At 50.5% G+C, this 143,084-nt stretch overlaps 2 protein-coding genes across 2 annotated transcripts; both read right to left on the bottom strand.

The window, feature by feature from the left end:
• Positions 1-24,404: 24,404 nt before the first annotated feature.
• TBL2 (transducin beta like 2) lies at positions 24,405-50,005 on the bottom strand. Its single transcript, XM_084650674.1, has 7 exons — positions 49,844-50,005; positions 47,205-47,335; positions 38,603-38,787; positions 35,481-35,632; positions 26,429-26,555; positions 25,555-25,707; positions 24,405-24,977 (listed from the first exon to the last, which is right to left on the bottom strand). Exons 1-7 carry the CDS (start codon positions 49,953-49,955, stop codon positions 24,521-24,523), a joined length of 1,317 nt encoding a protein of 438 aa, XP_084506800.1. The 5' UTR covers positions 49,956-50,005; the 3' UTR covers positions 24,405-24,520.
• A 3,154-nt stretch (positions 50,006-53,159) lies between these two features.
• Positions 53,160-113,260, bottom strand: MLXIPL (MLX interacting protein like; the record flags this gene model as incomplete). Its single annotated transcript, XM_084650640.1, has 17 exons — positions 53,160-54,955; positions 55,897-56,026; positions 59,487-59,610; positions 60,924-61,051; positions 61,547-61,666; positions 61,931-62,043; positions 63,925-64,099; positions 71,096-71,163; positions 73,731-74,301; positions 74,534-74,733; positions 86,517-86,597; positions 88,204-88,402; positions 90,536-90,580; positions 91,674-91,763; positions 92,224-92,306; positions 92,634-92,740; positions 112,965-113,260. The coding sequence occupies 17 exons, from the start codon at positions 113,258-113,260 to the stop codon at positions 54,834-54,836; spliced, it is 2,652 nt and encodes an 883-aa protein (XP_084506766.1). The 3' UTR covers positions 53,160-54,833.
• Between the last annotated feature and the right edge of the window lie 29,824 nt (positions 113,261-143,084).

Below are 143,084 nucleotides of genomic sequence, written 5' to 3' on the forward strand. Positions count from 1 at the left end.
GCAAAATCAGTAATAATGTCATCGTATGACAAAGACAAAAAGTGATGTCTTGTTTGATTGCAAGAATAGAAAGACCAGTCAAGCATTCCTGACTCATTGTAGAATGGAGATAGTTTCTCAAAACTAAAGCTCATTAAAAACTCCATTCTCCTGATACTACTGTAACAGGAATTGTAAGTAGAATACGAGTGGCAATGTACACATTAGGATATGTGTCAACAAGTTTGCTGGTATGAATAAACTGTACAATGTCCATCACCGATTCTGCATGTGGCAACATGGATGACAGTGTACTCAATTCTTCATACAGTTCAAGTCCATTTAAATCACAACAATCACCGTGCTTCAGGAGGCTCTCTAGGTTCTTGCACTTTGTCATTAGCTGCTCTTGTTTTCCTATTCCGTTGAATTTAGTTGAAAATCCAAATTGTTCATGGTGTACTCATAAGGTATTAAACTTTTAATCAATATTAAAAAATTCAACGTCAAATTTCTTTTCTGGATCTTCTATGGGCTCATCTGCTCCTTCATATTCTGCTTGCCGTTTTTTCCTTGAAACTCGTGTCACGTTCCGACATGGCCATTTTGGTTCTACACAGAGTGCCTGTGGAAGCTCTCTTACTGTAACCTGTGCTGCTTTGAATCCATTTTCTGTGTATTTCACTAAAAAGTCTTGTGTGTTGAATCAAGCTGCATCATTGGACTCTGCATTATTTTGCTTACACTTACAAGAATGTCATACTAGATTATGACAGATTTTAGAAACTTGAAGCTGGATATTTCAGAGGCCAACTACTGTGCTTCACTTTTAGCTTTTGGATCTCTGGCTTCTTCTGAAATAGCAACCAGTGCTTTGTAAACTTCCTCAGATTGATATCTCAACGTTTTTGCACTTTCTACTCTGCTTTCCCAGTGTGTCTCAGATAGAGGCTTAGCGGTAATACCATTGACATGTGCTTTGAATATTTGCCATCATTGAGTGGAAGCTGAAAAGAGCACGTAAATGCGTTGCAGCAAACCAAAAAAAGAAATAGCTTCTACAGAAGATTCGGCCATATCACACAAAATCAAATTAAGGCTGTGGCATGCACATGGAACAAAAAAGGCTCGTGGATTTTCTGCCAGCAATCTAGCTTGCACTCCAGAAATGCATCTTCTCATATTGGCACTATTATCATAGCCTTGTCCTGTAATGTTCATTACGGACAATCCTGTTCGTTTTAGTTCAGCAAGGAGAGCTTGAAGAAGTCCAAAACCTGTAGTGTCTTCTGCTTCTAAAAATGTGATAAACGATTCCTTAACTGTAATCTGTGCTGAATCACTAATGTCGACAAATCTCACTACTAAAGACATCTGTTCTTGATGACTTATGTCTGGAGTGCAGTCTAGAAGTACGGCAAAATATTTTGCCAGAGTAACCAATGAAACAATTTTGTCTTTCACTTTATCACTCATTAGCATGATCAGTTCATTTTGAATTCTTGGTCCCAAACAGTGGTCATGTATTTCATTTTCAGTTACTCTTCGGAGATGTTCACTCATCACTGTGTCATCTTAATTAATTAGCCTCAGAGTTGGTATGGCAACTTCCACCTTTTCATGTTCTCTGTATGTATATATATCTTCTTACTATATGTTCCATTCTATGCATTTGATGAAGTGGGCTGTAGCCCACAAAAGCTTATGCTCAAATAAATGTGTTCATCTCTAAGGTGCCACAAGTACTCCTGTTCTTCTTGCATTTAGAGTACACAAGCCATCGTCTGTTGACAATTTCACCATTAGAAAGTCTTTTGTAGTAATTGTTTTATGTGAATTTCCTACCTCTAATGTCTTTAGGATATTCAAGACCTTTTATTCTCACAGGGCCTTTCTCAAGTATAATGGCACGTAATTCGTTGTTTAAAGATTGCAGCCATGTGCCAATGTCATCTCTATCCCATGCTAGTACAATTTCAACTGTTGTAATTTCTTGTTTTGTGTCTGCATCTGTTTCAAATGATTGTTCCGTGTGTTGTTGCATTTCTTGAGCTTCGTCTGCATAAAAATTTTCGTCGGCAGTTATTCCATGATCTTGATCAACTTCGTTGTTTTCATGACATAAAAACTTAAGTATCGAACTCTTCTGTGCTTGTATAGCTTGTATTTCATCTTTTTGTTTTCTTTTTTGTGACCCAGAAAGTTGTTTTCAATACACCATAACTTATAAGGATGTTTTTTAAAGAAATAACTGTTTAAATTATTGTCAGATTATCAGAAATACTATTTAAAATAATGAATATAGGATAGCTGTGAGTCTGTGACTTTGAGCTAGTGTGAAGATACCTCACAAGGTGCTCCACCCTGACTGAGACACAGTAGAGTTGGAAACCCAAGTCATTTTTACAAAGTCACTTTTTAGTTTTAAATGTATAGTGGGCATCAGTCTTAATGTTAGTTACAACTCTATGGCAACCTTATACTGTAAATAGATCAATGGCATTATCCAGTTTAATAAGTTTGGTTTCCAAGCAGCGGGAAAATAGAACCCTAGTTTTATTCCTAGGTAAAGCACGAAGTGACCAAAATGAAGTCAGCATAGAATCATCTCATCTAGATTAAGGTAGGACAGAAATGTTACAGAAGTCCTATTGTGCCTAATTTTTGTTTGGAAAGATGTTAGCAATAGCAGCACATTTTGGACACTGCCAGAAATACATGATAAATCACTGCCTCTAAAGTTCCATCAAAAACTGACATTTTCACAGCTCGAGCATGACCTGCTGCACAGATTCTTCACAAGGAAGTGTCCCTGGCCTTTTAAACTCATATTAACCATGTATTTATTTTATGAAAGTTGGACAAAACATTGTGAAAACATAAGACATTGGCTGCCCATCCTCTGGGCTGGCAAAAACTATACTGACTCACTGAAAAAAAACAAAACAAGAAAATCTTAGTACAACATATGGTCACTCTATATGCTAGTAAGGAGATGAGCATATTCCAGTTGTTGGAGGGCTCTATTTAGCAGTAGCAGGGCTATAGGAAAGCCTGTCAACATTTTTTGTTTCTCTGATGAAAACTGGCCCACTCCCTGCCCCAAACCAAACTTGTCACAAATAATTGTCAACAACTTAATTTTCTGTTTTTGGCTAAGATATTGATTTTTTTTTTAAACTGTGTGACTATGTGCCTTATCACCAAAGCAGTTTTTGAGCTGAAGCTGCAAAAGGAACAGTAAGTAACATAATAGTCAGGGCCATCCCAAGTAGGGTGCGGGGCCTGGGGTGGAAGTGATGAATGCATCACTTCCAGAACTGATGTGTCACTTCTGGGACTGACTGCACTGGCCAATTGCACTGGCCCGTGGGGCCCAGAGCGGTCACCCCTATTCGCCATACCCTAGGGACGGCTCTGGCTATTAGCAGCAGGAGAGTGGGATGGGGGGAGAAAAAAACTTTGTAGTGATAAACACCCATTTTTTCATGGATTGTGTGTATAAAAACATCATCTGTATTTTCCACAGTATGCATCCGATGAAGTGAGCTATAGCTCACGAAAGCTCATGCTCAAATAAATTGGTTAGTCTCTAAGGTGCCACAAGTACTCCTTTCTAGTAATAGTGACTATTTAGTTACTCTCTGCTTTACTAGCAGCAGGATTTACAAAGGAAGAATTCTGTTGCTAAAGATGCTGGAACGTTTTCCAAAGCAGCTGAGTGCAAAGCTGCAGAACTCAGGACTACACTGTTTACAATGCCTCAATTCTGACTATCTGCCATCTGATATCCAGTCTCTAGGATTATTGATTGCTGCCGTTTCACATATTTAGCTTGACAACAAGCATTTCTCCTGTGAGCAGGGGCCTTGTGTCCTCTAAGAGCTGCAGGAAACAGCTCTCTCGGACACTCTCTTTAGGCATAAGGCAATTCTCTAAAAAGGGTCATATTTTTGGAGTTTAATGTACCCACCCTACACACACCTACATCATATATCATTTGAAAGCTTATTTTATGTATGTTTAGATGAGGTATGATGATGTGGAGTTGTCAAGTGGTGCTGTAAAGCTGTAGGTGAGGTGAAACAATGGTACCCAAAATGAAAAAGTCATTTTTTTGCTAAGGTCCAAAAACACTGCAACATGACTACAACTACAGTTTTTACTGTTTAAGTTAATTTCAACACCTTAATGTGGTGTTTGGTCAAAACTACCAAACCACAATGTATTAAAAGCTTTTATTGGCAACCCCATGCTCTGGGTGTCCCTAAGCCTCTGAAGCTGCCAGAAGCTGGGACGGGAAAAATTACCCTGTTCTGTTTGTTCCCTCTGAAGCATCTGGCCCTGGCTACTGTCAAAAGACAAGATACTGAACTAGATGAACAATTGGTCTGACCAAATATGGCAATTCTTAATAATGTCTGAAAAGAAATAGCTTGTTTAGCAGGTGTCAAAATGGCAAATATCAACCTTTTGCAGTATTCTATTCTTAATTGTCAAAGTATCTCACAAGTGATATAACAGTTTTCTATATTTTCAATTGAAATTTGCTGACCAGATCAGTCTCACACTGTAGGTAGTGAACCAGTAGCAGTAGATTGCATGCCCATAGTTTGTACTGCATAGTGGGTAGATATAAATGTATTTTAATTCCTAATGCAGCAGTTCTCAAACTTCAGCAACCCGAGGACCCCCATTTTGATTTAAAAATATTCAGACCTCTTATTCCCCCGCTCACCCCAGTCCCCACTCCACACCTTCTTCCAAAGCCCCACCCCACCTCTTCTCGCCCCCACTCCACCCCTGCCCTGCCTCTTTCCACCCCCTCCCTCTCCTTCCCAGCACCTCCTGCATGCCACTGAACAGCTGTTCTGTGGTGTGCAGGAGGCACTGGGAGGAAGAGGGAGGAGTTGATCAGTGGGACCAGCAGCCCCAGACATGATTCCATCCCTGCTCCTCCCCCTCTCTCCCATCGCCTCCTCCACACTGGGGAACAGCTGTTCCACAGCATGCAGGAGGTGCTGGGAGGGAGGGAGAGGAGTTGATCAGCGGGGCCAGCAGACCTCCTGGGGTACCCTTGTGGACCCCAGTTTGAGAAACGCTGTCCTAATGTAATGCTTCTCTATTTGTAAGCTTTTGTACATACAAAACAGCATCAAGTGTGCCTGATGGAAGGTTTTGATCTGTAATTGCCTATGCAGCACTAGCTTTTGAAATATTCTAAAAACTCTTTTTAATTCAGATACTTATGCACAGGTCAGTATTAGTGTTAGAGATGACAATACACAGCTTCATACTGGGCTTCAATCAAAGTGCTCACGAAACCAAAATGGCAATTTTGATACATATAGTATCACATATACAGTGTTACTAACATATCTAACTTTAGCACAAGTCTGTATAGTTGTACAAAAAACAGTGATAGTGGGGATGCTAACAAATTCTTTGAGAACTTTACCTCTAGAATGGAAGTTAAAGTCTCAGATGACAAGCCTCTTAAAGCTTATATAAAAAAGAAACTCTCCACAAACTTTGAAAAATGTGTTATTTGTCAAGAAAATCAAAAGAATGCAAAACTGTAAAAAGGCCCCCACTGGTGCACAGATTTCTGGGATGCTGGCAGCAAAAGCCAGGAGAGATTAATTATATTGGGTATCTACTGGATGAGTTTTCTAGTTCAGATGATGTGCCACCAATACCCTATCCCAGGGGTTGCTCTCAGAAATACATAAGCAAGTTGAATTTGGCACGTCAGACTTGTACTGAATCCAAGAAAGAGAAGACTGTGAATCTGATCAGACAACAACACATTCACCTGCTTCTACAGCCACCAGAGCAATCATGTCCTCCAGCGATTGGTCCTGTTACATTGTTTACTTGAGAAAAACAAGACAGACAAGAAACTTCATTAAATAGAAACATTTATTAAATAGAAACATTTAGGACAGGCAGGGCAGAAAAGGTGGGGGAGTAGCACTGTATGTAAGGGAGCAGTATGACTGCTCAGAGCTCCGGTACGATACTGCAGAAAAACCTGAGTGTCTCTGGATTAAGTTTAGAAGTGTGAGCAACAAGAGTGATGTAGTGGTGGGAGTCTGCTATAGACCACCGGACCAGGGGGATGAGGTGGATGAGGCTTTCTTCCGGCAGCTCACAGAAGCTACTAGATCGCATGCCCTGGTTCTCATGGGTGACTTTAATTTTCCTGATATCTGCTGGGAGAGCAGTACAGCGGTGCATAGACAATCCAGGAAGTTTTTGGAAAGCGTAGGGGACAATTTCCTGGCGCAAGTGCTAGAGGAACCAACTAGGGGGGGGAGCTTTTCTTGACCTGCTGCTCACAAACCGGGAAGAATTAGTAGGGGAAGGAAAAGTGGATGGGAATCTGGGAGGCAGTGACCATGAGTTGGTTGAGTTCAGGATCCTGACACAGGGAAGAAAGTTAAGCAGCAGGATACGGACCCTGGACTTCAGGAAAGCAGACTTTGACTCCCTCAGGGAACGGATGGGTAGGATCCCCTGGGGGACTAACATGAAGGGGAAAGGAGTCCAGGAGAGCTGGCTGTATTTCAAGGAATCCCTGTTGAGGTTACAGGGACAAACCATCCCGATGTGTCGAAAGAATAGTAAATATGGCAGGCGACCAGGTTGGCTTAACAGTAAAATCCTAGCGGATCTTAAGCATAAAAAAGAAGCTTACAAGAAGTGGAAGGTTGGACATATGACCAGGGAAGAGTATAAAAATATTGCTCGGGCATGTAGGAATGAAATTAGGAGGGCCAAATCGCACCTGGAGCTGCAGCTAGCGAGAGATGTCAAGAGTAACAAGAAGGGTTTCTTCAGGTATGTTGGCAACAAGAAGAAAGCCAAGGAAAGTGTGGGCCCCTTAATGAATGAGGGAGGCAACCTAGTGACGGAGGATGTGGAAAAAGCTAATGTATTCAATGATTTTTTTGCCTCTGTCTTCACGAACAAGGTCAGCTCCCAGACCGCTGTGCTGGGCATCACAACATGGGAAATAGATGGCCATCCCTCTGTGGAGAAAGAGGTGGTTAGGGACTATTTAGAAAAACTGGACGTGCACAAGTCCATGGGGCCGGATGAGTTGCATCCGAAAGTGCTAAAGGAACTGGCGGCTGTGATTGCAGAGCCATTGGCCATTATCTTTGAAAACTCGTGGCGAACCGGGGAAGTCCCGGATGACTGGAAAAAGGCTAATGTAGTGCCAATCTTTAAAAAAGGGAAGAAGGAGGATCCTGGGAACTACAGGCCAGTCAGCCTCACTTCAGTCCCTGGAAAAATCATGGAGCAGGTCCTCAAAGAATCAATCCTGAAGCACTTACATGAGAGGAAAGTGATCAGGAACAGTCAGCATGGATTCACCAAGGGAAGGTCATGCCTGACTAATCTAATCGCCTTCTATGATGAGATTACTGGTTCTGTGGATGAAGGGAAAGCAGTGGATGTATTGTATCTTGACTTTAGCAAAGCTTTTGACACGGTCTCCCACAGTATTCTTGTCAGCAAGTTAAGGAAGTATGGGCTGGATGAATGCACCATAAGGTGGGTAGAAAGTTGACTAGATTGTCGGGCTCAACGGGTAGTGATCAATGGCTCCATGTCTAGTTGGCAGCCGGTGTCAAGTGGAGTGCCCCAGGGGTCGGTCCTGGGGCCGGTTTTGTTCAATATCTTCATAAATGATCTGGAGGATGGTGTGGATTGCACTCTCAGCAAATTTGCGGATGATACTAAACTGGGAGGAGTGGTAGATACGCTGGAGGGCAGGGATAGGATCCAGAGGGACCTAGACAAATTGGAGGATTGGGCCAAAAGAAATCTGATGAGGTTCAATAAGGATAAGTGCAGGGTCCTGCACTTAGGACGGAAGAACCCAATGCACAGCTACAGACTAGGGACCGAATGGCTAGGCAGCAGTTCTGCGGAAAAGGACCTAGGGGTGACAGTGGACGAGAAGCTGGATATGAGCCAGCAGTGTGCCCTTGTTGCCAAGAAGGCCAATGGCATTTTGGGATGTATAAGTAGGGGCATAGCGAGCAGATCGAGGGACGTGATCATCCCCCTCTATTCGACATTGGTGAGGCCTCATCGGGAGTACTGTGTCCAGAAGGATGTGGATAAATTGGAAAGAGTCCAGCGAAGGGCAACAAAAATGATTAGGAGACTGGAACACATGAGTTATGAGGAGAGGCTGAGGGAACTGGGATTGTTTAGTCTGCAGAAGAGAAGAATGAGGGGGGATTTGATAGCTGCTTTCACCTATCTGAGAGGTAGTTCCAGAGAGGATGGTTCTAGACTATTCTCAGTGGTGGAAGAGGACAGGACAAGGAGTAATGGTCTCAAGTTGCAGTGGGGGAGGTTCAGGTTGGATATTAGGAAAAACTTTTTCACTAGGAGGGTGGTGAAACACTGGAATGCGTTGCCTAGGGAGGTGGTGGAATCTCCTTCCTTAGATATTTTTAAGGTCAGGCTTGACAAAGCCCTGGCTGGGATGATTTAATTGGGTATGGGTCCTGCTTTTGAGCAGGGGGTTGGACTAGATGACCTCCTGAGGTCCCTTCCAACCCTGATATTCTATGATTCTATGATTGAATGATTTGAGAGAGCAACCAATCTAAGGGACATTGCACTTCAGAGAGAAGATGACATGTTGCGCAGACTAGCTGTGGAAGTCTTGATTGCTAAGGATCCAGTTTATCACTCAACATGCCTTTCTTGCTGCTTGAGTAAAATTAATCTTAAAGCAAAATCATCTAGTTACACTGGAAAAATAGTCGCTTTATGTAACTGCATTTTATCAGCTGATTGAAGATATAGACTATGATCTTGTGTGGCAAGGTTTTTCTCCTGCCCAAGCTGCTACAAAGCTATAAACACTACTCCCCTCAGATGTAGAAACTGTAAGCTTTTCCAAATTACAGGTAAGATTAGAAAAACCACTATGGTTCTACAATTTCATTCCATACATAGCATGGACAAGGCAAGTCTAACATTGCTTTGTGCAGCAAAACATTAGCTGAGGCTGTCACGGAGTCCCCAGGCAATGTTCTGGAACTGCTTCCTACGAAGCCAGTCAGGACTCTGGTGAAGTCTCCTTTCTGTGAATAGACTGTCATGGTCTCAAGAGTAATGGTCTCAAGTTGCAGTGGGGGAGGTTTAGATTGGATATTAGGAAAAACTTTTTCACTAAGAGGGTGGTGAAACACTGGAATGCGTTACCTAGGGAGGTGGTAGAATCTCCGTCCTTAGAGGTTTTTAAGGTCAGGCTTGACAAAGCCCTGGCTGGGATGATTTAACTGGGAATTGGTCCTGCTTCGAGCAGGGGGTTGGACTAGATGACCTTCAGGGGTCCCTTCCAACCCTGATATTCTATGATTCTATGTCTTCAGGGCAAAAAGCTCACACAGCTTCCACCTTCCTAGGTCTGACCCCAGAGCATTCAGCATCCTCTGCCCCTCCGTGTGCTTCCCACAGCGAGTCCGCCCAGGCAGGGTCCTGGGGAAGCCAGAGGGTCCTGCACCCCAACTTCGCAGTCAGACGTGACTCTCAGCCAGCCAGTAAAACAGAGGTTTATTAGAGGACAGGAACACGGTCTAAAACAGAGCTTGTAGGTACAGAGAACAGGACCCCTCAGCTGGGTCCATTTTGGGGGGCAGTGAGCAAGACAACCACGTCTGCACTTCACTCCACGCCCCCAGTCAGCCCCAAACTGACTCACTCTCCAGCCCCTCCTCCTCTGGGCTTTGTCCCTTTCCCGGGCCAGGAGGTCACCTGATTCCTTTGTTCTCCAACCCTTTAGCTCTCACCTTGCAGGGGGGAAGGGCCCAGACCATCAGTTGCCAGGAATCAGAGTGTTGGCTATTTATGTACACTGGCCCTTTGCAACAATTACACCCTCTTATCCCACCACTGAGAGACTTAAAGAAATGCATGGGGAAACTGAGGCACACCTACAGTATTCAGAGGAAACATTAAGAACAGTCCCACTTTGTCACATCGGCTGTCCAAGTTGCTAGTAAGTAGAAGCAGGAACTTAAGTCATCCACATGTTTTGTGGATGTTCTTCTGGTGCATGAGCCTGATGAACAGCTTTCAAATGAACAAGTGGTTTTGTACAATGCTGCTTCAATCCTTTGGTCTGAAATACCCAAAATGAAAGCCTCAGAATAATATCCAAAGCAGGTGATTGTAGCTTCCAGGGATCTGCTACTTTTGTCCCCCAGTTGGTACCGGAGTTTGTCCTTTGGTCAATAAAGAGGCATATAATTCAGCCAGCAGAGATACCATCTTCCAGAAGACATTCAAAGAAGCTGACATGGCCACGGGCTATACTACAATGCTGATATGTAAGCAAATGTCAGTGCTGTAGGACAGCACCATGCCATTCGGAGCATGGATCAGCAGCTGTGTGCTGTTGTTCAGCAAGTGAAATGAACTCACCCAAATGAACTCGGTACACACCCTGTGCTGTTTTATTGCACATACTGGAAAATTCTGGGGAGGTGCAAGCTTGTTAGAACTTTTTGTTGATTCTGATTATCCCTCCCTTGCCAAACTTAAATTTCGTGGTCTGGGCCATGTCAGCAAATGTTTTGATGCCAGATTTCCTGATTGGGCTGAAGATACTACATGTTCCATCAGAATCAGTGCACCTCTCACAAATCTCTCCATTTATTCTTCACCAACTATAGCTATTTACAGTAAAGACGCTTTGTGACAAAGCTCCGAGCCTGTATTGGTGGGTCCCGCACTTCCAGGCGGATTCAGTGGCCTCAGAAGCTCGCTAAGACCCTCAATATGACCTCTCCCGGTATAGCAGCAAAGGTCACAGCTTATTGAGCTACTTTCATCACAGGCCAGTAAGGGAGGTGGGAAGGTGGAATACCCACAGTCTCTGTTGCTCCTTAGAGCTCAGTAGGCGCAGTTTGGCCTCCCGTCTGGACCAAAATCTGCTTACCCTCTCAAGGGGAGCTCTGTAGAGCATGGGGGGGAAGGAGGGAACCCGGGCCTGCCCTCTACTCCGGGTTCCAGCCCAGGGACCCTAATGGTAGCAGCTGTTGGCAGTTTTTCCTTCACCACTGACACTGCTTTGATTCCCTGGGCCACTTCCCCATGGTCCCCTTTTTCCAAGCTTCACCCTTACCTCAGGATTCAGCAATGCTTCCTCTCCTCCAGCTCCTTTCACCTGGGCTTCTCTCAAGAAGAACTGGAAAGGAGAGGTTTTAAGCAGTATGAGTGGGACCTTAATTGGTTCTAGCTGTCTCCATTAGCCTAATGGCCTTAACTGATTAAATTGGCGTCAGGTGTCTTGATTGGGCTGGAGTAGCCTTTGTTTGGCTATCCAGGGAACAGGGACCTGCTCATTCTGAGGCTGATATACCTGCCTTCCACTACTCTCTTATATCCTTCTGGTCAGAGTCCATCACAGCTTGTACACCTTATGTTACATGCAGTCCAGTAAACATGCTGGTGAGCACCTCTGGCTGTGATTCAGGATTGAATGGCTTTGTCATATTATTGATGACATGGTTGGTAAGACCCATAACATGCTCTTCATCCCCGTCCAGTGCAGAGGCAAGGAATTTTGTTGATTTTGTGTTCACTACTTCTTGTTAGGCCACTTTCTCTTGTAGCTTTTGCATATTTAGTCAGGACATTTCTTGAGGGTCCATCTGATAAGGGCCGACTTCTTTCTCATCAGTCCTACAGTCATAGACTCATAGAATATCAGGGTTGGAAGAAACCTCAGGAGGTCATCTAGTCCAACCCCCTGCTCAAAGCAGGACCAATCCCCAACTAAATCATCCCAGCCAGGGCATTGTCAAGCCTGACCTTAAAAATATCTAAGGAAGGAGATTCCACCATCTCCCTAGGTAACCCATTCCAGTGCTTCACCACCCTCCTAGTGAAAAAGTTTTTCCTAACATCAAACCTAAACCTCCCGCACTGCAACTTGAGGTCATTACTCCTTGTTCTCTCATCTGGTACCACTGGGAACAGTCTAGATCCATCCTCTTTAGAACTCCCTTCAGGTAGTTGAAAGCAGCTATCAAATTCCCCCTCATTCTTCTCTTCTGCAGACTAAACAATCCCAGTTCCCTCTCCTCGTAAGTCATGTGCTCCAGCCCCCTAATCATTTTTGTTGCCGTCCACTGGACTCTTTCCAGTTTTTCCACATTCGTCTTGTACCATGGGGCCCAAAACTGGACACAGTACTCCAGATGAGGCCTCACCAATGTCGAATAGAGGGGAATGATCACATCCCTCAATCTGCTGGCAATGCCCCTACTAATGCAGCCCAAAATGCCATTGGCCTTCTTGGCAACAAGGATACACTGTTGCCAAGATGAAGAGCATCTTCGCAAGTACGCTGGCTAACCTAGTGAAGAGGGCTTTAAACTAGGTTCATCGGGGGAAGTAGACCAAAGCCCTGAGGTAAGTGGGAACGTGGGATACCGGGAGGAAGCACAAGCAGGAGAGTGGGAGAGGGGAGGGCTCCTGCCTCATACTGAGAAAGAGGAACTATCAGCGAGTTATCTTAAGTGGTATACACAAATGCAAGAAGCCTGGGAAACAAGCAGGGAGAACTGGAAGTCCTGGCACAGTCAAGGAATTATGATGCGACTGGAATAAGAGAGACTTGGTGGGATAATTCACATGACTGGAGTACTGTCATGGATGGATATAAACTGTTCAGGAAGAATAAGCAGGGCAGAAAAGGTAGGGGAGTTGCATTGTATGTAAGAGAGCAGTATGACTGCTCAGAGCTCCGGTATGAAACTGCAGAAAAACCTGAGTGTCTCTGGATTAAGTTTAAAAGTGTGAGCAACAAGGGTGATATCGTGGTGGGAGTCTGCTTTAGACCACCGGACCAGGGGGATGAGGTGGACAGGCTTTCTTCTGGCAACGAACGAAAGTTACTAGATCGCAGGCCCTGGTTCTCATGAGAGACTTTAATTTTCCTGATATCTGCTGGGAGAGCAGTACAGCGGTGCATAGACAATCCAGGAAGTTTCTGGAAAATGTAGGGGACAATTTCCTGGTGCAAGTGCTAGAGGAGCCAACTGGGGGGGGGGAGCTTTTCTTGACCTGCTGCTCACAAACCGGGAAGAATTAGTAGGGGAAGCTAAAGTGGAGGGGAACCTGGGAGGCAATGACCATGAGATGGTCGAGTTCAGGATCCTGACACAAGGAAGAAAGGAGAGCAGCAGAATACGGACCCTAGACTTCAGAAAAACAGACTTTGACTCCCTCAGGAAACTGATGGGCAGGATCCCCTGAGAGAATAACATGAGGGGGAAAGGAGTCCAGGAGAGCTGGCTGTATTTCAAGGAATCCCTGTTGAGGTTACAGGGACAAACCATCCCGATGTGTCGAAAGAATAGTAAATATGGCAGGCGACCAGCTTGGCTTAACAGTGAAATCCTTGCTGATCTTAAACACAAAAAAGAAGAAGCTTAGAAGAAGTGGAAGATTGGACAAATGACCAGGGAAGAGTATAAAAATATTGCTCAGGCATGTAGGACTGAAATCAGGAAGGCCAAATCACACTTGGAGTTGCAGCTAGCAAGAGATGTTAAGAGTAACATGAAGGGTTTCTTCAGGTGTGTTAGCAACAAGAAGAAAGTCAAGGAAAGTGTGGGCCCCTTACTAAATGTGGGAGGCAACCTAGTGACAGAGGATGTGGAAAAAGCTAATGTACTCAATGCTTTTTTTGCCTCGGTCTTCACGAACAAAGTCAGCTCCCAGACTACTGCACTGGGCAGCACAGCATGGGGAGGAGGTGACCAGCCCTCTGTGGAGAGTGGTTTGGGACTATTTAGAAAAGCTGGACTAGCACAAGTCTATGGGGCCGGATGCGCTGCATCCGAGAGTGCTAAAGGAGTTGGCGGCTGTGATTGCAGAGCCATTGGCCATTATCTTTGAAAACTCGTGGCGAACGGGAGAAGTCCCGGACAACTGGAAAAAGGCTAATGTAGTGCCCATCTTTAAAAAAGAGAAGGAGGAGGATCCAGGGAACAACAGGCCAGTCAGCCTCACCTCAGTCTCTGTAAAAAATCATGGAGCAGGACCTCAAGGAATCAATTCTGAAGCACTTAGGGGAGAGGAAAGTGATCAGGAACAGTCAGCGTGGATTCACCAAGGGCAAGTCATGCCTGACTAATCTAATTGCCTTCTGTGACGAGATAACTGGCTCTGTGCATGAGGGGAAAGCGGTGGACATGTTATTCCTTGACTTTAGCAAAGCTTTTGATATGGTGTCCCACAGTATTCTTGCCAGCAAGTTAAAGAAGTATGGGCTGGATGAATGCACTATAAGGTGGATAGAAAGCTGGCTAGATTGTCGAGCTCAATGGGTGGTGATCAATGGCTCCATGTCTAGTTGGCAGCCGGTATCAAGTGGAGTGCCCCAAGGGTCGGTCCTGGGGCTGGTTTTGTTCAATATCTTCATTAATGATTTGGAGGATGGCATGGATTGCACCCTCAGCAAGTTTGCAGATGACACTAAACTGGGAGGAGAGGTAGTTACGCTGGAGGGTAAGGATACGATACAGAGGGACCTAGACAAATTAGAGGACTGGGCCAAAAGAAATCTGATGAGATTGAACAAGGACGAGTGCAGAGTCCTGTACTTAGGACAGAAGAATCCCATGCACCGCTACAGACTAGGGACCGAGTGGCTAGGCAGCAGTTCTGCAGAAAAGGACCTAGGGGTTACAGTGGACGAGAAGCTAGATATGAGTCAACAGTGTGCCCTTGTTGCCAAGAAGGCCAGTGACATTTTGGGATGTATAAGTAGGGGCATTGCCAGCAGATCGAGGGACGTGATTGTTCCCCTCTATTCGACATTGGTGAGGCCTCATCTGGAGTACTGTGTCCAGTGTTGGGCCCCACACTACAAGAAGGATGTGGAAAAATTGGAAAACGTCCAACAAAAATGATTAGGGTACTGGAACACATGAGTTATGAGGAGAGGCTGAGGAAACTGGGATTGTTTAGTCTGCGGAAGAGAAGAATGAGGGGGGATTTGATAGCTGCTTTCAACTACCTGAAAGGGGGTTCCAAAGAGGATGGCTCTAGACTGTTCTCAGTGGTAGCAGATGACAGAACAAGGCATAATGGTCTCAAGTTGCAGTAGGGGAGGTTTAGTTTGGATATTAGGAGAAACGTTTTCACTAGGAGGGTGGTGAAACACTGGAATGCGTTACCTAGGGAGGTGGTAGAATCTCCTTCCTTAGAGGTTTTTAAGGTCAGGCTTGACAAAGCCCTGGCTGGGATGATTTAGTTGGGGATTGGTCCTGCTTTGAGCAGGGGGTTGGACTAGATGACCTCCTGAGGTCTCTTCCAACCCTGATATTCTATGACTCATATCCAGCTTTTTGTCCACTGTAACCCCTCTGTCCTTTTCTGTAGTCCCAGTGCTGACCTTTGATGCCAGTTTTCTCTGTTGCCATGTTACTCCAAATTCCACTGAAAGATCCAGAAGTTCAGCGCACAGTAAATTCCTAGATTCAGAGACACGGTGTACTTCAGGCAGCTTTAACGTATAAAGAATGTAGATTATTATCCACCTGGCATAGTTGGAACTATTTGGACTAAAAAGTATGGAAAGATGGCATGCTGTATGTGTAGGTGAAGTTTCCAGTCACACACTCGCTCTGTATGAACATTCTTCTTAGCATATGTGCAACATGCCTCAGATGGCACGTGACCAGGACTCATAAATGAATTTGGTCTGCTGGTTGGATCATTAGCTTGCCGGGTACTGACGGGGAGCGCAACATGAATTCTGATCCATGCCCCCCTGCATGGACATTTAAATATCTGCATAACTTGGAGAAAATAATCCCAAAACTTATGTAGGATACTGGGCATACCCCCCATTTGAAATCCCTGCAGTACTAGTAGCATATGCTGAGTTACAGCATCATCAGATTCTTTAAGGACATGTAAGAACTTAATGTCTTCAGACTCAAACACCTTTTGAGTGATAGCTAACGTTTGCCAGACAAATGCTGGAACTACATGAGTACTGCTCACACCATTTAACAAATGACTAGAGGGCTGAACTAAAACCTCTCCAACGCATCATCAAGGATCTACAACCTATCCTAAAAGACGACCCATCACTCTCACAGATCTTGGGAGACAGGCCAGTCCTTGCTTACAGACAGCCCCCCAACCTGAAGCAAATACTCACCAGCAACCACACACCGCACAACAGAACCACTAACCCAGGAACCTATCCTTGCAACAAAGCCCATTGCCAACTATGTCCACATATCTATTCAGGGGACACCATCATAGGGCCTAATCACATCAGCCACACTATCAGAGGCTCGTTCAGTTGTACATCTACCAATGTGATATATGCCATCATGTGCCAGCAGTGCCCCTCTGCTATGTACATTGGTCAAACTGGACAGTCTCTACGTAAAAGAATAAATGGACCCAAATCAGATGTCAAGAATTATAACATTCAGAAACCAGTTGGAGAACACTTCAATCTCTTTGGTCACTCGATTACAGACCTAAAAGTGGCAATTCTTCAACAAAAAAACTTCAAAAACAGACTCCAATGAGAGACTGCTGAATTGGAATTAATTTGCAAACTGGATACAATTAACTTAGGCTTGAATAAAGACTGGGAGTGGATGGCTCATTACACAAAGTAAAACTATTTCCCCATGTTTATTCCCCCCCCCCACCCCACTGTTCCTCAGACGTTCTTGTCAACCGCTGGAAATGGCCCACCTTGATTATCACTACAAAATGTCCCTCCCCCCCCCCCCCCGCCCCGCTCTCCTGCTGGTAATAGCGCACCTCACCTGATCACTCTCGTTACAGTGTGTATGGTAACACCCATTGTTTCATGTTTCATGCTCTCTGTGTATATAAATTTCCCCACTGTATTTTCCACTGAATTCATCCAATGAAGTGAGCTGTAGCTCACGAAAGCTTATGCTCAGATAAATTTGTTAGCCAGAAGTACTTCTTTTCTACTTGTGTCTGTGTCCCTCCTCCATGCTGATGGAACAGTTAGAACAGACAAAGCTGAATTAAGGCACCAGCTGGAAGCTCAAGCTAAAAAGAATCCATGAGCTAAGAGCATGTAACCAAGAACCACAGTGTACATCAGAAATGCCATTGCTATTGTGCAAATTATAGCTGGAGACAAATTCCACACATTTGATGAATTGGTTACTGAGTAGTTGGAGGCAGGTCCTAAAATGACTTGAAAATACTAATTCTTTAATTGAAGTCTTTGACAGATATGTTAATAGTAACTCTGTGAAAACTGCAGAAAGACAGTGGCAGAGAGGATCTAAGGCTGAATGCAAAAAATGCCAGATGATTGGTGGATGCCCTGTGCCTCCACAGCAAAAGGTTTCTAAACATGATAGCCATCAAGCAGTCACTTGTAAAATTTCTCTGAATATACCGTTCAAAATGCATCTGAGCATACCAAACACAAACAATGTTTGCTGGAGGCTTTTCTAGTTGTGAAGTAGCAAAGTCCATCACCAGTAGAGGTGTTGAAGAAGGCCAAGATTTGCACAGTACTCAAGAGGAAGCAGAGATGAGGATGCTTCTGCATACTGTATGTGCCAATATGATGTTTTGGGTCTCTTGGTGTCCAAGGAACAGTAGTAATTAGATCACATGATACAGATGTTTTGGTCCTTGCTCTTCACTACTTTCCAAAATGGAACACACAGATGACAGGTGGACTGAAACAGGCACCATTACCAAAACAACTGACAAGCATAGTTTCATACTGTGCATGCAATTTGTGACACACTCACTCTTGACTTTGCAACATACTTCCTCGTGTGCGCACATTAATAGGATGTGACTGTCATCCCTGTTTGGTATTGGGAAAAAGTCTGTGTTTAGTGCTGTCAAAACAAAGGGAGCTTACCGCTTCAGAGATCCTGCAAAATTGGCAGAATATGACAGCCAAGCCGCTCTTTCTGCGGCAAGGAAGTTGGTAGCAGTGATGGATGAGTAGAAGAAAAAAAAAAAAAAAGAGCCAAAAGACCTGAATTACTTGTACCTCTATCTACCATAAAAAAGGACAAGCCACTGGCCTAACTCCAACCATGTGAGGACGGTTTTGAAGAATATGTCAAAAGACCATCTTGACAAACAAAGATTTGGATGTCTTCACACATAGGTAAACCAGATATTGGATCACCAGTGCAACATTGATGGAAAAATGTAAAAGTTGAACTACTTCCTGTATTCTTCAAGGATCCAGTGGCATTTGAGCATCTAACAGACCTTATTTGTGCCTGTCCAGTAGGGGCCATTGCACAATCAACTGTGTCCGTAGTCAGAACAATCTTCCATGCACAGAACTGTGTACCTGCCAAGTCATTGAAGACTGTGGTGACCCACACACTCTCAACAGAGATCATAATGATGAACAAGATCATGTTGACTAGAAATGCCACTGTGACTTTCCCCTCTGGTGTTATCCAGACTGGTGATCTGCTAGGTCACCCCAATCCTTGACTCTGGGAGCCAGCCTTACCCTGCTCTGCTGTGAGAACCCCCACTCCTGGGCTGTTCACGCATAGCCTCTGGCATGTAAGCTGCTCCCAGCTACTTGCAAGCGAATGATACTAGCCAATATCTCCGGTCCCAGACACAACCCTAGGAACTTCCGTCTTGCAGTGCCCAGTTATGCCCGCTGGATGCTGCAAGCTAATATGAGTTTGTCAATTTAACAAAGAAATTGATATGTACCAGGCTTGTTATCCCAAGGGGAGCCTCTGCTACCCTTCAAACCAAATGCACTGCTTCAGTAGAATAAACAAACAAACTTATTAACTATAAAGATAAATCTTAAGTGATTATAAGTCAAAGTGTAACAACTCAGAGTGGTTACCAAAATAAAATAAAATACAAGCATGCAGTCTAAACTTTCAACCCTGTTAGACTGGGCAGCAACTAGATTAGGGGTGGCCAGCCTGTGGTTCCGGAGCTGCATGTGGCTCTTCAGAAGTTAATATGCGGCTCCTTGCATAGGTGCCAACTCTGGGACTGGAGCAACAGGCGCTAACTTTCCAATGTGCCAGTGGTGCTCACTGCTTAACCCCTGGTTCTACCCCAGGTCCTGACCCCACTCCAGCCCTTCCCCCAAGACTCCTACCCCTTCCCCAGAGCCTGCCATGCCCTCACTCCTCCTCCTTCCCCCCCACCCCCCGAGCCTCCTGCACGCTGTGAAACAGCTGATTGTGACGGGTGGGAGGCAGAGGGAGTCGCTGATTGGTGGGGCTGCAGGCAGACAGGTGGCACTGGGGGCAGGAGGTGGGGAGCTGATGGGGGCTGCTGACATATTACTGTGGCTCTTTGGCAATGTACATTGGAAAATTCTGGCTCCTTCTCAGTCTCCAATTAGCCACCCCTGAACTAGATTAAGCAGTTTTTCTCACCCCACTGGATATTGCAGTCTTTAACATATAGGTTTGTTCCTTAAACCTGGGCCAGTCTCCTGTGTTGTCTTCTCAGTGTCTTGGTTGCTTGCAGTAGAGGTGGGGGAAGGAGAAGGGCCTTGTATGTGTCCAGTCTGTCTGTTTTATGCTCTCAGTCCACGTCCTTGTAGAACACAAGTCCAGGCATGTCTGTGGGGCATTGCTGAGTCTCTCCCAGCAAGGCTGAGCAATTCCCCTGATGGGGCTTCTTGCAGGTGAGTCATTGCACTGTAGCTCCCTTGCTGGACAATAGCTATTGATGGGCTGTGTCATAAATATAAAGGGAAGGGTAAACCCCTTTAAAATCCCTCCTGGCCAGAGGAAAAATCCTCTCACCTGTAAAGGGTTAAGAAGCTAAAGGTAACCTCGCTGGCACCTGACCAAAATGACCAATGAGGAGACAAGATACTTTGAAAAGCTGGGAGGAGGGAGAGAAACAAGGGTCTGTGTCTGTCTGTATGCTGCTTCTGTCCGGGATAGAACAGGAATGGAGTCTTAGAACTTTAGTAAGTAATCTAGCTAGGTATGTGTTAGATTATGATTTCTTTAAATGGCTGAGAAAAGAACTGTGCTGAATAGAATGATTATTCCTGTCTGTGTGTCTTTTTTGTAACTTAAGGTTTTGCCTAGAGGGATTCTCTATGTTTTGAATCTAATTACCCTGTAAGGTATCTACCATCCTGATTTTACAGAGGTGATTCCTTTACTTCTATTAAAAGTCTTCTTGTAAGAAAACTGAATGCTTTTTCATTGTTCTCAGATCCAAGGGTTTGGGTCTGTGGTCACCTACGCAAATTGGTAAGGATTTTTACCAAACCTTCCCCAGGAAGTGGGGTGCAAGGGTTGGGAGGATTTTGGGGGGAAAGACGTGTCCAAACTACGTTTCCCAGTAAACCCAGTTAGAGTTTGGTGGTGGCAGTGGAGATCCAGGGACAAAGGATAAAATTAATTTGTACCTTGGGGAAGTTTTAACCTAAGCTGGTGAAAGTAAGCTTAGGAGGTTTTCATGCAGGTCCCCACATCTGTACCCTAGAGTTCAGAGTGGGGGAGGAACGTTGACAGGCTGTTTCACACCTCACCTGGACATTGGTCACTTTCCTTAATGTTGCCTCTGGGGAGCTAATATCTTGCTGATTCCCCCAACTTACAGCATGTTTTGTTAACCATACTACACAATTCTCAACTTCATATGCGTTAATGATACACATACATGGATAGAGAAATGACTTTCAGCAAATCATAACCTTTCCCCTGATACATATAAAGCATGCCTTGTAAGATAAGATCACAATTATATGAAAATGAGGAATATGGGGTTACAGCATGCTCCCTCAAGGTATAGGTATTGAGCTCAGTGGTTTGAGCATTGGCCTGCTAAACCCAGGGTTGTGAGTTCAATCCTTGAGGGGGCCATTTAGGGATCTGGGGCAAAAATTGGGGATTGGTCCCGCTTTGAGCAGGGGGTTGGACTAGATGACCTCCTGAGGTCCCTTCCAACTCTGATATTCTATGATTCTATGATAGTGTGTCACACCTCCCCCCTTAGTTTACTGCAAGAGGGTTAGTCACTGACTACTTTGAAGGCAGTTTGTTGTTATGGTTCTCTTAGCATCCAGCTATTAAGGCCATGAGGCAGTGTGCCTCAGTTTCTCCATTCACACTCAGCAAACCAGTTTTTTTATGGTTCCTCTGCTGTGATAAGCTTTAAATCTGTTTACATGTATTAATTGAGAACTAGCGTTACCATAACATTTAACATCAGTGTCAAAATTCTTATCCCCAAAACTTAACATTAATATCAAAATTTTATCTTAGGGCTTGGCTACACTTGCAAGTTACAGTGTATTAAAGGAGCCTGGGTGCAATAGTTCATTACCTATCCACACTGACAAGACACCTAGAGCACTCTGTCTCAGCGGCTACAGTGCTGCTGGTATTCCACCTCAGCGAGTGGAATAACGTCTGCTGCGCCACCGCTGAAGCGGCGCGACGCCAGTGTGGATGCCCTGGTCTCTTGTTGTGCTGTGATCTGCCTCCAGAACTGTCCCACAATGCCTGTTCTAGCCACTCTGGTCATCACTTTGAACTCTACTGCCTTGTCCTCAGGTGACCAACCATCAGACCCGCCCTTTAAATTCTCTGGGAATTTTGAAAATCCCCTTCCTGTTTGCTCAGCCAGGTGTGGAGTGCTCTCAGCAAATCTTTCCAGGTGACCATGCCTCCATGCGCCAGGCGATCCCCAGTATGGAGCAGTGGCAAGGTGCTAGACTTCATCAGTGTTTGTGGGGAGGAAGCTGTCCAGTCCCAGCTGCGCTCCAGCCATAGGAATTACAATACCTTTGAGCAGATATCAAGGGATGTGATGGAAAGGGGCCATGACTGGGATGCACTGCAGTGCAGGGTTAAAGTGAAGGAGCTGTGGAATGCCTACCAGAAAGCCCGCAAGGCAAACCGCCGCTCTGGTGCTGCCCCTGCGACCTGCCATTTCTACAAAGAACTGGATGCGATACTTGGGGCCGACCCCACCTCCAATCTGAGTACCACTGTCAAGGTTCCTTCCCCACCCTGAACTCTAGGGTACAGATGTGGGAACCTGCATGAAAACCTCCTAAGCTTATTTTTACCAGCTTAGGTTAAAACTTCCCCAAGGTACAAACTATTTTACCTTTTGCCCTTGGACTTTATTGCTGCCACCACCAAGCGTCTAACAAATATATAACAGGAAAAGAGCCTCCTTGGAAACGTCTTTCCCCCCAAAATCCTCCCCAAACCCAACACCCCCTTTCCTGGTGAAGGCTTGATAAAAATCCTCACCCATTTGCATAGGTGAACACAGACCCAAACCCTTGGATCTTAAGAACAATGAAAAAGCAATCAGGTTCTTAAAAGAAGAATTTTAATTGAAGAAAAAAAGTAAAAGAATCACCTGTGTAAAATCAGGATGGTAAATACCTTACAGGGTAATCAGATTCAAAACATAGAGAATCCCTCTAGGCAAAACTTTAAGTTATAAAAAGACACAAAAACAGGAATATACATTCCATTCAGCACAGCTTATTTTATCAGCCATTTAAACAAAACAGAATCTAACGCATATCTAGCTAGATTACTTACTGAGTTCTAAGACTCCATTCCTTTTCTGTTCCCAGCAAAAGCATCACACAGACAGAGAGAACCTTTGTTTCTCCCCTGCTCCAGCTTTGGAAGTATCTTGACTCCTGATTGGTCATTTTGGTCAGGTGCCAGCAAGGTTATCCTAGTTTCTTAACCCTTTACAGATGAAAGGGTTTTTCCTCTGGCCAGGAGGATTTTAAAGGTGTTTACCCTTCCCTTTATATTTATGACAACCACCATGGACACTTCAGAGCCCAATTTAACAAGGCGGGAGGAGGAGGAGGAGAAGAAAAGCAGGTGCTGAGGTGGAGGAAGATACCCCAGAATCCCTAGATGCATGCAGCCTGGAGCTGTTCTCAAGCCAGGAGGAAGGTAGCCAGTCGTGGCGGCCGGTGTTTGGGGAAGGACAAACACCAGAGGAGGTTCCTGGTAAATGGCTTGTATTTTGGGAAGGAAGTTATTCGGTGCGGGCTCTTGGGGTGAGGAGGGTTAGGGCTGCATGCATGCCAGATGCGGAATAGGGCACTGATGTGCTCTCTCACATCGTGGTAATCGGCCTCAGTGATCTCTTCAAAAGTCTCATCCAGAACTTGGGCAATGCGCTTGCACAGGTTTCTCAGGAGAGCCACTGTGTTCTTTGTCCTGGTAAGGCTAACTTGTCTGCGCCACTGTGCTGTGAGGGGAGACCATTGCTGCAAACAGGCAAGCTGCATATGGGCCAGGGCGGAATCCGCATTGCTTCCCAGGTCACCCTTAGCAGTGAGTTATCTTCCAGGACTAACTCCTGTGGAAAATGTGGGGACAATTCAAGCTCAGCAGTTTCTCGTTGGAGTCTGTTTTTGAAGCTTTTCTGAAGCAAATACTCACCAGCAACCACACACCAAAAACACTAACCTAGGAACCTGTCCTTGCAACAAAGCCCAATGCCAACTCTGTCCACATATTTATTCAAGTGACACCATCATAGGATCTAATCACATTAGCCACGGCATCAGGGGCTCATTCACCTGCACATCTAGCAATGTGATCTATGCCATCATATGCTAGCAATGCCCCTCTGCCATGTACATTGGCCAAACCGGACAGTCTCTATGCAAAAGAATAAATAGACACAAATCTGACATCAGGAATCATAACATTAAAAAACCGGTAAGAGAACACTTCACCCTCTGTGGTCACTCAGTAAAAGATTTAAGGGTGGCAATTTTGCAACAGAAAAGCTTCAAAAACGGACTCCAACGAGAAACTGCTGAGCTTGAATTAATATGCAAACTAGATACCATTAACTTGGGTTTGAATAGAGACTGGGAGTGGCTGGGTCATTACACATATTGAATCTATTTCCTTAACTTAAGTATCCTCACACCTTCTTGTCAATTGTCTAAATGGGCCATCTTGATTATCACTTCAAAAGTTTTTTTGTCCTGCTGATAATAGCTCATCTTAACTAATTAGCCTCTCACAGTTTGTATGGGAACGTCCAACTTTTTTTCTTACTATATATTCCATTCTATGCATCCGATGAAGTGAGCTGTAGCTCACAAAAGCTTATGCTCTAATAAATTTGTTAGTCTCTAAGGTGCCACAAGTACTCCTGTTCTCATTTGGCACAAAATCTCTCATGCTGTGGCTCAGGCTTGAGGTGCAGTTTATCAGTAGTCTTCCTTCTCTCAGTTCTCCTCCCCAGGCAGCTAATTCCCAGTATGGAGCCCCACTAATCTCCCCAGACAAAGTAAAAAGCAGCAGCCACTCAGCTCTGTAACTCTCCATTCAACACTGTACAGAAATGACAAAAGGCAACCGCAAGGTGGCTGAGGCTGTCAGTAAACTCATTTATTACAACTCATTCAGTTATTAAAAACCCACCACACAGAGCATGAGGCTCCCTGACCTGGAGGAGTCTGCACATACCCAGGTCCCAGAGGGATTTAGTCCTTCTTGGCATAGATACCATCCAGCGCATTCTGGGCATCTGTGATCTGCTGCTGCAGTCTCTCTCTGGTAGCCTCGTTAATAGCTTTTTTCAGCATGCCTTTCATTTCTTCCACGACAGCCCGGTAACCCGCCGTGTTGTGGAACACCCGGATGGCCCGATCCCCACACGACACAAGGTAGCGACTGTTAATGTCAAAGGCCAAGTCCGTGATGTACTCTCCATGGACGTTGACAAAGTGTTCCTCCTTCTCTCCCCTCCGGGTGTTGTACACAGTGATGCTGGTGCAGCTCGAGATGGCCAGCACACGAGCATCAGGGGACAGGGCAATGCGACAAGGCTCCATCACTTCACACTTCCCTGTCAGGAGCAGATAAGGATCCTGTTGCTTCTTGTATTCTACATCTGTGTCCCACAGCTTCCAGGTGCCATCCTTCGAAACAGTCGCCATCCTATGGCAGGAGAGAGCACACACATCACAGCTGCAAAGAGACGAGGCGGCACCATTCCTCTCTCCACCCCCACAAACCACAGCCCCTGGTATGGAATAGAAAGAAGAAACAACTCTCCTGAACAGTGCAAGTAGAGAGCAGCTGACCCCATTATCTGGGGAGAGGGGAAGGTTAGTGCTCATAAAAGCAATTCCCTTCAAACATGAGCATATGGGCCTGTCACCAATTGGGTCAAAACTGACGGAAAAGGAAATCTCAAATGTTAATATAAACACGAGTCTTCATTCTCCATCCAAGTGGGGAAGAATGGTTATGTACCAAGGTTAGCGCAATCTATCTGGAGTGGGGGAGGAAGAAGTGGGACCCTCCCTGGGTGAGCGCAGTCTCCATGCTGACTTAGAGATTTGCTTCCATGGATTCCTTTTCCCAAGCTTCCTATTGGTCAGGATGGACAGTTTTGGGGCACACTGCTGAGAAAGGGGAGTCCATACAGACTTACAGCTTCTAGACATTAGAAGGGGCCAGCTAACAAGCCACAAGGGAATGGGATACCGGTATTTTTCGGGTAGCTCCTTACCGTCTGGAGTCATTGGAGAAAGAGAAGAAGTACACACCAGCAGCATGGCCCTTCAGCTCAAATGCCCTGGTCACCTCCCGGAAGTCTCCTCCCTTGCCAAAGCACACCTCCCATACCTTCACATCAGGGGTGAAACCACATGATGCTACAAACCTTGGGAGGGGAGAAAGAGCACGTATGTTCATCAATTATGCCAGCCCAGTCACTAAGCATCTCCCAGGCCTGTGATGGCGTCAGCCCTCAGGGGTCAGATCCTCTAGTGCCTAAGCTTGGAGCCTAATGAGCCCATGGTCTCACTGGTGAGAGATCATTACAGAGTGATCTTGGTTAGTGGACAACGTCCACTACGAAAATCACATTTCCATCAGAAGATTTGGTAAAAGTAACCCCTACAATATTCTTAAACTTGAAAAAACAGAAACACAGCTGCACCTCTGACAGCACAAGTCTAGTCAGTCTCAGATCTGATGACGTAAGCTCTTTCCCAGACTTCAGAAGAGTGGTTCGCAGTAACAGCAGCAGCAATGCTGAAGGTGAACAGGCAGCAAGCAGATGTAGAAAGGGAAGGAGAGATGAGCCAGAACATGCCTGGTGGTACCACTTTTAGACCTGCCCAAAGGCCCTTCTAAACAGGCAGGGGAACATAACCTTCCATAATTTCTCAAGGGCTTTTAGGGGTAGGATGTACTGTTTAAAAGTGGATCTTTGAAATTTTAAAAAAATCAATCAACTGCAAACAATTCGCGTTGATGCCCCTTTGGGAAAGGAGTGATGCTCCTGGCCCGTTCTATTTCTTTTGCCCCTCACACTCTCCGATGGGAGCAGATAGCATCCTAATCCCCCATCCCCTTGGCAGCTATCTTGGGTTCCTCACCGCCCACAAGGAGATACAGCTGCAAAGGCATTGTTCATCTGGTTAGTGTTGATGTTGGCCAGGACTTCACCCTTCAGGTCCCAGATCAGGATGGTTGTGTCGCTGGAAGCTGTCATGATGAACTTCCCTAGGGAATGAAGGACAAAGATTAGTAGTCTCCAAAGTCTTGTGTTAGTCTGGCCACACAGAAGAACATGCTAGCAGCCAAACAGTCAGATCACTCAAGCTTCCTATGGGCTGTCCCACCCACCGCCAGGAGAGGCATGTCTAGTCTAGAAAGTGATCCATTCCTAGACATCAGGGAGGGGAAGGAAAAAGCAAAAGAACCCCACAATTCTGAGTGCTGTGGGGTGGGGGAGAGATCCACTCTGAGCTCCCCTCTTCCTGGATGCAATAGCAGAGAGAGGCACAAGGCTAGCAAATGCTCATTAAGAGAAGGCAGTTTCAGCTGCCCTAGGACCAAAACTCTCCCCTCTGAGCAGGACCGCTGCACTTGACTGGGCTTAACATTTTTTGGAGGGGGGGAGGAGTTGTAAAGAAAAGGGCAGGAACTAAAGGTCCCAAATGCTTCTGTCCCGAGGCATGCTCCTTTTTGTAGCTAAGCAGACCATGGCCTTTCTGCATTCAGCCAGATAAACTTTCCAATAGTGCACAGAATATGCCAACCAGATTCTACAAGCTTCAGTGACATAAGGCTGTAAGTATGTCCTCCTTGCTCATCACAGTCTTGTGAAAAGCACTTGCAAGAAGGCTCAGTTCCTGAGTCTGCACTGATGCTCAGTCCCTTTAGTTTCCACAGGGTGCACCAGGCTAGGAATGGTTGACTTTGAAATAAGACAGTTACCTTTTTCCGTAACTGTTGTTCTTCGAGATGCACTGCTCATAGCCATTCATTCAACTTAGGTGCGTGTGCTTGCCACACGCACCGGTGCCGGAAGCTTTTCCCTCAGCAGTATCCATAGGGGACCAGCTCTGGTGCCCCTTGAAGTGGCGCGCACATGTCACAGCATATAGGGCACTGCCGGCCCCCTCCACCTTCAGTTCCTTCTTGCTGGAAACTCCAACAGTGGGGAAGGAGGGCGGGTCATTGAATGGACATGAGCAACACATCTCGAAGAACACCAGTTATGGAAAAAGGTAACTGTCTTTTCTTCTTTGAGTGATTGCTCATGTCCATTCAACTTAGGTGACTCCAAGCAGTACCCCGGATACAAGTAAGGAGTTCACGGACATGTAGATTACAACACAGCTCTGCTGAACCCAGCATTGTCCTTGGCCTGCTGCGTGATGGCATAGTGGGTAGTGAACATGTGAACCAAGGACCACATCATGGCTTTACAGATGTCCTGGATTGGAACATGTGCCAGGAAGGCTGCCGAGGATGCCTACGCCCTAGTTGAGTGGACACTTCCTGTTCTGCCTGGTGGTGAACAGATCCACTTGGGGAGATCCCCACCTCTGGAAGATCGCGCAGGCTACCTCTGGGTGAAGCACCCACTCGAGATGAGAGGAGAAGTCCCTGCTTAGGTGATCTGCTAACGTGTTCTTGACTCCTGGGAGGTGACATGCTTCTAGATGGATTCCGTGGTCGATGCAGAAATCCCAAAGACGGAGTGCCTCTTGGCATAGGGCTGAGGACTGAGCTTCCCTAGTGTGTTGATATAGAACATAGAGGCTGTGTTGTCTGTCAAGACTCTGATTGACAGGTGACAAAGGAAGACTGCGCAAACCCCGCAGACCACCCTGAGCTCTTTGACATTTATGTGTAATGTCATCTCTTCCGGGGACCACGTACCCTGGGTCTGGAGATCGCTGAGGTGTGCCCCAAACCAAGATCCGAGGCATCCGAGACCAACTTGACCAAGAAGGGAGTGCTGTCAAAGGGGACTCCTTCCAGGACATTCCAAGGGTTGGATCACCATTGGAGTGAGGTATCGTTGTGAAAACGGTGACAATCTTTTCCAGGTGGTGCCTGGATTGGGAGTAGACAGTTGCCAGCCATTGCTGCAGGGTTCACATCTGTAGCCTGGCATGGTACACAACATATATGCACACTGCTATGTGACCTAGGAGGTGCAGGCAAACCCTGGCCGTGGTCAGGGGAAATGCGGAGATTTCTGCGATGAGGTCTGCTAATGCCCTGAACCTATCCAAAAGCATGAACGCTCTGGCAGAGGCTGAGTCGAGCACCGCTCTGATTAACTGTATCCTCTGTACCTGAACCAATGTGGATTTTGTGTTGTTCACCAACAGTCAAGGCGATGGCATGTGCCCAACAGAACTGCAACATCCCCTTGGACCTGGAGTTGCCCTTGACGAGCCAGTCGTCGAGGTACGGGTAGATCTGGATACCCGGACATCTGAAGTAAGCCGCCACCACCAACATGCACTTGGTAAATACCCACGGTGGTGTTGCTAGGCCAAATGGAAGGACCGCGAACTGACAGTGGTTGGGACCTACCTTGAACCAGAGGAAGCATCTGGGTCCCTCAGAGATGACGATGTGGAAGTATGCATCTTTCAGATAGAGGGCAGCGTACCAGTCTCCCAGGGAAGGGATGATGGAGGCCAGGGAGACCACGTGGAACTTCAGTTTCACTAAGTAGCGGTTCAAGCTCCACAGGTCTAGTATGGGCCACAGACCACCCTTGGCCTTGGGGATTAAAAAGTATCAGGAATAGAACCCCTTGTTCCTGTACTTCACAGGAACTACCTCCACCACACCCAGGTGCGGTAGACCCTCTGCCTCCTGCATGAGAAGACTCTCGTGAGAATGATCCATAAAGAGGGACGGGGAGAGAGGGTAGAAAGTAACCGTAGGGTGTAACCCTGCACCACCATATTGAGAACCTGTCGGTCCGATGTTATAGACGCCCAGGAAGGAAGAAAGGTGATTGGCAAACACAGGGGAGAAAGGTAGTCTGCATTGTAGGTATCGGAGCTTATCCTGCAGCTAGGGAACCTCGCTCTGAACCCGAGCTAGAGCCCAAGTGATCTCTCCCCTGGGACCAAGATGGGGCTGAGAGGTGGGTCTGTCCTGATTGGTATACCGGTCACGCCTCCCGGAGTTGGATCTGGCTAACTTCAACGAGCGCCTGGATCGGGGCCTCAGTGACCAACGGCGCTCGGCAGATCCGCGACGGCTTTGGGCCAGCAATCTATGCCTCACGCTTAACGAATGGTACCAGGAACCAGAGCGGGCATGGCATCATGAAGATGAAGCTGCATGCGGTGATGCCGCCCTGGAGGATTGCTAATGGTCCAGAAAACGGTATCATCGGTTTCTCGACCTATCCCTGGAGTGGTACCAGTGCCGCGGAGATTCCAGGCACTAACTCCGAAACTCCTGCCAGGGGACGCGTGCCTCCAGAAGTCTGCACCCGGCAGAGCCACACCTCAAGTCTCTCTGCCCTTGTCCGAGGTCTGAAGACCAGATGGGGATGCGAAATTTCTCCCTATCATGGTCAGAAGCGTGTTGGCTGCGAGAGGGCGAGTGTTGGCAGGATGTCCCCAGTGACAGGGAGTATTGTCATAGAGGTGGAGACTGGGATGGTTCAAATGTGGGTTTACTCCGTGACTGGGACCCCACAGAAGCTGGAGTGGGAGGAACATAATCTCTTGCGCTGCTTGCAGGGCCTCCGGTGTGGACGGCACCTGGAGCTGACAAGGACCTCCATTGCTATCCGGGGTAGCCAGCGGGGAGAGGGCTGGGCAACACCGCTCAACGTGAGCTGGGGCCTGAGATCCTGAAAGGGATGAAGAGGTGCCCAAGACAGGGCCTTGATCCACCCCAGACTTGTCCTTTCCCTTGCGGGAAGCTGGAGACCTTCTTCACTCCGTCTTCTTGGCTAGTGCCACGTAAGGGGACCGGTGCCAGCTCACAGATGGTACTGACGGGGCACTGCGCACCGAGGTCACAGTGCTCGGCATCAAATCAGAGCGCGGTTCCGGCATCAGGGTAAGGGCAGACTCAATAAAGGAGTGCTTTCAAGCGAATGTCACGCTCCTTCTTCATCCTGGCTTGATTCTGCAGAACTTGCAGATTCTGCACGTATCACTAACGTGACCTTCACCCAAGCACTGTAAACAGCTGTTATGTGGATGGCTAATGGGCATGGGCCTTTTACAGCAATCGCAGGGCTTCAAGCCTGGGGACCGGGACATGCCCAGTCCCGATGCAAAGTCCCATTCGGGACCGACTAAGTCTCTAACAAATAGGGAAACTAAAACTAGAGAGAAACTATATACAATAATATACAACAGGTAAATGGGTTTGAACAAATGAGATGCAACAGTGCTAGCTAAAGCAGCAACAGTTCTATGCACCGTCACTTGTAGCAAGAAGGAACTGAGAGTGGAGGGGGCCGGCGGTGCCCTATACGCCACGGCATACGCGCACCACTCCAGCGGGCACCAGAGCCGATCCGCTCCGGATACTGCTGAGGGAAAAACTTCCAGCACCTGTGCATGTGCCAAGCACACATACCTAAGTTGAATGGACTTGAGCAATCACTGGAAGAAGCCAATGTACAGGCTGCCATCAGTCTGAATTCTGAGCACTGCCTGGGAAGTCACATCAGCTTCTTGGGCCTGGTGCCTCTCAGAATCCATTGTCAGAGTTGGAGTCTACAGAGGCGGCAGGATAACGATGCAGTTAAAAGACTTGACTCCCCACAAGAAACTCACCCCAACAGGTGCAGGTAATTGAAGGGACACTGCCCTCTTAAAAGTCATGGATAAAGAAACTGATTTGGTTACAACCCATGCTACTAATGCACTGCAGATTGCTGCTGATGCCATTTACTTCGTGTATTTCTCTCAGCTTGGACACAATGAATGTTTCCCATTTGTTCAGAGACAAAAGGTGGATGATGTAATGGCTTTTATTGGACCAACTTCCATTGGTGAGAGAAATAATCTTTTGAGTTTACACATAGCTCTTCTTCAGGTCTGGGAAACTTACTCAGGCCATGTCTGCACTTGGAACGCTGAATCAGCGCAGCTGCGCCACTTAAGTGAAGATGCTCCTACGCCAATCGGAAAGAGCTCTCCCATCGGTGTAGTTAAACCACCTCCCCGAGAGGAGGCAGCAACTCTCCCATCAACATAGCACTGTCTACATGGAGGATTAAGGTCAGTGTACCTATGTTGCTCAGGGGTGTGGATTTTTAACCCCCCTGAACAACTTAGTTATACTGACATAGCTCTGTAGCGTGGACCTGGCCTCAGAGTGTCACAGCTAAATACATGGTGAAACAAATTGTTTAGCGTTAAGTAGGTAGTTAACCCAAGGGACCATTCAAGGTGAAGTAGCCCATTAACACCCCTCCAATCACAGAGAGGAAAGGAAGGGTGGGAAGAGCAGTTGGGGGGCGGAGGGGGTGTGTTAGTGGGCTGGTTATAGATTGTTATAATAAGCCATAAATCCAGTGTTTATTCAGTCCATGATTCCTAGTATCTAGTAGAGTTGATTTTAAGCTCCCAAGCTTGTGTTTTGAAAGTGTTGCATAGGTTTCCTTTGAAGATGAGGACTGACAGGTCAGACAGAGTGACTGTTGTGGTGAGAGGGTCTTTTTGTCTGTTACCATTTTCCCATGTGAGTTTATTCAAAAGCATAGCGATTGTCTGCCTTCACCCACATAGTTGCTATTGGGGCACTTAGTGCACTGGATGAGGTACACTGCGTGTGGCGATAGGCATGTATAGGACCATGGATCTTGAAAGGTGTGTTGTGGGGGGCTGTTGATCGCTGCAGCAGTGGAGATAGGTCTGCAGGTTTTGCATCTGTTGTTCTGGCAGGGTCTGGCGCTGCTTTGCGTTGGGAGTCCCCTGGGCTGTAGGGAGCTTGCTTCTGATGATAAGCTTGGAGACATTATCTGAAGGCTAGAGGAGGGGGTTCAGGAAAGATTTCTTTCAGGATGAGGTCCCCATCGAGTATGGGTTGTATTTGTTTGATGGTACCCCACATGGATTCCAGTGTGGAGTGGTAGATGACAAGTGGGGTATGTTGTCAGAGGCGGTTTTATTTCTGTATTGAAGCATGTTCTCTCAGGGTAGCTGGGTGGCCTGTTCCATGATGCGATCTATTTCTCTGGTGGAGCGTCTGTGTTTGGTGAAGGCAGTTTTGAGTTTATTATGGTGTATATCCTGGACTTCTGCCTGGGGAGCATTTTTTGTAGTACCTGAGTGCCTGATTGTAGATAACAGACCACTTCACCTGAATGGTCCCTTGAAATATGCGCTAACTACCTATGCTAAACAATCTGTTCCACCTAGTATTTAGCTCAGACACTCTGGGTATGGCTACGCAGCAATGTAAGCATAGGTCTACATTTAGAACTCCCCTTGCATCCACACACCAATTGTTAAGCTAAGGCTCAAACCTAGAGTCCCAGGACCCTGCAGGGCTAGAGAGTCTCCGAGCCCTACTGCTTTCCTGTGTGTACATGGCCCCAGCTTGCCATTTCTCAGGTCCCAGAGGTCCTCCGGATATACCCCAGAGTTCCATGGGGCAACTTCGTTAGTCCTCTTCATGCCATTGCACTCTATTGCAGCAGAAGCCACACCTCCCTCTGCAATTCAGATCACCGTTAACCCATTGTCTTCTGAACACTAGTCTGCAAGCACACTATCAGAGTGCCTGCACGGTTTTCAATGCAAAGAAGCTTTTTGCAAAGAGAGCTGTTCCCTGGTCACAAGAACACAGCCAGATTTTGCATGCTCCCCAGGTGCCCTGCATACATAGTCCCTGCTCCACTCTCTGCCCCCCCCCCCCGCCCTTCCTGGGGCTAAGTGGCTGCATAGCAGTGACTGGATGCAGCAGAGCTCCCAGCTCAGCGGGGGGTGGGGAAGACCCCAACACCCTGTCCACTCCCCCTCCCTGCAGGGCAGCCCAGGTAGTGCGCACTGTGAGGGCGGTGAGTAGGAGCCAGCCCCAAAACCTCCCTGCAGCCTCCTGTGGCGGTGGCTCCAGCTTCTCCTCGCTGCTGCACAGAGCTTGCTCGGATCAGGGAGCAAAGCTGACAGGTGGGAGATGGCTCCCAGCTGCCAAGGTGTTGGGGGTCATCTGTCCCCCAGCATGCTCCCCCTTCCTGCAGGGGAGCTGCTTGGTGCCTCCTTGCTCCTGGGTCCCTCTACCCTCCCTGGGGCTGTGTCCAAGGGCACCCAGGCAGCATGCACTGTGAGGGCAGTGAGTGGGAGCCAGTCCCAAAACTTCCCCACAGCCTCCCGGGAATCCCTTATCCCTACCTCCCGGGGTGTGGCAGGAATAAGGGAACCCCATGGGGTACTGGAGCACACTGCACCCCAAACCCTGGGGAAGCCCTTCACCTCTCTGCAGCTGGCAGCGGAGAGGTGAAACATACATTTTATGTCAAACTTGAAGTCAAAAATAAATAAAAAGCTAACCAAACAAAAACAATTTAACTGGATATCCCATTTTAAAAAATAAGAATTGCAACGTTTCATTTTAATAGTTTGACAGCCCTGGAGACGGATGTGCTAACTATCCTCAGACAGAAAGAAAAGGAGTACTTGTGGCACCTTAGACACTAACAAATTTCTTTGAGCATGAGCTTTCTGTAGCTCACGAAAGCTTATCCTCAAATAAATTGGTTAGTCTCTAAGGTGCCACAAGTCCTCCTTTTCTTTTTGTGAATACAGACTAACACGGCTGCTACTCTGAAACCTATCCTCAGACAGGTGCACACAGGCATTTTCCTGCCAATGTGACTCAGTCTAGAGCTGGAAAGCCCAGGTCTCAGGTCAAACGGTAGTTCAGTATAAAGCCTTCTCCAACTGTAGTCATTCTAAGGAGACAGCCACCAAAGGAGCTAATTATGCAGTTATGAGCTTCTTATGGCACTAGAGTCCCAACAATAGCACCTCACAGTTGGGAAACAGGGTGGACAGTAGAGTTTTCCCACAGTAAAACACATTCATAGGGCTAGAGTGACGCTAGCCACTCTGGGATGGGGTTACTTTGACTTGGGTCTGTTCACTGCACAGCCCTCAGTTTGAGCATGGGACAGAAAATCCTTAGCTTAGGGTTAAAATGCAGTGTAGATGCTCAAGCCCAGAGTTCTCCGATACAGGTCAGCTGACTCGAATCCCACTAACCCTAGGCTTACATTGCTGTGTAGACATACCCTCTAAGTTTCCCAGACTTGAAGTAGAGCTCTGTATAAGCTTGAAAGCTTGCGTCTCTCACTAACAGAAGTTGGCCAATGAAAGACATTACCTCACCCACCTTGTCTCTCTAACATCCTGGGACTGACACAGCTACAACATCCCATTTGTTCAGTCAGGTTTGCGCTCAGATTGTTTGCTGCAATACTTGGGATTCCAACATCACAGCCAAGTGCTGTATTAAAAACTAACATTTCTCCACAACTCTAAAAACAGAAATCCAGTGAAAATACTCATTTCACTCGGGAGTCACACACAGTTCAACAGTGTCCCTTGAAATGCTAAGGCTCCTACAAACAATGACGTGACCCCTCTTGGGGCCACAACTCTGAGCAGGGTCACAGTACGTTCAGAGGTAAGTCTTAATCCATCAGGACCTGTGTGTATTAACAGTACAACAGCTGAGTTCCCACCGTTGGGAACAATGTTTTGTTACATGGATCCCAGAAGCTCACGGTGAGCACCCTCTTCCTCATCCTATCAGCCTGCACTTGGAGATTCTTACCAGTTAAAACCACATCTGTGTGTCAGAATACAGCGTATACAGTTTGAGAGACCAGACCTCTTCGCAAGCAGAATCTCTGAAGAGTCAAGAAGAGAGAACATGTGCACTAGGAAGTGAATTTGAATGTTCCTGGTTCTTACAGGAAGAACTCTCTTTGTGGACATTAAATATAAGCACTTAACACATGAGAAGTGGAGACAGAAGCGTTAAGTGACTTCTCCAAGGTCACTCAGTCAGTTACTGAGCTGCAATTAGATCTGAGGTGTGACCAATGCTCAAACCAGCAGCTGCTGCTCTTCAGAAAGTACAAGGCAGATGGCTCACAAGCCCAGATGAAAGGGGGCAGCCCTGTCTCTGTACCTGTCTCGGCAATTCCGATGTTGATGATGGGGGCTTTGTGCTTCTTTGGGAAGTCTTCAAGGGCTGCAGTGAAAGTGAAGTTGCCATCCTCCTTCTTGGTCATTTTAAATACACGAATGGTCTCTCCGTTTGCCAGCCAGGTGATGAAGGCTCTGAATGAAGGAAGGACAGTCATTTCCTGGAGCCAACACAATGAACAAACCACTGCAGAATATCATAGACCACATGTAGGCGTGCTCATCTCACACTAAGTTTATTTTTGTGCACCTTGCTAGATTGCAAGGGATATAGCTGGGTGACTAGAGGCAACCAATCCAGGAACTTGCTTAGAGCTTTCCTAGCCTGTCTCCCATTTGCGATGGTCTGAGTGTAGCTCTTTATATAGAATTTAGTGCTGGTGAGAAGTGCTAGATGGCAACTCTGATGACTGAATCCGCAGTTTGTCCCCAGAGTATGTACAACATGGGCAGCAGCAGCAGGACAAGCTTCCCCATCACTACAGCTCTGAGATGCCTCTTCTCAGACACAGTCAAATAGGCCCCATAGCTCCTACTCCCTTTGTGAGAATGCCAAGTGTGACGCCTAGTGCCCATTTTGATGGTGGTTTTGATGATAACCCTAACCAAGACCCCCAGCTCACTCCATACAGGTCAAACAGTCATAGAATCATAGAATATCAGGGTTGGAAGGGACCTCAGGAGGTCATCTAGTCCAACCCCCTGCTCAAAGCAGGACCAATCCCCAACTAAATCATCCCAGCCAGGGCTTTGTCAAGCCTGACCTTAAAAATATCTAAGGAAGGAGATTCTACCACCTCCCTAGGTAACGCATTCCAGTGTTTCACCACCCTCCTAGTGAAAAAGTTTTTCCTAATATCCAGCCTAAACCTCCCCCACTGCAACTTGAGACCATTACTCCTTGTTCTGTCATCAGCTACCACTGAGAACAGTCTACATCCATCCAGTCTAGATCCATTCCTCTTCCATCCTGCGGAAGAGAAGAATGAGGGGGAATTTGATAGCTGCTTTCAACTACCTGAAAGGGGGTTCCAAAGAGGATGGCTCTAGACTGTTCTCAATGGTAGCAGATGACAGAACGAGGAATAATGGTCTCAAGTTGCAGTGGGGGAGGTTTAGATTGGATATTAGGAAAAACTTTTTCACTATGACGGTGGTGAAACACTGGAATGCGTTACCTAGGGAGGTGGTAGAATCTCCTTCCTTAGAGGTTTTTAAGGTCAGGCTTGACAAAGCCCTGGCTGGGATGATTTAACTGGGAATTGGTCCTGCTTCGAGCAGGGGGTTGGACTAGATGACCTTCTGGGGTCCCTTCCAACCCTGATATTCTATTCTATGATTCTTTGGAACCCTCTTTCAGGTAGTTGAAAGCAGCAAATCCCCCCTCATTCTTCTCTTCCGCAGACTAAACAATCCCAGTTCCCTCAGCCTCTCCTCATAACTCATGTGTTCCAGTCCCCTAATCATTTTTGTTGCCCTCCGCTGGACGCTTTCCAATTTTTCCACATCTTCTTGTAGTGTGGGACCCAACACTGGACACAGTACTCCAGATGAGGCCTCACCAATGTCGAATAGAGGGGAATGATCACGTCTCTCGATCTGCTGGCAATGCCCCTACGTATACATCCCAAAATGCCATTGGCCTTCTTGGCAACAAGGGCACACTGTTGACTCATATCCAGCTTCTCGTCCACTGTAACCCCAGGTCCTTTTCTGCAGGACTGCTGCCGAGCCATTCGGTCCCTAGTCTGTAGCGGTGCATGGGACTCTTCCTCCCTAAGTGCAGGACTCTGCACTTGTCCTTGTTGAACCTCATCAGATTTCTTTTGGCCCAATCCTTTAATTTGTCTAGGGCCCTCTGTATCCTATCCCTACCCTCCAGCGAACTCTCCTCCCAGTTTAGTGTCATCTGGAAACTTGCTGAGGGTGCAATCCATGCCATCCTCCAGATCATTAATGAAGATATTGAACAAAACCGGCCCCAGGACCGACCCTTGGGGCACTGCATTTGATACGGCTGCCAACTAGACATGGAGCCATTGATCACTACCCGTTGAGCCCGACAATTTAGCCAACTTTCTATCCACCTTATAGTCCATTCATCCAGCCCATACTTCTTTAACTTGCTGGCAAGAATACTGTGGGAGACCCTGTCAAAAGCTTTGCTAAAGTCAAGGAACACCACGTCCACTGCTTTCCCCTCATCCACAAAGCCAGTTATCTCGTCATAGAAGGCAATTAGATTAGTCAGGCATGACTTGCCCTGACTTGTTAGTCGACTTGTAGAGATAACTTTTGATTCCTACAATCTGTGCTGGATTCAAACCAATAAGGTACAGGGTTACAGCTACATGTGATCAGGCATAACCTAGGAAAGATGGCTGGGGTCATTACTACAGTTAAGGGGTTTGGCCATTTTTTATATTTAAAGACCACAGCTTATCATGCTGACCAATATTCTCGCATTGTTTCCTTGGGTACACAGAGATGGGAATACATCTCATGTCTCGTCTTGCACTTCAACTGTAAACCTCTTGAGGCAAAGATGGTCTTTTTGTTGTTTGTACAGCGCCCAGAACAATGGGGGCTGGGTCCATGGCTGGGGCTTCTAGGAGCTACATTAATACAGGTCATAAAACAAAGACTCCAGGATCATTTGCACTTTGTGTGATGTAAACATGCTGAGAAACAGCTGCAGCTCTGCTCACAGCACTGGCCTGAGAGTCTGGGAAGTGCTGCAGCTCGCCAGCCTGCATAGTTAACCTGTTGCCAGGCCCAGACAGTGGGGAAGAGGGAAAAAAGCTGAAGTCAGAGCCCAGCTTCTGGGACACTGGAAGCCTGCAGGAGTAGGAACGGGCCAATTCTGAACTCACTAAACCCTGTGAAAAAAGAGGAACTAATTTTCAGGTAAGGGAATTTATTTGTTCAGATCAGCAAGGACCTAATAAATCTTCAGGGGCAGAGTGTGCTGGACAAGATCCTGCTCCCCCACTTAGGCCTTTGGTAATAAGAAGAGCTATCCTGTCAAGCTAGGAAAAGAAAACCCTTCCTTTTTAAGTCTCGTGCTTTGATTTCCCAGCCCCACCCACAGCAGTCACTTCTCACCTGGAATCTGGGCTGAAGCAGACCAGTGTAGCATGGTCCAGTTCCACATTGGCTCGCATGCAGCGGTGCTCACGCTCCAGGAAGTCTTTGGTGCTCCAGATCCGGACAGTGCGGTCATCAGCGCAGGACACCAAGTACTTGCCGTTGCTACTGAAGTTGAGGCAGGTTACACTCCCACTGTGACCCTGTGGAAAACAAGCATGATCAGCACCAGCTTTTTGCGTGATGAATGGAACAGGTAATCTGCCTGTTCCATCCCAGGGCTCCAAGGCCTGCTGAAAGGAAACGTGGGAAACAAGCAGAGAGAACTGGAAGTCCTGACACAGTCAAGGAATTATGAGGTGATTGGAATAACAGACTTGGTGAGATAACTCAAATGACTGGAGTACTGTCATGGATGGATATAAACTGTTCAGGAAGGACAGGTGGGGCAGAAAAGGTGGGGGAGTTGCACCGTATGTAAGGGCATGGCTACACTTGCAGATGCGCAGTGCGTTAAACCCGCCTTCATACAGCGCAGTAGAGAAAGCGCTGCAGTCTGTCCACACTGACAGCTGCAAGTGCACTGGCGTGGCCACATTTGCAGCACTTGCAGCAGCACTGGGAGCGGTGCATTGTGGGCAGCTATCCCACAGAGCACCTCTTCCCATTCTGGCACTGTGGATTGTGGGAAGGGGGCAGGAAGTGCAGGGCATTCTGGGTCCTGTCCCAATGCCTCGTGATGCATCGGTTCGCATCCCAGCATTCCCTTTGCTTCTGTCCACATTTGGCGCCATCTTTCAATGGTTTTTGTATGGCGCGCTCTGTCTTCCCTTTCGGTCTGTGGGAATGGAGCCCGAACCGCTGAGGAATATGCTGACGAGTCTCACCAGCGTGTCACGTTTGGCAGTTGAGTTATTCCTTAAGATCCAAAGTGACAGTGAGGACTCTGACGAGGATACCGACTAGAGTAACGCAAACGACACAAATTTGCTTGCGGCATTCACGGACATGCTCACCACCGTGGAACGCTGCTTTTGGGCTCAGGAAACAAGCACTGAGTGATGGGATCACAGCATCATGCAAGTCTGGGATGACGAGCAGTGGCTGCAGAACTTTTGGATGAGAAAAGCCACTTTCATGGGACTGTGTGAGGAGCTCGCCCCCACCCTGCAGTGCAAGGACACTAGATTGAGAGCTGCCCTGACAGTGGAGAAGTGGGTGGCTATTGCAATCTGGAAGCTGGCAACTCCAGACAGCTACCGATCAGTCGCTAACTAGCTTGGAGTGGGGAAGTCGACCGTTGGAATCATGTTGATGCAAGTTTGCAGTGCCATTAATCGCATCCTGCTCAAAAGAACCATGACTAAGTAACGTGCATGACATTGTGGCTGGCTTTGCACAAATGGGTTTCCCTAACTGCGGAGGGGCGATAGATGGCACACACATTCCAATTCTGGCACCAGCCCACCTAGCCTCCAAGTATGTTAATCGGAAAGGGTATTTCTCTATGGTTCTACAAGCGCTTGTGGATTACCATTGGCCTTTCATTGACATTAACGCAGGCTGGCCCAGAAAGGTGCATGACGCACTCATCTTTCAGAACATTGGCCTGTTCAAGAAGCTGCAGGCCGGGACTTTTTTCCCAGACCAGATCACCGTAGGGGGAAGTCGAAATGCCCCTTGCGATCCTTGGAGATCCCGCTTACCCTTTAATACCGTGGCTCATGAAACCCTACACAGGGAGTCTTGACAGCAGCAAGGAGTGGTTCAACAACAGGCTGAGCCAGTGCAGAATGACTGTGGAGTGTGCTTTTGGTCGTTTAAAGGGCTGCTGGCACTCTCTGTATGGGAAGCTGGACCTGGCTGACGACAGCATCCCTGCAGTTATATCCACGTGCTGTACCCGCCATAACATTTGTGAAGGGAAGGGTGAACAATTTGCTCAGGCATGGAACTTGGAGGTTCAACACCTGGAGACTGAATTTGAACAACCAGAGAGCAGGGCTATTAGAGGGGCCCAGTGCGGAGCTGCAAGGATTAGGGATGCCTTGAGGGAGCAATTTGAGGCTGAAAGCCAACAGTAATGTCTGGCGTGGTGCCCTGCATGGGAGTGAAGTGCGGTAGGAATCTGTGTTTGCTACGTATGATACACTGACTTGCAGTGCCTGTTGCTTTCCTGGGCTAAGGTTTCTTTTACATTATGCTATAATAAAGAAGGTTTTCAAAGCCAAAAAAAAAATCAAGAAACAAATGCTTGGGAAACAGAAAGGGCAAGGGGGTGGGGTAGGGAATGGTAAAATCACAGATTTGCGTATGGCCTGTCTGGAGTGCTGTGCAATGCAGGCTGCACTTCAGGATGGCTATACTGCATGATGATGGGGGTTGAGTGCTGTGGATAAAGGCTGTAGTTTTCAGGGCTGGGTGGTGAAGCTACAAGTGTTGGAGGCAGTGGGTGGAACCCAGATGTTGGGGAAACATGCTGGCACCAGGGCTGCAGGGGGTGCAGGCGTGGTAGTGCTCTGCCTGCATGGCTATGAGCGCCTGGATCAAGTCTGCTTGGTGCTCCATGATGCTTATCAGCTGCTCTGTGCTTTGATGCCGGTGATCCGCATTCTGCTGGCATACCCTCCTTTCACTCTCCCGCCACTCCTGCACTTTATTTTGTTTTCATTAGTTGAATGCTACATGACTTCATGTAGCATGTCCTCTTTGCTTCTATGTGGCCTCTTCCTGATTCTTTGCAGCCTCTTGGCCATTGATAACACGAACGGCTGAGATCTCAAGGCTGCATCTGTAAAGGTAAATGCAACACTTAACAGAGGCAACATTGTTCACACCAGACAGAGCAAGGATCCCCCAGTACTCAAGGGCAAGCACAGTCTACACAATAGCATAATTTGCTCGTCCCAAAGCAAGCGCACATAACCCACCGAAGCCCCAAAATGGAGAGTAAGCACAGGGGCAAGCGTGACTGATTGTTTCACGGCTGTACTGTCCTCTGGGCGTCTATGCCTTGGGGAGAGCCAACAGCGGCAGGGGGCCCCTAGATTGAACACTTTCCCCACATTTTTCACAGGAGTTCATCCTGGAAGAGATCTCGCTGCTAAGCGTGACCAGGGAAGCAAGGGAGGGTCTTCTACTGCAATGCGGATTCCGCCCTGGCTCATATGCAGCTTGCTTGTGTGCAGCAATGATCCCCCCGCCCCTCATGGCACAGTGGCACGGACGAGTTAGCCTTACCGGGACGAGGACAACAGTGGCTCTCCCAAAAAACCCATGCAAGCCATTGCCCAAGTTCTGGCAGAGATCTTTGAAGAGATCACTGAGGCCGATTACCGCGATGTGAGGGAGCACATCAACGCCCTATTCCGCTTCTAGGCATGCATGCAGCCCTAACCCTCCTCGCCCCAAGAGCCAGCACCAAATAACTTCCTTCCCAAAATAAAAGCCGCTTACCAGGAACCTCCTCTGCTGTTTGTCCCTCCCCAAGCACCGGCCGCCGCGACTGGCTACCTTCCTCCTGGCTTGAGAGCAGCTCCTGGCTGCATGCATTTAGGGATTCCAGGGTGTCTTCCTCCACTGGAGCACCCTCACTCCCGCTTTGCTGCTCCTCCTCCCGCCTTGTCGAACTGGGCTCTGAAGTTTCCATGGTGGTACTCAGAGTGGAGGTGGGGTCGGCCCCAAGTATCGCGTCCAGTTCTTTGTAGAAACGGCAGGTCACAGGGGCAGCATCAGAGTGGCAGTTTGCCTTGCGGGCTTTCCAGTAGGCATTCCACAGCTCCTTCACTTTAACGCTGCACTGCAGTGCGTCCTGGTCATGGCCCCTTTCCATCACATCCTTGATATCTGCTCGAAGGTACTGTAATTCCTATGGCTGGAGAGCAGGTGGGACTGGACAGCTTCTTCCCCACAAACACTGATGAGGTCCAGCACCTTGCCACTGCTCCATACTGGGGATCGCCTGGCGCATGGAGGCATGGTCACCTGGAAAGATTTGCAGAGAGCACTCCACGCCTGGCTGAGCAAACAGGAAGGGGATTTTCAAAATTCCCAGATAATTTAAAGGGCGGGTCTGACAGTTGGTCACCTGAGGGCTGGGCAGTAGAGTTCAAAGTGATGACCAGAGTGGCTAGAACAGGCATTGCAGGACACTTCTGGAGGCGGATCACAGCACAACAAGAGACCAGGGCGTCCAAACTGGCGCCGCGGTGGTCCAGCAGTGGCTCAGCAAACGTTATTCCACTTGCCGAGGTGGAATACCAGCAGCACTGTAGCCGCGGAGACAGAGCACTCTAGGTGCCTTACCAGTGTGGACAGGTAGTGAGCTCGGGCGCCGAGGGCTCCTTTCTTGCGCTGTAACTTGCAAGTTTAGCCAAGCCCTAAGAGAGCAGTATGACTGCTCAGAGTTCCAGTATGAAGCTTCAGAAAAACCTGAGTCTCTGGATTAAGTTTAGAAGTATGAACAACAAGAGTGATATCGTTGTGGAAATCTGCTATAGACCACCAGACCAGGGGGATGAGGCTTTCTTCAGGCAATTAACAGAAGTTACTAGATTGCAGGCCCTGGTTCTCATGGGAGACTTCAATCACCCCGATATCTGCTGGGAGAACAATACAGCAGTGCACAGACAATCCAGGAAATTTTTGGAAAGTGTACGGAACAATTCCCTGGTGCAAGTGCTGGAGGAACCAACTAGGCATAGGTCTTCTCGACCTGCTGCTCACAAACAGGGAAGAATTAGTAGGGGAAGCAAAAGTGGAGGGGAACCTGGGAAGCAGTGACTATGAGATGGTCGAGTTCAGGATCCTAACACAAGGAAGAAAGGAGAGCAGCAGAATACGGACTCTGGACTTCAGAAAAAGCAGACTGAGTCCCTCAGGGAGCTGATTGGCAGGATCCCCTGGGAGAATAACATGAGGGGGAAAGGAGTCCGGGAGAGATGGCTGTATTTTAAAGAATCCTTATTGAGGTTGCAGGAACAAGAAAGAATAATAAATATGGCAAGCGACCAGCTTGGCTTCACAGTGAAATCCTTGCTGATCTTGAACACAAGAAAGAAGCTTACAAGAAGTGGAAGATTGGACAAATGACCAGCGAGGAGTATAAAAATATTGCTCGTGGATGCAGGAGTGAAATCAGGAAGGCCAAATCACACCTGGAGTTGCAGCTAGCAAGAGATGTTAAGAGAAACAAGAAGGGTTTCTACCGGTATGTTAGCAACAAGAAGGTCAAGGAAAGTGTGGGCCCCTTACTGAATGGGGGAGGCAACCTAGTGACAGAGGATGTGGAAAAAGCTAAGGTACTCAATGCTCTTTTCGCCTGTCTTCACAAACAAGGTCAGCTCCCAGACTACTGCACTGGGCAGCACAGTAGGAGGAGGAGATGACCAGCCCTCTGTGGAGAAAGAAGTGGTTCAGGACTATTTAGAAAAGCTGGATGAGCACAAGTCCATGAGGCCGGATGCACTGAATCCGAGGGTGCTAAAGGAGCTGGCGGCTGTGATTGCAGAGCCATTGGCCATTATCTTTGAAAACTCATGGCGATCAGGCGAGGTCCTGGGTGACTGGAAAAAGACTAATGAAGTGCCCATCTTTAAAAAAGGGAAGGAGGAGGATCCAGGGAACTACAGGCTGGTCAGCCTCACCTTAGTCCCTGGAAAAATCATAGGGCAGGTTTCTCAAGGAATCAATTCTGAAGCACTTAGATGAGAGGAAAGTGATCAGGAACAGTCAGCATGGATTTACCAACGGCAAGTCATGCCTGACTAATCTAATTGCCTTCTATGACAAGATAACTGGCTCTGTGGACAAGGGGAAAGCAGTGGACGTGTTATTCCTTGACTTTAGCAAAGCTTTTGACACAGTCTCCCACAGTATTCTTGCCAGCAAGTTAAAGTAGTATGGGCTGGATGAATGGACTATAAAGTGGACAGAAAGCTGGCTAGATCGGGCAGCGATCAATGGCTCCATGTCTAGTTGGCAGCCAGTATCAAGCGAAGTGCCCCAAGGGTCGGTCCTGGGGCCTGTTCAGTATCTTCATTAATGATATAGAGGATGGTGTGGATTGCACCCTCAGCAAGTTTGCAGATGACACTAAACTGAGAGGAGCAGTAGATACGCTGGAGGGTATGGATAGGGTACAGAGGGACCTAGACAAGTTAGAGGATTGGTCCAAAAGTTCAACAAGGACAAGTGCAGAGTCCTACACTTAGGAAGGAAGAATCCCATGCACTGCAACGGACTAGGGACCAAGTGGCTAGGCAGCAGTTCTGCAGAAAGGGACCTAGGGGTTACAGTGAACGAGAAGCTGGATATGAGTCAACAGTGCCCTTGCTGCCAAGAAGGCTAACGGCATTTTGGGCTGTATAAGAAGGAGCACTGGCAGCAGATCGAGGGACATGATCATTCCCCTCTATTCGGCATTGGTGAGGCCTCATCTGGAGTACTGTGTCCAGTTTTGGGCCCCACACTACAAGAAGGATGTGAAAAAATTGGAAAACATCCAGCAGAGGGCAATAAAAATGATTAGGGGGCTGGAGCACATGACTTATGAGGAGAGGCTGAGGGAACTGGGATTATTTAGTCTGCAGAAGAGAAGAATGAAGGGGGATTTGATAACTGCTTTCCACTACCTGAAAGGGGGTTCCAAAGAGGATGGATATAGACTGTTCTCAGTGGTAGCTGATGACAGAACAAGGAGTAATGGTCTCAAGTTGCAGTGGGGGAGGTTTAGGCTGGATATTAGGAAAAACTTTTTCACTGGGAGGGTGGTGAAACTCTGGAATGCGTTACCTAGGGAGGTGGTAGAATCTCCTTCCTTAGATATTTTTAAGGTCAGGCTTGACAAAGCCCTGGCTGGGATGATTTAATTGGGGATTGGTCCTGCTTTGAGAAGGGGGTTGGACTAGATGACTTCCTGAGGTCCCTTCCAACCCTGATATTCTATTTCTATGGCCACAGCTGAGAGAGAGAGAGAAAACCATGTACATGAATCCCATCTGCTTCAAGGGCAAAAACCCACAGGACAGAGACCTTCTTCCCACCCAAGCATAGCAATGACCATCCCTTGGTCCTCCCACCCATTCTCCTTCCTCCTGCTCTTCTTCTGTTCCAGGGCATACCTTTCACAGCTGATTCTCCAAGGCACTGGGCAAGTGAGACAGAGGGAATGGACACAGGATTGTGTGTGAAGAATGAGATGGGCTACAATAGGAAGAATAATAATTTCTAGCACTTACACAATGCTAGATCTCAGAGCACTTCAAAAAGGAGTTTGGGATAATTATCCCCATTTTACAGATGGGGAAACTTAGGTACAAGCAAGTCAAGGTCACTAAGCAGGCCAGTGTTAGAGCTGGAAACTGAACCCAGGTCTCCTGAGTCCCAATCCAGTGCCCTCTCCACTAGGCTACACTGCTTTCCAAAAATACCACCAAGCTGTTATGTAGCATTTTTCATATCATGTCATGCTACCCCTTGCCTGTGTGACTGCCTACAGCACCTCCTGCAGCTTGATTTCAGGAGGCAGCTGCTGACAAAACGAGACATATACCCATCATTAATGACAGGTTTCAGAGTAACAGCCATGTTAGTCTGTATTCGCAAAAAGAAAAGGAGTACTTGTGGCACCTTAGAGACTAACCAATTTATTTGAGCATGAGCTTTCGAGAGCTACAGCTCACTTCATCGGATGCATACCGTGGAAACTGCAGCAGACTTTATATACACACAGAGAATATGAAACAATACCTCCTCCCACCCCATTGTCCTGCTGGTAATAGCTTATCTAAAGGGATCATCAGGTGGGCCATTTCCAGCACAAATCCAGGTTTTCTCACCCTCCACCCCCCCACACAAATTCACTCTCCTGCTGGTGATAACCTGGATTTGTGCAGGAAATAGCCAGACTTGATTATCATGCACATTGTGTAAAGAGTTGTCACTTTGGATGGGCTATCACCAGCAGGAGAGTGAATTTGTGTGTGGGGGGGAGGAGGGTGAGAAAACCTGGATTTGTGCTGGAAATGGCCCACCTGATGATCACTTTAGATAAGCTATTACCAGCAGGACAGTGGGGTGGGAGGAGGTATTGTTTCATATTCTCTGTGTGTATATAAAGTCTGCTGCAGTTTCCACGGTATGCATCCGATGAAGTGAGCTGTAGCTCACGAAAGCTCATGCTCAAATAAATTGGTTAGTCTCTAAGGTGCCACAAGTACTCTTTCTTTTTACCCATCATTAAGGAACTCTCAGCATTTCAGTGGGGACTGAAGAGAAGAGAAGAGCCTAGCAGAGGAATGCAGAGGCAATGAGCTCTGTGAGGAGCTGCAGCAATCACAGACTGGGATGGGGACAGGGACGTGACAAGAAGTGTTCACTTTTCAAGTGCCCAGGAGGAGCTGCTGGGGGTCACAGACATTAAACGAAACAGTCCCAAAGAAGGCACATCCGGGAATGGGCAGGGAACTTGTGCCTCATGCTTGAATGGCAGATCTCTGAGCAGGTGTGCGCAGATGCATGGAAGTCTGTTGGTACCTGTCCCCGTGCATAACAGTAGGTCAATGTTTGTTGCCATGCAAAAAAACAGGTGCTGATGCTCACAAACTGATACGCCAGTTACCTTGAGAGCAGCAGCTAGGAGTGGATGTGTGAAGTTGTGTTGCTGGGGCTTATCCTTGCGGCTTCGTTGGTGCTGCTTCTGTCTCTTTGGTCCTGATGTCTTACTTACTGCTTCTCCATTTACTTTCTGGTCTAGAAAAAAACAAGAGGAGAGACAAGCATCAAGGTGATTTCCTGACATCTGTATCTCATTAGGAAACAAAGAGACACACAAATCGAGTAAACCAGAGCCACCATGCGCACCGGGACACACAAAAGAGTTATGAAGCAGCTCGGATGCTAAGACGTTCTCTAGAAAGCCTGCTCCCTCCTCTTTGCTAAGAGATTCCCACTTGATAGATGGCTTAGACAGCCCCTAAAATGATATTCTCACAGTAAAGTGAAATACATCAGTTGTTTTTGGGTAGGGTGTGAGAAATTAATTTCCCCCTTAACTTGCCCTGACTTATCTAGGTATGAAAGCTTGTACATAACATAAGGAGCAATTGCTTGCACCACTTACTGTTAGAAACATAAAACTGCAAATTATTCTCAGTAATTAACATACCATGCTATGGTATGCTAGAGTTCGGGTTGAGAGTTTTTAATCCGTAATTTGCAGATGCAAAGTTGTAGAAGAACATTGTAGTTATATGAAAAAAATCACCACTAGGAATTCAGCCTAGACTCCCCTTCCCAAGCTGACGGTATTCCACCAGTCATCCTGCACTCATATCCCTGTCCTTCTCCACATGTAGTATGAAAAAAAAAAAAGGCTCTTGGATTTCCACTTGAAGCAAAAATATGACTAAATAAGTCTACTGGTCTCTTTTTATCCTGGACACTAAGGCAGACAGGCTCCTGTCCTAAGCAAGGAGAGCAGAGTGTATTTACTGAAGAAAAGAACACAAAACAAGATTTTTCCAGAGGTAAAGAGAATAAGGTGATGTTAGCAAATTAAACACACACCACTATTCCGAAGAGTCACCTTGCTCCAGGGTGTGATGGAAACGATTTAACTCAGGTTTGCCTGGTACATTATCCTGCTCCACAAGCAGTGACTGAAGCTACATCAAGGTGGCGTACTGCACTATTAATGTCAGTCCTCCAGATTATGAGGACTGACATTAATATTCAATAGCTTCTGGGTCCCAGACCCAAAGAAACAGATAGAAGGCTTCTCTCCAGAAGGAAGAAAGCACTCACACCCTGGCAAGCAGATCTGGATCTTCCTAGAGGTGGGTCATGACACCCAGGGCCAGCCACCATCAGTTCTTGGCAAACATTTACTTTTTTAAGCAAAATAATCTGGCTAGCACCAGCAAAGCTACAAATTCCCACCAGAGCAAGAATGCATTTTTGGGGATCCCAGGAAAGGTACAGTCCTATTAAGAGTGTAATCAAGAGAGGGCAAAGGTACAGTGTAAGGTGGTGTCTCAGAGAAGGACTAAAACATCTGCACATGATGCCCTCTTGCTATGAGGCCTGTTAATTTAGTGGGTTTAGGCCTTGTCTACACTTAGAAGTTTTGCTGTTTTAACTGTAGTTAAGGCAGCAAACCCCCCGTAATGTAGATGCAGCTACACCACTGTAAAAGTACTTCTGGCAGTTAGTGGTATAGCTCATTTAGGTTTGGCAAAGTACCATATACCAGTATATCAGATCTACACTAGCGCTTTTATCAGTGTAACTACACTGGTTAAAAACAAAAAACAAAAACACAAAACGGCTTGCCTTGGTCTGAATGCTGCTGTTACCAATCAGGTGGACAACAGAAGGTGGATTTTTGAGTTCTGTCCTTCATCAAAACCTGCTATCCATTCTAGAGCAAGTGGTTTTCAAACTGTGGGTTACGATCCAGTACTCGCAAAAAGAAAAGGAGTACCTGTGGCACCTTAGAGACTAACAAATTTATCTGAGCATAAGCTTTCGTGAGCTACAGCTCACTTCATCGGATGCATTCAGTGGAAAAAACTTTCAACAATTTTCTTCAACTGGGTCGCCAGAAAAAAAGTCTGAAAACCACTGTTCTAGGCAGCTTTCCTGACCTGGAAAGCAGGCTTGTTTCACAGAGCAGGGTGATTTCGGGACTGTGGGTACACAGGCAGGCAGAACTTGGGGAGAAGGATGGCACTGGGGCTGAGGTACAGAATTAGGGGGTCGGAAACTCGGGTCTCCCAGTCCTGGGTGATTAGAAGAGCCCGAGTCTCTGGCTCCGGGCTGCAGGATACCCTGGCTCTGCCGGCCGGATGTCTGGGAAGCGCCGAGAGGAGCTAGCACCCTGGCTTTACCTCCAGGGGGCCTTCGCCTCTCTCCGTCCCCCTCGGGCTCTGCTCCCGAGCCGGAGGATCCCGCACCCCAGCCGGGCGCACCCAGCCACGTTTCCCGGGAACCGCATCCACCCCGGCAGCCCGCGTGCCCCTCAGTGGGGGCTGGCCTGGCTCCTCGGGGGTCGCCCGGTTCCGCTGGCTCCCTCGGCAGCGCCTGGTCCCCGCCGCTCTCGCAGGCAGCCCGCTGGGCTGGATGGTCCCAGCCTGGCTGGGCATGGAGCCGCCTCCACCAGCCCGCCCCAGCCCCGCGAGCTCCCAGCCTTGCCGGGCTGGCGCGTCCCGCCCCCTCCGCGCACGGGGCCCGATCGAGGGCGGCCGCGGCCCCGCTTACCGGCCGGCTCCCCGGTACCCGGCGGCGAGCCCCGGCCCAGCGCCGCCAGCAGCAGCAGGATCAGGGCGCCCAGGAACAGCGAGACCGCGATCAGCGCCTCCGCCGCCTCCATCTTCCCGCCACCGCCACCTCAGCGCGCGGGGCCGAGCACGGCGCGGCAGCAACGCGCACGCTGAGGCCACGCCGGGGGCATTGCGATCCAATGGGCAGGAAACGACCCGCGCACGCGCAGTTCCCGCATAGTCTGGAAAGAGGCTGTCATCACCAGCGGTTGTTTATACGCCTGCGCGGAGAGGCTACTGTGGGATGAGCCACTCCTCCGGACAAAGCGACCCGTGCGCAGCCAGTCCCCTTTGGGCATGCGCTCTGGAGGCAACGGGGGGACGCTTGGTGCGCGGCAAGGGTCCTGTGAGGGGCGAAGGCTGGAAACGGGGGTTCGGATACCAGCTCCGCCGCAGACTTCTGTGTGACCCTGGCAGGGTCTGTCCCGCATCTGCACCGGCGGGGAAGGGTGTCGTGTGGTTCTTGGTAGCAGTGCCCTGCGCCCTTCCCTCACCCTCCTACACAGCACCCTCCCCAGGAGGCTGGTTCCATTAGCCTTGTTTGGCAGAAGGGGAAACTGAGGCACAAAAATGATGACATGACCCGCCACGACTAGAACCCAGCACCCCTGTGTGCCAGACCAGTACCACCCTGGGCCACCAGAGCCGCTCTCCTACCTGCTGTTTTCTAGCTTCATGCCCTTCCCTCTGTGCACAGAGACAGTGGTAAAAACTTCAAACCCACTGTGACGTTGCACTCCATATGTTTTATGGAAATATGTTTATGTGTGAATATAATGTAACTGGAATATGCTTTATGCAAAAAGTCTTTTGTAAGGTATCATTACAAAGCTTATAATCTACTAAGTGTTTTCATCCTATTTGTATGAATGTATCATTCTTGTATCTAAAGCTAGAAATATGAAGTATTACTCTGAAGTCCTATTGTAACTATGCAAAGCGTGGGCCATTAATGCTGGCTTAGGATCTTGATGACTGCCATTGACTAGGACAATTGGTTGTGAATGGGTTTATTTACCTGCAAGCCTTCCTGTGTACCTGACATGTGTAATGAAGAGTGAGGTCCACATGATATTGGAATCCATCTTAAACCTAGTGCTTTTCCATTTAGAAGGAGGGGTGGGAACCCAGAGAGACCAAGGATTCCTGCCTTGTGCCAAAGCTATAAAGGGGGTGGAGCAGGACAAAGCGGTCCCAGTCATGAAAAAGCCCCTGCTTTTCACCTAAGATGCCTGCTGGAACTAACAAGGACTGTACCAGGGGAAAGGATTAGGCCCAGACTAGGAAGGAGTCTGGTCTGTGAAAGAAATTGGAAAATCTCTGAGGGTGAGATTTACCTGTATTCAGTTTCTTAATGTAGACGCAAAAAGAAAAGGAGTACTTGTGGCACCTTAAAGACTAACCAATATATTTGAGCATAAGCTTTCGTGAGCTACAGCTCACTTCATCGGATGTAGACGCTTACACTTGCGTGTTTTTGCTTTATTTTGCTTCGTGACTTACTTTGTTCTGTCTGTTATCATTTGAAACCACTTAAATCCTACTTTTTATACTTAATAAAATCACTTTTGTTTATTAACAAACCCAGAGTAAGTGATTAATACCTGGGGGAGCAAACAGCTGTGCATATCTCTCTATCAGTGTTATAGAGGGTGGACAATTCATGAGTTTACCCTGAATAAGCTTTATACAGAGTAAAACAGATTTATTTGGGGTTTGGATCCTACTGGGAACTGGGTGTCTGGGTACTGGAGATAGGTAACCTGCTGAGTGGTTTTCAATTAAAGCCTGCAGCTTTGGGGACGTGGTTCAGATCTGGGTCTGTGTTGCAACAGGGTAGCGTGTCTTGCTCAACAAGGCAGGATTCTGGAGAGTCCCCAGCCATCAGGGAAAATGGGTTCAGAGGTAATTTCATTATGTCAGGTGACAGTCCCACGCGGGGTCTCTGTGACCGAGCCCATCACACCCACCCCGGGCTGTTCTCAGGAGACGCCATGGGGAAACACCAACCCTGTAGGCAGCAATGCCAAGCAAGGGGAGCTCTGGGGGCTCCAGCACATGGGTGGTGAGTGTGGGAAGGAGGCATGGGGAGGAAAAGGCACAGTCCAGGAAGGAGGGTGCAGGGGTGCATCACTACTGGCAGAAATGGCTCTGGTCTGGTGAGTGGCTTCCCTATCCTACTGCCCCGCGTGTGGCCTGCGTCCCTGGCTCCTCCTCTCCCAGAGCTATTATTATTCCCTGTAGTTGGACTTTCTCCTAATTTGTGATTCTTTTGCACCTTATATAATATGGGAGCATTTCCCCTGCTTCTTACATAGGTTGTGGCTCTAGCTCTTGGACCAGCAGGTCATATGCAGGCACCGTGTGCCCTTGTTGCCAAGAAAGCCAGTGGCATTTTGGGATGTATAAATAGGGGCATTGCCAGTAGATCGAGGGATGTGATCGTTCCCCTCTATTCGACACTGGTGAGGCCTCATCTGGAGTACTGTGTCCAGTTTTGGGCCCCACATTACAAGAAGGATGTGGAAAAATTGGAAAGAGTCCAGCGGAGGGCAACAAAAATGATTAGGGGACTGGAACACATGACTTATGAGGAGAGGCTGAGGGAACTGGGATTGTTTAGTCTGCGGAAGAGAAGAATGAGGGGGGATTTGATAGCTGCTTTCAACTACCTGAAAGGGGGTTCCAAAGAGGATATGATCTAGACTGTTCTCAGTGGTAGCTGATGACAGAACAAGGAGTAATGGTCTCAAATTGCAGTGGGGGAGATTTAGGTTGGATATTAGGAAAAACTTTTTCACTAGGAGGGTGGCGAAACACTGGAATGTGTTACCTAGGGAGGTGGTGGAATCTCCTTCCTTAGAAGTTTTTAAAGGTCAGGCTTGACAAAGCCCTGGCTGGGATGATTTAGTTGGTGTTGGTCCTGCTTTGAGCAGGGGGTTGGACTAGATGACCTCCTGAGGTCCCTTCCAACCCTGATATTCTATGATTCTATGACAGCAGATGGAGACACCTGCATAGTCATAAGCACCTGAAATCTGCCTGGGGCTGGTGCAGGGTTACTCTGCACGCTCCTTTGCAAATCATCTATTCACAGTATGTTCCACTTGGAGTATTACAGAGCCCAGGGAAAAGAGGAATCCTTTGTTGCGGGCTTTTGGCAGCAGGAGCCCCGTTGCTCAGTTCTGTGTATTTTTCCAGAGGCAGCAACAGGGTGAGAAATGCTGAAAAACTTAAGAAACACACCACCAAAATGGGAAGGAACAAAGTCTCTTTATCACAAAGGATCTGCCATTGCTTACAGAGCCAGGGCACGCAGCATGGGATATAGGAACAGGACATTCCTTTGGCAACATGACATCAAACAACATTCATGGGAAAACTCCTGCATCCTAGAACATCCTAAAATTAAAAGACAAAGAACCTTTGCTTGGGAAACACCCATGAAGGGGAAATCCAGCAGCTGCCTTTGAGCTACTGTTCCAGACATGAGAGACAAGAAGACACGTTGCTCACATTACAGGAAAAGGAGCGAAAGAGCAACAAAATGCAGCAGGAGACAACTGAGCAGCCCAATTAGTCAGCTTAGCACAACAACAATATGACCAAGAGCTTTCTGTTGATTTGTACAGTATTCTCCACTCCAGAAGCCAGCTTCTGAGTTCAAATTGGACTGAAAGGGAGGTGGGGATTGACCAGATGTGACCAGAACCACCACTGCTTAGAATTTAACACCCACCAGCCAGAGTCGCTCAGACCTAGTGTGGACATGGGAGCTATTAACAATGGGCCGGAGACTAAAGCAAACACACACAGACTCTGGATAGAGTTGGTTATCCAGAGTCTAGGCCCTCCCATACTGAATGGAAGCAGCCATATTTGTGAAGATAAGGCTTGGGCAATGAGAGATGCTGACCTTCTCATGGGGCATCCTCCATGGAACCACAAAGAACTTCATGCACTAGCCTCATCATCAGCAACTCTCCAGGGGCCCTTCCATCCCTAGGGCCAGTGGGGGATGAGGCACTAGCATCTTGCTGCTGAGGTGGGCTTTTCTGCAGCTCTTGTGGTCTCTCTGTCCCTTGATCTCTGGGGATGCAGTACCAGGTTCCATTGCTTGCTTCAGAAGGCGAGGCTTCAGGAAGACTGAAGGCCCAAATCTTTCTCCTCAGGAACCAGAGGCAGCCGAGTAATTCCCTCCCATGGTCAGTGGTTGCTGCCTCTAGAGCTGAGCAGTGAGTAGGGGAAGGTGCTCTCCTCTCAGTGGGCACCCTGGGCTCCTCTGAGCTCCTTGGGGCCCTGCTCTCACTGGTCATCATCATAGCTTGTCGCTCCAAAACTGCAGCCAAGACCTGGTGTTCTCACTAATCTCAAACAGTTCCTTGGGAGTATAGGATGTTGCCAGGGCACTCCATCAGGCAGTGTTCAAATGTTTGCCTAAGCTCTCCACGTTCACATCTGGGGTCGTCCCTCAGCTTCCACTTGGTGATAGTCACCAGCCTTTGCCACTCCACCTCTTGTTCAAGTTAGAGTACACCAGTGTTTTTGTTCGAAGTCAGCACCTGGAGGGAGTTGTTGAGAAGGAACCAGGTTCTCCAAGATCGTCAGCATTTCCCATCATTTTGTTACTCTGTAGCCTTGCACGGTGCTATTTTCAGGTAAGGAATTTTCCGAGGGAAAGTTCTTCTGGACGTCAGCATCTTGGGTGGTGGAACGTGTCCATGCAGCAGGTGTCCTGGATCATGCACTGATTTTGTCTCTCCTTTTGCTGATGGCCTCCCGCCGCATGGATGGGGGTGCAGTCCCCGGGAGACAGGATGGCAATGGTGGGACCAAGACTGCAATAGGAGACTCTTGCTGGTGAAGGTGAATGGTTGTTCTGCAGAAATGAAGCATCTTACCATGTGTGAAGGGCCCCTCCCTTGTAACTAGGAGGAGTTGTTGCTGCGGTCTGTCCCCATCACTGCCTGGGTGGCCTGCTCGGGTACACATGCCGGGTCGGTCAGGATGGAGGTGGAAATGCTCAGCTGGCGGAGAGAGCTCAGGACAGCTGCGGAGACCAAACCAAATGGGACAAGTCAGTGTTCTCTGCTGATAGGCTCTGAGCTGCTTCAGGCAGTCTGTCTACTCACCACAGGGCCCGCCATGCCAGCCATCTAGCCCATATTCCAGCTCTCACACTGGCCTGGGCCAACTGCTGCACAGGAAGATCCCTGTTAATGGGCAGCTATGGCATAACCTGTCCCATGGGAGGTGTCCTCCCAACCCCTGGCAGGGCTTAAATCCTGTCCCATGTACTCATGGCTCTTCTCATTATCTGCACCTTTGTCCAATCCCCTAATTGAATCCTGCTAAGCTTGACCTTGGGGAGCTCATGTGGAAGGGAATTCCACAGGCTAATTGTGTGATGTGAAAAATATTGCTCCTCCCTCTGGGTTTGCCATGTGCAGCCTTTCCCTTTGCCCACAGTATGAGACTGGAAAACCATTGATGTCTCTGTGCCATAGCTGCAGACCAGGAGACTGTACATCCAACAAGCCAGTCTTCCCTTCCCATCCTTCCAATCCTGACCTTGCTCCCGGAACCACATCCCAGTGTGGCAGGTCCCTGCTGCTGAACCCCAGCTAGAGTAGAGATTGAACCTCCCTCTGACCAAGCTCAGGAGCCGGAGAACCAGGGCTGAATGGAGCTAGGAAGTGAATCCCTTGCTGACCCCAAGGAAGGGGGGAAGAGCATTGCCAGAGCAGCTTTGGGCAGCCCCAGAGCTGGCCCTGAGAGCACCACGCCTCCAAGACAGCATCCCCCCCTCCATGCAAGCACAGCCCCCTCACATGTCCCCCTCACAGTGCAGTTCTTCTGACCACGGCACTTAGCCGACCTCCCACCCAGCTCAGGCACGAACAGCAGGGGTTGCAAGCTAGGAGCAGATGGCAGGCAGGGCCAGCCCCTGCCTTCTCCAGGGCAGGCAAGGGACAAAGTGGGACTACGTACTGGGCCGAAGTGCTGGGAGGGAGCAATACTGGTCCAGCCAGGCTAGTGATGTCTGGCTGAGGCTGTCCATGCTGGCTGTGGAGACCATGCCATTGAAGGACTCAAACAGAGGCCGGATGATGATGCTGAACTGATGCAAACAGAGCAGTTAAGGACTCCCCATCACAAGGCAGAACTGACTGACCAGCCCTCATGTCCCTCCCTCTGCTGCTGCCCCTTTCCTGCTGACTCCTGGCACTTGGGGAGTGACATGGCAGGCTGCAGAGTTAGTGCCACCCCGTGTGGTGCCAGACCAGGCCAAGGCTCATCTTGGGGGCAGGAACATGAGCTCTAAGCCCACAGCATCCTGCTGGGAACAAGAACAGGTGTCCTGAGACCAACACCGGGGGGGGGGGGGTGAACTACAGGGGATGTGGATACCAAGAGTGGGGTGGGGGGGGTCAGGTGATACCCTGTACCCCATGTTCACCACTTGTGTTCTGATACATTTTGTACAAAACATGCAGTGCAAGGTATCATTTGAAAACTCAGGATCTACTATCGCTGTGCTGTTAAAATGCGTATCGTCATTGTGGAGCGAGGCATGAGATTTTGCTATATGTTTGTTACTGAAAAACACTGTGAGTCTGAAGAATGCCCACAGACTAGGTCCTTCAAAATAACGAAAGGGCTGTAAACAAAGGCCTTGCATGTCATCCCTGAAGACACTTCAAACGTCAAGAACACAGATGGTGTCAGCAAGAAATTTATAATTTACCTGAAAGGGGCTTCAAATCTCATGTACACCAGAGTGATGGTCTGCACCCCAGCTGGGGGTGGGTGTTCCTCACAGAGAGGAGGAGGGTATAAAATAAGACAATGGCTTCCCCATTACCTTTCCTCTCTCACCTCCGCACATGGAAGCCAGATCATTTGAAAGAGGGAGAGGGATCATTGAAGGGCGAAGGGGTCATAGGCACCAACTCCCTGGGTGCTCTGGGGCTGGAGCAGTGACGAGGCAGCCCCTCTACCAGAACCACCCACCCCAGCACCTCCCACCCCCCGCCCGGCCTGTCCCTCAGCGCCTCCCGCTCCCTCCCAGGCCTCCCGGCCTCTCCCTCAGCGCCGCCCGCTCCCTCCCAGGCCTCCCGGCCTCTCCCTCAGCGCCTCCCGCTCCCTCCCAGGCCTCCCGGCCGGCCTGTCCCTCAGCGCCTCCCGCTCCCTCCCAGGCCTCCGGGCCGGCCTGTCCCTCAGCGCCTCCCGCCCGCCCGCCAGCTGGCCTCTCCCTCAGCGCCTCCCGCTCCCTCCCAGGCCTCCCGCCCGCCGGCCGGCCTCTCCCTCAGCGCCGCCCGCCCTCCCAGGCCTCCCGCCCGGCCTGTCCCTCAACGCCTCCCGCTCCCTCCCAGGCCTCCCGCCCTCTCCCTCAGCGCCTCCCGCCCTCCCAGGCCTCCCGCCCGCCGCGGATCAGCTGTTGGGCGGCGTCAGACTCCGCAGGCGCTGGCGGGAAGCAAGCGCAGCAGCGTCGGGGGCGGGTGGCACTGGGCACAGGCGGCAACTTTTTTCTGCGCCAGTGGGTGCTCGCCCTGCCCCCGCCCCAACTCCCCCCCCCGCGGTCCCTATTGGACCCCTCCCCCAATCCCCGCCCCGGCCCCGCCTCCTCCCCCGAGCCTGCCGCGTTCCTCCTCCCAGGCGTGCCGCGCGCTCGGGGGAGGGGGCAGAGGTGAGCTGGGCGGGGGGGGAGCTCAGCACCCACCAATTTTTCCCCCGGGTGCTCCAGCCCCCGAGCACCCACGGAGTCGGCGCCCAGGGAACTGGGTGGGGTGAGGGCAGGGAGCGATGGGGCGGGCCAGAGGCGGGAAGGAGCCTTGGGGGAAGGATTAGGAGGGGGGCTGGGCGGAGCCAGGGAGAGCACCCCCCGCAGATTAGAAAGTGGGCGCCCCTGGCAGGATTGTCCCGGGCTGAGAGGAAACAGCCTGTGACATGTGTCGCAGTTTACGGTGGGACAAGCGGGTTTGCTTTTAGCTCTCTTGGCAGGGCCGGACTAAGGCAGGGGCTTTTAGGGGCCGCGGCTCAGAGCTGCGGCCTGCGGGGGCCCCGCAGGCAGATGCGGCCGCTGCTTCTTCCATTCGGCCCGCGGGAAGTCGGCGCGCTGGCTGCAGCCGCGAGCACCCACTCATCGCTACGTCCCTGCGGCCCCTAAGCGAGGGGCGTCCGGGGAGTCTCTGCGCGCTGCCCCCGCCGCCAGCACTGGCTCCGCAGCTCCCACTGGCCTGGTACCGCAGCCAAGGGGAGCTGCGTGGGGCGCCAGCGGGCACGGGCAGCGGGCACTGTGCAGAGTGGCCTGGCCCCCCCTGCAAAGGGACCAGACATGCCGGACATCTCGGGGAGCAGAGCAGCGCGGAGCCCGGACGGGCAGGGATCCTGCCTTAGCCCTGCTGCAATGCTGACCAGGAGCTGCCCAAACTAAGCGCCTCCCGGCCAGAGCCTAGATCCCACACCCCATCCTGCAGCCCAACCTCCTACCCCAGCCTGGAACCCCCGCCTGCACCCAAACTCCCTCCCAGAACCTGCACCATGAGCCTCCTGCTGAACCCCAACCCCCATCCCATCCCTGGCTCCACTCCAGAGCCCACCCCCATTCGAGCTGCACCCCCTCCTGCACCCCAACCCCCTGCCCCAGCCCTGAGCCCACTCCCCCACTCCAAACCCCCAGGGGCCCCACAAAATCTAATAGCCCCGGGCCCACAGGAGGATTAATCCAGTCCTGACTATTAGCTTACATTGGTCAAGGGGGTCTTGAGCAGTGCGAGATGCACATTTCTGAGGTGCAACGCTGGGGCTGGGGGATTTGCGGATGTCATCCTATATACAGTTAATGAGTGGCTGTGAGAGCATTCATGTAATTTGCTGGGTGTGCCTTCACATGCTTTTGGCTGTGTGAGTAGAGCCTGGATGGGCTGCTTTTCATCAGCAGAGCAGTGTAAGAGACACCCTGGGCTGGAGCAGTAAGGGCCTCATCCTCCCTGATTGAACTAACCTTGTTATCCCTAGCCTGATTCTTGCTTGCATATTTACACCTGCCTCTGGGAATTTCCACTACATGCATCCGACGAAGAGGGTATTCACCCACGAAAGCTTATGCTCCAATACGTCTGTTAGTCTATAAGGTGCCACAGGACTCTGCAGCTTTTAAGGGGACACTGCTGTTCAAAAGTCCAGCTTGGACCCTAGGTGATGTCACTGGGGCTGCAGAGGGGATCTGGAGACTAGCATAGGGGAGTGGGCTTCAAAGTCTTGAAAACCTCCAGCTGGCTCCAGGGAGCAGGCTGATACCTGTGGTCCCAGTGCGTGGGGTGCATGAGCGGGGCATAGAAGCCAGGGACTCAGAGCCATTTTCTAACACCCAGACTCTAGCAGGCACAGGGAACACAGGGCCCTGGTGTCTCCCCTCTAGAAGTGATGGAAGAGGGGAGGAGCTGTGAGGGGTCTGCCTCCAGGAGGCTGTCACCATGGTAACATCTTTGGCCCTCCTCAGCACCCTAAGAAGCTGCAGTGACCCCACATGTTTGGGCAGGGGGCAGCGGGGTGGGGCGCCCATCTCCAAAGGATACAACCCAGAACTTCCAGTTCTTCAGCGTGCAGGAGCGGACGTACTCGTCAAACATGTCACGCATCTGGTCGAAGCGCTGGCGGGTGATGGGCACTCCTGTAGCAGGCAGCTGCTGCTGGCACAGGCTGCAGGGGCACAAGAAGATGGTGCCTGTCTGCCTCGGTTGACAGGCCCACACACAGAGAGATTGGCACTGGGGAGAACAGTCAACGTCCCGCCCCCAGGCCTAGCTCTCCAGCCACCCTCACCCCCTGCTGTGCTCCAGCCTCGTCCAGGAAGGATGCTGTGGCAGGGAGCGATTGACTGGCACCGTGCCCTAGGCATGGCCGAGCTGATCACCAGCGATTAGCAATTCCATGGCTGATGGTCACCTGGGGAAAGCCCCACTTCTGAGATGTGTCAGCAAGAAGTGGTGGTGGGCAGCACCCCCATTCCTGTGGCAGCAGGCGGCTCCTGCCCACCTCCCCGTGCACTTTCTCCCGCTGAGGGCTGCCCCATACTGATGGCCATGCCAGGCTCTCTAAGAGGTGCCAGGCTCCTGGTGCCACCCTCCACCTGGCCATGGGGGACAGGGCTATGGGGGTGGGGAGAGGGGGCTAATGCTTGCATCCGGGTGAAGCTGGCTGGGGCCCACCCATTGCTCCCCTTCCTGTACCTGCCTGTGCACAGCATCCTGCTCTCATCCTGCCCCTGGTACCTGGGGCCCACTGGGGTGGGCTGGTCAGGCTCCTCGGTTCCCCTCGGGGGGGGGTGATCCTTCCCAAGGCCCCTGTGTGTGGGCTCCAGGTTCTGCCCCTCTCTGGAAGGGCTGGCTCCCAGGGCCGTAGCAGAGGCAGCACCAAGCCCATTTCCTGCAGCCCCAGCCTCCCAGCATGACTACGTGGGGCATTTACAATAAAACCGGAGCGAATGAATTGTGGAGAGAGGAGCTGGGGTTGTATGGGGAGCTGTGCCCACACAGGCTAATCCACCCCGCATTGGCACCATGGCAGGTTGAGTGCTTCAGGGAAGGGGGCAGTGCACCTTGGCTCCATTAATAATAACCCTGCATTGCTGGGGCACTCTCCATCTCCGGGCCCCAAAATGCATTACAAACATAGTGGGAAACCTCCTCCCACATGACTGATGTGCCACCTTTTCTGGGGTGGAACACAGCAGCTGCTGATAGCACACACAGCACAGCAACACTGCACCGTCAGCTTCACAGGAAGGGCCCCCTTTTAGATGTGACATCTCATTCAGCAGACAGCAGCCTAGTACCCCTTTGCATCATGCTAGGGGATTAAGTTCAGCACTGACAAGGGAAGAGCACCCCCGATTGAGTGGTCACCCTTTGCAGCACACTCCTTGTCTGCTCCCCTCCCCAGCTTGGCTCCGTGCCCGTCTCTGCCCTTCCCGTCCCTTGGCCTGGCTCCCCTCCCTTCTCCCCCTATCCTACTTGATGGTTGTGTTGAGCTCCTCGATCTGCTCCCGCAACCGCTGCGTCTCATCCTGCAGGGCAGCCCTCTCCTGCTGCAACTTGTAGATGTACTCTGCTGTCTTCTGCAGCGTGGTGGCCTTGCTGACCTGAGGGGCCAGATGTGGGGGCTGAGTGACGCTGATCTCCTGTGGCTGTCTCTCAGCCCCCTCCCACCGCTCTGCCTCCCAGGAGGAAGGAGCTGCCCAGCAGGGTGCTGGGCCTTTCAGGGTTTTGGAGAGACATGGCCTCGCTCAGCCACCCCTACAGGGTCTCCGAGACCTAGGTGGTTGGACAGCACAGAAAGCCCCATTCCATGATGGGAGGGCCAAGGGACAGTCTATAGCTGGGGAAAGGTGCTGAGGGGAGCGGTTGGCTGGGGGCCTAGAGCTGCAGGGACACACAAGAGCTGCCTGGCCAGGGCAAAGCTGAATCACTGATGCAGCCCGAGCCTGGCACTCCCACTCCCAGCTCTGGGGACTCTCCTGGGGGTCTGGGGCACCGCAATTATGAGAGGTTTGGTACTTTGGGCACTGGGTGTCCCCTGGGGAGCTGCCAGTCCTGCCCTCAGTGCCCACTTTGGGGTTTGCTCCCCTCTCACTCACCTTGATGCTAGGCTGGGCACTCAAGGTGCTCACCAGCCCGTGGAGGGTGTCAAAGCCCAGCTTGATGTTGAAGCGTCTCTTCTGCTCGGCGGAGATGTGCGTGATGCGGCGGCTCTCTGTCTGCAGGGCAGGGGCAGAATCAGGCACCCCAAGGGGTGTGGGGGAGACCCCCAGAACCCCCAACCTGAGCCAAGGCCAGGACAGACCCATAGATGTTGCAACAGGGGGAGCGGGTGCGATGTGATGGGAGCACAAGGGATGTGAAGCAGGGCAATCTGGAGCCCTGAAGGGGCTGGGAGGAGAGGGCTGTGCCTGTCGGATGGGCAGAGAGGAGACACCCCCAGGGAGGGGCTGTCCCCCTGGGAGCCCTGGACTGTTGCGTACCTTGCTGGACTCCGGCCTGCCCTGGCTGGGGGTGGAATGATGCGGTGAGATCCTGGCAGTCAGCACTCCGACTGGCACCGGGGAGACTCGTCCAGGCTTCGGCCAGTCACTGGCTGGAAGATAAAACGAGACTGTTGGGCGGGGCTGAGTGGGCAGTGCCTACTGGCTCCAGGACCTGCCCCAGTGCAGGGGCTGAGATGGGGGCATGACTGCCTAGGCTGGGTCCTGCGAGCCTCCCGCACAGGCAGGCTCAGGGTCCCGTCCCACTGCGCAACAGAGACAGAAGGACAGGTGCCCTGGAGCAGACCGAGAGCCCCACTGGTGCAGCAGCCCGGCACTGACTGACCAATGCCAGGGGCTTCAGGGAAAGGGATCACCTCCCCATAATGCACCACACTGAGCAAGGTGGAGCTGGGGATGGGAGGCATTGCTTCCTGACCACGCAGTGATAGAGCAGTCTGTGCCCTGAAGCAAGGAGATGATGGCCCTTGACACTGATCCCAGACATTGTCCCTGCCAATCCTAGCCTCACTCAAGTCACAGTCTAATCACTGCTGAATCTCACAAAGCCATGCGCCTCCATAATGTCCTGCAGCAGTGAGTCCCACAGATTATACACTGCATCCAAAGAAAGGAGTCATTCTATCCATTCTATGGTGCCTCCTAGGTTCACCATGAGTCCCCGTGTTCCCATATTGGGGTGTGTGTGAATTCATTCCTCTCTCCATACCTCTGTCGAAGCTCCCTGTGCTCCTTTCTGATCCCAACAGGCCTTGTCTTTGACATGCTAACAGCACCGTATCCATCGGTAGTGCTTTCCATCAGAGGAACCTCAGTGCTTTTACCGACTCTTCTCAATCCCACCAGGAGGCAGGCATGAGCTATTCTCATTAGACAAGTTAAGTGATTTGCCCAAGTTCACACAGCAGGTCAGTAGCAGAGCCGGGAGAGATCCTACAAGCTCTGATGCTAACCAGTAGTGGTGCCCCTAGTACTTTTCATTGCCCCTTTCTGTTCTCGCTGTGATGGGTGATCCATTGTGGGCACAGGAACCCAGCAGGGGTGGGAGTGGGAAGATCACCACGAATTTCAGAGCTGCTTGAAAAATGCCTGTTATGTTCCCTGAGAAATTTTGAACTTTTGCGGGGTTTTTCCCCCAAAACTTTCAGCAAAAAATGTGGATTTTCAAAGAAAACCTGAAACCACCTAAAAAGGTTTGTTTTAAAAAATAACATTTCAGGCAAACGTTTTTGGTTTTTGAAAACTAAACATTGAATTACTTTTTCCAAAAAAACATACATTTTAACTCAAGTTGATATTTTTTGAAAGAATAGTGATTTCTTTTTTTTTTTTCCATTGTAAAAGCAGAACCTTTCAAGCAGAAGGAAGAGTTACTGCAAACATTTTCCATTTGGTGAAAGGCATATTTTTGCAGAAAAAATATTGAGAAAAAGACTCCAACCAGCTGCCCTGGGTTGCCCTGTTGGCGACCGACCCTCCAGCATTTTGCACCAGTTCCCCCTGGAACTGCCCACTGACCTTGCATGCAGTTGCCCACCAGGACCCTGTCAACTAAGTCAAGCTGATTCAAGTTGTCTGCATGGTTCTGCCACTCTAGGACAGCAGTATGGCAGCAAGGCTGGCTCTGGTGTCGTGTCCCTGGTGTGGCTCTGTGTCCTGGCTTTTCTGGGTCTCTCTTTTCTCACCTGCCTGCCTAGTCTCTGTTAACCCCAATCTCTCTGTATTGTCAACACCCACCCATCCATCTCCTGGGTTAATAAACAGAACTGAGGGGTGGGGTGGATCTTCAAGAGGATCTCAGGGGGGCAGCACCAGCAACCTGCTCAGCTCTGACTCTGGCGATACAGGAGGGAGCCTTCTTCAGCTGGATTTCCCCCACTGAAAGTTTGCTGAGCCTGCATGACCTGCATGACAGGGGTGTTTGCTCTTTCTGGTAATCAAAGAGAAGTTGTCAAAGACGCCGCACTGCTCACCACAGGCCGAAGGGGGGGAGAGCTGCTCCGTCTTGGGGACGAGCAGGGATCCCGGCTGTGCCACAGCCAGTATGATGGGGACAGACTGGGAAGGGCTGGAGCCAGGAGACAGCCCTGGACTCAGCTGGGCCATGCGGGGCAGGAAGTCAGAGGGGACTTCGGCAAGGCCCCCTTCCTGCGAAGAGAGAAGCCAGAGAGAAGGAGTTTGCACTTTGGGCTCCCTGGCTGAAAGTCTCAGGCCTGCGACCCACAAGGCCAAGGGCAAAAAGGGGCCAGGGCTTTTCCCCAACCAGCACACAGGAGACAGTCTTTGAAGTACCTACAGCAGCTTGACTCTTGTAGATAAGGAGAGCTGGTCACTGCCCGTGAGGCTCATGGTCAAACTAGACCTACTCCATGAAGGGGATGGCGAGAAGGAAGGGCCCCCAACCCCTCACAAGGTTACAGCAACATGGCATGAGCCCTGGGGCTCCCAGGGACTGGACAAAGATCAGGCCTTGAGAACCCCATGGTCGGAAAGCTGACTGTGTGGTGGGCTGGTGGTTGGGCACTGCATAACTGGTGCTGCTGGGGGAGCCCTCTCCAGGGGAGCAGCGCCATGTGAGACGGCCCCCATGGGCGGCCAAGGGACCCTTTGTCAGCCCTGAGCCAGGCAGGGGGAAATGGGATTTTCTTTAACCTGAGGAAATGCTCTCCACTTGGAAATACAGGGCATAAAATACCATCCTGAGTGCCCCCCGAGCTCTGCCAGTGCCCCTCACTCCTGGGCTGGTACACCGCGGGTTTGTCCAGTCCCCAGTGCCCCCCAAGCTCTGCTGATACCCCTCGCTCCTGCCCTGACACACCCCATGCTTGTCCATCCCCAATGTCCCCCCAGCTCTGTCAATGCCCCTCACTCTTGCCCTGACCCACCCCCTGCTTGTCCAGCCCCAATTCCCCCCAGCTCCACCAATGCCCCTCGCTCCTGCCCTGATGGTGTCACCGGGCACTTTGGTTTCCTCGATCATGGAATCCTGTTGTGAGAAGAAGGGCTGCTGAGCAGAGATGGGGGTCCACCTGTCTTGGAAGGGGAAGAGTGTCTTCAGATGCAGACTGGCTAAACTAGTGAGGGGGCTTTAAACTAGGTCCAACAGGGTTAGCAGACAAAAGCCCACAAGTAAATCTAGAACAAAGAGACTTGGGTGAAGCATCTGAATCTGGGGGGGAACATGGGAAATCACAGCATGGACAAAGGAGAGACCAGAGGGAATATAGAGGGGAAATGTACTAAACATGTCCATTGTCTGTATACTAATGCAAGAAGTATGGGGAATAAACAGGAAGAACTAGAAATACTAGTGAGTAATCATAAATAGAACAGAACTGGCATCACAGAAACTTGGTGGCATTAGTCACATGACTGAAATACTGGTATAGAAGGGTACAGTTTGTTCAGGAAGGCCAGGCAGGAGAGGAGTAGTTGCCTTGTATATCAAAGATATCTACACTTGCCCTGAGACTGAGACAACAGTGGGAGGCAGACCTGTTGAAAGTCTCCGAGAAAGGATAAAAGGGGTAAAAAACAAGGGTGATGTCATGGTAAGGAGTCTACCTGGAAGAAGAGGTGTATGACACTGTTTTTTAGACAACTAATAAAATCATCCAAAGCACAGGACTTGGTGGTGATGGGGGACTTCAGCTACTCAGATATCTGTTGGGAAAATAACACAGCAGGGCACAGATTATCCAATGGGTTCTTGGGATGCATTGGAGACAACTTTTTATTAGAGAAGGTGGAGAAAGCGACTAGGGGAGAGGCTGTTCTGGATTTGATTCTGACAAACAAGGAGGAACTAGCTGAGAATCTGAAGGTGGAAGGTAGCTTGGGTGAAGGTGACCATAAAATGACAGAGTTTGTGGTTCTAAGGCAGAGGTGGGCAAACTACGGCCCGTGGGCCACATCCGGCCCACGGAACCCTCCTGCCCAGTTCCTGAGCTCCTGGCCCCGGAGGCTCGCCCCCGGCCCCTCCCCCGCTGTCCCCCCTCCCCCACAGCCTCAGCGCACTGTGCTGCCAGTGCGATGCTCTGGGCGGGGGGGCTGTGAGCTCCTGGGGCAGCGCAGCTGCAGAGCCTGGCCTGACCCGGTCTCTGTGCCATGCAGCGCAGCTGCCTGACCCAGTCTCTGGGCTGTGCAGTGCGTGGCTGGCTGCAGCTGGGTACCGCGGCTGCCTGTCCTGGTGCAGCCACATCACCAGCCACCGGTGCTCCAGGCAGCATGGTAAGGGCGCAGGGAGTGGGGGAGGGGAGTTGGCTAGGGGGCAGGGGAGTTCGGGGTGGTGGTCAGGGGGCGGGGGTGTGAATAGGGGTCAGGGCTGTCAGAGGGCGGGGAACAGGGTGGTTGAATGGGGGCACGAGTCCTGGGGGTGGCAGTAAGGAAGGAGGGGGGTGTTGGATGGGGCAGTCAGGGGCGGAGGTTCCAGGGACGGTCAAGGAGAAGGGGTGGTTGGATGGGGCAGGGGTCCTGGGGGGCAGTCAGAAAGGAGAGGGGAGTTGGATGGGGCGGCAGGGGGCAGTTAGGGGTGGGGGGGTCTGGGGGCAGTCAGGGGACAGAGAGTGGGGGGTGGATGGGGCAGGGGTCCCTGGGGGGCCGTCAGGGAACAGGGGAGTTGGATGGGGCAGGAGTCCCAGGGGGCCGTCAGAGGACAAGAAGCACAGGGGGTCGGATAGGGGGCGGGGGCCAGGCCATGCCTGGCTGTTTGGAGAGGCACAGCCTCTCCTAACCGGCACTCCATACAATTTCAAAAAAAGAAAAGGAGTACTTGTGGCACCTTAGCGACTAACCAATTTATTTGAGCATAAGCTTTCGTGAGCTACAGCTCACTTCATCAGATACATTCAGTGGAAAATGAATGATGAAATCATTAGTTAGTCTCTAAGGTGCCACAAGTACTCCTTTTCTTTTTGCGAATACAGACTAACACGGCTGCTACTCTGAAACCATACAATTTCAGAAACCCGATGTGGCCCTCAGGCCAAAAAGTTTGCCCGTCCCTGTTCTAAGGAATGGTAGGAGGGAGAACAGCTGAATAAAGACAATGGACTTCAAGAAGGCAGACTTTACCAGACTCAGAGAACTGGTAGGTAAGATCCCATGGGAAGCCAGTCTAAGAGAAAAAAGAGTTCAAGAGAGTTCGCCGTTTTTCAAAGGGACATCATTAAGGTCACAAGAGCAAACTATTCCACTGCGTAGGAAAGATAGGAAGTATGATTAAGAGGCCACCCTGGCTTAACCAGGAGATCTGCAATGACCTGAAACTCAAAAAAGTGTCATACAAGAAGTGGAAACTCGGTAAAATTACAAAGGATGAATATAAACAAACAACACAAGCATATAGGGACAACATTATAAAGGCCAAGAAACAAAATAAGACTAAACTAGCTAGGGATATAAAGGGTAACAGGAAAGTATTTTACAAATACATGAGAAGCAACAGGAAGACCAGGGACAGGGTAGGCCCTTTATTAAATGAGGAAGGAAAGACAATAACAGAAAATGCAGCATTGGTTGAAGCGTTAAATGCCTTTTTATTTATAATGCATCCGATGAAGTGAGCTGTAGCTCACGAAAGCTTACGCTCAAATAAATTTGTTAGTCTCTAAGGTGCCACAAGTCCTCCTTTTCTTTTTGCGGATACAGACTAATATGGCTACTACTCTGAAACCTTTTTTATTTCAGTTTTCACCAAAAAAGTTAGCAATGATCAGACAACTAACATAGAGAACATCAGTGTAAATGGGGCAGGATCTGAGGCTAAAATAGGAAAAGAACAAGTTAAGAATTCCTTAGACAAGTTAGAAGTCTTCAAACTTGATGAAATACATCCTAGAATACTCAAAGAACTGACTGAAGAGATCTTTGAGCCATTAGCGATTATATTTGAGAACTCATGGAGGACGGGAGAGATCCCAGAGGACAGGAAAGGGCAAATATAGTATCTGTCTATAAAAAGGGGAATAAGAAAACCCAGGGAATCACAGATCAGTCAGTTTAACTTCTGTACCCGGAAAGATAATGGAGCAAATAATCAAACAATCAATTTGTTAAGCACCTAGAGGATAATAAGATGATAAGTAATAGTCAACATGGATTTGTCAAGAACAAATCATGTCAAACCAATATAATATCCTTCTTTGACATGGTAACAAGCCTTGTGGATGAGGGGAAATGATAGATGTGGTCTATCTTGACTTTAGTAAGGCTTTTGATACTGTCTCACATGACCTCATAAACAAACTAGGGAAATACAACCTAGATGAACCTACTATAAGGTGGGTGCACAACTGGCTGCAAAACTGCACATAGAGAGTGGTTATCAATGGCTCACAATCAAGCTGGAAGGGCATATCGAGTGTGGTCCCACAAGGATCTGTCCTGGGTCTGGTTCTAATCAATATCTTTACCAATGATTGCATACAGAGCACACTTATAAAGTTTGCGAATGATACTAAACTGGGAGGTGTTGCAAGTGCTTTGGAGGGTAGGATTATAATTCAAAATGTTCTGGACAAACTGGAGAAATGATCTAAAGTAAATAGGAGGAAATTCAATAAGGACAAATGCAAAGTTCTCCACTTAGGAAGGAATAAACAACTGCACAAATACAAAATGGAAAATGACTGCCTAGGAAGGAGTACTGCAGAAAAGGATCTGGGGGTTATAGTGGATCACAAATTGAATATGGATCAACAATGTAATACTTGTTACAAAAAAAGCAAACATTATTCTGGGCTGTATTAACTGGAGTGTTGTAAGCAAGACACAGGAAATAATTATTTCACTCTACTCTGCATTGATTAGTCCTCAGCTGAAGTATTGTGTCCAGTTCTGAGCACCATACTTTGGGAAAGATGTGGACAAACTGGAGAAAGTCTAGAGAAGAGCAACAAAAATGACTAAAGGTCTAGAAAACATGACCTATGTTTAAGAAGGATGAATTCAAACTGGAACAGGTACAGAGAAGGGCTAGTAGGATGATCCGAGGAATGGAAAACTTGTCTTATGAAAGGAGACTCAAGGAGCTTGGCTTGTTTAGCCTAACTAAAAGAAGGTTGAGGGGAGATATGATTGCTCTCTATAAATATATCAGAGGGATAAATACCGGAGAGGGAGAGGAATTATTTAAGCTCAGTACCAATGTGGACACAGGAACAAATGGATATAAACTGGCCACCAGGAAATTTAGACTAGAAATTAGACGAAGTTTTCTAATCATCAGAGGAGTGAAGTTTTGGAATAGCCTTCCAAGGGAAGCAGTGGGGGCAAAAGATCTATCTGGCTTTAAGATTAAACTCAATAAGTTTATGGAGGAGATGGTATGATGGGATAAGATGGTTTTGGTAATTAAATATTCATGGTAAATAGGCCCAATGGTCTGTGATGGGATATTAGATGGGGTGGGATCCAAGTTACAAAGGAAAGAATTTTCTGTAGTATCTGGCTGATGAATCTTGCCCATATGCTCAGGATTTAGCTGATTGCCATATTTGGGGTGGGGAAGGAATTTTCTTCCAGGGCAGATTGGAAGAGGGCCTGGAGGTTTTTCGCCTTCCTCTGTAGCATGGGGCATGGGTCACTTGCTGGAGGATTCTCTGCTCCTTGAAGTCTTTAAACTACGATTTGAGGACTTCAATAGCACAGGTATAGGTGTGAGGTTTTTTGCAGGAGTGGTGGGTGAAATTCTGTGGCCTGCGTTGTGCAGGAGGTCAGACTAGATGATCATAATGGTCCCTTCTGACCTAAATATCTATGAATCTAAGATTGAAAAAATTGGGTTTGTTTAGTCTGGAGAAGAGAAGACTGGGGGGTGGTGGTGTACTGAGACAAGGTGGGCGAGGTAATATCCTTTATTGGACCAACTTCTGTTGGTGAGAGAGACAAGCTTTTGAGACCTGCAGAGCTCTTCTTCAGGTCTGGCAATGGGGGACATGATAACAGTCTTCAGGTACCTAAAAGGTTGTCATAAACAGGAGGGTGATAAATTGTTCTCCTTAGCCACTGAAGACAGGAAAAGAAGCAATAGGATTAAATTGCAGCAAGTGAGGATTAGGTTGGACACTAGGAAGAATTTCCCGAATGTCAGGGGGGTTAAGCACTGGAATAAATTGCCTAGGGAGGTTGTGGAATCTCCATCATTGGAGGTTTTAAGATCAGATTAGACAAACACCTGTCAGGGACAGTCAAACTAATACTTAATCCTGCCTCAGTGCAGGGGACAGACTAGACAACATCTCAAGGTGCCTTCATGCCCTACATTTCTGTGATTTATGATCTGATGTCCCCCTTGTTCGCCCAGCCCAAATGTCCCCCAGCTCCACCAATGCTCCTTGCTCCTGCCCTGACCCACCCCCTCCTCATCCAGCCCCAATGACCCCCCAGCTCTGCCAATGCCCCTCACTCCTGCCCTGACGCACACCCTGCTCATCCAGCCCCAATGCCCCCAGCTCTGCCAATGGCCCTCGCTCTTGCCCTGACGCACACCCTGCTCATCCAGCCCCAATGCCCCCAGCTCTGCCAATGCCCCTCACTCCTGCCCTGACACTCCCCTGCTCATCCAGCCCCAATGCCCCCAGCTCTGCCAATGCCCCTCGCTCCTGCCCTGAGACACCCCCTGCTCATCCAGCTCCAATGCCCCCCATCTCCACCAGTGCCCCTCACTCCTGCCCTGACCGACCCCTGGCTCATCCAGCCCCAATGCCCCTCACTCCTGCCCTGACCCACCCCAGGCTCATCCAGCCCCAATGCCCCCAGCTCTGCCAATGCCCCTCACTCCTGCCCTGACCCACCCCTGTTCATCCAGCCCCAATGCCCCCCATCTCCACCAGTGCCCCTCACTCCTGCCCTGACACCCCCGGGCTTATCCAGCGCCAATGCCCCCAGCTCTGCCAATGCCCCTCACTCCTGCCCTGACCCACCCCTGGCTCATCCAGCCCCAATGCCCCTCACTCCTGCCCTGACACCCCCGGCTCATCCAGCTCTGTCTGTCGTTAGGACTGAGGCACACAGAAGCGACCATCTCACTGCAGTCCCCTGCCCATTGTTGCTTGCCAGAGCACATGTCTGAACCCAGCATGTGGCAGTGAAAGGCCGATGCCCTTGGCTGCCCAGCAGATGGTGTTGCTGGTGAGCTCTTACCGGGGAGGCCAGCGACATGAGGGTGGTACTGGGAGTGGAGGGAGGGTCCAGGGCCAGCTCTGGTTTAGCTGCAAGACAGAAGGCAGCAGACGGTGAGCATGCAGAATGACAGCAAAGCCAGGCTGGGGCTCCCTTACGTCCCCTTCCACCAGAGTGAGCGGCCAGCATCAGGAAGCCTTGCAGGGAGATGCAGACTGACTCCTGCTGCCACCTCCTGGTTCTCAGGGTAGAGGGTCTGGGCCCAACAGCCCCAGGGAGGTGCTGCAGGGACTGACCAAGCCTGGGAAGTAGGGTAGGGCTGGAATGCAGATTCCAGCCTTTGTTTCTTTGCAAATCAAGCCAAACAGGGAAGGGGCAGGGGGCTGAGTGCTGACATGCCACAGCTGATCTGGACTGTGTTGACCTACTCACAGGTACTCCTGGGACCTGGGTACCTGGTGTTACAGAGACAGAGCTACAGGCCCAGGAAACTGCAGGATTTGTCAGTAGAATGAGGCACCGCATCCAGGCAGGGCAGGGCTGGCAAGAGGTTTGAGGTGATCACCAAACGTGGCAATCCATGATCCCTCTGCATGCTGGCACAGACCTTGTCATGTGCTCACATTGACATTGGCTGCAGACCCCAAGGCTTGGCATGGAGCAGGTAGCAGGTTTAGAACAAACAAAAGGAATATTTCTTCACACAACGCGCAGTCAACCAAAGGAACTCTTTGCCAGAGGATGTTGTGAAGGTCAAGACTATGTAACAAGAAAAGAAGTACTTGTGGCACCTTAGAGACTAACAAATTTTGAACTATAGGGTACAGATGTGGGGACCCGCATGAAAGACCCCCTAAGCTTATTCTTACCAGCTTAGGTTAAAAACTTCCCCAAGGTACAAACTTTGCCTTGTCCTTGAACAGTATGCTGCCACCACCAAGCGTTTTAAACAAAGAACAGGGAAAGAGCCCACTTGGAGACGTCTTTCCCCAAAATATCCCCCTCCCCCAAGCCCTACACACCCCCTTTCCTGGGGAGGCTTGAAAATAATACCCTCACCAATTTGTCTCGGGCTGCCCCTTCTGCTATTCGCTCCAACTGCTACTCGTTTTTTTTCTTTTCTGCCACCTCCACCCATTTGGCTCCAACCTCTCCCGCCTCGATTACAGTTTTGGGCTTCCCATCTAGGATGTACTTTCTATTTCCTCAGGAACACCCTGCATGCATCCGATGAAGTGAGCTGTAGCTCACGAAAACTTATGCTCAAATAAATTTGTTAGTCTCTAAGGTGCCACAAGTACTCCTTTTATTTTTGCGGATACAGACTAACACGGCTGTTACTCTGAAACCTGTCAAGACTATAACAGTGTTCAAAGAAGAACTAGTTAAATTCATGGAGGACAGGTCCATCAATGGCTATAAGCCAGGGATGGTGTTCCTAGCCTCTGTCTGCCAGAAGCTGGCAATGGGCGACAGGGGATGGATCACTTGATGATGACCTGTTCTGTTTATTCCCTCTGGGGCACCAGTCTTTGACCACTGTTGGAAGACAAGACACTGGGCTAAATGGACCTTTGGTCTGACCCAGTATGACCATTCTTATGTTCTTATGAATGTCTGGCCCAGACTGTGCCTACTGAGGTACTGCAGCCATTGAGCTCCTCCTCTCTTCCGGGTGGTCACCCAGACCAGAGGGGCCACAGTACCCAGCCTGGGGCAGAGCAGCTCCCCCCATATTTCTCAGCATGCGGGGCCCCTGGCTCTCCCAAGAGGATGGGTTCCCTCACTGTCATGGGCTCCGGGGCAGGGCGCTGCACGGGGAGGTGAATGATCCCAGGCGGTGAAACAGCAGCGCTAACCAAGCTCCCAATCTGTGTGACTAGCATTGGGCCCAGGGTTCAGATCCTGCCCCACAGCTGGGCACTCACAGCACCCTATGGACAACTGTACCCGTCCTGCCCTCGCCAGGGTCGCCAATGGCCTCCTCCCAGCCAAGGCGGAGTCACCGCAGCCCTGCGCTCTTCTGGGTCTCCCTGCAGCCTTGGATACAGGTGCTGTGATCACCCGTCCTCACCTGCCTGCTGAGACACTGCTGCCCTGTCAGCACCCCGTGCCCTTAGCCAGCGGCTCAGGGCTCTCACTCCCAGTGCCTCCTGCAGGCAGCGATTCCCAAACTCAAGCTCCCGGGTGACTCCTCCTACAGTTCAGCCACCATCTCAGACTCATTTCTCTGTACTCCTCCTCCTCTGCCGAGCCTCCTGCTCCCCCCAGCTCTCTCCTGCCCTGGATGCTTCTTCCACATCATGGTAGCCTGTGGATCAGCGGGCCAGGGAAAGAGCGTTGCTGGCATGAACAGAGGAGGCCAGGTGCCTGCAGCAACGCAATGTCATGGAGTGGGGTGTGGCAGGGGAGTGGCATCAAATGAGATGAGTAATGAGCCCAAAGAAGGGGTGCTATCAGCCCATGCCCAGATATCAGTTCCCCTTCCCCTCTCTGGAAAGCAGGGTCAGCCCATCTGCCACCATCCTCCGGCCGAACAGCCTGGTACCAGCTTCCCACTCCATCTGAATGAAACCAGCTGGCCAGATGGGGGCAGTCAGACGCCCTGAGCCAGCGGCAAATGGCAACCCCCCAAAGCAATCCCCCACCCTGTTACCTGCAGTCAGGAGCTGGGTCAGGCAGGGGTTGGGCACAGCCATGCGTGGGGGCACAGGGAGTCCCATGGGTCTCTTTGTCTTGGGGCTAGCTGGCTTCACCATTGGCCTGCTGCCCCCAGGCGGCGACTGCTCTTTGGGGGTGGCAAACCTGGGGCCGCTCAGCATCACGGGGGGCAGGGGCTGGGCTCTGGACAGAGCAGGGTATGCTGTTGGCAGAAGGTCCACGCTGTAGCCCAGGCCTGGTGCGTGCTGGCTAGAGGATGGCATGGAGAGCGAAGAGCCACTAATGGAGCCGGAGTAACGGAATTTGGATCTCGGTGCTGAAGCCGGTGAGTACAGGGGGTCCTGACCCAGCAGGAAGGCGCCTGGGGGGGCTGCTGGGGTGCAGTAGGAAGGGCCGAAGGGCTCCATGCTGAGACTGTTGCTGGGGAGCCCATAATGGAGCGGGGGCTTGTGCTTGAGGTCAGCGCACAGGCCGCTGCAGGGGTCCATGGGCTGCGGGGCTGGCTGGAAATCGGGGCTGAGGAAGGAGCCAGGCAGGCAGAGCTGGGAGGAGCAGTTGCTGCTAGACTGAAAGAGACAGAGGCAGATTACAGAGCATTTGCTCCTGGACTGCTGGATTGGACCAGGACCGAGAGGGGCAGGGATAACAGACTGCACGGGAGATGGGGACAGAGCCCGCTGTGCAGCAGCACGGCAGCCTGGCACCATTGCTCTGGTGAAGAAAACACAGAGGGCAGAGCAATCCCAGGGCCAGAGAGAAGCAGATCAGGACGTGATCCCTGCCTGGAGACCTGCTCACCTGTAGGTGACCATTGGGTGGGACTGGGGCATCAACGTAGCTGGTAGGCAGGGCTCTGGAGGCCATCAGTGGGTTGGTGTGGCTGGCAGGTGGGACACTGCTGCTGCTGTATAGGGTGTCAGCCATGGGCGTGAAGCAGGGCTGCTCTTGGTAGTTCAGATGCATCTGTGAAGGCAGTGGGCGGTGGCCGGTGAAGAGATCTGCAAGGCAAAACAGAGATATGTAGACCCCCACCTCCTGAGGCAGCCCAAGCCCATGCTAGCCAGCCCCATGGGCAGGTACAGGGTTTACCCTTACAGCACAGTCCCAGCCAGAGCACTGGGCCACCCGAGCTGACAGCCTGCCTCCCGCAGCAGCCCACCCTGGTGCAGAGAAAATGTCCCATGAGCCTGAGCAGTTGTGCAAGAATCGACATGGGGAAAATCATTCCTCCCTGCCCCCTGCAGGGCAGCTCACCCCTGGCCCCCAGCCCCTGGCAAGGGACCATTATCCTTCTGTCAGAGACCAGCTCCACACATTTAAAGCCATGCAGGCCTCCAGCCCACCTTAACCCAGCTACAGTATGTACTCCCCAGGCTCCTGCCTGCCAAGGACCAGCCCCCTTCACCTCTCCTGTCTGAGAGTGGCACCCGGTGCTGGGGGGCGGTCTCAGGGGGAGGGGCTGCTTGGCTCACTCTCCCCTTCCCAGCATCATCCCTCCATCAGTCCCGCAAAGTGCCTCCTTCCCAGGCCCCATCAGCCTGGGCTTTGCACCCTTTCCTGGCCCAGGCAGCAGCACAGTGGGGCGGGGTGTTACTATCGCATGGGGGGAGCTCTCTGCGGGGATGCTGGGAGCGGGGAAGACACACTCCCTAAAGCAAGAGGCAAGGCTGGCGTGCTGGGCCAGGTCCTGCCAGATACGATCCGGCTTGTGGCAGGACTCCATGCTGAGCTCCCAACCAGTCCCGGTTAGCGTGCCTGGCCCAGGTTTGGCAGCACAGTCCAGACACTGCTGGGACTCACAGTCCAGGCCGGTCAGAGACAGCTGCTGCCCCACATGCCCAGACTGGACGAGCAGTGTGCCCACCTGCCCCATGCTCAGACAGGCACAGTGGGCTACGCCGACAGCTGCCTGTGCCCTGGCATTCCAAGCCTCCAATAACCAGGAGTTGTAATACCCGCCCCAGCCACCTTGGGCTTTTCTGCCCAGTGTCCCCACTGGGAGCAAGGACCAGCTGCCCTGCTTCTCACTCACCCCACAGAACTTTCCCAAATTCAGAAGCAGCCTCGCGTGCCCCCACCCCCACGTGGACAGGCCCATCAGAGGCATTTCAGCGTCTCCTCATGGCTGGGGGAGGCTTATGATGGCAGGGATGGAGGTCTTCCAGAGTAGCCATGGTTTTGCTCACCAATTTTTCTGCCTCTAGCTGAGGTGAAGGGGTGTCAGCATCCCCTGGCTCTCCCTCGTGGGTTCTGGGGGATCGGGGCAGTGGGGTGGGGCTAAGGGAGTTCCTAGCTCCCCATGCTCTATGTGGCAGCAGCAATTGTGAAATGCTGGAGTTTCTGGTGCAAAGAGGAAAGAGGCAGCTCTGTGCAGCCCCTACGCCAGGGGCCCAGCCGTGCTGCACACAGGGAGAGGTACACAGGAAAACCCTCCCATGCCACAGGGGAGCCACCGCCTGCAGCAGGGCGGGACCCTTCTTCCTCTCCCATCCGTCCAGCCATGGCAAGCATGGTCCTCGGGGCGAGGCCAGCCTGCAGCAGGGCTGAGCCCCTCTGGGCTTCATCCTGCACCAGCCTGAGCAGAGCGGGAAGCCCCTGGAGAACAGAAGGGAGATATCACCCAGCTCTGCAGCCCCAGCTCCAGCCTCCAATTCCACGGGCTGGTGGGATCAGCATGTGTGCTGCTGTGTGGGGTGTAACCAGCTCGGACAGCTCTGGGTCCCATGTGTGTCCACTCCCCCAGCCTTGGGTCCCAGGCATGTCCCCCTCCCCCAGCTCAGCCAACCCTGGGTCCCACATGTGTCATCTCCCCCAGCCCTGGGTCCCACATGTGCCCCTCCTCCAGCCTTGGGTCCCATGTGTGTCCCCTCCACCAGACCTGGGTCCCATGTGTGTCCCCTCCTCTGGCTTTGGGTCCCACATGTGTCCCTTCCCGCAGCTCGGCCAGCCCAGGTCCCTCATGTGCTGGGTGCCATGTTAACTCCTGCATACATTCCCCATCACCCTGGTGAGCTTTATCCCAGTGAGGCTCCTGGCCTAAGAGCGGTGCTGGGGGATAGGGCCCTGCCTAGCATGGCAGTGCCAGGCTAACGCCCCGCCGGCAGTCTGGGTGGAGATTTATTTTCATTGTAGGCTTTGAGTCCCCCATGTCCGTGCTGTAACCTTGCGTGTGGCCTGTGGCTAACCACATCCTGTGGCCTTCCCGAAGCCAGGCCCCGTGACCCTGCTGCGACTCTGCTCTCCCTTCCTGTCCCCATCCCCAAACCCGATACTTCCGCAGGCTCAGACAGGCACAGCACAAAGTGCTGGGCAGGCATTTTTGGGCCTGCCACCTCCATGCGGGGCATGACCTTCACCCTGTAACCCCCCTTCCCTCTGGGGCAGTGCCTGGTCTGCGGGGCTCCTGGGCTTCTAATGGGCCTGGCTGAGCACCTAGCTCCAGCCACTGATCATGCTAGTGCCTCAGACCCCTTTGGAAGGGGCCCTGTGCCACACGCTGCCCTCTGGGGCCCTGTTAGGGGCAGATCAGAGGAAGGAGGGCCAGGGCGGAGTTGGCCTGGGTTGTGCACTGTGCAAACCAGTGTGCTGAGGCCATGTGCTCAGGTCTCTGACAGGGGTCGGGGTGCTGCTAGCCCAACAACAGGTTTGCTGGAGAGGAGGCAGCCTCATGCTACGTGTGAAGGCAGGCATGCAAGGGCAGCCAGCTGCCCAAGCGGGGTTGTGCCCAGGCATCTGTACACATGGCACAGGGCCATGTCTGACACAAGCCCTGGCCGTGGGTCTCACTAAGATCAGCCTCTCCGGACAAGAGGGATTTGAGAGGCTTGGGCTCCATCATAGAATCATAGAATATCAGGGTTGGAAGGGACCTCAGGAGGTCATCTAGTCCAACCCCCTGCTCAAAAGCAGGACCAATCCCCAATTAAATCATCCCAGCCAAGGCTTTGTCAAGCCTGACCTTAAAAACTTCTAAGGAAGGAGATTCCACCACCTCCCTAGACAACGCATTCCAGTGTTTCACCACCCTCCTAGTGAAAAAGTTTTTCCTAATATCCAACCTAAACCGCCCCCACTGCAACTTGAGACCATTACTCCTTGCCTGTCCTCTTCCACCACTGAGAATAGTCTAGAACCATCCTCTCTGGAACCACCTCTCAGGTAGTTGAAAGCAGCTATCAAATCCCCCCTCATTCTTCTCTTCTGCAGACTAAACAATCCCAGTTCCCTCAGCCTCTACTCATAAGTCATGTGTTCCAGACCCCTAATCATTTTTGTTGCCCTTCGCTGGACACTTTCCAATTTATCCACATCCTTCTTGTAGTGTGGGGCCCAAAACTGGACACAGTACTCCAGATGAGGCCTCACCAATGTCGAATAGAGGGGGATGATCACGTCCCTCGATCTGCTCGCTATGCCCCTACTTATACATCCCAAAATGCCATTGGCCTTCTTGGCAACAAGGGCACACTGCTGACTCATATCCAGCTTCTCGTCCACTGTCACCCCTAGGTCCTTTTCCGCAGAACTGCTGCCTAACCATTCGGTCCCTAGTCTGTAGCTGTGCATTGGGTTCTTCCGTCTTAAGTGCAGGGCCCTGCACTTATCCTTATTGAACCTCATCAGATCTCTTTTGGCTCAATCCTCCAATTTGTCAAGGTCCCTCTGGATCCTATCCCTGCCCTCCAACGTATCTACCACTCCTCCCAGTTTAGTATCATCCGCAAATTTGCTGAGAGTGCAATCCACACCATCCTCCAGATCATTTATGAAGATATTGAACAAAACCAGCCCCAGGACTGACCCCTGGGGCACTCCACTTGACACCGGCTGCCAACTAGACATGGAGCCATTGATCACTACCCGTTGAGCCCGACAATCTAGCCAACTTTCTACCCACCTTATAGTGCATTCATCCAGCCCATACTTCTTTAACTTGCTGACAAGAATACTACAACCATGACTGTACCTCGGTCCTACAGCCAAGTTGCTGTCCCCCTGGAAGCTGACCGTCTGCCCACCCAGCCTGGCAGAGATTTCCTCAGCCCCTTCACATGTACACCTGCAGCTCTCCAGCACCTGGTGCCCCTGGGCAGGCTGCTGGATATCTGCTGCCTGCTGCCTTCCCGCTTCCCCTTCCACTGCCCCATGAGTGCTGTTTATGGCACAGCACTGCCTAGCAAGAACCCTTGGCCAGGAGCCCAACCCCTGACCTTGTGTGGGTGCTGGTCCCCAGGAGCCTGCTGCAGGGTGTTCGCCATCTGCTGGATCCAGGGATGCCACAGGCTCCGTCAAAACCCAAGCCCCAGATCTCAGCACTGCCCTGGCTGAGAAGAGCTGACTGGTTCTCTCTAGGGTTCATCTACACTGCAATTCCCAGCTCAGGTAGATGTACATGGGCTAGCTCTGATGGAGCTGCCGTGCTGAGAACAGCAGCGTAGACAGTGCAGGCTGGCTGCCTGATGACAACCCGATCTCAGGTCTCAGGTACGTGCTCAGGTGGCTAGCCGCACTGCTGCTGCTACTCTGCTAGTCGTCTCATGCTAGCTCAGTCAAAGCACCAGTGCACATATGTCTGTCTGAGCTGGGACTTACACCTCCCCCTGCAGCAAAGCCGTACCCTAGAGACCAGAGGCACTGTGTCTAGCAGGGAATGCACTAAGGGACGGGGATCCCAGTAGAGCCAAGAGCTTGTTTTGGTACCAGCTACCCTAGGGGAACCCCGGCATTAACCAGTCACAGGCCAACCCCACCACTAACCATCCCACTCAGCCTCATGTCCATTGCAAACTCATCAGGGCAGCAGGGTCCTAGTCTCTACGGCTCAGCTCCCAGCAGCTGGGCAGATAGTTCTGGATGGGACTCCCGGGGCTCTGACATTTCCTCAGGCTGAGGCCATCTGGGGAGTGAGCCCTGTGGTACTGCCTCGGAAAATGCTTCTCTTCTCTACAGAGCTGGTAACCCCAGAGGCCCCACTTTCATTTGTATAAAGTTGCCTCCTTTAGGGACACACTGGTGGGTGTAGGGGCCCAAGGAGGAGAGAGGAGAGACCCAGCTCTGCCCTGCCCGCAGCGGATGTGCAAGGCAGCCATTCTGCACCCACTTTGCACAGGTGTAAGTAACTCAGAGTCAGGAGCCCAGCCCCAACCTGTGCCACTCAGCCATGTTCATGGGGGAGGTGCTGTGGTGGGCGTCTCGGGTTACTCGGCGCAGTATCCCAGGATCTCAGCCATACAAAGTGCGAAGCCCCATGATCACCCAGAGATGCCAAAGCCAGCCTCCCCTACCTGCTCTTCTCTGGCAGAGGGGCTGGGCTGTTCCCATGGCCAGGGGAATGAGCTGCCGGCACAGTGTATATTTTAGGCATTTCCCTGGTGCTCAATTCGATTCCTCAGGGGACCTCTCTGAGTGCACAACGGAGACAGGTAGCAAGCCCTGCCCAATTGCTTCTCAGTGCAGAGACGCTATGTGCCCCCTTATTCCCCAGGACAGACTAATACTCTCCCCAGACCCTTCTGTCCCAGTCACACCTCCCCTCCTTTCCTAGCACATGGTCCTGGGCACCGGCTGCTGTGTCCCCCTGGGCTGGTGAAGGTAACCATGATGGGCTGGAGTGCTAGCTTAGAGCAGGAGCTCATGCTGACAGCCCAATACCTGAGCTCCCAAGCCCTTTGCCCCAGTGGCAAGAGTACTGGGGCTGTCCTCAGTAGAGTCCTGGGGGCGGTACAGTTCCTTCTTGTGTCTTTTCCACCCTCCCCAGCTTCCAAATCAAAGCCTCTTCAGTGCCATCTCTGGGCTTTAACCCTCTCGCCCCCAGTCCATGGAGAACGGAGGGGCTGTCCTTCGGGAGAGCCGGGCTAGTCCAGCCCTGCAGCAGTCCCAAGAGCAAAGAGTGGGGTCCTACCTGAAGCAGGGTGCAGGCAGCAGTCAGACACCAGGCCCAGCTGCTCCCCTGGCTCTGCCATCAGGACTTCTCCATCTGACTCTGACCCCTCTCTCATACACCCTAAGGGCACGGGGTGGTTCCTCATTCCAGACTGGCTTCTGCTCCTTGACTGACAGGCACACAGCACCGTGACAAGGCCAGGGCTTATCCTCGGCTCAGGCTTTGTGACTCCCTCTTGGGCTTTGCTTGTTTTATTCCGCTGTGAGGTACTGACCGGCCTGATCCTAGCGGTGGTGCCAGCAACCCCCTGGGCCCACCTCACTCTCCCCATAGCCCGCATTCTGCGCATTTAGGTCTCCCAGCACTAGGATAGGCATTTCCCAGGAAACTCAGGGCCAGATTTCCAGAGCAGCTCAGCTCCCACTCAGTCTGCTCAGCCAAGTGGCCAGATTGTCAAAAGCAGTGGGCACCCAGCAGCTCCTGTTGAGAACAGTGCTGAGCACCTGGAATTTTGGCGCCAGAAGCCTTCCTGGCGACAGGGGTGTTGCGATGTCCCCTACCCCACCCTCCCCAACAGACACCTCTATGCAGCCCACCACACATACGCACTCACACTTCAGGTTTTTTCAGGGTCTGTGATCCTGGATTATAACCTTTTTGGGGCAAGGGATGCACCATTCCCTTGCACTGGGTACAGGACCGGCTCTAGGCACTAGCAAAGGAAGCACGTGCTTGGGCAGTTGCGCTCTCTGAGCTTGGGGCGGCAAATTTTTTGCTGGGGAGGCAAAAAACCTAGAGCTGGCCCTGACTGGGTAGAGTCCTGGCTCTGAACAATTCTCTTCCTATTTGCATGCAGCGAGCTCCCGCACTACACCTTTGCCTCTCCCTCCATCCCAGGCCTCGTAGCACTGGCCAGGTGGCACTGGGCTTTTGTGCCCACTAGAAATATGGCCTAAGCCAGCCAGCCCCTCCCAGCAGGAGGGTATTTTCCTCTCTGACTGTACTCAGCAGAAATGCTACGACTTGCGACAGTCTCCGAGCAAAAGCAGCAGCAGCAGCACAAGCCCAGAGAGAGTGAGCATGAAGGGACCACACTGAACTGTTGCTTCAGCTCAGAGCCCTTGCTGGGCTGAGTGATCACTCTGCCTGTCCAGCACACCCAGCTCCCCCCAGGAAAGACAAGAAAGGAAACATCTTGGAGAGTGTTCCGTAGAGTCGTCCCTTCCCACACATCACTGCCCCTCAATCACATAACCTCCGCAGGGCAGCAGCAGAGAACAGGAAAGGGAGCTTGTTCTTCCATTCATGCATTTTAGCAGCTGGAAATACCACTTTCCAGCCTGCCCTCCACAGAGCCCAAGCCACATGTTCCACAGACCGCAGGCTAGGAATGGCTGATGTAGGCCACGGTTCAGGAGTGCTGGCTGTGGGGAGCTCCCAGCAGAGCGAGTTGGAAAATAGGGAAAGGGGTGAGGGGTCATGGAAAATTGAGTTTTCAGCCAAATATTAAACCAAAAAAGTGAAATATTCTGATTCAAACTATTGCCATGGTGCCTTATGGGAGTTGTAGTTTGGGTGCCTTATGCTAGAACCCCTTTCTCCCTCTTGGTAGGGCTGTCAAGGAAAATGCAGAAAAGGCAGAAGTGCTTAATATATATTGCTGTTCTGTATTTGGGAAAAAACACAGCCGGTGTAGTCATGTCAGAGATGATGATGAGGATGACGATTAAGACGAAATACTTTCCATTCCCATAGCAACACAAGAATATGTTTAACAGCAACTACTAAAGTCAGATATTTTTAAATCAGCAGGATTGGATAACATAATCCAAGAGTTTTAAAGGAGCAGGCCAAGAAACTCGCTGGACCATTAATGTTGATTTTCAATAACTCTAGGAGTCTTGGGGGAAGTTCCAGAGGACAGGAAGGAAGCACAGGTTTATGGAAAATAGCTCCCATCAAACTAATGATATCTTTTGATGAGATGACAAGTTTGGTCGATAAAAGTAATAGTGTTGATGTAATATACTTAGGCTCCTGTAAGGTGTTTGACTTGATACTGAAAAGCACTTTGATTAAAAAATCAGAATATACAAAATTAACATGGCACACATTAAATGGATTAAAAACTGGCTAATTGATAGGGCTCAAAATATAAATGTAAATGGGAAATCACCATTGAGCAGGTGTGTTTCCAGTGGGGTCCCACAGGGACCGATTCTTGGCCCTACACATTTTAACAGTTTTGTCAGTTACATGGAAGAAAACAAAATAATCCCTGATGAAGTTTGCAGACAACACAAAGATAGAGGGGATGGTAAAAAATGACCAGGACAGGTCACTGATACACAGTGATTTGAATCACTTGGTAAGCTGAATGCAGCAAACAATATGCAATTTAACTTGGCCAAATGTAAAGTCATACATCTAGGACTACAGAATGTAGACCATACTTACAGGACAGGGGACTCTGAGAAGCAGTGACTCTGAAAAAGATGTGGGGGTCATGGTGGATAATCACCTGAAGATGAGCTCCCAGTGTGACACTGTGGCCAAAAGGGCTAATGTGATCCGGAGATGTACAAACAGGGGAATCTCGAGTACAAGTAGAGAGGTTATTTTACCTCTGCATTTGGCAGTGGTGGAATACTGTGTCCAGTTCTGACATCTACCACTCAAGAAGGATGTTGATCATTTGGAGAGGATTCAGAGAAGAGCCATGAAAATGATTAAAGGTTTGGAAAACCTGCCTTCTAGTGACACATTCAAGGAGTTCAATCTATCTATTATAGTTTTTAGGTACTTCTATGGGGAATAAAACTTTGCCAGTGTGTTCTCCAATCTAGCAGACAAAGGCAGAACAAGATCAAATGGCTGGAGGTGGAAGCTAGACAAATTCAGTCTAGACATAAAGTGCAAATGTTTAACAATGAGGGTAATTAACCTTTGGAATAATTTACCGGGGGTAGTGGTGGATTCTCCAACACTCACAATTGGTACATCTGTTTTTTCTAAAAGCTCTGCTCTAGTTCAACCAGGAATTAATTCAGGGCAGGCCTCTGGCCTGCATTATACAGGTCAGATCCCAGGGATCACTTGTGGCCTTCTAATCTCGGAATCTCAGGTTCCCTGCCCATGGTGCAGCATGAGCGATGGAGTCAGACACCACGGCCCATGAAGGAGAATGGGCGCGTGAGGCATGCACGCAACAATTCCCATGAGGCACCATGGTGCCATGTGTGACAGAGGTAGCTCTGTTTCTCAGGGACGGGGGAATTTTCCATGGAAAGCAGACACTCTTTGGGAGCATTCTGCTGAAAATCCCATTTTCCATCGAAAAACAATTTCAGCAGAAAATTTCCCACCAGCCCTAGTTCCCAGCTGCAGGAGCCCTGGCCGTGGGGAGCTTCCAGCTGCTCCAGTCCTGGCCTCTCCCCTCAGGAGATGCTGTAGGAAACGAATTAGCGGGGGCTGGCCAGAGCTGGGGCACCCGCAGTGTCTCCAGCAAGTGGGGCTGCAGGAAGTGGTGTAAGAGCGCAGAATCTGCATTCACTTCCCCCATGTCTGGCTCGTCCAGAGGGTGCCCCAGGGCTGCACCTGCAGGCTGCACTCACGTCCGCCGTCCCAGCCTTGCTTTCTGCCAGCAACTGGTCTTGCATCAGCCAGCAGTCAAATGATGCAAGGTCACTTGTTTCCTCCCAAGGAGGAAAGTGGGAAGTGGATACTGGCAGCAGAGCTCCTGGAGGCCCAAGCCAATCAGCCTCCACAAAGGTCAGCCCTGAGCCCACAGGAAGCCGCAGACGCAAGAGCTGTGGCGATGCCCAGGCCATTCCACTAGGACAGGACTCCCAGCTGCCCCTGGTTTGTGAGATACGGTGCAGCCAAAATGTAGCCCTTTACATAGCTCCTTATGGACCTCTACCGAGCTCAGCAGGTTGTGCTGGCCGGGCACCTTCCAAGTTCATAGCTAGGGCATTTCCAGAGCTTCCCCCCTGGAGCTGAAGCCCAAAGCTACAGGTTGGTTTGGGGACAAGTTGGGCCCATCAATGGCAAGGAGCCATGCTGGAGCCTTGGGGTGGGGCTGCCCCATGGCTGAAAAAAGTGCAGAGGGACCTGAGCTGTATCTCTCATTTGTGTTCCTCCCCCTGGCTTCCTACCCCACTCTTCAGCGTTGCTCAGTGTCTCGCTCCAGCCCAGTTTGCAGGGCTGTGAGCAGGGATCTCTGCTCTCCCTGACCAGTCTCTAGAGCTGGGTTTCCTTTAGCCCAACTTTCATGGCTTGACTCTGTCCTGATTCCCGCCTGCAAACTCTTTCCCGCATATTCTCACTCCCCCACCCACGCGCTCTTAGCCTCCTCTGCAGCGTCTCTCCTCCGAGCCCCCCTCCAGCAGGGGAGGGAGAGGACCCCAGATGCTCACACTCCCGCCCCCCACCCGGTTGGGGCACCCCATGACTCCCACCCCTTAAAAGCCCTTGCACCCCTGCTCTCAGGTTGGGCTGTTCTCCTCTGCAGAGCTGGTGGCGTGAGCACCATGGGGCAGGGTCCACCATTTACTATTGCCCCATAGCTCAGTGGCCCAGTCTGGCCTCACTTTCCCTCCCTCTGGGGCAGAGTTGGAGGCTGAGCTGCTGGAGCGCAATGGAGAAGTCCAGCACCGAGTGGATGCGCTCCCTCCCCTTCCTTCCCCTCCCTTGCACAGGTGGCCCATGACCCGCCTGCAAGCCTAATCCCCGGATGACAAGGCTGGTTCTGTGAGCAGCACTTGTAGGACGGCATTGCCCAGGGGATGCAGGAACAGCCCCCTGCGGGGTCAGTCACCATATCCATATGCACTGCCCTCCCCTGGCAGCAAATCACTGCCTGGCCCCATCAGGACCTGATCCCCTGGGGACCACCATCAGGACCCCATTTCCTTTCCTCTCAGCTGCAAGGGGCAGCTGTCACAGGGCTGCACCTCTGTCCAGGCCCTGAACCATGCACGGTGACCAGGAGATCCCTGTTCCCTAAGGCCTGGTCCCCCCAGCCTGAGGGTCCTGCGCTCCCATGCAGCCAGACACAGGCTGTTTCAATGGCCTAGGGGTGCGGGGGCAGATAGGGGAGTTCCAGGAGCAATGAGGGGACCCCTCCAAAAGCTCCCCCCCTACCCCACCCAGGCTCCTGCCCCCATCCTTCCCCCCAACCCCGGCAGCACAGCAGAAAGCTGCTCGCCCCCTCGAGATTTCCTCTTTCTTGTGGGGAGAAGGAAAAGGAGGACTTGTGGCACCTTAGAGACGAACCCATTTATTTGAGCGTGAGCTACAGCTCGCTTCAGCGGATTTCGTAGCTGTAGCTCACAAAAGCTCATGCTCAAATAAATGGGTTCGTCTCTATGGTGCCACAAGTACTCCTTTTCTTTTTGCGAATACAGACTAACACGGCTGCTCCTCTGAAACTTGTGGGGAGAGTTTTCCTTCCTCTGTCTGCAGCCAAACCCCCTTGTGGTTTCACATTCCTGTAAAGAGAGCTACATTTGGAGAAATTCAGTTTCCCCAGGACCTGGCTTCCTGCCCTCCTGCCCCAGCACAGCTCGGCTCCCCAGAACCTGCTGTATGCTCCGTCCTTGCTCTGTTTGCAATTCCCCCCAGCTTAGTACCATCAGGGCATTTCACCACAGTGCCACTGCTTCCCTCCTTCAGTTCATTGGTGTGAAATCCCAGAGGCCCCGCTTCCCCCCCCATCAGCTCTACCCACTGCCATTTGTCAGCCCCCTCTGTTGCCAGGCCGGGGACAGCACTCAGCTCCAGCCCACTGAGGCTAAGCTCTCTGAGGCAGTGGGGAGATGGGGCATTTGTCCCCAACCCCGCTGCACAAATCCAGCTTCCGCAAATAGCTGGTCCCCTGCCAGGGCTGGCTCCTACCTGAGATTTCCATAAAATCATCAAGATTTGGCTGCAACGGGATCAAGCCTGGCTGGATCATGTCGGCATTCCCAGTGTAGGCTGCAAAAGGGCAGAACCAGCCCATCAGTTGCCCGTTCCCTTGGACCCCAATTCCTGCTCCCTGTAGTCCTCTACTTGTGTTCCACATTCCCTGGCTCACTGTTGCCAGCTTGTTAGCCCTCAAGGAGCCTCCTGCCCTGCCTCTCTACATCTGCCCCGTTATAGGGCTCTCCTGGGAGACCATTTGTCTCATGGCCTTGCAGAGAATGTATCTGTGCCACAAGCCAGTAGAAGGGGGGCAGCTGAGAACTCATCTGCTCCAGCACTAATGCTGGGCAGCCTCCCCACCGAGAATCCTCTGCTTTTCCCCCCATGGCCTGAAGCCACTATCATCTGCACAAGGGATGGGAGGGATTTCCCAGCCCTGGGTGCTGGATCCCCTCTTCCTGCTGGTTGAGGGAGACAGAAGCCCAGGAGGGGCTGCTGCATTCTGGTAGCAGGTTCTCCTTCCCTCAGGCAGGAGGGGACGGCTGAGAAGGCAGGGTCCCTGGAGCAGGAGGGAGAGGACCTGCCCTGCACAGACCAGGGTGGGCTCAGCCAGGCAGGAGTACGTGGCAGGGGAGAACTGTCCTGAAAGGGCAGATATTAACAATAAACTCCAGCCCCTATCCAGCACCTTTCAGTCACGGGTCTCAGCACATTGAAAAGGAGGCCAGTGTCATTATACCCATTTTATAGATGGGGAAACCGAGGCATGAGAAGGGACATGACTTGTCCATGGTCACTCAGCAGCAGAGGCGGGAGTAGCACCCAGGGGTCTTGAGTCCCAGCCTAGTGTGCCAGCTTCTAGGCCACACTGCCTCCCTACAGGGCCAGTAGTGACTTTGCTCCCCCATTGTAAAGCACTGGCAGCTTGAAGAACCTCCCTGGGCCTCTGCCCCACTGGGGCTCTTACAGCAGCTGCTAAAGAACACTCCTGTCTCAGCCTCACCTCTCCCACTGACCTCCTGAGACATGCCCATGGCCCTGGCCACTGGAGGGAGGGGGGGGCTACCAAAGAGGCTACCAATCAGCACGTTAGCCTGCTCCCACTCCAGGCTTTACATGCGCCCACTTTCAGCAGGGCATGGCATTCTCTGCCTGCCATTCTAGTTTGCTATGCAGTGGTACACAAGGGCCATGTTCCACCCCAGAGGGGACTGCATGACTGTGGTGGCTGAGCGGAGCCCTGGGGTCCCCTGGCAGGAAGGTGCTCTGGAAGTGTATTCTGTTATTATTAGCACTGGGCCATTGCTCCTGGGACTAGCACCCCCCGTCTGTATTGTTTGCTCCGTTGCATGCATGGGAAGTGCTGCCCCTGCCCCACCTGAGTGGCTCCTGGGCTGCCGGGTGGGGGCAGGGCACTGAAGGAAAGGGAGTGGGCACTGCCTGTGGCATCTCATTAACCTGACCTTGCTGCTTTGGGAGGAGCCGCACTGGGGAGATCGCTCTGGAGACCAGGCCTGGCTAGTGCAGGACAGGACCAGAGCTCCTCGTTTGAGGGGGGGGATGCTAAGAAAACGTGAAGAAGCTAATGCAACTAGGGCAGGACCCCGCCAGAACCCCTCAGCCACCCCCCACTACCCCAGTGAGGTTCATGGGTGAGAACGCAGTCTGAGGGACGTACCGTCTTCTGGGAGCGTCTGGTGGGAGCACAGGGGCTGCGTCATGGTAAAGAGCGTGTCTGAGATGTCCGAGAGGAAGCTGTCCAAGTCAAAGAGCTGCCGCCCTCCAGCCTCCTCATTCTCATCCCCCAGCAGCATGGGCACCACGCTGGAGAACAGCTGGTTGCACCATTTCTCCGATGGCTTCCACACACCCTCATCCTGCACAAGAGAGTTCATCAAAGGAGCCCCCCCAGATACCTCTCCCTGGGCAGAATCCAGGCACCTCTCCCTGGGCACCTCTCCCTGGGCACCCGCCCAGCCCCTCTCCTCTGGCAGCTCCCTGGCCCCTCTCCCCTGGCAGCCCCCGGCCTTCCCTGGTCCCTCTCCACCGGCAGTCTCTCCCCTGGCAGGCCCCCTCCTGCTCTGACAGAGCACCATCTCTATAGTGCTGGGTGGCTGGTGCTGGTTCCAGGTCCTCTGCCCTCGTAGCCATTGTAGTCATCAGGGAGTCTTTAATCTGGAGGACAGGGGGTTGTTAACCCCCCTGCCCTGGCCACACACTAACTCTGGCAAAGCCCTTCCATTGCTCTCCATCCCATCCCCCTGCAGTTTGATCTGACACCCATCCTGCCTGTCCCAGAGTGCTGTGGGGGCGTAGCTACGCAGGGGAACTGTTGCCCTCCCCTAGCCCAGAAGTGGCTGCATGTCATGATGGGAAATGATTCTTGTACTAGAGCCTTCCCCAGCAGGTTGGGCTGCCATAGCTCCTGTACCCCAGACCCCTCTTTGAAGAAAGTTTTCCTGGTTCATTCAAGATCACATCCCTTGTTTCAACCGAGAGAGTCTGGGATAGTCAAAGCAAAATGCATCCAGCTGGAATTTTTGAGCATTGGGGGAATTCCCTTCCCTTGTCTTAGTGGAGCCATCCAACGTGTGGGGCTGGCCAGCCATGGCCCTCCTGGAGGCAGCTGGGCTGCAGGGTGGGACAGGACAATCTGGACCTGCAGAGCTGGCCGCAGCGCCCTCTGAACCCAGAGGAATCAGTGCTGGAGTGAGGGTCACTTGACATTCGCCTGACTCCGGACACAGAAGGGCCCAAACTCAAACCACAGGGCCAAGTCCAGGAGACCTTGAAGCTCAGGCTCCGCTCTCATCCAACCATGGCAGCAAATGGAACAATATCACCCCTCTCCCTACCTCCCCAGCCCTTTGATTACGCACAAACATACAGTCTGTCCAACCCCACCCGACCACATTTACAGACACACATTTACAGACAAGGAACAGTCCCCTCTGACTCACAGCCAGCCAGTCTGGGGAGCATAATTAGCCTGTGTGTAGGGCTATACATCTGCATTTACCAACACAAGTCTCCCTTCATCCTGACAGCCCCACTTACAGATGGGGACGTGGCGGCCCAGAGAGACACTTGTTGAATGTCACTGTGTCTCCCAGTCACACACTCAGGCCTCAAGCTCTCTCTGACCCTGGCCTGAATCCCCTCTTTTGGGGGACAAGATGGGGGTCTGCCATAGTTCTACCACTTCTCTCTCCGCAGGACCAGTGCTCCAGCTCCCAGACCTGGCAGGTTTGTACAGCCAGCTGAGAGGCGTCTCTTCCCTGCTCTTGGTGGACGCAGCGTGGGGCAGGATGGCTGAAGTCTGGAACTGGACTCTTCTCTCCCTTTCAGGTCCCCTTTCTTGGAGCTGAATTCAGCCCAGGTGGTGAAGCAGTGCTCCAGCTGGGTCCCCGGGGGCATGCTGGCCAGGCTTCAAAACATTCCCAAAGGCAGCTCTGAAGCTGCAGAAATGCTTCCCCTGCCAGCACCCCTGTGCTGTGTAGGGGGCTTAGCCGATCACGCCAGTTTTAACCGAATGAATATTTACCTGCCCAGGACTTTATTTAACCCTTCATTTCCAGGATATTGCTCCTGTTAATTTCATACATTCCAACTGGGAAGATGAGGCTCCAGCATCTCCAGCCGCACGAACTCCAAAGAGTTGGGTCCCAAAAAATCATGAGTCTGGCTTAAAAGCCAGGAGCCCTTTAGAAAAGACCACTGCATGCGGGGCATGTGGTATTTGCGTTCTGGGATCTGAGCCTTCTGGAGGCACTTTCCAGCGTTTTCACACAGCCACGAGGGCTAGAAACGTACTTTTTAAAAGACACCAAAGCTGAGATGATAGAGTAATCACCAGACTCCAGCAGCTGGGGCTTTAAGAAAACACCAAGTATCATGAGACAAGTGATCAAACCATGAGAGCTGGCAATGCTTGGGATCTGGAGCGAGCGCCACTCCTCCCACCACTTCCTCTTGCAGAAGACCGCCCCTCACCCCTGTGGGGGACTCACCTGCTTTGAGCTGGAGATCTCACCCTCCCGGCTGGACTTTCGAAGCTGCATGGAAAACATGACCTGTCAGCCCCTTCTCCTGATAGGGGAGTCAAGCTGGGGCGAGGTTGGCAGTGCACCCCAAGCAGCCAACAAGGGAGGTGGAAAAGGGCACCATGGCTCTCCCCTTTGGGCAGGGCTGACGAGACTGCAGTGGTCTTCAGCCCAGGGGTGGGGTGCCCTGGGAGGGGGCAGTTCTGTATGGTGGCATCTGGACCCTGGCACCCCAAAGTAAACACTTTGGCCACCCTCAGCATGGATAACCTCCCATTACTGGCCAGGACCATGACCCCACGCACTGGCCAAGTGACAGTGTCATTTTTATTTGTATTTATTTTATAAAGACTCTGATCCTTCCTCCCAAAACCTCAGCAGGATCATGAGTGGGCTGCCCAGGGAATATAAGGGATATCACAGACACCTGGCAGCGCCCTCCCCTTGTCTTGCTGGAACGCTGGCTCCAGTAGGTAAGCAGCAGGGAATGAGAGATCCTTGCCCCTGCCCCTGGGAGAGCAGCTGCTCCTCCTGGCTTATGCAGCCAGCCACTGCTGCACTCCAAAATGGGAGACACTGGAGACAGGGCATGTGCCAGGAACTTTAAACAACCACTAGGTGGCATCACCACCCTGCCTGGCATCAGTAGATTTCCGCAGAACCCTTTGGTTGCTGATTTTCCCTCCTTCACTCTGTCCCAGGTCACCTGCTCCTGGGGTGGCTGATGGGGGCAATGGGGCCCATCAGCGCCCGGCAAAGCACAGCCCTGGGGATCCCGCTGCGGGCAGGCCAGTCCAGGCCATGTGGGGTCTGGGGGAGTGAGTTGTGCCAGGCTGCTGAGAAACCTGAGGCCTGCCCTCTATCAGAGACCAGGGGACATCTGCAATCCGCCCTACACAGTGATAGGTGCAGCCCTCAGCCTCCCAGCAAGCGGCCTTCACAGACAGTGTCCCTAAGCAAGGCCAGGAGCCCAGGGGCTGGCTCAGGATCTGTGCATGTCAAGCATGCCCAGAGCTGTAGTGTCTGGGCCCTGCCACCCACGAGTGCCCTGCTCTGGCCTCACAGCCCCAAAGCAATGAGCACTGCAGGGAAAGGAGACGCTGACCCGCTTCTTGTAGTAAATCCTCCACTTGTGATACTCCTTCATCACCACCTCGATCCGACGCTTCCAGTAGTTCCCCTCCAGCACAACAGCCTGGCAAGGACACAGCCAGCACACAGGTCACAGGCACCCTCAGCAAGCACCTGATCTTAGCGTCCCCCACAGCCCGCACCCCTGCACCCTCCCAACAGCACCCTCTGCTGGGAGAGGCTGGAACTGGCATAGCTGGGAGCTCCCACAACAGCCAACGCTCCTGCCCTGCTCCCCACAGCGCCCCCTGCTGGGTGAGGCATGACACACACATTTCCCTTTCCCCAGCTGCAGGAGTGCAATGTGGCTCCCACCTGGGCGCTTGGCCTCAGGGCTGGTTTTCCTCAGCCAAAAGAGAAGCCATTGAACCCTGGGAACTGCAGAAACAACCCCCACCACCCCATCACTGCCCCCAGCCTGTCAGAGCCAGACCAATAGAGACCTTCAGCCCAGACCCAGGCAACTGGCTGCAGATCTATCCCCCCGACCCCAATGTGGCTGGGAAGAGCCCTTGTGTACATACCTCGGGTTTCCGGTGCTCTTCCGCCTCGGAGCCCTCCAGGGGGGTCACAAACCCACACACGGGGCTCTTCCTCCTCTCCACATCTGCCCACAAGAGGCTAGAGTCAGGGTCTAGTCGCCCCTCCCCACACCATCCAGGGACAGGCCTTGCCCCCCCTGGGGACAGGACCTGCCTCCTCTACCACCTCATCCAGGGAGAGGACTTGCCCTTTTCACTCAGTCACCCACCCACTCTGAGTCTCTCCTCAGGGTGAAGATCTGCCCCTCCCTCACTGTGGGAGAGACTTCTCCCACTCCCCAGAGTCATTCCCCCAGCGTCCCCAGATGAGGGCCAGGTTCTCGGAGCCATAGGTCTGGCTGCAGGGGGAGGATTCAGGGCCCGGCCCAAGGGCAGCTGGGCCGTGTACTCACATTGGATGTACCAGGCTCTCCAGATAGCGTTGTTGAGGCGGATTTTATCCCGGCAAAGCAGCCTCAGACCCTTGAAATTCTTCCACTTTGGAGACACCAGCTTCCCACTGAAACATGCACAGGAGAGGGATGGGATGGGATTGGGAGAAGGCTGGTCCTAGTAGAATTGGCCATTGGAGGAGTTCCCAGGGCTTTATAAATGAGCAGTAATGGTGCCTCACAAACCCTGGGAGTTAGGTAAGGGATGCATAGTATCGCCTTCTCTGGCCCTGAAATGCAGCCACTTCTGGGGTGGGGCAAGGCAGCTGTTCACAGCTCCCAGGTACACTACTGCACAATGTGGGTACATAGCCAAAGGAAACTACAGGGCAGTCAGAGATCGTGTACTGCTCTGGGGCTGAACGCGGTGCTGGGCTGTGCCACATTCACCGCTGCTAAGGTCTGTGCAGCTCCATCTGTGGTGCTTTATGGCCATTACTTGAAAATCTGCAGGATTTTTCAAAAGCTCCCCCTCATCTCCGCCTCCCCTGAGTCTAGGCCTGCTCTCTGCCTCCCTCCTTTCCCCTCCCTGCTTCCAGGGCCTGGCCTGCACCCTTTCTCCCCGTATCCAGGCTCCCAAAGGCAGCCGTGTTTGTTTTACAGCTTGTTGTGGTGGCTGCGTGCCCCTAATGGGCCTGTAGTGCTGGCAGCCTCATTACACTAATCCATGCACCTGGGCTCAGGAGAGTACATCCATTTCCAGCCCAGAGAGCAGCTGGGCAGCCACAGCCCTGGGAGACCATGTCTGGCAGCAAAGTTCAGGGCGGTCACCCCAAGTGTAACTTCAGTCAGGGGCTTCCAGGCTGCTTGTGCACAGCAAGAGTGTGCCAAGACCCAGGGAGGGGCAGGCTCTGGGGCTGGGGATATGGGACTGCTGGAGCCCGGAATGGCGCAGGCTCCCAGGCTGGGGGGTATGGGACAACCAGGGCCTGGGGCAGGGCAGGCTCCCAGGCTGGGGGTATGGGACAGCTGCGGCCAGGGCTCATTAAATATGTCAGCCTTCCAAGTCACAGGCCCGGCTCACCAATGGCTTCTTGCTCCTCCCTCCAGAGGGCTCGGGGGAGCTGCTCGTTGGCAGGGGTCAAAGTAACACTCAACACTTAGTGGTATGGGGGCTGGCTCTGTCCTGCAGAAGTGGCGGGGCTGGGGGTCAGTGTCCCCCAGCCAGCCTGTCCAAACTCCCTGGCCCATGCCACCCAGGGCTCCAGCAGCGATTTAAAGGGCCCAGGGTTCCGGCCGCCACTAGTGCAGTAGCTGCAGTAGCAGCCAGAGACCCGGGCCCTTTTAAATCGCTGGCCCTGGGGCAGCTGCTTCTTTTGTCCCCGCTGTTGGCGGCCTGCGGGGGCAGAAGGGGCAACAACAGTAAAGCGCTGCCGCAGCAATGTTTTGCCGCGGCAGCGCTTTAACGTCGGCTGGTACCGGTGGCCACTGTTTACTGATACGTCGTACCGACGCACTTTCCCCCGGCTCATTGGCCACTTGAACCCTTGGCTGCAAGGAAAGTCTGGGGCCTGTTGGTGCTCAGCTCTGCAGCCCCTGCTTTGGGAGCCTGAAGTCTGCTGTGTCTCTCCTCCCCAAGCCTCGGAGACACAGAGCTGGCTGGGGCCAAGCGCACAGCATCCCCGCCTGGAGAGGATTGGAATGACGTAGGGCTTGGGGTGATGGTGGATGCATGGAGCAGCACAGCTGGAGAGCACCATGTCTGCCCCGGGTACTGTGCAGTTGTGCTGCCCTTTGCCAGAAGAGTTCACCCCTATCGGGTCTTAGTGGGTCCCTGGTTGCTCCTGGATTATCACTTAGCAGCAGTTCCCCATAGCTCCCTCCCAGCAACAGCTGCCCAACTGACTGATGCTTTGCACTCAATGCTGCACTCCATTGCCTTCTCTAGCTCCTGGCTGGGTCACTTTTGCACTGGCTTCAGTTTAGAATTCCCCTGGAAAATCAGCTAGTGCCCATCCTAAATGGAGCGAGCTGCAGTGAGCATGTGATGCCAGGGATCTGGAGTTCTTTTAGCTTCTGGATATCATTCAGGATTCTGGGTACAAGGCTAGGAAGGGTCCCTTGCAAGCAGGAGAGGCTATGTTTTGTCTGGCACTGGAGCAGGAATTCTACAGCCATCCCTTGGGAGTGGAGCTCGGTTTCTCCAGAGACTCCTCCTATGCACAGGATGTAGAAGCAGGAGGCATGGATCCTCTCTTTATACCGAGCAATGGGAGCAACACACCCTGCTGTTCCCAGCATTCCCCCAGCTTTCTAGAGTTGCCCCACATGCAGTGCCCTGACAGGTCCTGAGAAGGCGCCATCCTGGTGTGTCTCTATGGCAATGTCATGGGAGCAAAGTCTATCCCGCCAAGAACATGGGAGACCCGAGGCAGGCTGCTCCTGCAGCTCTCTCCTTTGTCCATTCAAATCTACGAAATTCTCCTCCTGCATGATCGCCCCTGAAATCTATTTCCTGTGACCTAAGCTCTTGGAGCTTAGTTTCAGAAGAGATCAGCATCCAGTGTGCACACACCATGCTGTGTCCTTAGAATCATAGAATATCAGGGTTGGAAGGGACCTCAGGAGGTCATCTAGTCCAACCCCTGCTCAAAGCAGGGCCAATCCCCAGCTAAATCATTCCAGCCAGGGCTTTGTCAAGCCTGACCTTAAAAATATCTAAGGAAGGAGATTCCACCACCTCCCTAGGTAACGCTTCTCATCCACTGTCACCCCTAGGTCCTTTTCTGCAGAACTGCTGCCTAGCCATTCGGTCCCTAGTCTGTAGCGGTGCCTGGGATTCTTCTGTCCTAAGTGCAGGACTCTGCACTTGTCTTTGTTGAACCTCATAAGATTTCTTTTGGCCCAGTCCTCTGAAGGTGTCCTTCTGAACACCTGGCCCATGGTGTCTATGGTCAGTTCTGCACAGCGTCCCCAGGGCCATTGGCTGTGTTGCTGACAGAGGATGTGACAGGATCCTGCAAGAACCACATGCATCTGGAACCACTTCCTGGAGGGAGGCCAAAAAACCCCTGGGATTTCTGAGGCTCCAGCACATGGAGCTCCTGGCGGTGCACCCTTGCTGGAAGGCAGGTACACTAGCATTGCGCAGTCTCTGCTCGCTGCATGGTGGGGCTGCTCCCCGTGATTCCCCCTCCTCAGGGATGCTGCCCAGTCCTGGCACAGTGAGGCGTCTGCTTGTGAGTCCCAGGAGTGTCTCTCACAATGGCCCCTGTTATAATATAGAGTTGAGAACCCCCTCTCACTCTCCATGAACACACTGGGGAAGGGGGGGTGTCTCTCCATGTTCCATGCTGCCCCTCACCACACAACAACAAAAGACAGTGAGAAAGCAAACAGCTTATGGCTGCCTCCAGCTCTGTCTGGGCCTTTCCTGGCCCAGGGTGTGATAAGCCTGGGCCCTGGCTGAGAAAGGGCAAGTGCACTGGGGAGGAGCAAATGGTCAGTGGCAGTGCGAAGCCGGAGGGCCCCGTGCAGTGGGGTTACACTCCGGGGCAGCTCCTGTGCCAATGGCACGAATGTCACCTGCTCACCAGAGTGCCCATCAAGGGCTGTGGAGAGGGAGAGGGGGATCAGGCAGACAGGAGTGAGGTACACAGAGGGGTATCTCTGCTATCACCAGGGAATTTGAACTTTCCCCAGAGCTACAAAGCAAACACCCTGCCAGTGCCAGGCGGGTGAGCCAATTGAGTTGCAGAATTTCCTGGGTGCTTGGCTAGTGCCAGCCGGCCAAGGTTACCCAGGCTCAGTCACTGCCAAAAGTGTTGAACTTTGACCCCTTAAAGAGACAGCAACTCACCCTTCCGCAAAAGGCTTTAAAGAATCCCCTATGCCCACACTGGACATGGTGCCAGCCTTTTTCCCCGTGGCACACGGAGCTCCCCTTAGAAGCATGGAGGCAAGAGGGAGATGGATTTAGAGCTTATTATCCTTATGTTGTTTCCCAACATTAATTATCATGTAATCATTTGTCAAGTTCATCAGGCTGATCTTTGCTCCCTGATTCACTCTTGAAGACGGCCTTACCCCTTCAGAAACAGCTCCTGGAGGAGAGCAAGGCTGAGCTGTGGAGCGGGACTTGAAGAGATAGATGGGCCACTGGGCTGGCCACCTGAAACTCAGAAAGGAAAAGCCCAGCTCCTGATCACAGGCATGTCATGGAGGGCCAGAGGCGGCTTCCCCTTCATGGACTGGGCCCGAGATGGGAAATGGTTGGGATTCTTTTCAAGCCAGACAGTCAGTTCCCCATGGTGTCATTACCTTGCATAGAGAGTGGGTTCAACCAAGCTGGGAAATGTATCTTGGTGCCTAGGAAGTGCCAGTCCCCAGAGAATAGGCACACCAATAAGGCCATAATGGAAAAGGGAAGGAACTGGAACACAGGACTCCTGGGTTCTATCCCTAGCTTTGCCATCAACTCACTGTGTAATGTAGGGCAAGTCACTTAACTTCTGTGCCTCAGTTTCCCACCTGTAAAATGGGGACCAACGTACTTACAGAGATTGGGAGCTTTGGGGTGGGGGGGGAATCTATGGTCAAAAAGTGCTAAGCCTGAAGATTATTCCTGAGTACAGCTCAGTGAAGGAGGATCCTGGGTGGGCACTAACTTCAGCTGTGCCCAGATCGATGCATGCACCCCTCCCACCCCGCAAAACACCCCCAACTGCACAAGCACAACAGCCACGCCACAGCGCTTTCCCAGGCTCACACAGAGAACGTTGGTGCCGACTACACAGCATGGGAGGCAGGAGCAACAGAGAGACCAGAAACAGGGTCAGGAAACAGAACGAGATCCATTGTGATAAACACGAGTGAATCCCCCAGTGCAAGGCTGTAACCAGAGGGAGAGAAATCCTGGCCTGAGAATACAGGGTGAGAGTGGAGAGTGATTAAAGGGAATGTAATCGTGACAGGCCCAGGGAAAGGGCTGGAGGCATCACGTCATAGACGAGGTAGGGGACAGGTCGGTGGTTCTCTTGGCTCTGGTTCAACTGCCCCTGGAACATCACATTCAAATCGGGACCTCCCAAAACTAGATAGATACAGACAACTGGGAGGGAGCTCTGAGAAGAAGCAACAAAAATGGAGGGAATGCAGGAAAAGTAAAAAACTAGATCTGCAGACTCAGCTAAATGACTTCACATGGGGTGGGGAATATGATCTAACCCTCTGTGCACACCTGACGGGGATAAATACCGGGAGTGGGGGGGCAGGAATTAATCAAGTTAGGGCTCAGGGCTGGACCAAGGAGAAGTGGGATGAAATGAAGAAAGGGAACGTTTAGGCTGAATATCAGGAAAATCTTCCTTCCTGTCAGTGAGATCCAGGGGCCTGGGGGAAGCAGGAGCCCCAGGACTTGAGCCATTTAAATAAGACCAGACAAAGCACCCAGCAATGCACCAATGAGACCATCCAGCTCTTGGGTCTCCGGGAGAATGGATGAGGTGGAGCTGCACAAGACTCCTTCAGGCCCTCCTGACTGTTTTCCTGGGATAAAACAGCACTTAAATTAAACATGATGCTAACCACACATACAGCCACCCCAGCCTTGTCTGGCAGTAATGAGAATGGCTGTCAGGTCACATGATAAATCCTTGGTCTCAGAATACAGCCTTCCACAGGCCTGTTCAACAGCTGAGCCTGATCCTTCACCTGAATCCTGTGTTTGTTGCTCCTGAACCAAAGACCCCGCCAGTGCATAACAAATGGGCACCCCTTCCATTAATACCCCATTTCCCCCTGCAGAGAGCTCTCACCATGCCCAGGGCTCACATCCTGGCACCAGGGCAAACACTCCTTAAGGCGCATTGGGAGACCCAGAAAGCTAATGGTTGCCCTCCCCATGCACCCGAGAGCGCAGGTTCCATGGTGCATTTAGAACCCTGAAATACCCTGTAACTATGTCAGTAAACTGTTAATGTTACTCATCGCGTCTCTGCCGGTGGCTCTCTGAGCTGCCTCTGCAGGTCTATCCCAGATCCTCGCCTCATCCTCTTTCCCTGCCATATCCTCCAGCTAAGATAAACATAGCCACAACCCTGCTTTGCATTGTTTCCCCTAAAACTCTCTATTCGCCATTGCCACAGCAGACACCATGCTCCCTGGTTCTCAGGCTCACAACCTTGGATTCATCTTCAAACCCCCTCCCTACGTACACACATCCTCACTGCATTTCCCTCCTTAATGTAGCAAAAATCTAGCCCTTTCTTCCTGTTCACACAGATACAACACATGTTCATGCCCTAGTTATCTTCTGCCGTGACTACCAGCTCTTCCTCCCTGGCCTCCTCAATGCTCACGTTTAGCATCCTACATAGAGAGGAAGTGTTAGGGCGCTAACCTGGGACTCAGAAGACCCATGTTGAATTCGCTGCACTGCCACAGACTTCCTGGGTGACCCTGGACAAGTTACTCAGGCCTGGTCTGCACTTAGAACTTAGTTTGCTGAAATCCACACCCCGAGTGCTGTAACTATACCGACGTAAACCCCAGAGAAGACACAGCTAGATTGATAGAAGAATCTGTCAAACTAGCTACAGTCACTTGGGGAGGTGGAGCTCCTAAAATGACGGAAAAACCCCTTCCTTGGCTGTAGTCTGTGTCTACACGACAGGGTTACAGAGGTATAGCTACAGCACTGTAGCTAGGCTGCTATAGCACCCCAGTGTATCATAGAATCATAGAATATTAGGGTTGGAAGGGACCTCAGGAGGTCATCTAGTCCAATCCCCTGCTCAAAGCAGGACCGACACCAACTAAATCACCCCAGCCAGGGCTTTGTCAAGCCAGGCCTTAAAAACCTCTAAGGATGGAGATTCCACCACCTCCCTAGGGAACCCATTCCAGTGCTTCACCACCCTCATAGTTATTCCTAATATCCAATCTAGACCTCCCGCACTGCACCGTGAGACCATTGCTTCTTGTTCTGTCATATGCCACCACTGAGAACAACCGAGCTCCATCCTCTTTGGAACCCCCCTTCAGGTAGCTGAAGGCTGCTATCAAATCCCCCCTCACTCTTCTCTTCTGCACAGTTCCCTCAGCCTCTCCTTGTAAGTCATGTGCCCCAGCCCCCTAATCATTTTCGTTGCCCTCCACTGAACTCTCTCCAATTTGTCCACATCCCTTCTGTAATCGGGGGACCAAAACTGGACGCAATACTCCAGGTGTGGCCTCACCAGTGCCGAATAGAGGGGAATAATCACTGCCCTCAATCTGCTGGCAATGCTCCTACTAATGCAGCCCAATATCATAGAATATCAGGGTTGGAAGGGACCTCAGGAGGTCATCTAGTCCAACCCCCTGCTCAAAGCAGGACCAATCCCCAATTAAATCATCCCAGCCAGGGTTTTGTCAAGCCTGACCTTAAAAACTTCTAAGGAAGGAGATTCCACCACCTCCCTAGGTAACGCATTCCAGTGTTTCACCACCCTCCTAGTGAAAAAGTTTTTCCTAATATCCAACCTAAATCTCTCCCACTTGGCCAACTTGAGACCATTACTCCTTGTCCTGTCATCCGCTACCACTGAGAATAGTCTAGATCCATCCTCTTTGGAACCACCTTTCAGGAGGTTGAAAGCAGCTATCAAATAATATGCCGTTAGCCTTCTTGACAACAAGGGCACACTACTGACTCATATCCAGCTTCTCGTCCACTGTAATCCCTTGGTCCTTTTCTGCAGAACTGCTGCTTAGCCAGTTGGTCCCCAGCCTGTAGCGATGCATGGGATTCTTCCGTCCTAAGTGCAGGACTCTGCACTAGTCCTTGTTGAACCTCATCAGATTTCTTTTGGCCCAATTCTCCAATTTGTCTAGGTCACTCTGGACCCTATCCCTACCCTCCAGCGTATCTATCTCTCCCCCCAGCTTAGTGTCATCTGTGAACTTGCTGAGTGTGCAATGCATCCCATCATCCAGATCATTAATGAATTAATGTAGGCATGGGCTTAGTCTCTCTGCCTCCACGCCCCATCCGCTCTTCCCACCCTACTCTGTGTGTTAAAGATAGAGAGGTGCACAGAAACTATAATAATGGGGCCCATATAAGAACCTATGTATGCCAGAGCTTTCCCTCTCCCTCTACGTTGTACACATAGAGCAGTATGTTGTGTAAATATAGTTGGCCAAGCGAAGCGAGGTCTCACTCTCAATTCGATGGCATTTCTCTGTCTGAAATGTGATAACGTATGACCGCTGCATCCAATGCATTCCAACATTTCAGGGACTATTCTACGCATATAAGGGCAGAGCCCTAGTGATTGTGGTGAAAATCAGAAAACTAGAAGAGGGAATGGTGGGGACATATGGAGTCCATGGTGTCCGAGTTTCAGGGAAAGTGCACCTGTATTCCCAGATGGTGGGTGGCACAGATGGCAAATTATTTCTTTGCTTTAGGAGTGGGATGGCATGGGTGTGTTTCTAAATGCTTTTGAAGTGGGGTGTGAATAGAACAAAGTGGGGCAGAAGGACATGGTCTGGTATCTGGCTCCAGATCTTAGACATTTTCACCCTTATGGATAGAGAGGACTACATAGATTATGAGCAATGTAAACAAGCTCTGTTGCAGAAGTTTAAATTGACCCCTGAAGCATACAGGAAAAGGGAACCCAGGGAGCTGAGATGATTTTATTGCCACAAGTCTGGCCATAAGGCAACACACTGCCCGGTGCTAGGGAGACCAGGGGCTAGTGGTAACCCACAGCAGATCCAGGTAGCAGTGACCTCACCACTGATGGAACCAGCCCCAATGGTCCCAGCAGAAACCTGACGTTGTCAGACCCCAAAGGGGAATCAGCTTCCCGGTGGCAGTGGATGGGGAAAGGCCCAGTGATGGAGGGATGCTGGGGCCCAGGTAACTCTGGCTCACCAAAGGGTGCTGGCCCCTTGAGCATTATCCCCAATAGATTCCTGACCAGTCAGGGACTAGTGGGACCCCCTTTCCTTGGTGGTTCAGATACATCTGAAATGGGGTGCCAGTAAAGGGCCTAAGGATGTTGGGTTACACTCCCAACTGCTGGGAGAGGTCTTGCTGGGAAATGACGAACGGTCCTGGGCCCAGGCCACTTGTGTGGTCTCCTGGAGCCAAAAGCCAACATCTGCAGCCCTAGGGTCTGACGCTGAGCTGCATGCTGGCAGTTGAGGAGCAGCTCTGAGTGGCTGTCTGATAGTGTGAGTGTGTGGCCACGGCCATGTAGAGTCCTGCTGATACGCTGACCTGACCCCAGTCACCAGGCTGAGCAGAGAACCCCAGCTCCTGGTTTGGAATTGATTGCAAGTGATTGACCCCTCACTAGAAAAACCAAGGGCTTCAACAGACTCCCTTAGCAGCCCCTGACAGGAGAGACCTTGGAAACGTTTTCTGGGTCTGCTCCTTAGAGATTGGATGCCCCCTGGGAAAGCTGAGCCATGGGGAATACGGAGACAACTGGTGGTACCACAAAAGTACTGCCTTAGATTACTCAGCCTGGCCCGTGATATACCCTTCTCAGGGCACATACGCAGAGCACCAAGCAGTGCTTACTACACATTTCCTACTGGCCTGGGGTTTGTGAGGCAGTGCAAAAATAGTGTAAGTCCTGTAACCCCTGCCAGAGGGTGGCAAAGGGCCAGGATACGGGCAAGACTGCCCTGATCCTCCTGCCCATCATAGTGGAACCTATTCAGAGGGTCATTGTGGGGCCCCTTAGAAAAGTTACCCAGTGGGAGAAAAGGCTATTCTGGCAGTAGTAGGTTACACTACCCTCTCTCCATATTGTCTCCATATTGTCCTGGTCTCCATATTGGAAGAGAAGATTGAAGGTCTGGAGCAACAGATAACAACCCTGCGTTGCATACGGGAAACTGAGGATTTCCTGGACGAAACTCAGGATAGGCTTCTAGGGGCACAAAGCTCTACAGATATAGAGCAGGTTGCACAGAGGAGCCAAGAGGCCAGTGAAGAAGCTTGGCAACATGTGACCTCCAGAAGAGGTAAGCGGAATGTCCGGGTTCCAGTAACACAGACACAGGTAACTAACCGCTTTCATGTTCTCTCCACAGGTATCGTTGCGGAGAGTGGACCAGATGATATGTCTGGGGCGAGAAAGCAGAAGGAGACTCCGCTGGTTGGAAGGCATGAGATGCGCTGTCCTGAGGTTGGGGGTTCCACGACCACCACCCCCAAGAGGAGAAGGCGGGTGGTGGTGGTCGGGGACTCTCTCCTCCGGGGGACTGAGTCATCTATCTGCCGCCCTGACCGGGAAAACCGAGAAGTCTGCTGCTTGCCAGGGGCTAAGATTCGTGATGTGACGGAGAGACTGCCGAGACTCATCAAGCCCTCGGATCGCTACCCCTTCCTGCTTCTCCACGTGGGCACCAATGATACTGCCAAGAATGACCTTGAGCGGATCACTGCGGACTATGTGGCTCTAGGAAGAAGAATAAAGGAGTTGGAGGCGCAAGTGGTGTTCTCGTCCATCCTCCCCATGGAAGGAAAAGGCCTAGGTAGGGAGCGTCGAATCGTGGAAGTCAACGAATGGCTACGCAGATGGTGTCGGAGAGAAGGCTTTGGTTTCTTTGACCATGGGATGGTGTTCCATGAAGGAGGAGTGCTGGGTAGAGACGGGCTCCATCTTACGAAGAGAGGGAAGAGCATCTTTGCCAGCAGGCTGGCTAACCTAGTGAGGAGGGCTTTAAACTAGGTTCACCGGGGGAAGGAGACCAAAGCCCTGAGGTAAGTGGGAAAGCAGGATACCGGGAGGAAGCACAGGCAGGAATGTCTGTGAGGGGAGGGCTCCTGCCTCATACTGGCAATGAGGGGCGATCAACAGGTTATCTCAAGTGCTTATATACAAATGCACAAAGCCTTGGAAACAAGCAGGGAGAACTGGAGGTCCTGGTGATGTCAAGGAACTATGACGTGATCGGAATAACAGAAACTTGGTGGGATAACTCATATGACTGGAGTACTGTCATGGATGGTTATAAACTGTTCAGGAAGGACAGGCAGGGCAGAAAAGGTGGGGGAGTAGCACTGTATGTAAGGGAGCAGTATGACTGCTCAGAGCTCCGGTACGAAACTGCAGAAAAACCTGAGTGTCTCTGGATTAAGTTTAGAAGTGTGTGCAACAAGAGTGATGTAGTGGTGGGAGTCTGCTATAGACCACCGGACCAGGGGGATGAGGCTTTCTTCCGGCAGCTCACGGAAGCTACTAGATCGCATGCCCTGATTCTCATGGGTGACTTTAATTTTCCTGATATCTGCTGGGAGAGCAATACAGCGGTGCATAGACAATCCAGAAAGTTTTTGGAAAGCGTAGGGGACAATTTCCTGGCGCAAGTGCTAGAGGAGCCAACTAGGGGGGGTGCTTTTCTTGACCTGCTGCTCACAAACCGGGTAGAATTAGTGGGGGAAGCAAAAGTGGATGGGAATCTGGGAGGCAGTGACCATGAGTTGGTTGAGTTCAGGATCCTGACGCAGGGAAGAAAGGTAAGCAGCAGGATACGGACCCTGGACTTCAGGAAAGCAGACTTCGACTCCCTCAGGGAACGGATGGCCAGGATCCCCTGGGGGACTAACTTGAAGGGGAAAGGAGTCCAGGAGAGCTGGCTGTATTTCAAGGAATCCCTGTTGAGGTTACAGGGACAAACCATCCCGATGAGTCGAAAGAATAGTAAATATGGCAGGCGACCAGCTTGGCTTAATGGTGAAATCCTAGCGGATCTTAAACATAAAAAAGAAGCTTACAAGAAGTGGAAGGTTGGACATATGACCAGGGAAGAGTATAAAAATATTGCTCGGGCATGTAGGAATGTTATCAGGAGGGCCAAATCGCACCTGGAGCTGCAGCTAGCAAGAGATGTCAAGAGTAACAAGAAGGGTTTCTTCAGGTATGTTGGCAACAAGAAGAAAGCCAAGGAATGTGTGGGCCCCTTACTGAATGAGGGAGGCAATCTAGTGACAGAGGATGTGGAAAAAGCTAATGTACTCAATGCTTTTTTTGCCTCTGTTTTCACTAACAAGGTCAGCTCCCAGACTGCTGCGCTGGGCATCACAAAATGTGGAAGAGATGGCCAGCCCTCTGTGGAGATAGAGGCGGTTAGGGACTATTTAGAAAAGCTGGACGTGCACAAGTCCATGGGGCCGGACGAGTTGCATCCGAGAGTGCTGAAGGAATTGGCAGCTGTGATTGCAGAGCCACTGGCCATTATCTTTGAAAACTCGTGGCGAACCGGGGAAGTCCCGGATGACTGGAAAAAGGCTAATGTAGTGCCAATCTTTAAAAAAGGGAAGAAGGAAGATCCTGGGAACTACAGGCCAGTCAGCCTCACCTCAGTCTCTGGAAAAATCATGGAGCAGGTCCTCAAAGAATCAATCCTGAAGCACTTGCATGAGAGGAAAGTGATCAGGAACAGCCAGCATGGATTCACCAAGGGAAGGTCATGCCTGACTAATCTAATCGCCTTTTATGATGAGATTACTGGTTCTGTGGATGAAGGGAAAGCAGTGGATGTATTGTTTCTTGACTTTAGCAAAGCTTTTGACACGGTCTCCCATAGTATTCTTGTCAGCAAGTTAAGGAAGTATGGGCTGGATGAATGCACTATAAGGTGGGTAGAAAGCTGGCTAAATTGTCGGGCTCAACGGGTAGTGATCAATGGCTCCATGTCTAGTTGGCAGCCGGTATCAAGTGGAGTGCCCCAAGGGTCGGTCCTGGGGCCGGTTTTATTCAATATCTTCATAAATGATCTGGAGGATGGTGTGGATTGCACTCTCAGCAAATTTGCGGATGATACTAAACTGGGAGGAGTGGTAGATACGCTGGAGGGGAGGGATAGGATACAGAAGGACCTAGACCAATTGGAAGATTGGGCCAAAAGGAATCTGATGAGGTTCAATAAGGATAAGTGCAGGGTCCTGCACTTAGGACGGAAGAACCCAATGCACAGCTACAGACTAGGAACCGAATGGCTAGGCAGCAGTTCTGCAGAAAAGGACCTAGGGGTGACAGTGGACGAGAAGCTGGATATGAGTCAGCAGTGTGCCCTTGTTGCCAAGAAGGCCAATGGCATTTTGGGATGTATAAGTAGGGGCATAGCGAGCAGATCGAGGGACGTGATCGTTCCCCTCTATTCGACATTGGTGAGGCCTCATCTGGAGTACTGTGTCCAGTTTTGGGCCCCACACTTCAAGAAGGATGTGGATAAATTGGAGAGAGTCCAGCGAAGGGCAACAAAAATGATTAGGGGACTGGAACACATGACTTATGAGGAGAGGCTGAGGGAGCTGGGATTGTTTAGCCTGCAGAAGAGAAGAATGAGGGGGGATTTGATAGCTGCTTTCAACTACCTGAAAGGGGGTTCCAAAGAGGATGGCTCTAGACTGTTCTCAATGGTAGCAGATGACAGAACGAGGAGTAATGGTCTCAAGTTGCAGTGGGGGAGGTTTAGATTGGATATTAGGAAAAACTTTTTCACTAAGAGGGTGGTGAAACACTGGAATGCGTTACCTAGGGAGGTGGTAGAATCTCCTTCCTTAGAGGTTTTTAAGGTCAGGCTTGACAAAGCCCTGGCTGGGATGATTTAACTGGGAATTGGTCCTGCTTTGAGCAGGGGTTTGGACTAGATGACCTTCTGGGGTCCCTTCCAACCCTGATATTCTATGATTCTATGATTCTCTCCACAAGCAGCAGCTCTATTCTCCACAGAGGCAGACAAGTTGGCTGACACTTTGCTGGCGCTATTCATCTGGGCTGAATTTCTGCAGGAGGTTTTGACTGACCAGGAGGAAAACTTTATGTCTGCCCTGCATGTCAGTCTATTGGAGAAACATGGAGTTCAGCACTTCCCGTCACCTCACTATCAACTCAAGGCTAACGAGCTGCTTGAAAGACTTAATGGGCCCCTTAAAATGATGCTGAAAAGTTTTGTGGATCAGCCCCCTGTTGGCTGGAATAAAAGTGACCTTACCGGCTCTTTGCCTATTGGGAGGTTCCCCAGGAATCCGTAGGATTCTCCCTTTTGAACTGCTCTATAGGAGGAGAGTATGGGGGCCCCTGAACCTAATGAGGGAAGAGTGGGAAGGTACAGCCTCTCCCAAAGGGAGTCCTTGCTGCAGTATGTGTTGGCCTTCTGGGAGTACTCACGGAACCCCTGGGTTTTGCCCAGGAGAATCCAGCAGTGCTCAGGAGAAACAGACAGCTTGGTCTGACCACACCACATGTGTCTGGATGTATGGCACAGGGACCGAGTGCTGGTTCTCAACCCACTGTGGGGGAATAAACTCCAGACTGCCTGGGAAGGGCCCTTTAAAACCATCAAACAGCTCAATGAGGTGACCACTCCCACCTCCACCAAGGGTAGCATGGGAACATGATGAACCCCTGTTCTGACCGAGAGACTCCAGCGCTGGCCGGGTGTGAGCACTAGGAGGACAAGAGAGATGATTCCTTAAGAGATCTGGTGGCAGAAACGGGGGCCTGCCCCTCCCCTGACTCCACAGCCCTCTGTGATCACTGAACCCCACACAGGAAGCGGAGATCAGGGATGTGCTGCAGGGTTACCACCAGGTATTTTCCAGTAAGCCTGGACAGGCATTGCTTTGCTGCCCACCAGCCCCAGTTAAAAGTCCACCCTTTGGGGTTACTGGGAAAACAGAGCAGAGCCTGGAGAAGGAAATCACTGACATTCTAGAATTAGGGGTGATCCAACAGTCAGACACTCCGTGGGCATCCCCCTGTGCGTTGGTGCCTAAGGATGGGTCAGTCAGATACTGTGGGATTGTAGAAAGCGCGCTACTGTCATTGCTGTGGATGTGTACCCCATGCCTAGAATGGACTAGTGTCCTACCAGACCAGGTGGGAGGGGCCAATTCCTGACCACAAGGGAGCTCACCCAGGTGTCTTTGGACTCAGGTGCCAGGTTCAAATTGGCATTTGCCACCCCGACTGGGCTCCTTGAGTTCCTGGTGCTCTCTTTTGGCTTCAAGAGGACCCTGATTCCCTTCCAGCAGCTGGTGGATCAGTGACTGGAGAGGCTGGGGGAGTTTGGCCTGGCGTATATCAATGATGTTTGTGTTTTCACTCAGAGCCAGAAGGGCACAAGACCCAGGTCAGAACGGTGTTTCACAGCATTCAGACAGCAGGCCTGACTGTCAAGGCAGAGGAATGCAAGGTGGGGATGATGGCAGTGGGCTGTCCTGGCCATAGAGTGGGGAGCTGCTGTCTAAAACTAGAGCCTGCCAAAGCGTAGGGGATTACAGACTGGCCCGCTCCCCAGACAGGGAAACAGGTACCATCCTTTCCTGGCATAGCAGAGTGTCACTGGAGGTTTGTCCCTCCCACTGCCTGCTCCCCTCATTGATCTGTATAAAAATGGTCAGCCACACACAAGGGTCCAAACAGTGCCAACAGGCCTTCTGCAAAAGGAAGTGTCACCCACAAGCTCAGGGTCTAACTGGTTGCCATATCTGGGATCAGGAAGGAATTTTCCCCCAGGTCAGATTGGCAGAGACCCTGGGGGGTTTTCACCTTCCCTGCAGCCTGGGACATGGATCACTTGCAGTTTTAAATTAGTGTAAATGGTGTATTCTCTGTAACTTGAAGTCTTTAAACCATGATTTGAGGCCTTCAGTAACACAGCCAGAGGTTAGGGGTTGATGTGCAGGAGGTTAGACCAGATGATCACAATGGTCCCTCCTGGCCTTAAGGTCTATGAGTCTATGAAGGAGGCCCTGAGCACAGACTCTGTTCTAGTAAGCCCAAACTTTGACAAGCCTTTTGTGGTGTTCGCAGATGCCTCTGACACAGGGCTTGCAGCTGTGCTGATGCAAACTGGTGAAAAGGGGAGACACACCCCTTAGGCACCTGAGCAAGAAATTGCTTCCCCAAGAGAAAAATTAGATGACAGTGGAAAAATAATGTTTGGCCATGCTGTGATCACTCAGCAAATGATGGTCCTTGCTTACCATGTTCAGTTGCTTTACCATGTTCAGTGACCACTCCCCATGCACCCAGCTACAGCAAATGAAAGGGCCAGAGGCCAAACTGCTAAAATGGAGCCTAGTGCTTCAAGATTCTCTATGGATGTGACTCATGTTAAAGGGAATGCAAATTTGGTGCTGATGCTCTGTTCAGGAAACAAGTCAATGGGTCCTCCTATAATGCTGCACCCTATGACACTCATTTCTTTAGGCAGAGGTGAGACAGACATGGCAATATGCAGGATCTGATTGTATTAAGCATACATATTATTGTGGGCTGGGGTGTCTGTAACCTCTCTAGGGTGACAAATTTAAGATCTGAGAGTTCAAAAGGCTATACTGAAAATGTACCAGCCCAGAATGCAGGCTTTTCATCCCAAACTTGGAAAGCATCTGCTAAACTGCAGCTTGTCAGTGCAAAGCCTCGTCCTGGGGAACAGAACAAGCTTCTCTTAAAAACTTGTTTTGATAAAAAGTGCCGACCTTGACCCAGCATTGTGTTGTTTACTGAGTCCTTTCCTGGAAGTCACAGAGCTGAACTCTGGCAGCCTCGTTAGCAGAAGATGCTACACATGTATCTAGGTGAGACCTGTGCCTGTGCTGATGGGACTTAAAGGCATTAACGAAATGCATGTGAGAGATTAGGGAAACTCTATGGAAAAGGTTAGACACAAAGGCCTGACTCTCCAGTGCATGGCCCCTTGTACTGTCCTCACACAAGTGCAAAGGAAGTATAAAATGCTACCAGATCAGACTGGGAGCCCTTTACAGCCTGTGCTGGGCTATTTACCTCTCTCACCCTGTGAAAAAGAGTTAATATAGGCCTGAAAGGCCACTTAACCTGTCTTCCTGCGTCTGGAGGGTGGGCCAGGCCTCATTAGAAGTACAGTCCAGCTGGGACAGAGATGACTCTCCCCATGAAGAGCTGGAGAACCCAGCAGTAGGGAGGAGACCCAGAGGAGGTGAGGTAGATTGTTCTTCCGAGGTTCTCTAGGAGGCAGCCAGAAAGACAGACGAGAAGAGCAGACAGGCAGGCTGGCTCCTTCAGGGTGAGTGGGGCCCTGTAAAGCTGTAGCTGCCTGAACCCCTGAGTGAGGGGAGGGTGTGCCAGCCCCAGGAAGGGGCATTGATTGAAGCAGAGAACTCTGTGGGCACACAGGTGGAGAGTCTAGAGCAGCAGAGGTGCTCCCACCATGAGGTGACTGACAGCTGAGCGGAAGGTTTGATTTTGGTCAGGCTTTGAAGCCCCAGCAGGGGCAGGTGTCTGTAATGTGCTCTGGTGGGAGCACCAGGTTATTCCTGCCCTGGAGTCAGTATAGGAAGGTGGGAGAAACAGAGGCAAAAAGTGCTGCAATGCCACATCCAGCCAGGAGGGGTGTGTGTTGGGCAGTAAATTTGCCCCCCCGTACATATACACTCAAGGTGTAGGGCAACAGTGAATTGGACCCGATGAGTCTGGGCTCAGTTGCCCCCAGACGGTTGGCTGTCTCATTCACACCAGCACGTGCATTGAAGAATCATGTGGATTAAGCTCTCTTCTCTGACTGGGGGCTAGCTGAGCAGTGTAGTAGTGAGAGCAAGTTGCTCACCAGGAGGCTTGGTGCCCAGGCCCACTTGAACTAGCCCACACAGAGAGTGTTGTGAACAAGAGTGCCATACCTCTCCATAGCAACTAGGAGAAATAGCCAGGGCACCAGTAGGAAAGAGGAGCCGACCATGTGTTCTAAAAACAAAGGGACCAACACAAAGGATGAGGGAAGGGGACTGTGTCTTGGCAACAGGAGCAAATACTGAGTGGGTCTGTAACTGGGGTTTCTGCAAGTGCAATTGCCTGGGTGCAGTTCTCAACCCCTATGAAGGGAAACAGGATTTAGGACAGTTGTATAAACAGAAAATCACACCAGAAATCACAAAGTCTGCATCACCAGTTTCTCTTTTAATAAGAAACTGACCCATTGCAAAGCCACAGAATCTGCTACCACTCTGCTGGGGGCTAGGAGATCAGATTAGTACCAAACGAGCACATGGCAGCCTTAACATGCAAAGGTTTCTCCCTGCCAATTTCAACCTCGGTATGTTCAGTTGCAGGGCTCTTCTGCAAGAAAAACAAGGCGGCTGCTGGAGCTATTTTCTAATGGGAAAAGTGACTGTGGGGTGAACCATGGCCAAAAGCACCTGTACTAGTTGCGTTTTGGATAGAGATCCCCATAGACAATAGAGGTGCTTGATGCCTAAGACTGGGCCGTAGGCCAGGCTTACACAGAGTTTGCCTGGGTAGAGCTATTGTGGCTAGGGGTGTGATTTTTTTTTTTTTAATTACATTACCAAAATAGAACAGGAGGACTTGTGGCACCTTAGAGACTAACCAATTTATTTGAGCATGAGCTTTCGTGAGCTACAGCTCACTTCATCGGATGCATGGTGATGCATCGACAGGGTGCATCCGATGGGTGAGCTGTAGCTCACCGACAGGGTGATGCATCCAATGAAGTGAGCTGTAGCTCACGAAAGCTCATGCTCAAATAAATGGGTTAGTCTCTAAGGTGTCACAAGTACTCCTTTTCTATTTTGGAAATACAGACTAACACGGCTGCTACTCTGAACCCTGTCATTACCAAAATAGTTATAGCAGTCCATCTGCCGGTGTGGCTGCAGGTATGCCCGTGTAAGGGTGCTGTGCATTGGTACAGGTCTTCCTGTGGAGACTAAGCGGAATTAGCCATACTGCTATAAGCACAGCAGTATCAATGTGTCTGCACTAAGGGGTTGTACCACTTTAACTCTAGGGGTGTAAGTAAAGCAATGAAGGTTGTGTGTAGACGAGGTGAGAGATGCACAGACAAGTGTGGGGAGAAGAAGAGGACATGCTGTGAATGGTCACTAATGTGGGTTACAGAAGCATCTGGGCTTGATAGGAGAACAGGAGTTGATTCTTGTCTCCTCCTGTAACCAGAGAGGAAAGCTGATCTCTGGGGCGGGAAAGGGTAGGAGTAAATAGGTGTGTCAGGTGTTCGCTTTTATCATCTTTGTTCTCTAATGTTTTGTTCCAGTTGCTAAGTAAAAATAATTCAAGAGACCGGTGGTCAGTGTCACTGATCGCAGATGTCCAAAACACAGTGGGACCTGCAGGGTAGTGATGGTTGGTGGACACGGGGTAAGGTACTTGTGTCCCGGTCTAAGAGCGGAAGAATTGCAAGATTCTGCCAAGCTGTAGCAACCCCTGCCGTGTAGTATATGGGCCCTGAGACAGGTAGGGGCAGGAGTCCTAAGATGTGAGGTGTGTGCACTGTTAGGGACAGAGGCATAACTAGCCCTGGAAAGGTGACAGTACTGGCTTCCCACTCTGCTTCTCAGATGCAGACAACTGGCTCCTCCTCAAAATGATCCAACACAAACAACCCCCCTGGGTCAGAGACCAGGCCTGGAAGTGCAGAGGGACTATAAACGGGGTTAGAATGGGAGATGGGCTAAAGCCTGAATAAGGCAAATGCAAAACAAGACCCAATTCTCCTCTGTCCCACTAGCCAGTGTGGGAAAGGGAGCAAGCCTGTTTGGTGTGGGTTTGTGGGGTGTCCAGCTGGCTGAGGGCAGAGAAGGGGAGGGGGAAAAAAAAAGACACAGTAGAAACACTAGGGCTTTCTTTCCCCTGCCCCATGCTCAGACTCCAGCTGAGCTAGCGGGAGCCTCAGAGCCCAGTGTGAACGCTGGCTGAATTCAGTGCTGCGCAGAATTCACTCAGCTGTGCAGAGTGCAAGGCTGAAGCTTACTGCTCCAACCCAGAGCCACCAGGGCTCCATTCAGCCTCCTGCCCCAGGCACAGCTGAGGGCAGCCCTGAAATCTGCTGTACCCAGATTTCCACGGGTCCCTATGGAACTAGTGGCAGCCAGGCTGTAGTTGCCACAGCCATACCCTTTTCTGCCTCTGGAACGCTCCTCACTCACCTAGAATCTGCCCTAAGCCCAGGAGCCCTGTTGGGAGGTCCAGAGCTAGCAGAACCTGCTCTGCACTGGGCAGGGTGACCCTACTGCCCCTGGGGCATTCCCCAAGGGTCTGTGCGGCTGCTTTACAGGCATTAAGGAGCTGCAAAGGGCTGCAGGGTGACAGGGAATCTGGGCAGCCAAATGGGGCTTCCTGGGCCTTTGCTGTATCCTCTCTTTTGGTTAAGAGGGAGAAGGTCGGTGGGGGAAAATTCCTAAGCAGACTCCCTAGTCTGTCCCTCCTCCTCCGCAGCCCACGTATCCTGGGCCAGGAGGCTTATTCTAGGGGAGGGGGATCACTGATCCCAGGGGAGAGGGAAGCCAGGGGTCCCAGGCAAAAGGATCCTCAGACTTACCTGTAGGCCAGGCTCATGCACTCAAAGAGCCGGGTGAGGGTCAGGTCGATGGTGCGGGGATCAGCTGGCTCTGACTCAGTACCATGGTGGCGTCGGCGGGGCACCGAGTCGCTGTGCGGCGAGGAGACCATGAAGTGGCCACTGTGGATGACCTGTGAGTGGGACAGGGAGCCTGAGCCTGGCCCAGCACTGCCCGAGCCCAGACCCTCTGAGTCTGAATCAGAGTCAGAGTCAGGGCCTGACCCAACCTGCGGGTCTGGGAATGGTCCATGCAGCCCCACCTGTGTTCCAGCCATTGTGCCCAGTGTTGGTGGCAAGTAACCGCCTGCAAGTAAACCTGTCTGAGTACCTAGACAGCCCACATCACAGCAGCCCCACACATGCCAATTAGCATAATGTGTGCTCACCACACCCCCTGGTCAGCCTGTTGCTTCCACACCCTTTCTGTTGCTTGATCTGTCTCCTCTAAGACTCCCTGCTAAGCTTGCAGTTCCCCTGCTGTCTCCCAGTGAGTCCTATTTATAGGGTGTAACCCCCCCCCCGCCTCAGTGCTCAGCCTAGCTTCTTTACCCCAGCCATGCCCTTGGGTGGGGCTAGGGGTGGGCACAGGAGTTGAGCAGGGAGTTAACTCCTTATCTGCTGTATCTTGGGAAAAGGTGGGGCCTCTGGGTCACATTAGATTTTATTTCCTTAACAAGCTGCCTAAATTTAAAGGAGAAGCTGCTCCAGCTTCCTCCTGTTCCCAACCCCCCTAGCTGGGAAGCCAGAGAAAGGACTCACAAGCAGCAGGTCCTCACCCTGCTGCTAGAGAGCTCAGTCAGCTTTGTTTACCTTGGCTCAGTGGCTGCTCTGCCTGCGTGTGGAAGAAAAATACATGGTATTTACCTACCGCCTCTGTACTAATGTATCCCCCAACACTTCCCGGGGAACAAATACAGATTAAGGGACAAAAACAGAGGAGATTATAGCAACCAGGGTCCAGCTCAGCACAAAGCAGGGAACAACTCACTGAGCCATGCCCCAGGGCCCTGGAAACAGGGTGAGAACCTGCTTTAAATTGGCTTCTCCAGGGTCTTCCTCTGAGCCAAGGAGAGAGCAGGGGCAAAGATACAGACAGGGTCTCCCTGGGGACCTCTGAGGAGGCAAGGACTCAGAGAAAGATCGGTAGACCTAGTCCATTCAGGGCCTGAAAAGTTAAAACAAAAAAGTCTTTGAAAATCTCCCCCTAAGATGGATCCTACCTGCTTCTGGCTTTCAGCGGGAGTCAGGCAGCCAGCTCCATGGGTGCAGTTGAGAATCTCCCCCTTAGACCCAGGAGGGGTCTACAGGGCAGCCAATGAAGGTAGCAGTGGGCAGACAGGACCCTCTGCCCAAGTCTCCATGCTCTGTGTTGGCTGTGGATGATGGTCTGCATAGGGGGAAGTCTAAAGGGAGTGCAGTGCTGTAGCCAGACCTCAACTGAATAATTAATATTAATGAGAAGAATTGCCCTAGCATCACATTGCTGCCAACAGAAAAACAGCTAACAGGAGTTTGGAGGAGTGTAGAGAGAGGGAGTGGGAGAGGTTTTCCTTCCAGGTTCAGCATCACATGTGATATCAAAATGGCCAGCAATGGAACAGATCCCTATGGAACAGAATTCTATGAGATGTTAAGAGTAACAAGAAGGGTTTATTCAGGTATGTTAGCAACAAGAAAGTAGTCAAGGAAAGCGTGGGCCCCTTACTGAATGAGGGAGGCAACCTAGGGACAGAGGATGTGGAAAAAGCTAATGTACTCAATGCTTTTTTGCCTCTGTCTTCACGAAGCTCAGCTCCCAGACTACTACACTGGGTAGCACAGCACTGGGAGGAGGTGACCAGCCTTCTGTGGAGAAAGAAGTGGTTCAGGACTAATTTAGAAAAGCTGGACGAGCACAAGTCCATGGGGCCGGACGAGTTGCATCCGAGAGTGCTAAAGGAGTTGGCGGCTGTGATTGCAGAGCCATTGGCCATTATCTTTGAAAACTCCTGGCGATCGGGGGAAGTCCCAGACGACTGGAAAAAGGCTAATGTAGTGCCAATCTTTAAGAAAGGGAAGGAGGATGATCCTGGGAACTACAGGCCAGTCAGCCTCACCTCAGTCCCTGGAAAAATCATGGAGCAGGTCCTCAAGGAATCAATTCTGAAGCACTTACATGAGAGGAAAGTGATCAGGAACAGTCAGCATGGATTCACAAAGAGCAAGTCATGCCTGACTAATTGCCTTCTATGACGAGATAATTGGCTCTGTGGATGTGGGGAAAACAGTGGATGTGTTGTTTCTTGACTTTAGCAAAGCTCTTGATACGGTCTCCCACAGTATTCTTGCCAGCAAGTTATAGTCCATTCATCCAGCCCATACTACTCTAAGGTGGATAGAAAGCTGGCTAGATCATCGGGCTCAACGGGTAGTGATCAATGGCTCCATGTCTAGTTGGTAGCCGGTATCAAGTTGGAGTGCCCCCAAGTGTTGGTCCTGGGGCTGGTTTTGTTCAATATCTTCATTAATACCTTCATCTGGAGGATGGCATGGACTGCACCCTCAGCAAGTTTGCAGATGACACTAAACTGGGAGGACAGGTAGATATGCTGGAGGGTAGGATACAGAGGGCCCTAGACAAATTAGAGGATTGGGCCAAAAGAAATCTGAGGTTCAACAAGGACAAGTGCAGAGTTCTGCATTTAGGAAGGAAGAATCCCATGCACTGCTACAGACTAGGGACCAAATGGCTCGGCAGCAGTTCTGCAGAAGAGGACCTAGGGGCTACAGTGGATGAGAAGCTGGGTAGGAGTCAACAATTTGCCCTTGTTGTCAAGAAGGCCAATGGCATTTTGGGATGTATAAGTAGGGGCATTGCAAGCAGATTGATCATTCCCCTCTATTCCACATTGGTGAGGCCTCATCTGGAGTACTGTGTCCAGTGTTGGGCCCAACACTACAAGGAGGATGTGGAAAAATTGGAAAGCATCCAGCAGAGGACAAAAAAAGTGTTTAGGGGACTGGAACACATGACATATGAGGAGAGGCTGAGGGAACTGGGATTGTTTAGTCTGCAGAAGAGAAGAATGAGGGGGGGATCTGATAGCTGCTTTCAACTTCCTGAAATGGGGTTCCAAAGAGGATGGATCTAGACTGTTCTCAGTGGAAGCAGATGACAAAACAAGGAGTAATGGTCTCAAGTTGCAGCGGGGGAGGTTTAGGTTGGATATTAGGAAAAACTTTTTCACTGGGAGGGTGGTGAAACACTGGAATGCGTTACCTAGGGAGGTGGTGGAATCTCCTTCCTTAGAAGTTTTTAAGGTTAGGTTTGACAGAGCCCTGATTTAGCTGGGGATTGGTCCTGCTTTGAGCATAGGGCTGGACTAGATGGCCTCCTGAGGTCCCTTCCAACCCTGATATTCTATGATTCTCTGTGCCTGCCATGCTTTCTTTCCTGTGCATGAAATGCAAGTTGGTGGCTGTCAAGGTTCCTCCCCCACTCTGAACTCTAGGGTACAGATGTGGGGACCTGCATGAAAAACCTCCTAAGCTTATCTTTACCAGCTTAGGTCAAAACTTCCCCAAGGTACAAAATATTCCACCCGTTGTCCTTGGATTGGCCGCTACCACCACCAAACTAATACTGGTTACTGGGGAAGAGCTGTTTGGACGCGTCTTTCCCCCCAAAATACTTCCCAAAACCTTGCACCCCACTTCCTGGACCAGGTTTGGTAAAAAGCCTCACCAATTTGCCTAGGTGACTACAGACCCAGACCCTTGGATCTTAAGAACAATGAAAAATCCTCCCAACACTTGCACCCCCACTTTCCTGGGAAATGTTGGATAAAAAGCCTCACCAATTTGCATAGGTGACCACAGACCCAAACCCTTGGATCTGAGAACAATGAAAAAGCATTCAGTTTTCTTACAAGACAACTTTTAATAAAAATAGAAGTAAATAGAAATAAAGAAATCCCCCCTGTAAAATCAGGATGGTAGATATCTTACAGGGTAATTAGATTCAAAAACATAGAGAACCCCTCTAGGCAAAACCTTAAGTTACAAAAAAAAGATACAGACAGAAATAGTTATTCTATTCAGCACAATTCTTTTCTCAGCCATTTAAAGAAATCATAATCTAAGACATACCTAGCTAGATTACTTACTAAAAGTTCTAAGACTCCATTCCTGGTCTATCCCCGGCAGAAACCAGCATATCGACAGACCCACAGACCCCTTGTTTCTCTCCCTCCTCCCAGCTTTTGAAAGTATCTTGTCTCCTCATTGGTCATTTTGGTCAGGTGCCAGCGAGGTTACCTTTAGCTTCTTAACCCTTTACATGTGAGAGGAGCTTTCCCCTGGCCAGGAGGGATTTCAAAGGGGTTTACCCTTCCCTTTATATTTATGACACGCCCCCCCAAATCTCAGCTAGGGGGGAACACTGGCTGGGATTTCTTCCTGGAGCTCTAGGAAAAACAGAGTTAAGAAGACACATGCATCTCTAAATATACTACCAAGTACATAAAGACTAACAATATTTTCCACATCTCAAGGACGATTTTAACCAGTTGATTCTGGGAAACTTCCACGGGAGAGTGCATCAGCCACTTTGTTAGGAGCTCCTGAGATGTGTTGGATGTCGAAATCAATCTTGGAGAACTAAACTCCACCGAAGAAGTTTTTTGTTAGTTTCCTTGACGGTGTGAAGCCACTTCAGTGCAGCATGGTCGGTTTGCAGGTAGAAACGCCGTCCCCAAACATATGGGCGTAGCTTTTCCAGAGCGTAAACAATGGCGTAACATTCTTTTTCAGTGACTGACCAGTTGCTTTCCCTCTCAGACAGTTTTTTGCTGAGAAACACTACAGGGTGGAATTCTTGATCAGGTCCTTTCTGCATTAAAACTGCTCCCACACCACGCTCGGATGCATCTGTGGTTACTAGGAACGGTTTGTCAAAGTCTGGGGCCCTTAGGACAGGGTCAGACATGAGTGTCACTTTAAGCTTGTTAAAGGCCTTCTGACACTTTCCGGTCCACTGAACAGCATTTGGCTGTTTCTTTTTGGTTAGGTCTGTCAGTGGGGCAGCGATTTGGCTGTAGTGCGGTACAAATAGTCTGTAATAACCGGCCAAGCCTAAGAAGGATTGAACCTGTTTCTTTGACTTTGGGACAGGCCACTTTTGGATAGCATCCACTTTGGCCTGTAGGGGGCTGATAGTTCCTTGACCCACCTGGTGTCCAAGGTAAGTCACTCTGTTTAGGCCTATTTGACACTTCTTAGCCTTAACAGTTAGTCCTGCCTCCCTTATGCGCTCAAGGACTTCGTGTAGATGTTCCAGGTGGTCTGCCCAGAAATCCGAAAATATGGCCACATTGTCAAGGTAGGCGGCTGCATATTCTCCTAATCCCGCTAGGGGACCATCTACAAGTCTTTGGAAAGTGGCGGGTGCATTTCGCAGCCCGAAAGGGAGTACATTAAATTCATACAGCCCGAGATGTGTGATGAAGGCTGACCTTTCCTTGGCAGATTCATTTAGCGGTACCTGCCAGTACCCCTTGGTTAAGTCCAAGGTAGAGATGAACTGGGCCCGTCCCAGTTTCTCTAATAGTTCATCAGTGCGTGGCATGGGATAGTTGTCTGGGCGAGTTACAGCATTTAGCTTACGGTAGTCCACGCAAAAACGTATTTCCCCATCTGGTTTGGGAACTAGAACTACTGGAGATGCCCATGCACTTCCAGAGGGGTGGATTACACCCATCTGTAACATATCCTGGATCTCCCGTTCTATAGCAGTTTTAGCTTGAGGAGACACCCGGTAAGGTTGGACTCTAATTGGGTGAGCATTACTTGTGTCAATGGAGGTATGCCCGTTCAGTCAGTCCTGGGGTGGCTGAGAACGTTGGCGCGTAGCTAGTGCACAGCTCCTGGATCTGCTGTCGCTGCAGATGCCCAAGGGTCATGGAGAGGTTCACCTCTTCCACACCCCCACCACATTTCCCTTTGTAGTAGACACCTTCAGGCCACTCAGCGTCGTCTCCTCCCTGGGCTGTAAACTGACAAACCTTTAATTCTCTGGAATAAAAGGGCTTTAGAGAATTAATATGGTACACCTTAGGCTTTCGGTTGGAGGTGGGGAATGCTATGAGATAATTAACAGCTCCCAGGCGCTCCTGGACCGTGAATGGCCCTTCCCACGATGCTTCCATTTTATGGGCCTGGAGCGCCTTTAAGACCATGACCTGTCTCCTACTTTGAAGGAACGCTCTCTGGCATGTTTATCATACCAGGCTTTTTGCTCTTTTTGAGCATCCTGTAAGTTTTCTCTAGCAAGGGCTAAAGAGGTTCGAAGGGTGTTTTGTAGGTTGGTTACAAAGTCCAGAATGTTAGTTCCTGGAGAAGGTGTAAATCCCTCCCATTGCTGCTTCACCAACTGCAATGGCCCCTTAACCTCACGGCCATATACAAGTTCAAATGGGGAAAACCCTAAACTGGGATGTGGTACAGCTCTGTAGGCAAAGAGCAACTGCTGCAACACTAGGTCCCAATCATTGGAGTGCTCATTTACGAATTTACATATCATGGCCCCCAAAGTTCCATTAAACTTCCCCACCATGCCATTTGTTTGATGGTGGTAAGGAGTGGCAACCAAGTGATTTACCCCATGAGCTTCCCAAAGGTTTTTCATAGTTCCTGCCAGGGAATTAGTCCCTGCATCTGTGAGGATGTCGGAGGGCCAACCTACCCTGGCAAAAATGTCTGCTAGTGCCTGGCACACACTTTTAGCCCTGGTGTTGCTTAGAGCTACTGCTTCCGGCCATCGGGTGGCAAAATCCATGAAAGTCAGTATGTACTGCTTTCCTCTGGCTGTCTTTTTCGGAAAAGGACCCAGAATATCCACAGCTACTCGCTGAAATGGAACTTCAATGATGGGGAGTGGCTGGAGAGGGGCTTTGACCTGGTCTTGGGGTTTTCCCACTCTTTGGCACACCTCACAAGACTGGACATAGGTAGAAACATCCTTGCCCATTCCCTCCCAGTGGAATGACCCCCCCAAACGGTCTTTGGTCCTGTTCACCCCAGCATGGCCACTAGGGTGATCGTGGGCTAAGCTCAAGAGCTTGGCCCGGTATTTAGTTGGAACTACCAACTGTCTCTGAGGATGCCAGTCTTCCTGGTGTCCCCCAGAAAGAGTTTCCTTGTATAAAAGTCCTCTTTCTACAACAAACCTGGATCGATTAGAAGAGCTGAGAGGCGGTGAGTTGCTCCGTGCCGCCGTCCAAGCTCTCTGGAGGCTTTCATCTGCTTCCTGTTCGGTCTGGAACTGTTCCCTTGATGCTGGAGACATCAGTCCCTCATTGGATTGTGGACCTAGGCTTGGTCCCTCTGGAAGCGATATAGGGGATGGAGCTGTTTCTGTTGACTGTGAACCGCTCTCCGCTGGTGCACTATGTTGGGATTCAGGCTCCGGCTGAGCCTCTTGTGTAGGGTTATCGGCTGCTGCCAGTTCAGGTTCGGTGGGGCCCTCTGGTGTTGTGGTTGCAAGTACTGGATTCAGTGCTGACACGGGGTCTGGTGTTGGTTGTTCGGCTGGTTCCGGTTCTGGGACTGGTTCCGTCTGGGTCTCTGGGACTGGATCCACTACTGCTGTTGCAGACATTGGCCTGGGGTCCGGGTCCATCACCTCTGACCGGGTCCTGATAGAAGTTTCCGGAACAGAGCTAGGCCTCACAGCTTGTTTAGCCTGGCTGCGGGTGACCGTTCCCACCCTCTTGGCCTGCTTCACATGATTGGCCAAGTCTTCCCCCAACAGCATGGGGATGGGATAATCATCATAGACTGCAAAAGTCCCCATTCCTGACCAGCCCTTGTACTGGACAGGCAACTTGGCTGTAGGCAAATTGAAAGAGTTGGACTTGAAGGGTTGAATCGTCACTTGGATCTCTGGGTTGATTAAATTGGGGTCCACTAAGGAAGCATGGATAGCTGACACTTGTGCTCCGGTGTCCCTCCACGCGGTGACCTTCTTCCCGCCCACACTCACAGTTTCCCTCCGCTCCAAGGGTATCTGGGAGGTATCTGGGCCTGTGGACCTCTGGTGTGATTCCGGTGCAATGAACTGTAATCTGTTGGGGTTCTTGGGGCAGTTGGCCTTTACATGCCCCAGCTCGTTACATTTAAAACATTGTCCAGTTGACAGGTCACTGGGGTGAGGAGGGTTGCTGGAGAACGGGGTGGTGGGACGATAAGGGGTCTGGAGGGCTCTTTGGGAGGTAGGTGGGGCTTTGGGCGGCCCCTGGTAATAGGATGTGGTCTGGGGTGGTCCCTTCTGGTCTCCACTCCAACTGCGACCAGTTTTCTTCTTCTTCTCTGCCACCTCCACCCATCTGGCTCCAATCTCTCCTGCCTCGATTACAGTTTTGGGTTTCCCATCTAGGATGTATCTTTCTATTTCCTCAGGAACACCCTCTAAGAATTGTTCCATTTGCATTAGGAAGGGCAAATTTACTGGAGATTCAACACTTGCTCCTGATATCCAGGCATCCCAATGTGGTAGGCATGTCGGGTAGATGACATGTCTGGTTTCCACCTTAGGGCTCTGAACCTCCGACGAGACTGCTCGGGTATTATCCCCATTCTGACTCTCGCCTTGGATTTAAACAGTTCATACTTGTTCATGTGTTCTTTAGGCATTTCAGCTGCCACCTCAGCTAAGGGTCCACTGAGCTGCGGCCTCAGCTCTACCATGTATTGGTCAGTAGAGATGTTGTACCCAAGGCAGGCCCTTTCGAAGTTTTCTAGGAAGGCCTCAGTATCATCGCCTGCCTTGTAGGTGGGGAACTTTCTGGGATGGGAAGTGGTACTTGGAGAAGGATTACTAGGGTTTGTTGGGATATTCTGCTGAGCCTTTATCTTCTCCATCTCCTCCACATACTTCCTCTCTTTTTCCTTCTCCTCCAGTTCTTTGTCCCTTGCTTCCATAGCTCTCCTGTGAGCAGCCGCTTGGTGTTGTTCTGCTTCTCTCGCTGCCTCCCTTTCTTGTTCCTTCTTCAGCTGCATGAGTTCTATCTGTCTTTCATGTTCCCTTTGTCTTTCCTCAGCCTGAAATTTGGCTAATTCGAGCTGTAGTCGAGCCGCGAATTTTGTCATTCTAACCTCTCTGTTTTTAACTAACTTTACACCCGAGGTTTAGAAATAAACAAACAAAACTTGGCTGTAAAATTTTGCTGTGCTGGAATAGAATACCTATTCTCTGATAGTGATTGTCAGCTTACAGAAAAAGACAATTCCCTTGTCTCTGCTCTGGGCCCAAATTAAAGCAAAAAACCTCCAACTACTTGGAAACCTGCTTACCCAGCCCAAAGAAAAAGCAAATGGGTAGAACACACCCCCCCTATTTACTTTTAGGAAGAAAAGAAAAAAAACCCTCTGGGTTGGAAGACTGTGAATTTCTCTGCAGGAGTTAAGTACCCTGCCTCCAGGCAAAGAAAACCTGCAATTCACAAAGATAATCCCCTTTTGTCTCTGCTTGGCCACAAAGCAGAGAAAAAACGAGCTGCTTTCAGTTTCAGCTGCTTTCTGGACTTCCTTTCCAAAGGAAAAAAAAATTCCTTTTTAAAATCTGTATTTCTAGTTCAAAAAATCTCAACTGGATCTCAAAATGATTTCAGGTTAATCCCACCACTATGCCACCATGTCAAGGTTCCTCCCCCACTCTGAACTCTAGGGTACAGATGTGGGGACCTGCATGAAAAACCTCCTAAGCTTATCTTTACCAGCTTAGGTCAAAACTTCCCCAAGGTACAAAATATTCCACCCGTTGTCCTTGGACTGGCTGCTACCACCACCAAACTAATACTGGTTACTGGGGAAGAGCTGTTTGGACGCGTCCTTCCCCCCAAAACACTTCCCAAAACCTTGCACCCCACTTCCTGGACAAGGTTTGGTAAAAAGCCTCACCAATTTGCATAGGTGACCACAGACCCAAACCCTTGGATCTGAGAACAATGAAAAAGCATTCAGTTTCTTACAAGAAGACTTTTAATAAAAATAGAAGTAAATAGAAATAAAGAAATCCCCCCTGTAAAATCAGGATGGTAGATATCTTACAGGGTAATTAGATTAAAAAAACATAGCGAACCCCTCTAGGCAAAACCTTAAGTTACAAAAAAGATACACAGACAGAAATAGTTATTCTATTCAGCACAATTCTTTTCTCAGCCATTTAAAGAAATCATAATCTAACACGTACCTAGCTAGATTACTTACTAAAAGTTCTAAGACTCCATTCCTGGTCTATCCCTGACAAAGACCAGCATATAGACAGACCCCTTGTTTCTCTCCCTCCTCCCAGCTTTTGAAAGTATCTTGTCTCCTCATTGGTCATTTTGGTCAGGTGCCAGCGAGGTTACCTTTAGCTTCTTAACCCTTTACAGGTGAGAGGAGCTTTCCCCTGGCCAGGAAGGATTTCAAAGGGGTTTACCCTTCCCTTTATATTTATGACAGGCACACTACTGACTGGTCTTGTCAGCTCCTAGTGTTTTTGGAGACTGGGCTGCAAGTATCAGAGCTGAGCGATATGTTGGACAGATCAGGAACAGCCCTTGGCTGCTGATGTGGATAGGGCGGCCAAGAGGGAGGTTCTTCTCCAGAATGAACGGCCCGTGTAGACGGCACGTGTGGTGATGATGATGGCACTACTGTTAAGAAGCCATCAGAAGGGATGGTCTGTGTGGCCCCGAGGTGCTGGGAGGAAGATGGCTAATGTAGTGCCAATCTTTAAAAAAGGGAAGGAGGAGGATCCTGGGAACTACAGGCCAGTCAGCCTCACCTCAGTCCCTGGAAAAATCATGGAGCAGGTCCTCAAAGAATCAATCCTGAAGCACTTGCATGAGAGGAAAGTGATCAGGAACAGCCAGCATGGATTCACCAAGGGAAGGTCATGCCTGACTAATCTAATCGCCTTCTATGATGAGATTACTGGTTCTGTGGATGAAGGGAAAGCAGTGGATGTATTGTTTCTTGACTTTAGCAAAGCTTTTGACATGGTCTCCCACAGTATTCTTGTCAGCAAGTTAAGGCAGTATGGGCTGGATGAATGCACTACAAGGTGGGTAGAAAGCTGGCTAGATTGTCGGGCTCAACGGGTAGTGATCAATGGCTCCATGTCTAGTTGGCAGCCGGTATCAAGTGGAGTGCCCCAAGGGTCGGTCCTGGGGCCGGTTTTGTTCAATATCTTCATAAATGATCTGGAGGATGGTGTGGATTGCACTCTCAGCAAAATTGCAGATGATACTAAACTGGGAGGAGTGGTAGATACACTGGAGGGGAGGGATAGGATACAGAAGGACCTAGACAAATTGGAGGATTGGGCCAAAAGAAATCTGATGAGGTTCAATAAGGAGAAGTGCAGGGTTCTGCACTTAGGATGGAAGAACCCAATGCACAGCTACAGACTAGGGACCGAATGGCTAGGCAGCAGTTCTGCGGAAAAGGACCTAGGGGTGACAGTGGACGAGAAGCTGGATATGAGTCAGCAGTGTGCCCTTGTTGCCAAGAAGGCCAATGGCATTTTGGGATGTATAAGTAGGGGCATAGCGAGCAGATCGAGGGACGTGATCGTTCCCCTCTATTCGACATTGGTGAGGCCTCATCTGGAGTACTGTGTCCAGTTTTGGGCCCCACACTTCAAGAAGGATGTGGATAAATTGGAGAGAGTCCAGCGAAGGGCAACAAAAATGATTAGGGGACTGGAACACATGACTTATGAGGAGAGGCTGAGGGAGCTGGGATTGTTTAGCCTGCAGAAGAGAAGAATGAGGGGGGATTTGATAGCTGCTTTCAACTACCTGAAAGGGGGTTCCAAAGAGGATGGCTCTAGACTGTTCTCAATGGTAGCAGATGACAGAACGAGGAGTAATGGTCTCAAGTTGCAGTGGGGGAGGTTTAGATTGGATATTAGGAAAAACTTTTTCACTAAGAGGGTGGTGAAACACTGGAATGCGTTACCTAGGGAGGTGGTAGAATCTCCTTCCTTAGAGGTTTTTAAGGTCAGGCTTGACAAAGCCCTGGCTGGGATGATTTAACTGGGAATTGGTCGTGCTTCGAGCAGGGGGTTGGACTAGATGACCTTCTGGGGTCCCTTCCAACCCTGATATTCTATGATTCTATGATTCTATGGTGGTGGCCACTGCTTGTGTCCTGCTGGAGGCACAGCTCGCTGAGAAGCACTGTTAAAAAAATCCACAATGTCCTCGGCTGTCTCCTCCTTGCTCTCAGTCTTTACTAATTGGGGCTATAAAGGAGCCGAGGAGGTTGATGAGGTAGTTTGGATAGGGGGACATCAGGATGCCTTGCATTTAGTTTTTAAATCCTGCACTTGGGTTTTTAACTTTTCCTGGGAGTCCTTTAGACTACGCACTCAAGACTCATGGAGTCTCTTTGTGGCTTCCTGCCACCAATAGACAAATTGTTCCCACTGTATGTCAGGGATTTTTGGTAATTCAAGAGCTCCTCTGAGATGTATGATCTTATCTAAATTGAGGTTACCTTTTAGCGGAAATTGTTTTGATGGATTATCATGTGTGTAAAAATTCCAGTTATCTAGATACTTACAAGTCCTAGGACCATAATGCCCGTACATGTAGTACACATGGGTGCCTTTCAGTGGTGTGGGAATATTCTTAGACTGATCACTACTCATTTTTCAGGCACTCAGGGAATGCTCACTGGGCCACGGGGTTCGGCTGACTTCCCTTGCTTTCAGAACTCCCACATGGGGTAGTCTTGGGGCGGCTGAAGTCAGCTTAAGTCCCAGACCTGGTCAACAAATAAGTAAGGGAAGACTTTTGCTTTCTTGTGCTCTGGGGAAAGGGTCTACTGGGTCACGGGGTTCCACCGTTCAGCGGCTTGAGTCCGAGACCTGGTCAGCAGACTTGACAAGGGAAATCTTCTGCTGGGTCAGAAGATTCGGCTGACTCCTCCTGCATGGGGTAGTTCTGGGGCAGCTGGAGTCAGCTTAAGTCTTTAGACCTGGTCAGCGGCATTCACTCCTCACTCATTCACTCAGTCTTATTCATTCCTCCCATACCTGCATGCATCTCATTTAACCATAACCTTAATTCCTTACGTCCAGATTTATCACAACCCTTTCCTTATGTGAGGCAGCAATCTGCTCAGCACCGATATGCAGCTGCAACATGTCCCTTATTTGAGACAGCAATCTCCTGAGCACCGCTTTGCATCTGACCTTGTTGCAAATCAATAAGTTCGCATGGCGTAAGCCCAAGAGAGACAGACACCCCCACGGGCAGTCCTCCTCTGAACCCCATTAGAGATTTCAAAGGGTCTCTTACCGCTTGTCTGGTGCCTTGGGGTTCAAAGAGGAACGGTCTGTAGTGATTGCCGCTGTCTCAGGCGGGTGTTGCCATCCGAGTCACGGCACCAAATTGTGGAAGAAAACCAGTCCTCACTCTGCGTTTGTTAGCAACAAGTCAGAGACAGTTTGTTATGAGCAATTGCAAGGGAAGACTGTGGTCAGACAGGGGGGTCCCCTGACCTTAGGCAGATCTTCCCCCCTACAAGCAGTATAAGACAAGTATTTATACTTTCCCATTACATACATCAACGGCTAATGGTCATCCTTTGTTTATACAAATTCCCTCCAGACACTACCTTATCTTAAGGTTTCTGCTTAAGTCAGCATCTCATCCTTATCAACTAAAAGCAATGGTACCAGCATCTCTTATAACTCTCGCGTTGTTAGGGTTAGGGTTTCCTGTCACTCTATCCTTAAATTGACTAAGACATCTACCCCCAGATCCTCTAGTTTTGTTTTTTTCTTTTTCTGCTTCCACATCAAGAAGTCAAATACAGTCCCCTTTAAGCATTCCGACTCTTGATCCCCATCTAGACAGCCAAGTCTAATAGAGTGAGTGGTTACTGAAAACCGGATTCCTCTTATGTTCAGTCCACCAGTCCTAAATAACCAGACGCTGATCCCCAGCTCAATGTGCATCTGAGATCTTACCTAATAATCACACAGATGTCAACCCTTTAGTAACCAAAACTAGAAAGAAACAGAAAGAAGAGAGTTGCAGTGGTTAATAGATCAATATACATACAGTTATGGGGAAAGTCCTTAGGTCAGTTTCACAGCAGAGATCATAGAATCATAGAATCATAGAATACCAGGGTTGGAAGGAACCCCAGAAGGTCATCTAGTCCAACCCCCTGCTCAAAGCAGGACCAATTCCCAGTTAAATCATCCCAGCCAGGGCTTTGTCAAGCCTGACCTTAAAAACCTCTAAGGAAGGAGATTCTACCACCTCCCTAGGTAACGCATTCCAGTGTTTCACCACCCTCTTAGTGAAAAAGTTTTTCCTAATATCCAATCTAAACCTCCCCCACTGCAACTTGAGACCATTACTCCTCGTTCTGTCATCTGCTACCATTGAGAACAGTCTAGAGCCATCCTCTTTGGAACCCCCTTTCAGGTAGTTGAAAGCAGCTATCAAATCCCCCCTCATTCTTCTCTTCTGCAGGCTAAACAATCCCAGCTCCCTCAGCCTCTCCTCATAAGTCATGTGTTCCAGTCCCCTAATCATTTTTGTTGCCCTTCGCTGGACTCTCTCCAATTTATCCACATCCTTCTTGAAGTGTGGGGCCCAAAACTGGACACAGTACTCCAGATGAGGCCTCACCAATGTCGAATAGAGGGGAACGATCACGTCCCTCGATCTGCTCGCTATGCCCCTACTTATACATCCCAAAATGCCATTGGCCTTCTTGGCAACAAGGGCACACTGCTGACTCATATCCAGCTTCTCGTCCACTGTCACCCCTAGGTCCTTTTCCGCAGAACTGCTGCCTAGCCATTCGGTCCCTAGTCTGTAGCTGTGCATTGGGTTCTTCCGTCCTAAGTGCAGGACCCTGCACTTCTCCTTATTGAACCTCATCAGATTTCTTTTGGCCCAATCCTCCAATTTGTCTAGGTCTTTCTGTATCCTATCTCTCCCCTCCAGCGTATCTACAACTCCTCCCAGTTTAGTATCATCCGCAAATTTGCTGAGAGTGCAATCCACACCATCCTCCAGATCATTTATGAAGATATTGAACAAAACCGGCCCCAGGACCGACCCTTGGGGTACTCCACTTGATACCGGCTGCCAACTAGATATGGAGCCATTGATCACTACCCGTTGAGCCCGACAATCTAGCCAGCTTTCTACCCACCTTGTAGTGCATTCATCCAGCCCATACTTCCTTAACTTGCTGACAAGAATACTGTGGGAGACCGTGTCAAAAGCTTTGCTAAAGTCAAGAAACAATACATCCACTGCTTTCCCTTCATCCACAGAACCAGTAATTTCATCATAAAAGGCGATTAGATTAGTCAGGCATGACCTTCCCTTGGTGAATCCATGCTGGCTGTTCCTGATCACTTTCCTCTCATGCAAGTGCTTCAGGATTGATTCTTTGAGGACCTGCTCCATGATTTTTCCAGGGACTGAGGTGAGGCTGACTGGCCTGTAGTTCCCAGGATCCTCCTTCTTCCCTTTTTTAAAGATTGGCACTATATTAGCCTTTTTCCAGTCATCCGGGACTTCCCCGGTTCGCCACGAGTTTTCAAAGATAATGGCCAATGGCTCTGCAATCACAGCCGCCAATTCCTTCAGCACTCTCGGATGCAACTCATCCGGCCCCATGGACTTGTGCATGTCCAGCTTTTCTAAATAGTCCCTAACCACCTCTATCTCCACAGAGGGCTGGCCATCTCTTCCCCATTTTGTGATGCCCAGCATAGCAGTCTGGGAGCTGACCTTGTTAGTGAAAACAGAGACAAAAAAAGCATTGAGTACATTAGCTTTTTCCACATCCTCTGTCACTAGGTTGCCTCCCTCATTCAGTAAGGGGCCCACACATTCCTTGGCTTTCTTCTTGTTGCCAACATACCTGAAGAAACCCTTCTTGTTACTCTTGACATCTCTGGCTAGCTGCAGCTCCAGGAGCGATTTGGCCCTCCTGATAACATTCCTACATGCCCGAGCAATATTTTTATACTCTTCCCTGGTCATATGTCCAACCTTCCACGTCTTGTAAGCTTCTTTTTTATGTTTAAGATCCGCTAGGATTTCACCATTAAGCCAAGCTGGTCGCCTGCCATATTTACTATTCTTTCGACTCATTGGGATAGTTTGTCCCTGTAACCTCAACAGGGATTTCTTGAAATACAGCCAGCTCTCCTGGACTCCTTTCCCCTTCATGTTAGTCCCCCAGGGGATCCTGGCCATCCGTTCCCTGAGGGAGTCGAAGTCTGCTTTCCTGAAGTCCAGGGTCTGTATCCTGCTGCTTACCTTTGTTCCCTGCGTCAGGATCCTGAACTCAACCAACTCATGGTCACTGCCTCCCAGATTCCCATCCACTTTTGCTTCCCCCACTAATTCTACCCGGTTTGTGAGCAGCAGGTCAAGAAAAGCGCCCCCCCTAGTTGGCTCCTCTAGCACTTGCGCCAGGAAATTGTCCCCTATGCTTTCCAAAAACTTCCTGGATTGTCTATGCACCGCTGTATTGCTCTCCCAGCAGATATCAGGAAAATTAAAGTCACCCATGAGAATCAGGGCATGCGATCTAGTAGCTTCCGTGAGCTGCCGGAAGAAAGCCTCATCTACTTCATCCCCCTGGTCCGGTGCTCTATAGCAGACTCCCACCACTACATCACTCTTGTTGCACACACTTCTAAACTTAATCCAGAGACACTCAGGTTTTTCTGCAGTTTCGTACCGGAGCTCTGAGCAGTCATACTGCTCCCTTACATACAGTGCTACTCCCCCACCTTTTCTGCCCTGCCTGTCCTTCCTGAACAGTTTATAACCATCCATGACAGTACTCCAGTCATGTGAGTTATCCCACCAAGTCTCTGTTATTCCGATCACGTCATAGTTCCTTGACATCACCAGGACCTCCAGTTCTCCCTGCTTGTTTCCAAGGCTTTGTGCATTTGTATATAAGCACTTGAGATAACCTGTTGATCGCCCCTCATTCCCAGTATGAGGCAGGAGCCCTCCCCTCACAGACATTCCTGCCTGTGCTTCCTCCCGGTATCCCGCTTTCCCACTTACCTCAGGGCTTTGGTCTCCTTCCCCAGGTGAACCTAGTTTAAAGCCCTCCTCACTAGGTTAGCCAGCCTGCTGGCAAAGATGCTCTTCCCTCTCTTCATAAGATGGAGCCCGTCTCTGCCCAGCACTCCTCCTTCATGGAACACCATCCCATGGTCAAAGAAACCAAAGCCTTCTCTCCGACACCACCTGCGTAGCCATTCGTTGACTTCCACGATTCGACGCTCCCTACCTAGGCCTTTTCCTTCCACGGGGAGGATGGACGAGAACACCACTTGCGCCTCCAACTCCTTTATCCTTCTTCCTAGAGATGGCAAGGCTACTGATTTATAACATCTCTCTGGAATCAATTTAAAAGGTTATACTCCAATAGGCAGTCCAAGTGTAGAGTTTGTTCAGATTCTTTCATGAGAATCCCAGGGTAAATCCAGAGTAAACCTGGAGACCTCAGTCTTGTGGCTTAGAGCATCCCTCTCAAAGTTTAAGCAGACCTGAGATAAAAGGGATCAGGCCCTGGGCTTTTTCTGTATAGTTTTCTAGCAAGCTGCTAAGCCTCTTGACAGCAATTGTCACAGCAGGACTTTCCTGGATGAAGAATAGGCAGCACATATTGCTGCTTAGAAGCTAAACTTTTATTTCCTATGCATATACAGATAAACTAGTGGCATTCATTTACATCAGGCAACTAGCCATTCAAACTATCAAGACAGTTGATTTTGCCTAGATAATTAAGCTGAAGACAAAGTGAATTATATTATTGATTCCTACAGTATCTTACACCTTTGATCTTAAGGTTAACTGAACCATCCACATGCATAATATAATGCCATTAAGACATGAAAGGGAATTAGATTCTATAAGCTGATCTGGTTACATTGTTGAACTTCCAAGAAGATACAGGTAAACACAGAAAAATACACTAAGCATCTACCCTGGATTTCTATCACTACAAATAAATGGGTTAATGACTTCTGGTTTAGTACACCTCTTTGAAATTCACATACAAGTAGATTGTCTTGATTAGATTTCAATGCCTGTTGTTAAGTTGTTATGGGTCACACCCAGTTGACCAGTCTGTCAGTGTCACACATCAACTTTGAGCACAGTCCTTCCTGTAATCAGTACAATAGGACTCTTCTATATCAGGGCTTGTCTAGTTCTTTCCTCCTAGGGCACTTACAGAGAAAGATCCCCAGGTGAACAGCTTCCTCCCAACCCACACTACATGCGTTTCGAAGTGTTTCAGTCTGCAAAGAACCAGGAAAGGCTCCATGGACCATAGTCTGGGAGCTGTGGTGGTAGAAGACTACCGATAAGTGCAATACCCTACGAGGAGAAACGGTTACTTACCTGATAGTAACTGTTGTTCTTGGAGATGTTTTGTTCGTGTGGCTCCCATACAGGGAGTGGCAGTGCCCCTTGTCCAGGAGTTCAGGAGTTCAAACAGCAGTTCATGCCCTTGCATCCCACCTCACAGGCATAAGGGGGCAGCATGACCCTTCACCCTCAGTTCCTTTGCTGTCCACAGTCTCCAGAGGAGTCTCTGAGCTGCAAGGATGGAGGATGGATGAGCACAGAACATCTCAAAGAGCAACAGTTTGTATAAGGTAAGTCATTGTTTCTTCCTCTTCTAGTTCCTGTCCATGTGCATGGGTGGTGAGTATAATAGGCCAGGGGAGGCTCTGCCTCCCCAGCACTGCTGCAGCAGCTGGACCCCCAGTGGCAGGGTTTTGGGGGGAGGGAAGTTTTTGTTTTATTATGCCCCATGCAGATTCTGGGGCAGCTGGGGAGTTGGTATGTGCTATTCATCTTCCTGGGTTCATCAATAACTTTCCTGGACTCCAGAGAGATTACTGAGGAACGCAGGAAGCAAATACCGCCTCCTCAGCCACCCTGGAACCTGCATGGGACATAGCAAAAGCATCTTCATGAGAGTGAGACGCTTTTCCCCAGGGCAGGTTGGGGTCTGGGGAGGGGAGGTGTGGCACGGCTGTGTTAGCCGACGGCCAAGGATGTTTGGTGAGGTGCCAGCTATGCCCGTTTATACCATCCGTGACTTTAACCGCTAGGACACACTGTCCCTTCGCGGCGGGCAGTCCGGGCTAGGCTGACGGATGCCCCAAGGTCCTAACCACCCGTGACTTTAACTGCTAGAGCTCAGAGCTCCTTCACAGCGGGCAGTCAATACTGACTGACAGGTGCCCCAATGGCAGCACTAAGAGCCTCTCCACACCCGTGACTTTAACTGCTAGAGCTCAGAGCTCCTTCGCAGCGGGAGCCAGGATTGACTGACAGGTGCCCCAAGAGTTTGCCCCGTGGAGGCGGCACAACTCAACACTAGGCTCTTAGTACTCTCACCTAATGGCCAGGCTTTAGAGCCAAAACGGCTGAGGTTCTTTAATTGTGTTGGCTGCTTTACAGTAAACCAGAGAAAACAAGTCAGGCTTATGCATAAATGGTTACCAAAATTTATTAAGCTAGATTCTAATCATGTGGTTACAAAATTGCTAGTGCCTACTTATTTAAATGTAGAGATGTTACACACACAAACAAGTTACAAAACTGAAGCCACAATCCCAAAGAAAGAAAACAAAGTATAGAGCTCTATTTCAAAATATGTGTACACTAAAGATAGGAGATCAGGTGTGGGTGCTTCTTACCCTCCTTGCATCTCTCGATTCCAGCGGTGCCAAGCCAGGATCGGTCACTCAATTCCGCGGAAAGACGAATAAGGGACAAGGCGTAGGGACCCTCTTAGCTGCAGAAGCCTTGGGAGGCTGTCACTTATCTGACCAGCAGATAGATAGTGAAAAGCACTCAAAAATCATGGTGCTGTAGGTCCCCTACTTATACCTCTGTACTCCTTTATTCTCTTTCTCCTTTCTTATGCCAAATTGAGGCTGGTCTGTCGGGGTGACGCCAGCTTTTGCAAGAGTAGTTTACACTTGCAAAGGAGAGAAACAATAAGTTTCGACTACTGGACATTTCTTTTATCAGGGTAAATATTTTCCCACCTAGGATGTTGGTGTGTGTGCATCACGCTATTTAGTTGGGGCTAAGAGCCATGTCTGTCACAGGGCCTCTGCCTGCTGTGAGCTTAATCGTCGTATCTGTTCCCAGAGGCACATTGTAGCAGCACACTTGTGCTTTCACAGCTTCAAAGGCTGTGCTGGAATATATGTTAAGTGCCCTGTTCCTGCTTCCTCCTGTGTTTCCAGCAATGCTGGTCTGGGGGGGGTGGGGCTGGCTGTCTGGCTACAGGCTGTGGCTGGCTTGGGGCTTCTTCAGGCAGGTGGGGGGGACTTGGGGCTTCAGCCAGCAGGGGCAGAGGGTCTCGGAGCACTGGCCCTGGGTGAAAGGGGCAGAGCCAGGGGCTATCCTCCCTGAAGGGGGGCTCCACCTGCCACCCATGTCTACATGTCACTCACTTATGGGGATTTACCAGCAGTTTGGTGAATTAGGTGGTGGGAGCTGGGAGCCCATCTGCACACGGATTGCAGAAGCTGAGTATCCACTCTAAATGCTGATACTGAAGAGTAAGGTTCTGTGGTATATACTGAGGACCATGTCGCTGCTCTACAGATTTAGATGATTGGAAGTCTACTGAAGCCTGCTGCTGAGGTAACTTGGGCCTGGTAGAATAAGCAATTGCTTGATCTGGTATCTGGAACAAATTTTGAAAGAGAAAGTGGTTAAAGATGTAGAGGTAAACGGTAACTGGGATAAAATACAATAGGGTTTTACAAAAGATAGATCATGCCAGACCAACTTGATCTCCTTCTTTGAGAAGATAACCAATTTTTTTGACAAAGGAAATACAGTAGATCTAATCTACCTTGATTTCAATAAGGCCTTTGACACAATTCCACATGGGAAATTATTAGTTACATTGGAGAAGATGGGGATTGACATGAGAATTGAAAGGAGGATAAGGGACTGGTTAAAGGAACACTACAGTTGGTCATACTGAAAGGTCAACTGTCAGGCTGGAGGGAGGTCACTAGTGGAGTTCCTCAGGGATCTGGCTTGGGACCAATCTTATTTAACATTTTCATTCATGACCTTGGTACAGAAAGTGGGATTGCACTAAGAAAATTTGGGGATGAAACAAAGTTGGGAGGTATTGCCAATATGGAGGGGGACTAGAATATCGTACGAGAAGATCTGGATGACCTTGAAAACTGGAGTAATAGAACTGGGATGAAATTTAATAATGCAAAGTGCAAGATCATACACTTAGAGACTAACAACAAGAATTTTTTGCTGCAAGCTGGGGACATATCCGTTGAAAGTTACAGTGGAGGAGAAAGATCTGGGTGTATTGGTCATTCACAGGATGACTATGAGCTGCCAATGTGATGCGGCCTTGAAAAAGGATAATGCAGTCCAAGGATGCATCAGGTGAGGTAATTCCAGTAGAGACAGAGAAGTATTAGTATCGTTAAAAAGGCACTGGTGAGACCTCATCTGGAATACTGTGTGCAATTCTGTTCTCCTATGTTTAAGAAAGATGAATTCAGACTGGGACAGGTGCAGAGAAAGGCTTATAGGATGATTTGAGGAATGGAAAACCTACCTCACAGGAAGAGATTCAAAGAGCCTGGCTGGTTTAGCCTAACCAAACGAAGGCTGAGGGGAGATATGATTTCTCTCTATAAATACATCCAAGGATAAATACCAGGGATGGAGAAGAGTTAAGTGCCAATGTGGACACAAGAACAAATGGTTATAAAGTGGTCATCAACAAATTTAGGTTTGAAATTAGGCAAATGTTTCTAAGCAGCAGAGGAGTGAAATTCTGGAACAGCCTTCCAAGAGGGTAGTGGGGGTAAAAACCTAACTGGCTTCAAGACTGAGTTTGATAAGTTTATGGAGGGGCTTGTGTGATGAGACTGCCTACAATGGCATGTGGCCCATCTGTGACTGCTAGCAGCAAATATCTCCAGTGGCTTGTGATGGGACACTGGATGGGGAGGGCTCTGAGTTACTACAGAGAATTCTTTCTCAGGTTTCTGGCTGGTGGATCTTGCCCACATGCTCAAGGTCCTACTGATCACCATATTCGGGGTTCAGGAAAGAATTTCCGCCCGGGTCAGATTAACAGAGACCTTGGTGGTTTTTTGCCTTCCTTTGCAGCCTGGAGCCTGGGTCACTTGCAGCTTGAAACTAGTGTAACTGGTGGATTGTCCATAACTTGAAGTCTTTAAATAATGAATTGAGGACTTCAGTAACTCAGCCAGAGGTTAGGGGGTCTATCACAGGAGGGGTTAGTGAGGTTCTATGGCCTGCAGTGCGCACGATGATCCCTTCTGGCCTTAAAGTCTTAAAGTCTATGAGTTGTAACTTATTAATGATGTTAGAAATCTTGATGCAATCCACAGTCCATATGGATAAATCCTGAGAACAGGTTGGTTTACCCTTTAATGCACTGCCATATGCTGCAAAGAGTCTAGGAGATTTTCTAACCACTCTTATTCTAGGGTTGTCAAGGTTCCTTCCCCACTCTGAACTCTAGGGTACAGATGTGGGAACCTGCATGAAAACCTCCTAAGCTTACTTTTACCAGCTTAGGTTAAAACTTCCCCAAGGTACAAACTATTTTACCCTTTGCCATTGGACTTCCACTGCCACCACCAAACATTTATCCAGGTTTATTTTATTAGGAAAGCGTTGTTTGGAAATGTCTTTCCCCCCCAAATCCTCCCAACCCTTGCACCCCACTTCCTGGGGAAGGTTTGGTAAAAATCCTCACCAATTTGCATAGGTGATCACAGACCCAAACCCTTGGATCTTAAGAACAATGAAAAAAGCAATCAGTTCTTGAAAAGAAGAATTTTAATAGAAGAAACAGTAAAAAAGAATCACCTCTGTAAAATCAGGATGGTAAATACCTTACAGGGTAATTAGATTCAAAACATAGAGAATCCCTCTAGGCAAAACCTTAAGTTACAAAAAGACACACAGACAGGAATATCCATTCTATTCAGCACAGCTTATTTTCTCAGCCATTTAAAGAAATCATAATCTAACACATATCTAGCTAGATTACTTACTAAGTTCTAAGACTCCATTCCTGTTCTGTCCCCCGGCAAAAGCATCACACAGACAGACACAGACCCTTTGTTTTTCTCCCTCCTCCCAGCTTTTGAAAGTATCTTGTCTCCTCATTGGTCATTTTGGTCAGGTGCCAGCGAGGTTATCCTAGCTTCTTAACCCTTTACAGGTGAAAGGATTTTTCCTCTGGCCAGGAGGGATTTTAAAGGTGTTTACCCTTTCCTTTATATTTATAACAAGGGTGCATAACCTCATCTCATCCAGGGACAGGTGAGGCCTTGGACAAAATACCGGTAAGCAGTGGTGAGCTGGAGCCGGTTCACACTGGTTCACTGGAATGGGTTGTTAAATTTAGAAGCCCTTTTAGAACCAGACAACCAGTTCTAAAAGGGCTTCTAAATTTAACAACTGGCCAAAAGTGGCGCTTTAGGCCCCAACTCCGTGGGTGCTCTGGGGATGGAGCACCAACGGGGAAAATTTGGTGGGTGCAGAGCACCCACTGGCAGCTCCCTGCCCAGCCCCAGCTCACCTCACCTCCGCTCTGCCTCCACTCCTCCCCTGAACGCGCCACCCCGCCCTGCTTCTCCACACCCCCCCGATTTCCTGCGAATCAGCTGGCCGCGCGGGAAGCCTGGGAGGGCTGAGAAGCAAGCGGCAGCAGGCCCACAGAGGCAGAGGCAAGCTGGGGCAGGGAACGGTTCCCCTGCGTGCCCCCCTGGTTACCTGCTGCAGCACGGGCGGCCCTCCTCGCGTCCCCCCACCCCAACTCACCTCTGCTGTACTTCTGCCTCCCTGGGCCTTAGCGCAAAGCTGCCGCTTGCTTCTCACCTCCCTCCCCCCGGCTTCCTGCGCAAACAGCTGATTCACGGGAAGCCAGGGGGCAGAGAAGCAGAGTGGGGCGGCGCGTTCAGGGGAGGAGCTGGAGCCAGAGAGGAGGTGGGCTGGGGCCAGGCATGGGGCGGGGAGCTGCCGGTGGGGGCTCCATGGAGTCAGTGCCTAAGGTGCCACTTTTGATGTGATCAGTGGGGGGAGAAGCCACTCCCCCTGCTCCGCCCCTAGCTATTCTACCCCGCCCCTAGGAGCCAGAGGGACCTGCTGGATGCCTCCTGGGAGCCACCCCAGACAAGCACTGCTGGGACTCCCCACCTCACCCCCCGCAGGTCCCTCTGGCTCTTAGGGGCAGGGTGGGCACCCACTATGGTGGCCCACGAGACCCTCCTGCCCGGTTTTGGGAGTAGTCAGGGGACAGGGGAGGAGGGTGGATGGGGCAGGGGTCCCGGGGGGGGCATCAAGGAATGTAGGGGGTTGGATGGGGCAGGAGTCCCAGGGGGTGGGGGCGGGGCACGACCCCCTCGTGGTGTGAGGAGGGAACTGGTTGTTAAGATTTTGGCAGCTCATCACTGCCTGTAAGTATATGTATCAATTAATATGAAAGTTTGAGACACTCTTAGGGATAACCTAGGGTGAGGTTACCTAGTTACTCTGTCTGCAAGGTATACTGCATATGGAGGAGCAGGCATAAATGCCTGGATCTCACTTATGGTACATGCCAAAATGATTGCCACCACAAATGCCATTTTAATTGATAAGTGGCAATAAGAACAGCAGGCCAGAGCTTCCGAAGGGAGCTCCACAAGTGAAGGGAAAACTAAGTTTAAGTCCCAAGAAGGTGACATTTCTCTTATTGGCAGATACATGAGCAATAAATCCGTAAGGAATCCTATGACTGGTGCCTGAGAAAAACCCAAGGAATCTTGACTAGGAGGATAAAAGACCGAAATCTCAGGTAATTAAGCAAAAGTTCTGGCTGGTTTAGCAACAAAAGATCGTCCAGGATTTGTGGAATAGATGATTGAAGAGAAGCAGAATGCATCCATAGGGAAAAACTCCTCCATTTAGCCAAATCCGCTCCCTAGTCGAAGGCTTTCTACTTTCCATGATAATGCTCTGTATCTCATGAAAACAGCCTTTACCCAGTGATGATAACCAGAGAGTTCCCAGGCCCAGCGGTGAACAGGGGTGCAGAGGGACGTTGCACCCTGCGCAGTTAAGTCTGGCTGAGGCGGAAGAGTTACGAATTGATGATTGGATAGACGCAGTAGGTCTGGATAGCGGAAGTGATAAGGCCACGCTGGGGCCACCAGGATCAGCTGAGCCCTCTACAACCTCTCTGTCTGTAGCTTCCTGGGAATCTAAGATGTGGGTGAAATGTCAACCCTGAGGCCTGAAACCTACCACAGGAGGGAGGTATCGGTGAGCTCTCTGAGGACACCCATGGGAGAGCAAGGGGAGTTAGACGAGTGAGGCAGCGCCTCATTTAAATATCAGCTGTGTTCTCTAGTGCCATCTACTGGAGAGCACGGGGTTTGGACTGAGAGAGGCAGTACCTTATTTGCCTATTACTATAACTGTAGATAGTTTGGGGACATTGGGTATAATTGCATTAAGTTTTGTGTTTGGGGCCCATATTTTTGAGATGATTCTGTTGAGAACCCACCTGGGCAAAGCCTGGCCAATGACTGGGTGTGGGGTCACCCTGATGATTGCTGATGTTTGCCGAGAGGGAGGGTGGTAAGAGGCCCCAGACAAAGCTAGAGGGCAAAGAGTAGGAGTTTGCATCATTCTTGGGTTGTTGCTGGGAACACCTCTCGGGGGGTGGTGGTGGTGACAGGGACTCTGATGGGTGCCTAAGGCCACTGATCCCCTGTTATCTGAAAGAGCTGAGCTAAGCGCCATCCCTGCCGTATGCAGGCAGAGCTCCCCAGAGCGGCCAGTTGTCTAGCCAGCGGGACAGACGCCAGAGCCCAGCAGCAGTTCTGCTCACCTGAGCAGCAGGCAGAGCCAGGCAGCTGTTGGGCCCAACCGCAGCCCCCAGCAGGCAGCGCAAAGTGCAGTTGGATTCAGCCACAGGCCACAGCCTCCAACAGATGGAGCATCAGAGTGATAGCAGTTGGGTGCACTCCAGAGGGAGCAGAGAAATCCATAGCAACTGTCCACATCAGCCTAGCACTCTGGTGAGGCCTCCCTGTCCTAGCTGCTGACATAATTATAGCAGGGCAGGAGATAGATCCCCAGCTGTCTACAAAACCGGCCTCCTGATTTTCCTGGACTCTTGGAACCACAGACTATGAGTGCGGAAGTTGGGGGACCCACAAACTGAGAGTGGGAGGCCGAAAACTGCACCAGGGTCCAACTGTCTGGGACTGGCTTGTGCACCCTCAGGTAACTGGGGTGAAAAGTTATAAAGTGTAAATAGTTATAAAGTGTAAATAGGTGCACAGACAATCCAAGAAGTTTTTGGAAAGGGTAGGGGACAATTTCCTGGTGCAAGTGCAGGGGGAACCAACTAAGGGCAGAGCTCTTCTTGACCTGCTGCTCACAAACCGGGAAGAATTAGTAGGGGAAGCAAAAGTGGAGGGGAACCTGGGAGGCAGTGACCATGAGATGGTTGAGTTCAGGATCCTGACACAGGGAAGAAAGGAGAGCAGCAGAATACGGACCCTGGACTTCAGAAAAGCAGACTTTGACTCCCTCAAGGAACAGATGGGCAGGATCCTCTGGGAGAATAACATGAGGGGGAAAGGAGTCCAGGAGAGCTGGCTGTATTTTAAACAATCTTTATTGAGGTTACAGGGACAAACTATCCCGATGTGTAGAAGAGGAAGTGGAAAAAGCTAATGTACTCAATGCTTTTTTTGCCTCTGTCTTCACGAACAAGGTCAGCTCCCAGACTACTGCACTGGGCAGCACAGCATGGGGAGGAGGTGAACAGCCCTCTGTGGAGAAAGAAGTGGTTCGGGACTATTTAGAAAAGCTGGACGAGCACAAGTCCATGGGGCCGGATGTGCTGCATCCGAGAGTGTTAAAGGAGTTGGAGGATGTGATTGCAGAGCCATTGGCCATTATCTTTGAAAACTCATGGCGATCGGGGGAAGTCCCGGACGACTGGAAAAAGGCTAATGTAGTGTCCATCTTAAAAAACGGGAAGAAGAAGGATCCTGGGAACTACAGGCCAGTCAGCCTCACCTCAGTCCCTGGAAAAATCATGGAGCAGGTCCTCAAAGAATCAATTCTGAAGCACTTAGAGGAGAGGAAAGTGATCAGGAACAGTCAGCATGGATTCACCAACGGCAAGTCATGCCTGACTAATCTAATTGCCTTCTATGATGAGATAACTGGCTCTGTGGATGAGGGAAAGCGGTGGACGTGTTGTTCCTTGACTTTAGCAAAGCTTTTGACAGGGTCTCCCACAGTATTCTTGCCAGCAAGTTAAAGAAGTGTGGGCTGGATGAATGGACTATAAGGTGGATAGAAAGTTGGCTAGATTGTCAGACTCAACGGGTAGTGATCAATGGCTCCATGTCTAGTTGGCAGCCGGTATCAAGTGGAGTGCCCCAAGGGTCGGTCCTGGGGCCAGTTTTGTTCAATATCTTCCTAAATGATCTGGAGGATGGTGTGGATTGCACCCTCAGCAAGTTTGCAGATGACACTAAAGTGGGAGGAGAGGTAGATACGCTGGAGGGTAGGGATAGGATACAGAGGGACCTAGACAAATTGGAGGATTGGCCCAAAAGAAATCTGATGAGGTTCAACAAGGACAAGTGCAGAGTCCTGCACTTAGGACGGAAGAACCCCATGCACCGCTACAGACTAGGGACCAAATGGCTCGGCAGCAGTTCTGCAGAAAAGGACCTAGGGGGTTACAGTGGACGAGAAGCTGGATATGAGTCAACAGTGTGCCCTTGTTGCCAAGAAGGCCAATGGCATTTTGGGATGTATACGTAGGGGCATTGCCAGCAGATCGAGGGACGTGATCGTTCCCCTCTATTTAACATTGGTGAGGCCTCATCTGGAGTAGTGTGTCCAGTTTTGGGCCTCACACCACAAGAAGGATGTGGAAAAATCGGAAAACGTCCAGCGGAGGGCAACAAAAATTATTAGGGAACTGGAACACATGACTTATGAGGAGAGGCTGAGGGAACAGGGATTGTTTAGTCTGCGGAAAAGAAGAATGAGGGGGGATTTGATCGCTGCTTTCAACTACCCGAAAGGGGGTTCCAAAGAGGATGGATCTAGAGTGTTCTCAGTGGTAGCTGATGACAGAACAAGGAGTAATGGTCTCAAGTTGCAGTGGGGGAGGTTTAGGTTGGATATTAGAAAAAACTTTTTCACTAGGAGGGTGGTGAAACACTGGAATGCATTAGCTAGGGAGGTGGTGGAATCTCCTTCCTTAGATATTTTTAAGGTCAGGCTTGATAAAGCCCTGGCTGGGATTATTTAGTTGGGGATTGGTCCTGCTTTGAGCAGAGGGTTGGACTAGATGACCTCCTGAGGTCCCTTCCAACCCTAATATTCTATGATTCTATGATTCTCCCAGGTCAGCCTGGCCTTTCCCTTTTCTTCCACCTATCCCAATAAAGTTTGTTTGTTTAAACCTCTGTGCTTGCGAGTGGGTATGGATTTGCAGAGGTCCCCAGAGTGGTTATCGGTTCCCAGATTACTGGGTGGGGACTCGAGTCAAAAAATGAAAAAATAGTAGTGAATCCCCTGGAATAAGGACCGTTGGCAGAAGGGTTACATACAGGCCAAGTGACTGAACAGGAGATTAGAAACACATCTGCTAGAGCTCCGTGACTCCAATCCCTGTGAGAGCAAAACAGGGGTATTTTTTGTTGTTGTTGGATGCAAATAGATCTGTTTTCAGAAATCCAGTGTTCAGGAGGTGTCCATCAGTGCTGACTCCTTCAGAGACCATTTGCAAGTGCAACAACTTCCCCTGCTTGGTTTATCTGCCAGAACCTTCGATTTCCTGGGAGATGGATCAGTATGGGATATATGTGGTGACTGACACACCGTTCCCAGAGTAGAATGACTTCTTGACAGAGGGGGTCTGATCTGCCTCCTCCCTGTCTCTTTATACAATACACTGCTGTGGTGTTGTCTGTTTAATATCCTCACTGCTTGGTTTCTCGACAGTGGTAGGAATGTTTTGCAGACATAACAAATCACCCTCGGCTCCAATACTGCGAGCTGATGGATCTGCAGAGGTCCACAGGCTGTGACTGTGGAATTGAGCCAGATATGCACCCCAGCTACTTGTGGATGCATTGGTGACTAGTGTCTGGGTGGGAGAGATCAGACAGCTGTTCCTTGACAAACGTAGTCCTAATCTAACCACCAACTGAGGAATCCCGATACATTGGTTCAGGCTCAGATGTTATCCAGGACTGAAGAGGTCTGTCTCAATCTGGCAAAGGGTGTCACCTGAGTGGAAGAGGCCATGCAACCTAGTAACCTCAAACCAGTTCTTATCAGTGTCTGTGGGTGTGAATGAAGATCAGATGGGATCCACTCTGAATTCTTTCTTGAGAGAGGTGAGCCCTTGTCAGCCTGGAATCCAGGAGAGTGCCTATAAACTCTATGGATTGGGATGGGCTCAAATGTGATTTCTTTAGGTTGATGTGATGGGGAGAGAATGATATGACATTGTCAGGTATACCCCTATTGAATGACCTGCAAGTCCCAATGATCTGAGATTCTTACAGTTCAGGCATCCCTAAAGAAAGGGGGGAACCAAATGGGCGTGGGATGGGATGGGGGAGAAAGGTGCAGATCCACATAGGCTGGCCTGGTATCCTCAACTGAAGCCTCAGATTTGTTGTTTCTGCAATTGGGATGCTTAAGAAGTAAATGGAGAAGCTGGTTTCCACATTAGGAACCTCTGTCTCTTCCTGAGCCGAACTCGTTTTGGTGATATCAGGAGGAAGATGAAAGAGATTGCTGTCAAGCGGTGTACTGAGGTTTATACTGTTTATTTTAAAGTTGGAAGGATAAAAGCCCAGAGATCAAAGCGTGGCCCAAGAATCTTTCGGGAGTGCAGCATGTCATCTGTTTTAGTACATAAAAACATAAGAGCATAAGAATGGCCATACTGGGTCAGACCAAGGTCCAT

Source organism: Lepidochelys olivacea, assembly GCF_965140295.1.
Source record: "Lepidochelys olivacea isolate rLepOli2 genome assembly, chromosome: 17".
NCBI lineage: Eukaryota > Metazoa > Chordata > Testudines > Cheloniidae > Lepidochelys > Lepidochelys olivacea.

Excerpts from the sequence above, each read along its gene's own strand:
- TBL2 (XM_084650674.1), bottom strand. The coding sequence starts at position 49,955 with ATGGAGGCGGCGGAGGCGCTGATCGCGGTCTCGCTGTTCCTGGGCGCC. Across the intron at positions 47,336-49,843 it reads GGGTACCGGGGAGCCGGCCG|ACCAGAAAGTAAATGGAGAA; the intron begins GTAAGCGGGGCC and ends GTTTTTTTCTAG. Across the intron at positions 26,556-35,480 it reads CATCGGAATTGCCGAGACAG|GGAAGTTCATCATGACAGCT; the intron begins GTACAGAGACAG and ends TTCATTCCCTAG.